At 47.3% G+C, this 115,635-nt stretch overlaps 2 protein-coding genes, 1 long non-coding RNA gene and 1 pseudogene across 10 annotated transcripts in view; 3 read left to right on the forward strand and 1 right to left on the reverse strand.

The window, feature by feature from the left end:
- Positions 1 to 9,001: 9,001 nt before the first annotated feature.
- LOC142771903 (uncharacterized) lies at positions 9,002 to 12,649 on the reverse strand. Its single transcript, XR_012886199.1, has 2 exons — positions 12,344 to 12,649; positions 9,002 to 9,645 (listed from the first exon to the last, which is right to left on the reverse strand). It is a non-coding gene; the product is annotated as an uncharacterized LOC142771903 (long non-coding RNA).
- On the forward strand, positions 11,927 to 68,363 carry LOC119163208 (uncharacterized). Of its 7 annotated transcripts, none has more exons than XM_075873875.1 (11): positions 11,927 to 12,083; positions 14,036 to 14,306; positions 23,368 to 23,433; positions 26,183 to 26,224; positions 27,601 to 27,666; positions 28,496 to 28,585; positions 30,839 to 30,976; positions 38,166 to 38,273; positions 41,016 to 41,266; positions 44,486 to 44,594; positions 51,312 to 51,516. In XM_075873875.1, the coding sequence occupies exons 2-10, from the start codon at positions 14,201 to 14,203 to the stop codon at positions 44,570 to 44,572; spliced, it is 954 nt and encodes a 317-aa protein (XP_075729990.1). In that variant the 5' UTR covers positions 11,927 to 12,083; positions 14,036 to 14,200; the 3' UTR covers positions 44,573 to 44,594; positions 51,312 to 51,516. The 7 variants fall into 7 exon arrangements, with proteins under 7 accessions (XP_075729990.1, XP_075729993.1, XP_075729992.1 ...); XM_037415158.2 differs by lacking the exons at positions 11,927 to 12,083; positions 51,312 to 51,516 and adding exons at positions 12,941 to 13,547; positions 68,160 to 68,363; XM_075873874.1 differs by lacking the exon at positions 11,927 to 12,083 and adding an exon at positions 12,942 to 13,547.
- Positions 30,999 to 32,627, forward strand: LOC142772108 (uncharacterized; annotated as a pseudogene).
- Positions 68,364 to 85,032: 16,669 nt separating the features above from the next.
- Positions 85,033 to 115,635, forward strand: part of LOC119163206 (uncharacterized) — a 56,524-nt gene continuing 25,921 nt past the window's right edge. For both annotated transcript variants that reach the window (XM_075873881.1, XM_075873882.1), the window contains exons 1-2: positions 85,033 to 85,404; positions 89,813 to 89,906. In XM_075873881.1, the coding sequence (XP_075729996.1) occupies positions 85,182 to 85,404; positions 89,813 to 89,906 (317 nt within the window). In that variant the 5' untranslated portion in view covers positions 85,033 to 85,181. The remainder of the gene's footprint in view (positions 85,405 to 89,812; positions 89,907 to 115,635) is intronic.

Consider the following 115,635-nt stretch of genomic DNA (forward strand, 5'->3'; position numbering starts at 1 on the left):
AGGAAAGCTACCCAACAGGATATGCTGATGTCTCTCTCATGTTGTAATGCAAAGCGCTTCCCTTATCTCGCTCCTCATATCTTGTTATACGGCCACGTGCAAGTGACGTGGAGTTACAGGGACACCAATCTTTTTTGTTTATAGTTTACTTTCCTAAGACATTGTTCAGCATGTTTTTAACACTACTGATTTCACTCTCTGTTCGACAACTTTGAATCGGTGGCCGCACAAAAAAGTAGCTCAAAACTACTTATGACCGCCCAAAGCAGCGCGTATACTATTATATCCTCCAAATTACGCGCAGCATGTCGTAATTCATCAAAATAGGCTTTGTGCTTAAATTACTGCTGCATTTCGTTTCGCCTTGATCTTCAAGTTATCTTGGAGGGCGATTACGTAGGCATCGCTTTCATTTATACATACACACACGCATAGACGTGCGTAGGGTGATGGAGGGCGGCCGCCCGTCTAGTCACTTAAGGTGGACGGGACTCGGAGTGGGCTACAAGTCAGCCCCATACATTGATAGAGGGCACTGCGACTCGAAGGGGCGTGGGAAGTCAACCCCATACATTGACATAATAGGTGGGGGCGCCGCGACCAACTTTGCTTCTCCCCCCCTCCCCCCCCTGAATCGGAAACCTTCGCATGCCTATACACACACGTGTAAATGCTGATATTGCTCGACTACGGAATCACTTGTAGTTTAAGTTTGAAATAACGTCACGGCGCTTCTCATTTATTCATTTCGAAGACGTAATTGCCTCATTTCTTTGCGCTTAAATGCGGACAGATTTGTCGCCCGTGCCACACGTGTTCGCTACTTCCTGTAAGTACCCTGCACTTATGCAATGCACTCTGCGTTAACTAGCGTCACTCAACCAAAAACAACACAAACCGCACACAATCGGTTCGTGTAAGCCAATTTTCAGAATCACCAAAATAAGCGGTTTTTTTCCCGTTTATTTTTTGCTTAGCTAACCCACGCTTGGATGCGTGGAGAAAAAAAAATCCCAGCATATTCACGAAGTGAATGATGATGAGTGGAGCGAAGTGCTCATCCGCCCGTTCGTGTGTCCATCCGTCCTTGCTTCCGGATGGACGGATGATCTGACAGAGGCACAAACGGATGGACGGACTGTCGAGCGCATGGACAGACGCACGGATGGACCGAAGCACAGACGGATGGAAGAATGAGAGCGCGGACGGACGGACGCACGAACTAACGGACGGAAGCATGCACCGACAGACAGACGGATGCACGGATGGATGAACAGGTGCACGAATAGACGGATGGACTTAAGCACGGACGGCAGCACGGATAAGCGAATGAACGGACGCATGGACGGTTGGATATACGGACGGACGCTTCGCCCCACTCATTATCATTCACTCCGTGGATATGCTGTGAAAACCACTAACGCCATCTTGTTATATTATTCCCAAGGACATATACACACGACGCCATCTATTGAGCAAGTTATAATCTAAACGTGGCTACAGACCACATACGGAGGAGGGGACAATCCAGGAACTAAGGAGCTTCGCCCCTAAAAGACAACCAAGCGAGTCAGTTTTGATATAACCGTATGCCCCTTTGTCAATAAGTGTGTCCGAAATGGAAGTTCACCACTCTGCGTTAGTTGAGAAGTATCGCTTTCGTCCTTGATTGACAGCCGGCGTGATTGAGGCCTGCTGAGGGCTCGACCGTCACATATACAGATGTATGAGGAGTCACAGCCGTCATCAACGGACGCACCCTGTCCGGCTTTCAGTTTAAACGTCTAGACTCTATATCGATGACGTGTACTTCTCACCGACTCCAAGTTCGAAAAGACGCCCGTATATGTCGTGTTTGCAGCTCCCGAGATTGCTTACGAAGCCATTCGTTAGAACAATCGGCCTTCAAGATCTGTATCTCTTTTTCGATTAATCCAGATAGTGCCATGGCTGAGGCCTGGATTTGATTGCGCCACCTATATTTGCCACCTATGTTATACTTCGAGTCATCGGGATTGCGGGGTTTGCATGGAAAGCTGCAAGACCGTGGCTCGCTTACTCACAGTAAAAATACAAAATAGAATAAAAAAGTAAATAAAAGTGTATTTCCATCCATCTTTTTAGCCTTCAGCTTACTACTCTCTTGTAGTCGTTACGTTGAACCTTTAAAATTTCTTTAGACTTTCGGTGTCCATCATTTCTTTCACTCAGCAACTACATTACACCCGCTAAGCCAACACCCACCCTACATTATCATGAGTTTTTTTTTTAAATCCCACAACAAATGCGTATAAATGCAGTTTGTCTGCGCTATCGAAATATGGAATGCTGCGCCTGGCCATGTCAAGTCCTTGCCACTTGATGAAATCGTTTCGTACAGTACACTAACCACTGACCCCCATGCTCTGCATCTATAATGCTGTATTGCAATTTTCGTAATTTGCCGCCATTCCTGCGATAGCCCTTAAATGCTGCAGTGTATTGAACAAACAAACAAATCAATGAATAACTAAGTAAAGAAGTTTCTCATTTGCATACGATAGAAATGTCTTCCTGAAAGTTTTTTCATTGTGCTGCTTCATCTGAAAACGCGCAACATGTTTACTTTTAGTATGGCAGAAGGTAGAGCGAATCAGAAACATTGATAATTATCGACTGTTCCAGCATATATATATATATATATATATATATATATATATATATATATATATATATATATATATATATATATATATATATATATATATATATATATATATATATATATATATATATATATATATATGCGACTTGAAGAGCATCGAGCCGCGGTGGTCTAGTGGCTAAGGTACTCGGCTGCTGACCCGCAGGTCGCGGGTGCAAATCCCGGCTGCGGCGGCTGCATTTCCGATGGAGGCGGAAATGTCGAGGCCCGTGTGCTCAGATATGGATGCACGTTAAAGAACCCCTGGGGGTCTAAATTTCCGGAGCCCTCCACTACGGCGTCTCTCATAATCATATGGTGGTTTTGGGACGTTAAACCGCACAAATCAATCAATTGAAGAGCATCGAACGCGTTATTCGAAGGTCGTAGGTTCGATTCCTGCTCACGGCTGGTTATTTTTTCATCCACTTTTCTTTCTTCTTATTTACATTCCATTGGTTCTAATAACTTCCCCTGTACATTACTTGGCGTTACTGTCTGTTAGATCTCATTAATATTGTGTTAAAACATAGAAAAACGAGCCCTTAAGGTATACACTTCTTTCCCTTATATATATATATATATATATATATATATATATATATATATATATATATATATATAAATATATATATATATATATATATATATATATATATATATATATATATATATATATATATATATATATATATATATATATATATATATATACGAAATACCGTAATAAAAGTTATAAACTTCGAGAATACTGCAAGTATAGAAAACAGAACAATAAAATATTTATTTAATCCTAACAGTTTCGGCTGGTGGACCAGCCTTCTTCGGAGGATCTAAGTGAAATGGTACAAGTTCCCGTAGCAGAGGGTCACCCTCACAGTTTGAAGACCAAAAAAAAGGGGGGGGGGGGGGCAAACGGGCGAACGAGGTAGCAACAGACAACAAGAAGCAGAAGAAGGAGAGGAACTAGAAAGGAGCGACGGAAAGCCGCCGGAAACGAGCGGGTAATTCTGGCATTGTTACTGGGTGTAGGTAAGACGCGCCGCCAGCGGAGGCGACCAAGAAAAACGGAAAAATGTGAAACATGTTGCCGCTTACTCGCATTCCACTCATGGATCGAGTTTAAGTTCACGTGGTTCAACGGCTGGCCCATATATATATATATATATATATATATATATATATATATATATATATATATATATATATATATATATATATATATATATATATATATATATATATATATATATATATTGTAGTGACAAAAATACGGGCTTGCTAGAGACGACGAAGACGTTTGTTGTGGCACAGGCTCGTGCTGCTGCAGCTGCTGCTGAAACCGCTGGCTGCTGTCTCGCTGCTGTTCGGCCCGTTAAATGGTTGCATCACCCCGGCGTGGCATCTAACAGTATTATTACATTTGGTGGAGAGTGCTGGTTGTCTCAAACTGGAACTCCGTTCCCGGACTCTACCTCAACCTCCCGCTTCGCCAATGCCTGACGACATGACCCAGCCACCTGCAGTCATAATCCCATCCGTCACCTGTTCCGGAATGCCACGATAGCGAGATCCAGTAATTTTCAACGCGACCGACGACCAAGACGCTGACGACTGGCTGTCCCAGTATGAAGCAGTAATCGCCCACAATAAGCGGGATGACACAGACAAGCTCGCTTACCTTCGTTTCTATCTGGCGGGTGTGGCAGAACTGTGGTTTAACAACCACAAAGCGGAAATACCGTCTTGGTCAACCTTCAAGACGCGCTTTGCAGAAGTCTTTGGCCGACCCGCTGTTCGCAAGCTGCGCGCCGAACAGCGCTTGCGCGGCCGCGCAGAGCGCTCTGGCGAGACCTTTACCTCGTATATTGAGGATATTCTGGACCTCGGCCGTCGTATCGATTCCCACATGTCTGACACTGACAAAATACGGCACATCATGAAAGGTATCGAGGACGACGCCTTACACATGCTAGTTGCAAAAAACCCGCAAACCATCGCCCAGCTTATTCAGCACAATTAAAGTTTCGACGAGCTGCGGAGAGAGCGCATTTCTGCTCGACGTCCAAACCTCGACACGAGCTCTACATCTGCGTTAACCATTGGCGCTGTTTCATCAGAACAAAGCACCTTAATGCAGCAAATTCAGCAGTTCGTCCGAGAAGAAGTGGCGCGCCAATTGTCTCTTGTGCCGCACGTTCCGGCCAGTGCGCACACACTAACCCCAAGGCTCCGCAAGACAATCGAAGAGAAAGTTTCTGATGCCCTGTCTCCTACATACCATCCTTCGCCTATCTCTGCCCCTCTCACTTACGCTGAGACGCTCGCCGCCGTCGCTACCAAACACCACTGATCTTGCTAGACAGCCCCGTCCCATCTACGCTGCAAGTCCCCCTGTCCGTCCCCACCCACCTCCTGTTCGCCACGCCGCGCTACCATCAACTAACCCTTGGCGCACTCCGGACAACAGGCCGATTGGCTACTTCTGCCATCTTCCCGGTCATGTAGCACGCTACTGCCGCCGTCGGGATTATAACCCAACTGCTGGTGAGGCGACTTACGGCTATCGTCCAGAGCCACCACAGTCGTCTTCGTTCCACCCCACGTCGGAACAGTCGCCGCCACGTCGCCGCGGCTTCGACAGGAATCGGTCGCCCTCACCACGGCGCCGTTCGATTTCTGCTATGCTTCCTCGATCAGCCCCCACCCAAATGGAAAACTGACTATCGCAGTTCCCAAGGCAAGAGCTGCGCATATATCGAAACTTTCAAGGCCTCCGTTTCTACCTGCTAATGAAATAACTGTGAATATTGATGGTGTACCGGTGCAAGCGCTTGTTGATACTGGTGCTGCCGTGTCTGTGCTAAGTGGTGAACTGTGCCGCAAGTTGAAGAAGCTTACACTGCCACTGTCCGATGTCTCTCTCCGCACGGCCACTGCGCATCACATCCAACCTTCTGTGGCGTGCACAGCTCGACTGGTCATCCAAAATATTTTGTATGTAGTCGAATTCGCTGTGTTTTCTCCATGTTCGCATGATATCATCTTAGGCTGGGACTTCCTCTGCGCTCATCATGCCGTCGTTCACTGTGCGCGTGCCGAACTAGAGTTGTCGACGATGTCTTAACTGCCCCTGTGTGAAGCGCCGACATCTGAAAGACCTTTCAAGCTGCTATCTTCCCGAGTCACCGTGGCCACGGACACTCACATCCCTCCTCTATCCTGTGTTCTTGTGCCACTCCTCTGCAACGACGCGCCCTCTGTCACCGCCCTCTTTTACCCCTCCGACGCCTTTGGCTCTCGCAAAAGCTTCTTTCTCCCGTTCGCAGTTGTCACCGTAGAAAACTCCCGTGGCGTTATATAACGAACTCGCTTCCTTCCCCAGCCATATTATTCCGTGGCGAAGCCCTCGGTCACCTTGAGGAAATTGATTCTGTTTCGTCCAGTCACCTACCTGACGACTTGCCATTATCTCACTTAAACACCATTACCTCTGATACCACTCCCACTTCATCTCCGGAGGCTTTTTTCCCATCGATTGACCCTCAACTTCCCGCTGCTCAGCGCACCCTACTCCTGGCTCTGCTAGATCGCTTCAAGATGTCATTTGACCATAGCCAACTTTCTTTGGGTCGCACATCCGCATCATCATCATCATCATCATCATCATCATCATCATCATCATCATCATCATCATCATCAGTCTGACTACGTCCACAGCAGGACAAAGGCCTCTCCCATGTTTCGCCAGTTAACCCGGTCCTGTGCTTGCTGCTGCCAATTTATACCCGCAAACTTCTTAATCTCATCTGCCCACCTAACCTTCTGTCTCCCCCTAACCCGCTTCCCTTCTCTGGGAATCCAGTCAGTTACCCTTAATGACCACATCCGCAATCGTTCACCAAATCGACACCGGTAGCCATGCACCTTTGCACCAGCGCCCATATCGAGTTTCTCACGGTGAACGCCGTGCCATTGATGATCAGGTGAACGATATGCTTCGACGTGGCGTAATACAACCTTCAAGCAGCCCTTGGGCCTCTCCAGTTGTACTGGTAAAAAATAAGTATAATAGCATCAGATTTTGCGTTGATTACAGACGTCTTAATAAGATCACGAGCCAAGAATCGATGACGCCCTCGATTGCCTGCAAAGAGCAGAGTTCTTTTCTTCTTCAGATCTTTGATCCGGCTACTGGCAGGTCCCTATGAATGAAGCCGACCGCTCCAAGACTGCGTTTCTAACGCCTGACGGATTGTACGAGTTTAACGTGATGCCATTCGGCATCTGTAATGCGCCTGCCACCTGGCAAGCGTCTCATGGAAAACATCCTTAGAGGTTTTAAATGGAACACACGCCTGTGCTATTTGGATGACGTCGTCGTTTTCTCGAAGGACTTCGACTCCCACCTCAGCCGCCTCGCAAGCGTCCTGACTTGTCTTTCGAACGCTGGACTGCAGCTGAATTTGAAGAAATGCCACTTCGCTGCCCGCCGGCTTACCATATTAGGGCATGTTGTTAGCAAGCATGGTGTTCGTCCTGATCCAGCCAAGCTTAGCGCTGTCGCCGACTTTCCCAGGCCAGCTACACTAAAAGAACTCCGCAGCTTCATCGGCCTCTGCTCATACTTTCGCCGTTTCGTGCGCAGTTTCGCCACCATAATCGCACCCCTGACACAGCTACTTGCCGACAACCAAGACATCTCGGCGTGGTCCCCAGCATGCGATGAAGCATTCGCCTCGTTACGGCATCTTCTGACATCGCCACCTATCTTACGCCACTTTGATCCAGACGCTCCAACCGAAATCCATACGGACGCTAGTGGAGTAGGCCTCGGCGCTATTCCTGCTCAGCGTAAATCTGGCTTCGATGAGTATGTTGTATCTTACGCTAGTCGCACCCTTACTAAAGCGGAAAAGAACTATTCAGTCACCAAGAAAGAATGCCTTGCCATTGTTTGGGCAATCAAGAAATTCCGACCTTACGTATATGGCCGCCAATTTGACGTCGTGACTGATCACCACGCATTGTGTTGGTTGTCTTCATTAAAAGACCCATCTGGTCACCTAGCTCGTTGGGCACTACGTCTCCAAGATTATGACATTCGTGTAATTTATCGGTCAGGCCGCAACCATTCGGACGCCGACGCTCTTTCTCGCTCGCCACTTCCCCACGATTATGTTACAGCGTCTGTTTCCCGCTACGAATGTTCTTCACTTGAACATGTCGACATGTCCTCTGAGCAATACCAGTGTAGGGTGGGCTGCCATTGCCGTACCAGGATCCATGGATAGCGTCTCTCCTAGAGTACCTGTCTCAGACGTCTCCAAGTACCGACAGCCGTTTACTTCGACGAACTGCTCGCCATTTTACCATCCGTGATGGTCTTCTGTACCGGCGAAACTACCTATCTGATGGCCGCAAATGGTTGCTGGTGATACCTCGCCACTTACGTTCTAACGTCTGTGCCTCCTTCCACGCGGATCCGCAATGCGCCCACGCAGGTGTAGTGAAGATGTATACGCTCGCCTACGAATTCGATATTACTGGCGCGGAATGTACCGCTCTGTTAGGCAGTACGTCCGTTCATGTACCTTGTGCCAACGCCGGAAGAGCTCCCCTCGCACAACCACAAGACCACTCCAGCCACTGCCGTGTCCTTCTCGACGGTTCAAGAGTACCCAAAATTAGTCACACATACTCTTTCCTTTTTCTTAAAAGTGTAGGGTGGGCTGCCATTGCCGTGTCCTCTACCGTGCATATCTACAGGTAACGTAATTACAGGCGACCACAAAAAGACACAAAAAACAGGGGAAATAATGCATGGGAACAGGAGCCTCGCACTTTCTGCCCATTTCATACTGCATGGATCTCGGCTTTTCTTCCTTCGTGGGCATTACAGCGCCGTTAAGTTCCGTTTAGTCATTGATGTGTCAAACCATAACAGGACACGGAGTTTGCAACAGCAATTGTTTCAAACGAGAGGAAGTTTCGTGTCTATTCAGTGCACTCTGACGTTTTCCCGTTGTCAGAGTGTTGCGATACCATGGTCGGTTGTTTACTTCGCTTGCGTGCAGAAATCGTTCAGCGTGGGGCCGGCTTGCTGCATACGAAGGGGGGATATTTCCGGTTGCAAGCCGGAACATGTCCGTAGTAGCCCGTAATCATGTGCTTCTGTCTGTAAGAGGGAGTTGTAAAGAAAATGTTATCTAATTAAAAAAAGAAAACTATGTGACAACCCTCTGGCAGCAACTGGTAAGCGCGTGAGGGTGAGGGTAGAGTGTAATTAACCCCATTTCCAGCATCAATACAATCATGTGAAGCATCGTCATTATTACGCTTTATTGATTGATTTATTCACTCCACCATCTGGTAACATGACCTGCGTGACATGACAGAGGTGCAGGCTGTGCAGGCGCGACTCAGAGCAGCTCCGCTGATAGAAGCGAGTAGTCTCTGCTGGACAGAAAAAAATTGCGGATTTTCCAAAATGCGGATAATGTTGGCGCTTCAAACGCAAGAAAAGGCTGGAAAATTCATTCTAAAGACACAGAATAAACGACAATATTTCAGAATACGTCCCGTTTATCTGGATGCGTATTGACCCCAGGAGGACATCCTTCTAAAAGCAAAACACGTTCATTAAAGAAAATAATTACATCAATACATTGAAACATTGGACCTTATGCGTGCATTAAGCAGGTACTCGAACAGAATCGTCAAACGCACATGAGGCTCTTCGCACAGGGAAATTTCCAGAGTACAAATATTCGAGAGAAACATTTTCTCGTACATCGAATTCTGTATAACTTCCTATCCGCCCGCGTTGATGGCATAGCGGTGAAGGGCTGTGATCATGGACACGAATTAGATTCCCCTCCAGCATGACCACATTTCGCTCCGGGGGGACGTACGCAGAAGCATTCTCGTGCTTGTAGATTCACATTATCGTTGTAGAGTCCCTGAAAATAAAAAGTCAATCCTGCGTTCATTCATTCATGGGTTAAATACACTCCAGCTATGTAGACTAAGCTTTACATAAGACCCTTAAAAGGCCACCAAGAAACCTCCGAAGATACTATTAAAGAACGTGTTTATTTTCTAGCATGGCTATAAAGCATAAGCTCTTCAAAAGGAGTTATTGTATCTGTTCAGTATAACAGGCGCGTGACTACGAAATGTTTTTTTAGGGGCAAAACACTTTATAGGGACGAGCCTTGTCCCTCCGATGTCCGTTGTCCTGGCTTGCACGCGCTGGAAGCACCGGCCGCGAGCACGTCGATTGTACAGCTAGGAGAGGAGAACGATGATCGCTAGTGCGCTTGTGGCACGTTGTTTGCTTCGCTGCGGTGCTCCAAGAGCTATAAAACGCGCTGGCTCTTGGCCCTCTCTCTTTCATGGTCATGAAGTGCACCTCGTTATGAAAGAAAGGAGGACAGAGAGAAAGAAAGAGTAACAAATGAATGAATGTACGGGGATCGAACATCCCCCGGAGCTTCGCCCACTCGCCATCATTCACTTCGTGGATACGATGTGATTTTTTTTTCCCTTCAACCATGCTCACGGTGGTGGTGACGGTGAAACTTCGTTACCCAAAAAGGGGTCCTCAAGGACACTCGGCTGGGTGCCAGGTGTAGAGGGCATCTCCCAAGTCGGGACGATCGAATAGGTGACCAGTAAAAGAGCGAGGGATTGTGGGATGTACCGTCTGCTACCGGTTCGAAAAGAGAAGACGACGGCGAACCGGTTCGCCGCAAGCCTCAGATTACTCGGGATTCGCGCGCGTGGTCGCCCGTTTATCTTCGTCCTGATAAACCATGGTTGGTTGTTCAGCCATTGGCTGCTACAACTCGAGCTTCCAAGGCGAACTCAGGTATCAATTCCTATGTAATGAAGACAGAAATACGATCGGGGCCGTGACTGTGAAGAAAGCCACAGCGACAGGTAGCCTTGGAGTACGAAACTTTGAAGCCAGAGTGGGTTAAAACCATTTTATCACAGGTACCTGTGTATTCCACACACACTCACAAAAGCTTACGCATGAATTTACAGCGAATATTATATTGCGAAATAAATTGTCGCACAGGCGCGCCTAGCAAAGATATTATGGGAACGGGTCATACGAGATTAGCGCCGGCCATTGCACCCATATATATGACAACAACAACCACACAAAAAAAAACATGAAAGCTTCACTCGAGTAAGTTTACACGAAGTGCTGGACGAGTTCATTTGCGTTTATCTTGGTCAAAATGTGCGCCAGGACGGCACCCAAAGGAAGTGCGTTAAACAAGCGCAGGGTTTCGATTATTCGGCGCCGTCTATGTCTAACTGTATTGTTTATGTGCCGCCGTGCCACGCAGCTTGACCAAGATGAGCGTTCAAATAAGCATCTGGATTCAACTAAGAAATGCATCTTACAGCGCGCTGAAGGCTAGAAAAAAAAATACCTCAACGCGCTCAACAAGTGCTGCGCTTCATGCCGATCGACTTACGATGTCGGCTGAAGCAGTGATCCCGAAATGAACTCTTAGCACAATGCTACAGTCATTCCTATCCAGTGGGATCCTTAAAATGGTGACTTTTCATCTGCAGTAACGTATCATACAATTAAAACTGTATTCTGTATCGGCTGATCTGCTAGCCAAACTGACAGTACCCCCGAGCAGCATAAAAGCATTGCACATCATTTTAGTGCGACAAAAAATTGTCCTAACCGTACATGGATTTTGTAGCTTGTCATTGTCATAGTTATGGTTGGCAAAAAAAAAAACTACAATAAAGTACTGGCATTGCACGCAGAGGTACTTTTTTTTTCCATCAGAGCAGTACAAAAATGCACGCGTGCCACTGCTGACCCGTGTGAAGCGTCGAACCGGAAGCTGTCGTTACAGTTCCCTGCGATTGCCAATTTTAGTGGTCACCCATTGCGCTCATTATCAGTTGCTGCCCGCTCGGGTGAGAAGGGGGGCAACATTGGCGCTATCTCCTGTAAGCTCCGCGGGAGCATGACTCAACTTCCATGCCCACGCTGCACATACCGAAACTACTGAAATCTTCGTAAATCACCTCCCCACCGTTTCTTTGTTTCCTGATGCCCAACACCATCCTCCCTTTGTCACTTCATATCTCCAATAACTCCCTTTCTCTCTTCGTTGCTTCTCTTTCAAGTTCGCTCTCCTCTTTCTCTACGTTCGATGCCGCGTTGAGGGAGAGTGGGCAAGGCGCGCTTAAATAAAGGTGCATAAGGAGCCAGCTCTTCGCCGCCCTTTAGAAGACAGGTCCTCCCGTGTAAACGGCACGTGTCTCCAGAGACTTTCCTGGTCCGGGGACCTCTCACCACGTCCAAGCCTCCGTCTTCGCCTGAACATCGGCCTAGTCTGGAATTGCGCCACCTCTGGTGAGACATGGACTACTCCTTTCCGTTAAAAAAAAAAATGCTTAGGCGACTTTATATGGGCCACTTAAAGGGCCCTAAACAACCTCCGAAGATACTATGAAAGATCGTGTTTATTCTCTCCTGGCGTTTCTCGCAACGTCTTTCTCAGTGAAGTGATTCAAGTAAATTTCGTAGGGGGCTTGCCAAGTTGCACCGTCAGAAACGCGACTGGTCTGTAGTTTGTTAAAGATATCAACAAATTATAGAACTCAAACACAAACCTCGCATGTTGGAGCTAGAAGTTCGGTAATGAAAACTCGAGGACCGAAGAAATGGAAAGGACTTGAGAACACCATCCGACGATAGACCTCGTTCTTAGAAGCACTATACGGTCGCGGCCACCGGTGGGTAGGCAGGTCAATGCGCTTCGTTTTTTGAGCACCCCGTCTAGCCCACGACGTGAGGTTCGGTTTCCGCGGGCAGCAAAAGGCTTCCGTTTGTTCTTCGTACGAGTAGACAGGTGTATGCCGCGTTCTAGCTTGGGAGGCCAGGGCCGGCTCATTCACGTCAGCGCTAAAGGGAGCCGGAGCAAAAAAAAAAAAAAAAGGAAGAAAAGAAAGAAAGAAAAGAAGAAAGATAAACAAAACAGTAAAAGGAGTTACGTAAAAGCAAACGATCCGCTCGGCGCGACGACGGTGAACAACGCAAAGAAGGAGAGGGCATTCCTCTCGTCGCCAGCCAAAGTCCGCGATAAAGGACAGGTAGTAATCTGATTTGCGGCTGCGCACGACGTGCCACCTATGCAGACGTCAGTGATGGCACTGGGAGAAGGAAGGGGGAGTTGTGAACGAGGGGAGAGTCAGAAAGAAGCCCGCGCGCTACGCGCTTGATCCCAGCACCGCTGGCGTGGATTTCGGTCTGCCAGAGCCCCCACATGGGCAAACCGGCGAGAGCGTTCATTGACTCCCCCCTCCTTCCCATTCCGTAGTACACATCGACTCTGCGTCGGGCTCAGGTTGTCCGACATCCACCCATTGTCTCTCGCGTGCGAAGCAGGAGCAGCGTACGAGACAGAGGCCCGGCGCGTCGGTCGCTTTCGCACTCTACACCGTGCAAGGAACCGCCGTCTTCCCACGTGCGTCTATTGCTGGGAACCCGTGGCCGTTACTCGCCGTGTATTCCTCATAGCCCCGCCAGACGCCGGTCCTTTCCACCTGTTGCCCCGACGCGAGCACTGCATCTTACTGTTCATCCTTTTGTACACTGCTGTGACGGTTACGGACCAACACCTTGGTTTGAGGGGGCGTTACTCAACATAGTGCTTTTGGCCCACGCTCGTCGATTAGCAGCTTCAACCGACCGAGTTCGACTTTAGTTCGGGTTGGTGTTCAGTGTCCATCCCCAAGAGTGAAACCCGAAGCAATCTCGGAGCCAAGGCTTCGCAGCGGTGTCGACGAGTCCGCTAAGGCGTCCTCAGCACGGACCGTGAGTTTCGACGGCCTTTTGTTTCCATCGTTTTCGGAACCACACGGTCGGGGGGCAACGCCCACAAATTGTGAATGGGGAACCATAGCTCTCTTGCAGAGTCTGTTAGCTTGGTCGCCTTCTTCGGCAGTTTCTGCTAAATTATCAAACTCGCTTTATAGTATACACGGCATATCCGTCAGAAACGCGGTTGACGACTCGTTGTTTATGCCTGCGACCACGGTGCAAGAAAAATAACCCGCCACGAACGTATCCCGTTTAGAAAGGAATATGCTCACGGCCTAAAAGGAAAGTTGCGTGGCGGCCGTTTCCGTAGACAGGCCGGGCGCGTGCCGGAAAAACGTTACGTAATTCGATACTATCTTGCTTTTCTACCATGCCAGAGGAAAGGAAACAAAAGCCGCGTCTCTTTGCAGAACCGGTAGCCGGTTACTCACGCATTGTTTACCACCACGTTAACGACTCGTTTTTTGGTTCCTGATTGACAGGCCGTGCGGCGACGAGACACAGTATCCTCTTGCGACGGACGGGGAAGTGTTGGATCGTGCCCGAAGACAAAAGGACAACCGAGACGTCGTCGGCTGCACTCTCTGCCGCCAGCCGTCGACTTGTGCGAGTTTCGTATTTCGCGCCGCCCGAAAAACCCCGCGCAAATGATGGCTGCCAGACGACGAGGGACCGTGCCAACCGCGGTGCTGACGTTTGTGCTGCTATCGCTAACGCAGCTCGCGCACCTGGCATCAACGGAAGTCAACACTAGTGAGTGGCTGACGATTGTTTCTTTTCTTTAGCTCTGTTTTTTTTTCACATTTCACTTCAGTGATGCTCTGCTGTCTTGGGGCTGACTACAGAGATATCTTAGCTGACGTTTTATTTTGGGATACCCGGGCGAAGTGACTAAACGCGATCATTTACGAATCTATAATGGCTCAAGTTACTCGTAGTCGGGGTAACCCTTAAAGGGACCAACTGCCCAAAACATGAACTGAGACGGCTACACGGATGGAAAGATTGTCCCTCATACTGACTCGAACCAACCCTGTTCCTCTTGTGAGAAGTGGGAGGTCCATTTTCATTCCTTTATTGGAAATCGTAAAAAATGCCCTGTGACGGCACCTGGTGGTAGGAACTTGTATTATTCGATGTGCCTTTTCACGTGACCGTAGATTAGTTTATGCGGCCAACAAGTTTGTTATTAGTACTGAAATATTCTGTTTATTTATAGTAAAAGATATTGCTTTACGCATGCACATTCACATTCTCGGTTACTATGCGCGTGTGTGCCTGATGAGGACGGTGTGTTTGCGCTCGGTCGCTGGTCACTAGAGATTTTCTAATTCGCAATTGGCCCTTCCAATCATAATTAACTACAATGCGCAAAAGCAATGCGTAAAGGATCGGAAAAATTCACCTCGCAATCGGCCAATCCCCTCCATTGGGTACGAGCCATGCGGAAAGGAAAACAACTGGTCCCGCTGCAACTGCTGGTTATAATATATTTCCTATACAGCCTCGTCGATCCGGCGTCTCTTCTCACGTACGTAATGTTACTCCATAAAAATCTACATATGAACCTGCATTAGTAGTACGCATTTAAGTGACGCTACCCTCGCATGACGTGATGATCTCATGCTCATCCTCGCGTCTTAAGCAAATTCTCTGCGTGCTCATGAAACCATGCCCGCTATATCCAGGTCGCTGAGATTTTGGAGCGGCGTGGTTTTTCTACCTACATCTTGTCTAAGAAATGACGTGTACTACTCTTTGGTACGGCTATAACTATAGTACGGCCGAGCATATGCGCAGTGACATTTTCAGCGACTCGGCTTGGCTTGTGTGACGGGGCAAGCCATCCACCACACAGGTGCTACAACCTTGCGCTCACGGAACGCGATATAAATACAGGGAAGCTCTATAACGACACATCTCATTGTAATGGTTTGTTATGCTGAAAGTAGTAGCTCAAATGAACTCCTGAGAAAGCAGAACGACAGCATGCACAAGTCGCTATAGAGCTACCGGCATCTCTGTCAATTCTCAGCGTTTATGGAAAAACAACATTTGTGCTCAGAACCTTTCCGATCGAAAAATACTGCTTCGAAAATTAATTACGTGCTTTTAGGAACAAGTACTGCGGCTACAAACACTACGAAGGGTAAGGTTGCTGTCGCGGCGGAAAAGAACCAGGTCGAAAAAAAAATTGGTTATTGGTTCTAGAGGTACTTTTACAGCGCAAACACACACACCACAAAGAAAAAGACGACACACAAGCGCGGACTACAGAACTGCACCACATCTTGACATCACCACACCCCTTAACTGAGCTTCTGCGCGACGGGGCTACAGACAAGTTTTGTCTTTCAACGACAATTTACCGATAAAGTGCATAGTTACGCGCTCCTGCGCGCTGCAGCGTGGGGCCTGTAGCGAAACTGAGGATAACTGTTGCCGATCTGCAGCGTTATTACTTAACGTTTTTAATTACGTATATGCATTAGCTTTTACGTTTAGCTGATGCTCGCAGTTAAGCCGGCGTACACATCTCGTATCTTGAGCCGATCTTCGGGACTGTTTCTAAGCATGCGAACAACTTCATTCGCACTTACTTGCATGACAGGGAATGGACGGGACAAGTTCCAGAATGAACATCATGGCGCTTGTCCGGATCATTGTGTTCGTTCACTTCCTGTTTCGGCATGCCCAACTAGTCCGCAAGTGCGTTTGAATGATGCAATGACTGCTATAGTTGTTCATATCTGTGTTGGCCCGTTGCGTAACACGCACGCCCGAACAGAGGCAACCCGTGTTACGCTACTGGGCTTCTCCACAGTCGACAGTGCGTTGAGCGTACCGGTGTATACCCTTTGAATGGAAAGCAAGAGTCGTGATATTTGTGTAGGACTTCAGTGAGTAATGCGCGTCGGTATACCGTGCACGCAGGTTCCGTTAATTTTCGTATACGAGATCCGACATTCCCGCCAGTCACTTTTTTTAAAAGCGAATTATATTTTACCGCTGGTGTGAATAAACTTCACTGACATCATCGTCACTGTACATTAGTACTTACATGTTTAGATTCTTAATTATCGGCGTGACGTGCAGTTAGTTTGTTGAAGGGCCTGAACAAATTGAAATTACGTAGAAGTTATAAATTAATCAGACGTGGCAGCAATGAAAATATTTATTACTTCTTGATGTAATTAGTAATGAAACAATTACCTTCGCGGGTTGCTACTTCATTATTGTAACGAATTTTATCGACCGAGTAATTTAAAGAAAACGACTCATTAGTTTTCCACTTTTGTCTGAAAAATAGCAATTCCACAATTCGACAGAAAACACTGCCTGCAAAAAAAAAATGAAGAAAGTACAGAATCTTAGTGCCAAACCTCAATAGTGGCAACGAGACAGGCCAACGGTAAAGCCGCTTAGCACCTGAACTCGAAGACAGAGTAATTTCATTACATTTGAAAATTGTAATGTACGCTAATTTCATCTAGCTGTTTTAAAATTCTAATGTATTTTAATTGCATGAAAGTTCTAAAAAGGCAATTGGGAATATGGCTTAATTACTTCCAGAAGTAATATTAATAAATAACTCGCGTTGTCGTCGTCAAATTCAAGTGCAGGAGCACTGACGCGAGCGAATTGCCGGGTCCTGAGCGCTCGAGACAACGGAATGAAAGCGATGTATACCTGCCACTCGTAAAGCGTCGGCAGCGATAAGATAGGGCAACTTTAAGCACTACCCGAATGGCCCGGACTCCTCGCGAAAGTGTCTCCATGGGCTGAAATCTGGGTTGAATTCTTCCTCTTTCGTTCGCGGTCTTTCCTAATCTCCGATGAAATCGGTCTCCCATATCGATGTCTGTTAAACGTTGAAACTCCCGGTGATGTTTCGCGAAACTCTGGTGGATTCGGTTGCCGCAGGCGAGTAAACGTTCGGATTATCTCCGCAGTCATATCCGAATGAGGCGACACGTATATAAGGACTGGAGAAGGGAACACAGACGCACAATTAGAATTGTAAGTTTATTGAAAAGACATCACTTATAGGCGCACGCTCGCAAGTGTAAGTTTATTGAAAAGGCAACGCATATAGGCGCACACTCGCAAGGGTAAGTTTATTGAAAAGGCAACGCATAGATGTATTGCCTTTTCAATGAGCCTCGAGTTGCGAGTGTGCACCTGTTTCTTTCTCCGGTTCTTGTTACCTACATCGCCCCACTTCCTGCTTTCACAATGAACTGCTACCAGTAGCCCAAATGGATGTTTTGCTTGTTGCTCCAGCTATCCCGTCGCGGCTGTGATAACCAGGATTGCGCAACGTTTCTGCGATAAAAGTCAAAATGCCGACCCGCCCATATTTGTGTCCCCTGCCAGGGATGTGCTCCCCCTTCTGACTTGTCGCGAAGAAAGGGGGTGTCCAAAACTGTTGTCAGCCAGTCAGCGCACGGTCGATAAAACCGGCGATACGCTAAATGTCCCAGCTGCGTCGTCATCGACACGAGAGGCTATCGTCGTGAATCACTGGACACTGCGAAGTGCTGGACAGGTCCCTTCATGCAAATTATATGTAAACGAAAACCTAAATATAACCGTAGAACGCTGCGTCGAAGTTGTGGGTTAGCAGCGCAGACACAAGTAATTTTAGTAGTTATATGATTAAACTCGTTATTTAAATGTTTCGATTAATTTTTGCACGCGTACATGTACACGCAAGTATAAAAGCGCACGCACGAACATGCATCAAATACGGTTAACCCCCTCACCGTCTGCTAAAAGAATTCAGGCTCCATCTTTAGATCTATATGCACGGTATAGAAGACCACATGGGGAAAATTTTGGAATCCCTTCACTACGGCGTGCTTTATGGTCTATGCGTTTTGTCCCGTAAAACTCATTTAATATTTATCGAAGAGTCTTTCCTTGCTTAGGCACTTGACACCGTTTCTAGAAACGTTGCTTAACACAGCCGACTGACATGCCTATACCGTACTGGCACCCCCACCGTGCGGGCATCCCACGCTACCATATTTGTACGCTAACTACCTACATTCGCGAACATTTTCTAGCACCGGCTAATGCTGACGGTTAAATGTTCGCAACTATTGCGTGACTTTACCTACGTTGTGTAGTAAGTGTAATGCCTATTCTTATTCATTTTCAACCCGTATATAGTTTTCCGTACCTCGGTCACAGACGCAAGCCCTCATGCGGCATTGAAAAATGTCATCTTATCTCTTAGATTCTTGACATTTTTCGATTTGTTTATTGCACAGTGAGCTTCGGAGTGCAGGTGTGTCTCGAGATAAGCCGCTAAGAGCTACTCGAAATGCTCTTCTTTCTTTTATTCTTTTCAACGCGTGTGCATACGTTATCAGACTTCGACCCGTACGACTGTTCTGTTTTTTTTCCAGACTTCCTGCTTGCTCTATGATGTAGGGCGAGTGACAAGGAAGCACTTGCCTACGCGTGTGTGTGGTTGCTTGCGATTCGTGTGTACTATACTGTTGAATGTGTTGTTTAAGATGGAAGGCTCTACGGGAATATTCTAGCATTCTCCTGTTGAATTGACTTGAATTTTTCGATTCCCGCGACTTGAGCGAGGGGCTTCTCGCCGAATTCAGACGTTGTAAACAAAGCACAGCACGTTCAGAGCTTGGTTGGGTCAAAGTACGACACATGCGCGGCGCGTAACAAGGGCGAAACCAGGACCGTGCTAACTGTTCAAGAGCAAATTTGCTTTTCATGCCATTTATTACTTTCTACTTACCGTCATCAATAAACACGAAGGATTTTAGGGGCGAAGCTCCTTAGGGCGTGGGCTGTGCGTCCCCTGTAGCCTGTATGTAGCCACCTCTAGTTTAGTTCTTGCAGTGTTCACTAGATGGCGGTACCGTCCCCTGTATGTAGCCACCTCTAGTTTAGTTCTTGCAGTGTTCACTAGATGGCGGTACCGTCTCCTGTATGTAGCCACCTCTCGTTTAGTTCTTGTAGTGTTTACTAGATGGTGGTACTTGTAGCTGATGATGAAAAGATGCAAGATGTTATAAACTAGAAAGCGGTACTTGTAGTTGATGAAAGACGCGAGATCTTATAAAATAGGAATGATGTCACATATGGCGCGTGTCATTGGTTGAAGGCAATCGTTCGATTTAGTGCGGCGACGTACGCTAGGGGGAGCGATGTAATAAAATCGAGTGGGCAAAATGTACAGAGGATTCATGGTTTACCAGGTTTACCTCCGGAGCTTCGCCCACTCATCATTCACTTCGTGGATATGGCGGAATTTTTTTTGTACGACGTGGGGTGATGGACTGCCATAGAGTTTTCCTATGGATACACTAGAGGGAACTCTGGCACTAGTGTCTTAGAGAGCCGCAATGCACGGCGCTTCAGCAAGCATGGGAATGATGGGTAGTACACGGATTTGTCTAATTTTTGTACTTTTGGCTCCGGTTGGCTTCTCGTGGCTTGGAGCTGCTTTGTTACGGAACAAGTCAGTAAATGTTCAGCAATTACACTTCACTACATTAACCTTTTAGACTTACCATTTCAAATCGGGTCACGAAGTTCAAAAGGGTTCGTTCTTTTCTTCGAAACCAAACGGAAGCACAGCAATAAACGAAGTGCGAATACTAGGCAAACCCGTGTACTACCCACCATTCCCATGGTTGCTGGACGATCGCAGCGCCCGAGTTCTCTTATAACATTTTTTATTATAAAATTTTTTATTAATCTGTCGCGGACATGTTCACGTCACCATTACAATACTGCCCCTAAAGTACAGGACCTCGTGTGTACGCCAGTATGCATTAGGTCCAGTACATGACTGCGTGTACGCCAGTATGCATTAGTAGTGCAGTCCTGGCGGCCAAAATCAAAATTAACGGCTACATGTTTTTTCTCTTTTTCGAATTGCGACGGCCTGTCTTGAATGAATACTCCATCTGCATGTGTTTACTTAGTTTCAAATTTCAGTTTCTGGCATCGTCACTTGCGCTCCCAGGTTAGCGATGAACACAAGTGTTATATGATAGCTATATATATATATATATATATATATATATATATATATATATATATATATATATATATATATATATATATATATATATATATATATATATATATATATATATGGATGGATAGATGGATATAGATAGATGGATGGATAAAGATATAGATAGATGGATATAGATAGAAAGATATAGTTGAGGCAAGGTAAAAACACAATTTCTGCAGCCCTAGTTGGGAGCATGGCTCCGTATGTTGGGGAATGGGTTGAGAGTATTACAAATGTGAAGATTTAAGAGACAAGCGAAATGGCGTCTATGACCAACGACGCGGCGAGTGCCTTCTAACCAGTTATGTAGTCCAGTGTCCTCAAGGAAGCGAAGATCCGCCTTGAAGACCTGGCTGTGGTGCCGTGCAGAGAAGAGGTCGCTATATGTAGCCGCTGGCACACCCTGGCGGGTGTTATATGACAGGATCTAGCAGCATAAAAACAACAAAAAACAAGGGAGTAAAGAGAACAGACAAGGAATAACTGTACTAACTGTTCAGATGTTAGTACAGCAACGCCCTTGTTTGTTTGTCTCCCGTTGTCTATTTTTGTTTTGCAGCAGAGCTGCGTGGATCGAGGTCTGGCTTTTGCCTTAAGGCCGGACTACACGTAGCCACCGCAACGCGTCAATGCGTGGCTTTTTGACGCGGTGCCAAGACCTTTCCCATAGGGAGAGAGGGCGCGTTGCTACGTGAAGCTGCAAACCCTCTCTCTCCCGGGTGGTGAGGGCTCGACGCCGCGTCAAAAAGCCACGCGCTGCAGCGGGCACGTGTGGTCAGGCCTTTAGATGACAATCGGCAGCGTGTCAGCGGGCTTCGCCTCAAATGTCATCCAAAGACGATAGTCTTCTCCCGGCAAAGCGGCCATTTATGTTTCACCTTGCCTCAGACAGCGCCCCCGCTATGTTGAATCGACCGCATCTGGCCGCCGTTGACAAAATAGAGCAGGCGCTGGGTGAGATAAGGACGCCATATGACAGTGATGTCGGGAAACACGAGCTTGGGCAGAACCCAGGGCCACTGCCAGGTGGCAGCACCATATCTTCGACAAAACGCTTTTTTTTTGCCTATAGCGTCGCATATTCAGTGACGCGTAAGCAACACTAGGGTCTTCAGAATCGCGTATTTATGTATTTTTAGTAAAGAAAAACGCCACCTAATACTTACATGTTTGTTGTTGCGCCTCAGATATGCGTAATATTTGCTTTTTGATTGACAGCAATCACATGTAAGAACGCAGCCACCAGTTCAAGATGGCTGGGTGTTGAGCAAGTGCTGAAACTGTGGCCGGTTCGCCGAATTGTGAGACAGACAGACAGGCAGGCAGACACAGACGGACGGACAGACCAAAATTTCTGCGTTCAAGTATTCAAAGAAAGGCTATCATCTTTAAAAGTGATCATGCCACTGGCGCGCTCAACACCCTTACACTCAATACTGATGCCCAACAAGCTGCAACCTGCAGTCCCTAATCGGAGTTGAGCGCCGGTGTCTTCCCCTTGTCAATTTTCAGTGAACTATTTTGAGAACTGGCTAACCTCCCTGACCTTCCTCTCTCAATCCTCCTCCTCTTCCAGCGAGCTATAATGTGGTGAACACTCTAGAATCTCTCATTGTTGTGTCGCAGTCGCGCTATGTATATAAAATTTCACCTCAAAATTTTTACATTAAATATTACCCTACAATTTGAGAGAAAGGGGTAGAAAGACAAAAAAGTGAAAGCATAGCCATGGGTATAGCAGTGTAGTAAGTGGTCGGAAAGAGAGGGGTAGAAGCATACAGCAGTCACGAGCTAGGCGCCCTCCAGCTCTGATGTGACGCTGCCTTGCGTCACTTAGTGCAACTTTTTGTTGTTGTTCTTTGATTTTGGTCTTGAACCTGTGCAAGCCCGTGAACCAACCAGCTCAGTTGAGATGTTTCCATGTTAGGAGTTCGCATTGCGAAATTATCTCCTGTCAGAGTCGGTGGTGTTGTTGTCGGGGCTGATGAGGAGCTGTGTTAAGGATAAGGGTGTGAGTGGTTTATGTTTGACTATCAAGCGACTTATCGGTGCCTTAAATTGGGTCAAGATTTGCGTTCTTCGGACTTCATTGAATCCCTAGAGCACCGCAGTACAACGAAGCAAAAAAATTACTAGAGCACCAAAGGATTTCGCCACACTTGATGGTTGCGTATGTGGAGTCCTGATAACTTGTCCTCAGAGTATTTTCCATAAAATACTCAATGCATCACTAATGCCATTTGTCGATTACACATACTACTTTATATTCATTCCTTTCGAGAACTATTAGACTGAAACAACCTAGCAACGGACGGTAAAATAAAAATAATTATTGCATAACACGTTGTCATTGATTGCAAGCAGCTTCACATAAACCATCATTTGTTATTGTATTGTATTTGCGTTACTGTAATTATTGTTAGTCTGTAACATGTATTATAAATTTTATGTGAATCTGTATTATGTTCCTTCGATAATTGGTTCAAACAAGCGCTTTTAAACCTAAATTTTTTATATAATTTGATTGGTGTTCGCTGAACGTAATTTACGCATCTTAAATACCTTCTTCCGAAAACGGGCCAACAGTAAGTGGACGATTCACTCATTCATTGATTACACTGACTATAGCAGTAATTCCGAAAGCACAAACGTATGAAATGTGAAACATTTTATGTATGTACATAATTCTCCGAAGGCGTTGTGTAAGTGCGCGCGCAAGTTTGTGTTGTTGTGCCGCTTTCTTTTTTTCAGTCGATCGTCGTTCCGGTCGTTTTTCGGCGCAGATAGCGCATCACACCGAGCTTCCCTACATCTGGGGTATGACATGAGTGTTTCGCTCGCTGGTTGCGGGGCGCGCATGCGCAGCACGCCACGCCGATTGTGATACGTCCTGCCTACGTCCTTCCTACGGATATGACACGTCCTTCCTGTGCTTTCTAATAGCCCGAATTGCGTTGAGTGCTGCTAGTTGAGACGGAAACCCCGCTTCATACGATCAAGTGAAAGCCCGCTTAATGCGAACATGTTGTATTCCTCTATGCACGAGGTGAGGTGGTCCAGGTGGAAGCGTTTCGTTTTCTCAACCAAGCGATGACGTCACGTGACGTCGCAGGTGACGTCGTTACTTGATTCTTTCAGAACAGTCTGTGTTGACGTCTAGACAGACTGCCATTTTTTGAGCTTAATGTCGTTTCCAAGGCTTTCGCCTTGTATATTTTTCATGTTTAATAACGCATTAATAGATTATAACTGGTGAATCGCCACACGTGTTACGCACGAGACGAGGGATCAGCTTCCGTCTGCGACAAATTATCTTTTCGCCCACTTTGGTTTTCCGTTATCTCAATACTTCCAAGTTTCTATGGCACATAGCGGTTAACGTCTCCGTTAATTCTTCCGTTGTTGACCCATGGTAATGATGGCAAAGAAAGTGGCATAAAAAAAAAAGAGCTTTGAACTGGGCATTGGTCGCATCCTCTTGAACAAAGAATAATTGAGTATTTTGGGAGTATTTCTGCCACACAATTGTTTACATTGCGTAATTTTCCTTGCGCTATCGCCGCAGTCTAGGCACTTCCCGGTCACGAATGACATGCATGCTGTCAGCCTCATTCAGCTTTCTGGATAGTAAAGTGTGAAAAAGCCAAATTTCTAAGAAAAGTAACTCGTGCAAGTAATGTGCCAATTCTATAGTACTGTCGTAGGTGTACTCCGCGGATACTCAACTTTTGTTTGCTGCTTGCCCAGCCAAAGAAAACACTCGCCGATGCCGTATAATACTGACGAGATGACTCGTAGATCGTCGTTAATGCCGTCATCAGTGAAATGCGTCGGCTCTTGTATACGTGTATCATCGCACGTTTCGTAGTTATCGCACTCACTCGCTTAAGTTGTGGCACGCAACTGTTTGCACCGCACCGCGCAATCAGATTGGAACATTCGGAAACAGTCGAGAAGGTTCCGGTGCATTTATGCGGGACTTGCACCAAGTGATAACGAGTGCGACAACAATAGCAAGTGTAACCCTATCATGATAAAGAAAAGACGAGTGCACGGGCTGATATCTCTTTCAAAGCGAGTGAAATATCGAGATGTAGAAAAATATGAAAAAAATTATCGAAAGAAACATCAGTCGCACTACCACACGAAGGACCAGAATAGAAGCATTGTTTTCCTTAGCACGGTTGTGACTAAGAAATCGCCTCCAAATCTCTTGTTTAGTAAATGAATAAGGTGCTATTAGCTGCTTTAGGCGCAAACACAGCTATATTTTTGCACATTCGGAATCACTTGTGTTCAGCGGCCAGTCAGCCGCTTCAAGGCCGTTTCACATGACACAAAAAGTAGCGATTTTCAGGCTGCGAATTCGCTCGCAGCAAAAAAAAAAAAAAGGGGGGGGGGGGGCAGTTCGCATCTGACGCAGCAGTCCGCGGCGAGCTTCCAACATGTTGGAAATTTTCGCTCTGATCGCAGCGGCAGGAACGATTTTTGGTCTGTACCCGTCGAAATAGGGCTGGTCCGGCCAAGCCGTCGAAATAGAGTCGACGTGTTTGTTTTGGAAATGGCAGATGCTGTACATTTTAAAATGAATTTAGGCTGGAAAATGTTCTTAAATGACGAAACAAGCGGACCCTTCGTTACCGTTCACGAAAGCTTCACGATATCATAATGCACATATTAGTGCATAACGCTCCTGTTTGTCAAAAAGAGCGGTGGCAAGAACTCGCCGCTACAGCTGCAGAGCGAAAATCGCAGACCGTTCGCGGTCCACGTGAAACGAAACCGCCATTAACGACGGTTGCGAACAGAGCAATTGGAGAGAACTGAACGATTTTTTTTTTGCTACAATCGCGGCATGTGAAACAGCCTTCAGCTGACTTCTTTTCATAACGATTTGGAGAGACCAACGCTGTAATGCCACACTCATATTACACGCAAGTCAATGCGCTATCATCAAAGCATGAACGAAAACTTTGCTAACGCGATGTAGCTTCTGCAGTTGGGTCAGCGTTCAAAGTCACGCGCTCTTGGATCAGTGGCTATAGGATTCACGGCTGCTGGCCCAAAGGTCGTGGGTGCGATCCCGAGAGCAGCCGTTGCATTTAAATGGAGGCGAAGTAGCGGAGGCCCATGTGCTGTGTGACGTCAGTGCTCGATAAAGAAAACCAGGTGGTCGAAATTTCCGGAGGTACTACGTCGTGCCTCGTAATCAAATAGTGGTTTACGAGCGTGAAGCCCCAGATATTAAGATGCCGATTAATAAGCGAGCGGTCTGTTGTATATACTGATAAGAACTGTTATGATAACTAGCGAAACCCATCTCCGCATCTGCGTCGCTCGTACGTCCGCACTGACCTTACAACGCCGGTGCTTTTCCTCGCAAGTCTGTGGTGCAATGCTTTGCACTAACCCTCGCTTTGGTGGTGGTTGTAGCCGGTGGTTATGGTTGTTGGTTGCATGGCGTCGTGTCTAACTGCGTGAGCTGTCCGCTGTCGTACCGGACACATTGCAGCTGCTGCAGGTTGACTATGTTTTGTCTTATTCTTTTCTTTTTCGCGATTCGCAGACCCTCCGGAACCTTCGGACGTCGTCGATGGACCGCTTCCCGGTAAGCACCCGATGTGGGTTATTGGCGCACAATTTTTTGGGGGGGAGGGGGGCGGGAATTGTACGAAGCGGCTTGCAACCATGCTCAAGGCATAACTGCTGGCGCTGTTCGAGTAATGTCTTGCGAGGTAGCTATACTTGCTCTGTCAAAGCTTGCATATACATTTCGAATACGCAATTTTCTAGTTGTATTGTGTTTAGTATCGTTCCGATAGCACGCTCCCCTTTTTTACACATTTAAACTACTGATCTCCTTGTCCAAAAACACGCGAACCGGCTGACTGGGCTCAGTGCTGGTGATAGAAATTAGTTCGTACATTTAGGGGCGGTGTCTCTCATAATTGTATTGTGATATTGAGACATAAAACCCTAAGAATATTACAGCCCATTAGCTAAGTTTCCTCGATTCGCGCTTACGATTGCGTAAATGTCGTTGGTTCATGCACGATACAGCATCTCTTCAAGCGGATGGCGCGAAGCGCAAGCCCACACGAGCTTTCGCTATGTTAACGTTCGTGTGCATTTTTTTTCATGCCACTCAGCCGTTCATGCAGCCACGGCTACATTCTGCTCACCAATGGAGTCGCTTAACTTGAAATGGCTAGCACGATTCAACGGGACACGGAGAAAGATTCATACGCGATACAATGCTGTTTTTTTTTGGTGTAAATCTGTCCTCTGCCGCGTCGGATTGCCGCAGTAACCTTCTATAGTAACCTTCTATAGGGCGCGTCCTGACTTCTATAGTCAGGACGCGCCCAGTCCTGAACTTTAGGAAGGGCGCAAGTGAAATTTGTTATCGGGAAAAGTGAGGAGGGGTACAACTCTCTTGATTCATATACGTGCGCCGATTAGAAAACAAAACTATGGGAAACGAGCGTGCGTATGTGTGCACGTAATCCTGCTTCATCCAATATGCATCATGAAAACAACGGAATTGCCCGCTGAAAAAAAATTTGGGGGAAGAGTTGGGTCTGAAGCCCCCCTACTGCATCCATGCCAGCCTCTGGCTTGGTTACGCCTGAGCCGCACACGTATTTCCGGACACGCTCCTAACTGCATATATTTTCATAAACCATCGATGATAATTGAATGCAATTAAACAGCAGCGCACTTGCTAAACTCTACCCATCTCTCCATCTCGCACATAGTAGTAGCTTATAGCGGACAGGGCACTGCGCTGTGCGAAGGAGCGTGTTTGATTCGGGCCTCACAAGCTGCCTTTCGAACGCTGCAGTGACAATACTGATGTGTGCTTTATGGGGACGTCACACCATGAGGTGGTTCGCCATTTGGAAACTCTTTATGCTAGCAAAAAAGTTACATTTAAAAAATTGGGAAAATATTTTAATGCTATCTTTTCCTGCTGGGGTGCAGATGAATTCGAAGTGCCGGAGACGTCGTCTATCCATAGTGATGACACAGCACTTACTACCCAAAGCGGTGAGTGTGGGACTTTTGTAAAAGTTTACCTAGCGATTACACTGTAATCGCTGCACGATCTTAGTGGAGGAGGGAGGAGGAAGGAAGGAGGAAAGACGGGGAGGTTAGCACGATATTAGTGGCGCTGATGTTGCGGAAAGGAGGTCCTCGCTTTTCAAGCAGTCCTATCGAAGCGAATGGGCCATGTTGACACACCTGTAAATGGTGGGCACATCGGGGTGTTAAAACAGTTCTAACTGGTCAAAATCATTCCGATTGTGCAGCCCATTACGCCTTGTGCTTCAGTGATATCGCAATAATTTTTGTTTCATCGCGTAACGCCAGAAATCAGCCACAGTTTTTATTGTTTCATTTGTTTGCCTGCTATCTGCACCTAGCATTTAATGGCTCATTTTTTCAACCTTTGTTTATACCTTCTTTTCCTCTTATGGCACGGAACACGTGCTCTAAACTATGCATATACAGCACTGATGGATTGAAAAGCGATAAGTTCGGGATAAATAAGGCACGTGCACTTGGTTTCCAGCGCATACAGTTCGTGTCCTATGGGCGTATAGTTGATTTTGAACGCTTACATGAGAACCGATGTTTCCTTTATTGACCTTACTTGCAGTGGTTACCTCGTGTGATTGTTCACAGCAGTTTTGCTAAAAAAAAGAGAAAAACATCGCTTTTCAGTTTGAGTATAGTGCGTGCCATGAGATAGAGGTTACACATTCGACTCATCTCGTCTCACTTCCTCCTTCAATCTTTCTTTTTTTTCCCATCATACATATTCGGCGAGGGGATAAGTCTGTTCCAACTTTTAACAATGATGTGTCCTGTCCAGACACCAACGACGAGTCCAACGAGATCCACGCTGCGGACGGATTGGGCGTGCACGGTGAAGTCCTGTCTCTGTCATTGCAGAACGACGCAGGTAACTTGAGCTGCCGTTTGATATTTTTATCCGTTTGCTGGTTTGGCGCGCGTGGTCGCTGTGACGTGGTTATTCCGACTACGAAGCTTCAACGTCTGGTATCTAGGACGCGAAGGTTCCGTTCCCGCGACCTTGCAGTGTGCATATTGCAATGCTGCAGTCTCTCAGATTAAGGTGCCATACGTTATGATCATCATGAACATCATCCTGACTACACTGACTGCTCCAGTGCTCCACCAGTCAGGCCTGTCCAGTGTTCCACCAGTCAATTCGGCCCTGTGCTTGCCGCTGCCACTCTTTATACCCGCAAACTTCCTAATCTCATCTGCCCAACTTTGTCTCCCCTTCCCCTGTTTGCCATCTCTTAGAGTTCAGTCTGTGATCCTCAATGACCAGCGATTATCTGGCCTTTGCGCTAGGTGTCCTGCCCATGATCATCTGTTCCTCTTGATTTCAACCATGACGTCCTTAACATCAGTTTGTTCCCCGATGCACTCTGCTCTCTTTGTCCCTTAAGATTACACCTAAGGGACAAGGATTACACCTGTTTTGGGACGTTGAACCCCACGTGTCAATCATCAAGGATTACACCTATTTCCTTTTTCATTGCTTGCTGCGTCGTCCTCAACTTAACTTTAACCCCATACGTTATAACGTTTTTCAGGTAGGCAGGTTAGTGCACAGGTCGAGCTTTAAAATTTCCAGTTACCTTGCAGAAAGCCAACGGGGTCAGCACTACAGGCGCTAGCAGGCACCCCACTCTTGTGCAATTTGTGCTCCGGCGAAGTAACATTACTAAAGAAGCATGAGCACACATGCTTGTTCTTGTGAATAGTAAAATATAACATGATTGTCAACGTGAAAAAGTAGCATACGTAACGCAATAAAATTATAATTTAACACATTATTCAGTCTGCTAAGAAAAATAATGTGGTCATGCTCAACCGTGCACTAAATACAAGGCCATCCATTGATATTGATGAAATGGTGGTTAAGAATTGCCCTTTTCAATTAAACATGTTATCTACAAAAAAATAGGTGAGCATATAGACAAATGTTTTTAACATGTTTCGTTGTAATAAGTGTTTATGGAAATGTGTCACTTCAGTATAACGGGGCGTTATTTTAGAATTTCATTCTGAATAAAGCGAAACCTATCCACTTCTTACCATCCTTAAATCAACCTGTGTTATACAAGTGCCAGTGCACTATAGATGGCTCATTCCACTGAAATTCTGGCGTCGATGTCGGCGTCATTGTGAGCGACAAATCAGCGCTGTAGTGATTGAAAAATTAAGATACAAATAAAATAAATAAAATCGCGATATACGTCCTCTGACTATTCGCTCTAAAAATACTTACTCTCCTTCCGTGTTATCAATAAACCAATAGAACGCCGTTCCGCGTACCATTAGAAAAATTAAATTAACTAATTCTCAATCAGCCCTACTATTGTATCTTACTGAACAGTCCTGCCATACCAGCGGAGTTGTTTGATTCCAATTTTAATTTATTCTTTGTATTTTTTCGCAATGTTGAACTCTGTCATATATTTATTGGTCAGAACTATTGTACTATACCCGACCCTGTATAACTGGACTCGTGCCGAATCATTCTGATGCCGAATCAAAGAACGTCCCTCGGAATTCAGCTGCTGGGGGGGGGGGGGTTACGTAGAATAAAAATACGGGTTTTATTCAAAGCATTCAACCCCCCCCCCCCCCAAAAAAAAAATTCTGGCTACGGGCTCGCGTAACGGAATGCCCGCAGTGCGTAGAACGCGCTCAAAATGAGCGACCGTTCGAACAGCCACTCAGTTAGCCAAGTGTCGGACCACTGTCATATCCTGACAACCAAAGACGCGTAGGGAATGGTAATCGTGATTTATAAAGACAAGCTTAATGAGCTGCTTACAATTGTAATTATTGCTCCCTTTCATAATATTATGGGTTGTATCAACTTCTCATTGTCGTGTTTCATGTGAGTGAGATTAAAACCTATACGAGCTCTATCCGCAGGTGATACATGTAACCACCCTTTGTACACTGTACTCTGCTCTTTTATTGCCCGCTGCCCATTTTTTTGTACGCTGGAGATCCTGTATTTTTACTCAGTTCTACTGCTGATTTATTTTCATTTTTAATGGTTACTTTTGTTTTGTTTCTTCAGCACTACTAACATGTCGATGAAATCATGCTGTAACATAGCCAACCTTGTTACGTTTTTTTTAAAAATAAGTTCTCTTTATTCCAGGTGTGGCTACTGAATATCTGGTGGGGCCTAACTCTCTTAGACCATCGCGCCTGCCGCCGTACGAACCGCGAAACCTGCCTAAGCAGTACCAACCCTTGCACGAGTCTTACAGATACCCTCATCGACCGTTCACTGTCGGTAAGCAGTGCTGAAGCACCAAAACTTTGATGCGGGGGGATCAATTCACTCTGAAGTTGAATGAAATTTCAAAAGACCGCGGCATTTCTTACTATACTATACGCAAGCGCAGAAGCATGCATCCAATGGGCGCGCACTCCGGGCAGACGTCATAAACTGCACGGCCGGTGACCCCACCTTAAGCAGGGTGTCTAGCAACCGGGAAAACCGGGAATTGTCAGGGAAATGATACACGCCGGGAAAAATCAGAGAATCGTGAGGGAATGTTGCCAAAAAGAGAACCCAGTCAGGGAAAATGACTCGCGACTTGGTCCCCGGCGCGGAGCGCGCACTCAGCTCACCGTAATTGGCGCAAACAGCCAACGGGGACAGATCCAATCCAAGCCAGTGGGGCAGTAGTGCCAAGGTTGACAGGTTTGGCCTTTTTTCTCCGTGGCCTGGCAACCTTGAGCAGTGCGCGCTTGGCATGCTGGGTATACACTTTTGTTGTTTTGGACCACCTCTTCTGTCCGCCATGTTTTGAACGACGGAACCTTCCCGTGGCGGTGTGTTTTCATCGTTTTTTCTGAAGAGAAGCCTTCTCACTGACGATGTCGGCGGCGAGAAAGTGCTCCTTTAATTCGGACTGGACGAACCCGAACGTTTCGGAATATGCAAGCTGGATTAAGCCCGTGCCGAATGATCCTTACAGTGCTCATTGCACACTGTGCTGCAAAACGTTTTCTTTAAGCAACATGGGAGGAACTGCAGTTTCCAGTCACGCGTCCAGCAAGAAGCATCTTGCTGGTTTGAAGTGTCGGTCGAGCGCCTCGCAAACTGGTATGTTGTCCTTTTTTACGCCAGCGACGAACGCTTCGGCCAAATGTAGCGAAGACCGGACAGTCGTGCCCGAGGAGCCTGCCCCCACCACAAATGCGAAGACATCGATGAGCGGCTTTCTTCTGAAGAGCGCTGTGACAAAGGCCGAAATAATGTGGTGCGCAGTAGCGACTCACGGATCTTTTCGGTCAACAGCGGCCTCGCTCTTCTCTCTCATGTTTCCGGGATGTGAAGTCGCTGAAAGACTTCATCTAGGGAAGGACAAGGTAGGGTATACGATTTGCCACGGTATTGCGCCTTACTTTCGTAAGAATCTTCTATCAAGCCTTGCCGGTGTGCCGTTCTTAGTTGTTTCATTTGACGAGTCGCTGAACAAAGTGACCCAGAAGCAACAGATAGATGTGCTCGTCTGATATTGGGATGACACTACTGATGGCACTGTTAAAACGCAGTACCTAACTTCATGCTTCTTGGGGCACACGTGTGCGGAGGACCTGGCATCTGCATTCAGGAAGGCCACAGAAGAGCTCAAGCAAGCCAAGATGATACAAGTTTCAATGGATGGGCCGAATGTGAACATGAAGTTCCTGAGGTCACTGAAGGAGCAATTCAAGGAGTTGGATGAGAGTCACAATATCCTAGATATTGGAAGTTGCGGCCTCACGTAATGAATGGAGCATACAAGGCAGGTCATGCTGTAACTGGCTGGGATGTGATAGGCTTTCTTCGCAGCAGCTACAACCGGTTCAAATGTGTGCCTGCACGTCGTGCTGACTACGTCACCTTTACAGGAAGTGCCCTATTTCCCCTCAAATTATGTGCTCTCAGGTAGCTCGAAAATGGGAAGGTAATCACCAGGGCGTTAGAACTTCTTCCTAACCTGGTGAAGTTTGTGAAGGGCTCTGTGAAGGGAAAGAAGCAGCCTACATGCTCTTGCTACAGTGCTGTTGCGAACGCAGTGAGGGATCAGCTGTTGCCAGTAAAACTGGCCTTCATGCTGTCAATTTGTGAGGAACTGGATCCATTTTGGAAGAATTTCAGACTGACAATCCAATGGTGCCCTTTCTTTCAACTGCGCTGCACAATATACTGCGGTCACTGCTTGCAAGGATTGTCAAGAAGGAAGTGCTTGTTGCTGCAGACACACCCGCGAAGTTGCTCAAGATTGACTTAGAGAAGCTTGAGAACTGTATACCCGTACCTACCTTCGACATTGGGTTCGCTGCGAAGAATGAGCTCTGCAAGGTGCCCAAAATGCCCCAGCTTACTTTGCACAAATTCAAGAAAGACTGTGTTTCCTTTGTTAAAGCGTGCTGTCAGAAGGTGGTGGAGAGGTCACCATTGAAGTACAAGCTAACAAGGGGTGCCAGCTGTTTGGACCCCACATTTGCATTGTCTCCGGAGGCTGGCCCAAAACGATTGACCCTGGCACTTGAAGGGCTGTCAGAGCAGCAGTGGATGACTGGTCTGCAAGCAGAGCGGACCCATCGTTCTTACATAGAGGTCTGTTCATCGAGCCTCAACCAAGAAAAATTGAAAAAATTTGACAGGAAAGAGCAGAGGCTGGACGTTCTGTGGCCAGATCTCTGCTCACATGATCACAAAGAGCTGCTGTCTTTTATCAAGATCATCCTCTGTTTGTCTCACGGCAACGCTGCCGTAGAAAGAGGCTTCTCGGTCAACAAAAAATGCCTCGTCGAAAACTTGAAAGAAGACTCGCTGATAGCACAACGACTGGTGCATGATGCCGTGTTGGCGGCAGGCAGCGTGGAAAAAGTTCTAACTACTGACAAGATGCTGCAGATGGTTCGGAATTCCTTCAGCGTCTTCAGAGAGGAACTGCAGAAAAAGAAGGCAGAAAGACGAGTGGAGTCAGGTGTTCAAAAGAACAAGAAAAGAGTGGCTGCTCTTGTCAAAGAACTGGAAGAAAAGAAGCGAAGGCTGCTTAGTGACTCGCTGACAGAAGCTAGTCTCCTGCAAGAAAAAATAGATGCTCTTAAGACATAACAGATGAGTGCTTCAAGAACTCTTGTGCAGTGGCTGACACAAACAGCAGAAGCCGATGTGTGTTTGCATAGACTTTGTGCAATACTCTAGTCAGCGACTACAATTCGCGGTGAATTATGTTTGCGCTCTAAATAAAACAATGTTTTGTAGTCTGCACTAATGATCTTACATGTATTGCCGCCTATGCAGAGGTCAGGGAATTTCACTTGAAATTGTCAGGGAAAACCTGGAAAAGTCAGGGAATCTTAAAATAATTTGCTAGACACCCTGTTCAGGGATTATTGAATGTTTTTCCATGTCCGGCCCCACCGCTATACGCAATACACACTGTGCGTACCAGAATACCTGGTGTGAACTGCGCGTGCCCGTAAAATATGGCCGCGCTGCTGAAAGCAATTGCCTTCTACCTCGACTCTATCAAGTGGCCGTCGTGCGCCGTGTAGCTCGCTAGCTTCAAGCAGATGCATTTATTTGCTTGAGATGTCATTAAGCCTCGACAGCGTAGTATTTACGTCGATTGCACACGATTTTCAAGACTTACACAAATAGTCAATGATGTAGGCTTAGCGAGCGGTGCTCCCTGAATATCAGAGGTCGTAGAAGAAGTGTTGGTTAGTTGTCTTTTATCTTCTATAGAAGGCATGCACGTTACATGGTGGCAGCTAGGGGACTCGCTATTTGGTAATACACCATGCCTTCAAGTTAGCGGAATACTGCAGACTAAAAACCTTCATTACCGTGCGAACCTGAGGAACTATTTTTATGACGTGGAAGCAATCATGTACCCTGCCTCGTCACTGGGCTTGGCCTTTCAGGACATCTCGGGCTGTATCCGACTATACAGCTTGAAACCTTGACTGACTGAGACAAGAACGGAGGCTGCATACCAGGGGTCGAGAACCTGCGGCCCGCGGCACTATATTGTCACGTGGTCGTGACGTAGGCGAATGCAGGGACGACGTGTCTGCAATGAAATTCCGTTTGGCCAAACTTGTGGCCGGAAAATAGAAACAAGTAACATACACGTATACAATAGAAATATCAACAAGCTATAGAAACAAGCAAGTAATTCGCGTTGTACACTGATATCGATGAAGCTGACAAGCGATGACGCGCGTCGACATTTATGCATGTGCCGTCGGATATTCCAGCATTGTCGCTAGCGGCCGCGTAAGTACCCACAAGAATCTGGAGTGCTCGCCTTGAGCGGGTAATCACATTGGGAGCTTCTGAGTCTTTCGATGTATACTTAGCCAATTGGTGCGCTTTTGGAAGGCTGTACTTAGACGTGAAATGGGATAACAAAACTTGAGGAAGGAGTTTGGCAATATTATGCGACCTTTGGGACGACCTCATACCTTCCCTCCCTAGCTACCTCAGTCACGTCCTGTCCGAAGGTCGACGTAGCCCTTTTGATCTCAAATGTTTTCGCATGTCACCTTTTGTCAGCTTTCATTTCGTGACATAGAAATTGCAATTTCGGTGTCACGAAATTGCAATTTCATGACATCGGTGCAAAAGTCAAACGTGAATTTTGTAAGTTTTTTTTTACACCCCATCTCCATACGGCCTCTCCCGAATGGCCGTCTGGCGCTGCCGGGCCGGCTTCATGCGATTTGGCCCTTCGCCGTTACTTCTGGCGATAACGTTCCTCCCTATGACGTAACAACTGGCATGTCCAATGATCGAAACGACTGTTCTTGACCACCTTTTCTCAACCAGCTAAATGGCGCACTGAAACATAACCCTCTTTCGGTTGCCTGGGTAACACCACAGTTTCTACGAGCTGATCATGAACCACCTTACTTTATCCACCTTATTCGTATCATCCCTTAAGTGACATCTAGACTTCATTTACATTTGGCAATGCATGCGCCTGTGCTTCTACGGTGTCGCGCAGGTCGGTTCAATATCACGCGAGATGACGCAGAGAGCCTAATGATGGTAATTATTGTATACGATACCTTTTGGTAGCAGTTACGCGTAGGCCCGCCTAGCCAAATGTAAGCCTGCTTAGTGACTCAAAGCAACGCATGGTGGCACTGCGACTCTGGACAGGCAGCGCCATCTTTAGTAGAAAAGTAGAAATCGGGGATGTATATCGCGCTTTTTCCCTTCCCGCCAACGCGTTGCCGCTTGCTTAAGTGCTCGTGATGAGAGCGCCCGCTGCGTTTGAGTAGCCTCGCAGTGTACCGCCTGTAGTGAGGCTTCATAAAGATCTCTGAACTGCTGAAGCACTTCCCAGACGCGAATCTAACAAAAGGTGTAAAGCTCGTTAGTCACGTTTATGATGTGGAGCAGAAGACGGAAGACGAGGACGTCCGAGTCACTGCGAAATGCATTTCTCAGCTACGTGACATTACCGTGTGTGACGTATGCCTCGAACTAAGTCTCGTTCTGCCAACATTAATCCGCGTACTCTATCGATGTGCTGCGTTGACGTTTATAAAATCCACATTTGTTGTTTTGATCTGATATCCAGCAGTAACAGCCGTGTACTGTCATCTTCAAGCACTTGTGGTGTACTGAAAAATAAATGAAAACTGAAGTTATACTGCCATGGCTTTGAAATGTGCGAGAAGTTTTAGTCAAGTCCTCCGTGCCGCAGGAGCATGACCCGCGCTGACTTCGCCGCGTAGCAGCAAGCTGAGCGTTAACCACAGCGAGTCAAGTTGAAATTCTCGCCTTGTTTTCTCCGGCTCTAGTGTGACGCTTGCTCTATATTTTGCGAACGCGACTGTGTTCGCCGGCTGTGACTTGCAGGGGAACTGACACATTTTCACACGTGGAGGGCGGCTGTTGGTGTTGTCTGCATAATTGTGGCAGCCCACAACACAATACTCCGGACCTCGCTGGTGCTTCCGTGGGGCTGCTTCTTCCATCGCGGAAATGCAACTTCGCACAGCTAGGCGTCTCGTTCTAGCGCGCCGAGTTGACGGCACGGCTTCGAAGTTTCCCCTACCGACTGCAGGACGCGTTCCGCGCGTGTCGCACGCGCTCCAGTTTTGGCGGAACCCTGACTCGCCTGCGCCCTCTTCCGCGCCTGTCCACGGCCGAGCTAGACTGCACCGTGGCCTCCGCGATCGGCTGCCGGCGGCTCTCGCGCCTATCCACGGCCGAGCTAGACTGCACCGTGGCCTCCGCGATCGGCTGCCGGCAGCCGCCGGCAGCCGATCGTGGAGGCCACGACTGCACCTGCGCGCCACGTAGGTGCAGCCAGGCGTGGCGCTGCGTGGCGCTGTCGTCGCTCCGCAAACTTAAGCTTCGGTTCCTTATGCGGTGACACCACATTCCGTTTGCCCACCGTACGTGTCGCCATTGGCATCCTTGCCGCGTCACCGATGGGCGATAACTTGGCTGGCGATGACTAGCATCAATCTAGTTCGGTGTAGTCGCGGCGTATAGAAATATTGGACCAAGCGTTGGCTTCTTTGTGAAGCCCTGTCACTGGCTTCGTTTAAGAGACAGGCGCGCTACACTGATATTTATCGGTATTATATATACAGTAACCCTAAAGGGTTCACTAAGAAGGGCATCGCTCTAACCGTCTTTCAACGTGGATCGCTGCGCATGGAGATAAAAGCCGGATGGGTTCTTTGTGCCACTGGGCGTGCTCGCCTGTGGCAGCGCGCTTCTCTAGCGGGGATTTACCAACGGCTCATTGTTTCGTATTTGTGCTCTGATCGCCGAGTTTGCGTAGCAGTGAGTGAAAGCATGGAAACTTTGCTCGCTGTGGCGGCTGGGTTTTGTCCGCTATGCCAGACTATAGACAACCTCAGCAACACCTGTAACGGCATTTATAGAGTTCCTGAAAGGTACTGCAGTGCACTGCATGGGCGGTGCAGTTTGAGCAAACCACTGTGTTGCGTGGTTCATGTAAATACGCTACACATCCTCTCTCGATCACCTTCATAACTTTACCCTTGGTAGAGTAGCGGTATAGAGTGCGGAAGATCGTCCGCCGCTGTGGAGCACTGGTTATGGTGGCCGCTTGTTGAGCGAAGGTCGTGGGTTCGATTTTGGCGGTGGCAGTCGCACATTGGTGGAGGCCAAATGAACCCGTGTACTTTGCGATGTCAGTGCACGTTAGAAGATGGTCGAAATTTACGGAGTCCTCAACTTCAGTGTCTCTCATAATCATATCGAGGTTTTGGGACGTACGACCCCAGTTATAGCGCAGAAGCTCAGGCCGACCTTTCTGCTTTCTAATAAATTCTCTCTCTGTCTCAATCCGATGTGCCTATATTGCATTCATTGCTTAACCTTTTGCTGCGAGAGCGTTCTTATGTTTAAATATAATCATGTTTGCCTCCTCCCATTGCCCGCGTTCTTTCCGCATGTCCACACGCTGTCCGACGTCAAGCGAGGACCTTCCTGTGTAACTTCGACGAGCACGCGTGTGGCATGCGGAACCAGAAGAACATCGGAGCGCACTTCAAGCTTGTTTCCGGCAGCATCGCTGGCCGAGAAGGTAAGTGCGGCATGGTTCGCCATAAAGTGGGCACTAGACAGCTCTTGACGGTCAGTACAAAAAAAGGAAGCTTATCCTTTTGCGCTGTGATAATCGTGAGGGCGTTCTCACTAGCCCGATTCGCTGTACGACTGTAGAGAAGTCACACATTTACATAGTGTATCCGCTTGAAAAGATAGCTGCTCTGGTGCTTTGTTTACTTCGAAAGGCTGCCCCTAGGTATACGAACAGAACTACATTAAGAGGTCTGGCGAGTTATTCGGGGATATTGCTGAATATATCCACCTAGGCGACGTGCCCGCGCTTCTTAGCTTTAGCGATTTTCTTTGCCTGCTGGGCGACTCAGAGTCGGTCGCCGAGGAGGGAGCTTAAAGGGACACTAAAGTCAACTATCAAGTCGACGTTGATTGTTGAAATGCTGGTCCAGAAACCTCGTAGTCTCACTTTTGTGCCAAGAAAGCGCCTATTTTGAAATAAAATCCCGTTTTAGTGCTCCGCATCGGGTAAGCGCACTTCAAATTACACGCCTCAAGAAGCGGACCGACTGGACCGTCTCACGTCACTGTTGCCTTGCACAACGTTGCCGGGCTTTACTGCGCTAGGAGCAGCAGACTGAAAGCAGCGGGAGCCACAGCAGCAACAGCCATTGATAAATTTCCCGCCATTGGCTTCAAGATTGCAGACGTTTTGTTTCAACTATGCCCCGTTAGATGGCTCCACATGTCTCGTGTAACAATGCGAAAATTGAATTTTTGAACCACTCGCGCCATTCTCCATAGTAACGTCCGGCGATTCTTTTTTCCACGAATCAAACAGAAACGAACAAGCAGCATTTTATTGCGTCTCTTAATGTACGGAACGTTGTTTATTTAGTTCAGTTAGATAGATTACTAGTGATTAATTGTAGGTGGTCCCTCTGATGTCATCGCGATGGTTTTGAAAATGTCCTACTGCGGCGCTTGTGCTCTTGTGTATTTACTTTTGATTTCTTGGTAAATAGGGCACTGTTATTGATGCTGGGGTAGTTTTAAATGTTGTCGTACATTGAGAGTTCACTATGACGTAAACTGTTGTTCGACTTTAGTGCCCCTTCAACAGCGCAGTCTCCCAGCGCGTTTGATTAGTAAAGAAAAGTCATATGCACGAATACTCCTCATTGACACGAGGAGTTTCTTGCTGGTGACGGTCTGATGGTTATGGTACGCAGCTGCTCTCGGGTGGGCGTCGTCGTCGTTGGAACAGCAACTGCGACTTTTTATAAAAAGAGTGCATTCACGAGCGCGGGCACTAGCTCGACAAACATCAGTACACTGCTCATATGTCCTTTAGGGGCGAAGTTCCTCCTAGTCTGACTTTGTCCTGCATTAGGCGTAACCGGCTAAACGGATGGACAGATGGATGAACGGACGAACTCTTCGCCCTACTCATCATTCACTCCGTGGACATGCTGATATTTCTTTTATGAACCGTGCTCTCAACGCTTACTTCCCTCAAAGCGGCCTTGGCTTTTTCGCAAGATCACTTGAGGATCGCCGGGAACGAGGGTTAAATATTTCATTCTTAAAAGGACTGCATGGGTTTGCACCATTAGAATATTTGCTTTTTTTCACGTACATCGCACCGACAATACTGAGCTGCCCTCTCGGTTTATTGCAAAATTTCACAAAGAATGGTCGTTAACCACAAAGCCTGGCACAAGTCCAAATGATTCATGACTATTTATTGCGCTACATACCCACGGACTAGGAGATAACATGGGCGCAAACTCGCAACTTGTTTATTGAAAACAACCAAATGCAAGAGTACGAAGTTGGGTGTGCACAGCAAATGCTTAGAATACATATTAATTCGCTTCCAAAGTGACCTAGATGCACATTCCCCCGTCTGAAGTCTGTCGCAAGCGCGTCCAGCATTGACGCAGCTCTGTTGGAAGGGCAACGAAAGTGACAGTGACGTCACACCAGATCTGTAGTGAGCGTACCAATGCAGGTTTCCCCTTCAGGGGTACGTAGCAGGTGTTCCCTTCAGGGGTACGAAGGTTCATCGCAGTGCCCCCACCCCCGTTCTATGTTATGTCAATGTGTGCGGTTGACTTTGCACTTCCCCCTAAGGTGAGTACGGAAGTGTCCACCCCTTAACATCCCTCCCATTCCTGTGCGCATGCCTACAGTTGTGAGTTGAGTGACCTCCGGACCTACGTACCAACAAAGCATTGCGGCTGCTGCAGCTAGAAATGGCAACTGTCGGTGCGTTTGTTTTGCAAGTACTGCAGTGTTTGCGAGAACAGACGATAATCGGCACGACGTGCGTCACAGGTTCGTGTGGTCACGTGAACAAGCCACCTACACTTTTACGTCACTGCCCGACTCGGTGCCTAGAAACGGAAACCGAGAACTGTCCACATAAAAGAGGCGATATTCAATTATTTAGCGAGAATAAAATATTTTGGGTGTGTATTGTGCTTCCTGGAGCTATCAAGAAACGCTTGCAGCAAAGAACGCGCTAGCCACAGATATGGTAGTGCCACTCCTTTGAGGGTCCTAAAATTTAGTGTGATCTCTTATAGAATTTAAAACATCCAACTCGGTAAGATGCCGCATGGCAACAGGGGTGCTTCAGAGTGGTGGCTGATGCTAAACAAATTTGTAGCTGCTTTTCACTGTGATTTAAAAAAAAGAAACCCGAACAAAGCGTTAACGCTTGCGGGGGGGGGGGGGGATCGTAATGGCCGCCTCTGCGCAGGACGCTATATGGCGGTAGACTCTCAACTGGTTCCAGCCGGCGTGTCGCGGCTCATCACTCCCTACCTGCCGGGATACCCGAACGCCATGGTGTGCCTCCAGTTGAAGTACTTCGTGCACGGTCCGGGCGCCGAGCGTATCCAGATCGTAGCGCAAGACATCGGCAACCGGCCGCTTTTCTCGCTCGAGCGACACGAGACCCCCGCCTGGATGACGTTCGCTCACAACATGACCGTGCATCAGGACTTGCGGGTGAGTCTGCCGTTTGGAGCTTTACGCGAGTCGAAAGCCTCGTATATATCTCACGAAGCGCGGAAAGTGACCGTTGGCCGCGTCAGTTCGAATGCCTCAAGTGATCACGGATGACGTCATAATAACCCACGGCAGAAATTCGTGACGTCGTATGCCTTCGCATCACTTCATCACGTTGTTGCTTCGTCAAGCATGGGCCGATCCCGGGGACACAGGAACATCACCTGTGGTGCAGAAACCCCGGTGAGGGGAAAGGGGAAGGATCGTTGCAGTTAGCGGTGAAGCAAAAAAATACAAACACGTACGTTTCCCTTTACATTCATCTTGTAGACGAATAGGTGAGGAAGCATGCGAGTTTTTTTTGAGACACTAAAGAGAAACGAAATTTGTTTGTGTTTGTCAATCAGTTCAACACTATTACGAAGCGAGGAAACGCGCGAAATAAAATACGGGTAGCAATGCAACGTCAAATATTGCACCAAACTCCGTGATGTCATACATACTGTCGGCGTCTTCCAGGTCCTACGCATTCCCGAGCATGTAAAGTGAGATACGTTGACCTCTTTGGGCGCCGTACGCCTAGAATGCCAAGTTTCGGAATATATTGTGGAACATACAACGTCTCCGAAATTCAAGATACTTTGTAATGCGTAATGTCACGCGGGAAGATATTGGTGCGAAATTGAAAAATTCAACTTCGACTTTCATTTTGTCATCGAATACAAAAACGTGTGATGGCGAAACTAACGACCTCAGATTCTCGGAGTACGAATAAAAAATGGCAGATCCCACGTCACTGTGGGAATTAATGATATGCATGATTGAGGATGCCTGACATGTCCCTTTAAAATGAGCACAACGTTACGAGGTGGACGTAAATTACGCCTTACAAGACTTCCATGTCATGATTATAATGTTTGAATGTGTCATTTACCCTCGTCGTCCATTCACGCCACGTAATACCAAATTTTGTATATGTAGAGCTAGCGAAACGGCTATGAGCGCGCAATGAGCGTAGCATGTAGTCATGTTTCACATGACATGCATGTCATTATCACGTTTGGACGTGTCATTTAACTTCGTCCATGCGTCATGAAATACCAAACTTGGTATATGTGAAGCAAGCGAAAGTACCACGAGCATGCCATAAAGGAAGCATGTAATCATGTTTCACATAACACACACATGAGGATTATGTTTAGACGTGTCATTCACCTTTATTGTCTATTCACGTCACGTGATACCAAATTTCGTATATATGAAGCTTGCGAAATGACTGGGAGAGCACCATGAGCATGGCGTACGTGTAGCCATGACTAGTCAAAACATGAAAATTATGACACGCTTATCATAATTTCTGCATTAGGGTCTGCCGCTTAGGTTCTCTGTGGTCATGTCATACCATACCAGTTTCGCAACATGTCATGTGAACAAAACCCCCACAAGAACAGCAAGACCATAAAATGTAAATCATGACTTTCATGACATACATGTGATGATTTTCATGCTATGACTAGTCAATTATGCTAGTCATACAGTCATGTTTTGCCATACTTGGTATCGATACCATTATTGAAACGGCCAGGAGAGCTAAAAGTGACTTTTTGGGCGAGTTGGTTCATCCTTAACGTAGCTGTTGGCGCGAAATAAACACGAGACGGACAAGCGCTGGATAGATACAGACAGACGCAGACAGGCAGACACACAGATACAGAGATAGACACACAGATACAGAGATAGACACACAGATACAGAGATAGACACACAGATACAGAGATAGACACACAGATACAGAGATAGACACACAGATACACACAGATACACACAGATAGACACACAGATACACACAGATAGACACACAGATACACACAGATAGACACACAGATACAGAGGTAGAGAGAGGGATGCAGACGGAGAGAGATGCAGAGAGACGGAGAGACAGATACACTCAAACTCGCTGAAGTTTGCTAAGAAATGCATCACATTTAAAAGTCACAGCTTTGCCGCGAAGGCAAAGAAGCAATGAACGGAATAGCTAGAAATTGGAAGGTCACGCGCAGAATGGCAAGTAGATCGAAACGCACCCCGCGTTTCTCTAGCACAAATCACGCACGAAACGTACTCACAGGTACAGATGAACGCGAATAAGCGTCTCGCCCCGCCGTGGTGGTATAGTGGCTAAAGTACTCGGCTGCTGAACCGCAGGTCAGGGTATCGAATCCCGCCGGTGGTGGTGGCATTTTCGATGGAGGTGAAAATTCTGTAGGCCCGTGTGCTTAGATTTTGGTGCAAGTTAAATTTCTGGAGTCCTGTACTACGGCGTCCCTCATAATCATGGTGCTTCTGCGACGTTAAAACCCACATATCAGTCGACCGGTCGACCGACCAACCAGCGAATAAGTGTCTAACTTCGCTGTGTCTGAAGAGCGCGCTCTTTTCGCAAACGAAGACTGCGCAACGATCGCAGTGTCCTTTTTGCGCGCGGTAACAACAGAATCGTTCCTGTGAAAACCCAAAGCCAATCGAGACGTATGGCCCCGCCGCGGTGGTCTAGTGGCTAAGGTACTCGGCTGCTGACCCGCATGTCGCGGGATCAAATCCCGGCTGCGGCGGCTGCATTTTCGTTGGAGGCGGAAATGTTGTAGGCCCGTATGCTCAGACGATAGCTATAGCGCGAGAACAAAACGACTACACAGAGACAAGGACACGAAAGACACTTGCCTTCTTGTCTCTGTGTCGTCGTTTTGTTCTCGCGCTATAGCTATCGTCATGCCATACCAACTAGCCCAAGCTGCCACACTTCTAAGTTACGCATGCTCAGATTTGGGTGCACGTTAAAGAACCCCAGGTGGTCGAAATTTTCGCAGCCCTCCACAACGGCGTCTCTCATAATCATATAATGGTTTTGGGACGTTGAACCCCACATATCAATCAGGCGAGACGTATGACCTTCTCCACCACGAGATAAGGGCGCGCGAGTGAGCGTCTGCCCCCTCCTCTCCGTGTGGCAAAGTACGCGTGGGAGATGAGTGCGCGCGCCACCGCGTCGTGACGATGTGGCAACGCGCGCCCATTGCGTCATCTTGCTGGTAATACTGAAAACATCATTATAACTTGTTATTTGCACCCTGCCTTTTTCGCTCTCAAATAACTTTTTCTAAGCTGTAGCGACTTGCTGCATAGACAATTTAGGCGCTGGTGAATTTTCCCCACTTACAGTTCTTCATCGAGGCCTACACGAACGGCCAGCCTGGTCGGATTGCCATCGACGATTTCACGTACAGTTTCGACACGTGCCACCGCTGAATCCTTCGGTACCTGTGATGCGGTAAGCTAAAGCTGTCACAACCTAATCTGTTTTTTTTTTCTACTTGGAGCATATTCGGCTTCAATGTTCTAACATATGAACTGCCTTGAAGCTTATTCTCCTGCTAACGTTTTTTCATTTCATTAAATTCAACCAGTATTAAGCCTACAAATAGTTGCTTAGCGGATTGGCGTAAAGGCACCGAATAACTGACAGAGTACCAATCGGCCTCTTATATACGTGTTATAACAAGACGTATGAATATGCGTCCTGTTACGTTAACTCGTCGTTACGTTAACCCGTCGTTACGTTAAACCGTCGTGACGGTTGTATCACAGGAGTACATATGTAATGTGTATAAATTTGGGTAGGCGGCACTACAACCACTATTGACGTTTGATGAAGATGAGGGTCTATATGAAAAGTAGTTTCGTGACCTGGCGTAGCTCTGCGGTAAAATGCTTCGTTGCCACGCAGAATGCCTGGGTTCGACTCCAACTGGGACCCCGACATCCTTTGCACTCGTCGGGTCGACGCTATACCGATGTCGGGTATTTCTTAATGCTCGCGCGTTAAAATTACCCGCGTGTGTTCTCGTCGTTCGTGGGTATAAGTGTCAATTACTTGTGGCACATATCCGCATACCAGCGGCACATACCATGGAGGCGGAAATGTTGTAGGCCCGTGTGCTCAGATTTGGGTGCACGTTAAAGAAACCCAGGTGGTCGAAATGTCCGGAGCCCTCCACTACGGCGTCTCTCATAATCATATGGTGGTTTTGGGACATTAAACCCCACATATCAATCAAATCAAATCAGCGGCACATACCCACCCGTGGGTTTCACAATCGCTCATTTCTTTCAGCTCTTCGTGTGAAACATGGCAGATAAACGTCAATTGCATTAAAACAGTCATGTGATTTACCAATGCACAGAATACGTTTTTGTTTATTACTTGGATGGTATACAACTTAAGTTTCACAATATAAATATTTGGGTGTAATTCTGACAAAAAATCTTTTCTAGATCAACCACATTGAATATATCAGCGCGAAAGCTCTAAAAAACATTGGTTATTTGCGCCATAATTTGGCTAAATCCCCCCGTGATACCAAAGTACTTCTGTATAAAACGTCGATTCGCCCTATTCTAGAATACGCATCTGTCGTTTGGTACCCTCACAAACAAGGTGACCTAAAAACCCTCGATAGCGTTCAACGTAAGGCCATCCGCTTCATATGCCGTAACTACAGCCACAACTTCTCACCAACACAGGCTCTACAATCACTGAACATTGTACCATTACATTCTCATTATTGCATCGAATCTTTAAAACTATTATATACAGTCATCAACTCCTCTCCTGGCATCTTTGGTGGTAACTACATCGCATTTATGGAAAAATCTTGCACCCGCAGCTCCCACATCTGAACAAGCAATGGTGGAGTGTATATCAATGCACATTGAAGAATTATGGGGAGGGTGCGAGATAGTTATACTAGGTAATATGAATGTGCACATAGAAGATATAGATGGGTATACTGACCCAACAGGCAAAATGATCATGGATATGTGTGAAAGGCATGATTTGATCATTTGCAACAGTACTGAGAAGTGTGAAGGGCAAATATGGGAGGTAGGAAGGCTGAAGTCGACGATAGATTATGCACTCCTGTCACATAAGATGTATGGCAGGCTCAGGGAATTGCACATAGATGAATGTGGCTCCAGAAGTCTGGGTAGTGATCACAAACGTATCAAGAGCAGTGAAAGTGAAAAGAGACAAGATGAGCAACTACAGGAAAATTTTTATTCAGAAAGGCAAATGGAAATAGCTACTAAAAAATTGAGAAAGTAATCACTGAGGATTATACAACAGTGTGGACATACACGAATCTAATTGCTGTTTGAGCTAGAGCTTGCTAAGGCACGTGACAAGTGAACCCGGAAAAGAAGACACAAACACAAGAGTTGGTGGGATGAGGTGGTTCAGAGAGCCATAGCAAAACGTCGGCAAGCCTCTAGGGAACACAGACATGCTAAGCAGCTTTGTGAATCGACAGAGGATGTTGAAAGAAAATGGGACATCTTTCTAAGCTCTAGAAGGGAAGCATCCCTTCTGATCAATGAAAAGATTAGAAGAAAGGGGGCTCAGTGGCTGGCAGAAGTACATAAAAGGGATGGAAAGGCAGCTGCGAAATTTTGGAACCATCTAAACTCCCTAAGAAATGAGACACGCCTAGAGCAGAGGTTGATAACTACAGCTCAAGGTGCTAGGCTAGAAGGGGACGAAGCTATTGAATATATAAGAACAAGGGTGACAAAAAATTTTGACAAAGTGCTTTATGCACCACAATAGACAAGGATGGATCAAGTGGTTCAATAACTCTATTTTCACAACGAGAGTGGGAAAGGGCTGAGAAGAGGGTTCCTAGTAGTACATCAACGGGCCCAGATGGCATTCCAGTTATGCTGATAGACATTGGGTCCGAAGTCTAAGCAGACTTTGAGAGAGGCAGTGAGCAAAACAATAATCGACGGTGAAGTCCCCGGTGGTGAAGTCTCTACTAATCTAACACTCATTCATCTAACCGATCAATTAAAAAAATTGACAAAGGTTTATTTGCAGGATCAGTATTCATCGATCTAACAAAAGCATTCGACAGTTTAAATCACATCATTCTCTTTAATAAACTTGAAGCGATTGGTGTATGTAGTCCTGCTTAAGCGTTACTAAAAAGCTACCGCGTTCAACTTGTGTCCATTTCTAATGTATATTCTAAGGAATTATCTACTAATATTGGTGTCCCTCAAGGATTCATTTTAGGACCGCTCCTGTTTTTAATTTATATAAATGATCTTCCTAACTGTGTCCTTCACTAATTCCATTTTGTATGCTGATGACACTACCATATTTACTTCTGACAAAAGCATTTCACTTCTCGTCGACAAGCTAAGCACTGTCTTGAAAAATGTTTCAAGTTGGTGCAGTGCTAACTTGTTAACTATTAACTCAGCCAAGACTAAATTTGTATTTTCAACGCATCAAAAATATTTAGCATCCTTTCCTTCGTTGACTTTTGGCTCGCACTCTATTTTTTCCAGTCCCTGCGCTTCTTTTCTCGGAATTTCTCTCGATTCTAGCTTGAAATACACAGATCATATTTCTGACATCAAAAACAAAATAGCATACGGCATCCGTGCTCTGATTAAAACTCGTCCATACTTCACAAGTTCCACTTTACTGTCACTCATTCTCACATTAATTTTGGCATAATGTGCCGGGGTAACACCTACAACTCATTAGCCTTCCCTTCAAGTACTACAGAACCAATTCATAAGAATCATCACTAACAGTTCACGTTTTTCTAACGGTAAATGCCTTCTTCATGATAACATTTTGACCATTCCAGAGCTCCTCAATTACAACTTGGGTATCATATTCTATAAATACATAAACAAGACACTACCTCCTATCTGCTTCTCATTTTTCGACCTTGTTGCTCATAGTAATACTAGATTTGCACGTAACAATAACGTCCTTTTGCCTAAGGTACGTGCTAATTATGGCAAGCTAACTGCTGAATTTTCATCTAAAGCATTTTGGAACACAATACCGTATGTTATTAAAAGTGCTAGAAACTTGCATCACTACAAGAAAAAACTAAAATCACACATTCTGCATGCCTAGTCTTACTGTTTCTTACCATAGCGCTTCCTTTTTTGAATGTTCACATGTTATGTAATACAACTTTTTGTTTTCTTTTTCAGTTATGCTCTTCACATTATTCAGATTCATTTGGTTTTCTATTATGTTTCTTTTCCTTTGGTATGTATATATTGTGTGTGTGTGTGTGTAATATTTTAATGTTCTGTTGCAAATATGCTTAGTTTATAATTTTGATTATTGCTTATGTTGCCTCTAATAGTGTTTTACCTCAATTTGCCCTTAACAGGAGGTCCCAATACAGTCTTTGACTTTGGGACCTCCTTTTGTATACTAAACACATGTCACATTCTTGTATTCGTACCAATAAAAAATCTGAAATCTGAAATCGATGGAAACTTAGCAGGATGATGATGATCTATAAAGGAAAGGGGGACAAGGCTGACCTAAACAACTACCATCCTATAATAGTGACATCAGTGGTCTACAGGCTGGTGATGCAGATTACGAAACACTGTAGGCATTGATAGAGGATTAAGGGGTGCTGGGGGAACTGCAGAATGGGTTTCAGAAACACAGGAGGTTGGAAAACATTCTGTTCTCACTGATGCAGTGCATCTAAATAGCAGAAAAGGAACACAGGCCCCTGTGGCTAGCATTTCTGGATATCAAGAAAGCGTACGATAGAGTGGTTCAAGAGGACTTTTGGGGAATACTGGACACACTAGGTGTGAAAGATGGGGTCACTAATCCTTTAAAAGAAATATATAAAAGTAACAAGATAGTTGTAAAGTGGGAAAAACAGGTATCCAAGCTCACAGGTGAAACAGGGGCTTAGGCAGGGGTCACCCTGCCTCTGTCACACTTATTTTTCATGATGTACCTACAAGGATTAGAGGCCAAATTAGAGGGAAGTGGACTTGGCTTAAACCTCCGTTTCGTCAAACAAGGAAAACTCGTTGATGAGGCACTACCAGCATTGCAGATGATATAGTGCTAACGGCCGACAACAAGGAACATTTGCAGAGATTGATGGTCATCTGCGGTAATCGGGGAAGTAGGTTAGATTTCAGACACTAAGGAAAAATCAGCAGTCATGATTTTCAATGATAACGAAGGTAGTGAGCTTAGGATACAGGAAGTCATGCTAGAGATAACAGATAAGTACAAATATCTGGGTGTATGGATAAGCAATGGGACCGAGTACCTAAGGGAACTCGATATATACGTAACGAGTTAAGGTGGCAGGAACGCAGCAGTGATGAAAAATAGGACACTGTGGAATTACAATAGGTATGATGTTGTGAGAGGAATATGGAAAGGGGTCATGGTTCCTGGGCTGACGTTCGGCAATGCGGTCTTGTGCATGAGATCAGAAGTTCAAGCAAGATTAGAAATTAAGCAATGTGGAATAGGTAGGCTTGCTTAAGGAGCTCACGGGAATACACCAAATCAGGGAGTACAAGGTGATATGGGATGGACATCATTTGAGGGCAGGGAAGCTACCAGCAAGATAAAATTTAAGAAGCGATTGAGAGAAATGGGGGAGGAGCGTTGGGCTAGGAAGGTATTCACCTACTTGTGCATGAAAAATGTCGATACAAAATGGAGAAAGCGAACCAGAAAATTGGCTGGTAAATACTTTAAAAACACCAGGGGGCCAAACCAAAAATAATTATCGGTTAAGAAGGTGAAGGAAGCTGAGACCGACATGTGGAGAATTGGCATGATTAAGAAGTCCGCACTAGAGATCTATCGAACTTTAAAGCAGGAAATTGCCAAGGAAAGGATCTATGATAATACTCGGGGTAGTTCTCTGTTTGAGGCCAGGACGGGAATATTGTGAACCAAGACATCTCGGGCCAAATACGAAGGGGTAGACACAGTATGCAGTGCACGTGGAGAGGAGAAAACTGCCGAACACTTGATAATGTTGTGTAAAGGGCTTCTCTCTATAGTTAAGTATGATGGCACAGAGCTTTTCAAAACACTGGGGTTTAAGGACAGGGAGGGCAAAATAGACTTCGAGCGTGTAGAATTAACTAGGAGGAGGTTATCTGATTGGTGGCTAAAGTCAAGGCACGAGCGAAAATTACATTCATTGCAAACTACCAGTACTCAACTTCCCTATTTAAAGAAAAAAAAAGTGGCCCGAATCTACATGTTACACTGTAAATGTCGAAAGACGATATAGTCTTGCGTCTGGAGAGAGTGAACAAAACGTTTATTTGATGTTCTGCGCAAGAAAATTGGTGAATAGTATTCTGAAGGTGCTGCGTTAGAGTGCCTCGAGCGTGTAACGGAGGCGCACAAGCACATCTAGGCACGTTAGACACGAGCGCAATCTGACGGTTATATTGGCAAAACGAAGGCGTGCGCGACCGCGGAGAAAGGTGCGCGCCGGTCACGGAGGTGATAAGGTGTAGAATGCAAAGCGACGGGCAGGCGCCACCACCGTGCCGTCGTAGCAAAGTGTTGGAAACACCTTGAACATTGCGGTGCACTGTCAGCGCAGCGCGTGAAACGCTACAGTCCTTAGTTACTTGTGTTTGCCTTTTCTAGTATAAAGGCAGACAAATGAAACATATACATGTTGTTATGACACCTCAGATATGCGCAATATTTGCTTTTTTAATTGACATTTGCACAACTATGAACGCTAAACCTTGAGAAATATTGGTGGGCGCTGCGGATGGGGTTGGCCGTTTGGTGCCGTTTGAGGTATTGTTAGGGCGGACAAACAGACAAATGTACAGAGAAAATTTTTTTTCCGTCGAAGGTTTCCAAGAAAGACTATCGTCTCTAAAAGAGATAAATCTCGTTGTTGGTTCACTAAGTATTACGGCTAGGTGGCGTTAGCCGCCACCCGATCTAAAGGTACATCCACATCAATCCATCCATCAATCCATCCTAGAAGTATCGGGACCACCGTGATAACGCAACTATACAACACGGAAGGTAGATGGCGATTGCAGTTGTGACTGAATTCCCAAATAAAATTGTAGTGTTACGGAGAACTGCGTGGTCGGTCATTGACTGATTGTGCTATTGGGTCCTGGACTCTCTTTTCAGATCGTTTCACTTGGATTCTGCGTGGGAGCCTAGGGATTCGGGTGACAGCCGACAAGGTCTTTGCTCAAACCCGGACTTCCTTGTTCAACGCAAAGGCCTCTTCATCTAACTCATTTCTTTTTGTTGACGTGGTCCATGCTTCGTTCTGTTCTGTAAATATACTAAAACCGCTGTGTATATAATAAAGTTCACCGTCGGAGGCCTCCTCTTGCCCATTCACTACCCCGTCACATTGACGTGCAATTTTAACGCTATGGCGTTATACCCATGTTACACGGGCAAAGCAAGCATGGTTATGACCAACTACGGTCGACCGCGTTGAACCGCGGTTAGCGCTAACCACGGTTCGCCGATGTTACACAACGCAAAAGCATCCGCGGTTAAGGTGGCTAACGCCATCTGGCGTAGAACAATGAACAGAGCGCCACTTCCTTGTTATATATGCTCCGAATACACTCAGCAGCAACCAGGCAAAAATGTCATATTCATATAGTATATTCGTATACTTACCGGTACCCCTTGTTCAGATTGTCTATCGTCTTGCGGACTTGCTTTGGCGTGAGTGGCTCTGCGTCAGACGGAAGTGCGGCGTTCAACTCGGCTGCAATTGCCGCGTACACCTTTGCATTGCGTGACGTGCTCCGCATATCACTCAAATGATTTTACCACATCCTTATCAGGCTTTACGCGTGGTTCGTGTCGTCCAGCTCGTCCACTTTTCACTCGCGCTCGCCGGTATGCACTCATTGGTGGTGAGCACCGCCATTTTCATGGTTATCCGCCTAACCGAGGTTGCAGAGCTGTTTCCTAAAACAGCGGTTAGTGGCGTAACCGCGGTTTCATGTGGCGTGTAATATTAGCAAACCGCGGTTAACGTAACCGTGGTTTAGGCTGCCTTTGTAACAACGGTATTGGCTCGTGTCGCGGCAATTCCGCCGTTGGCGTCGGCCCCGTTGGTTACGAGTGAGAAATCGAGAAAGAAGCAAATAAACAATTTTTTGTCCCAGTGAGGATCGAACCCGGAACGTTCACGTGGCAAGCAGATGCCCTACCTCAAAGCCACGATGTTACTAGCAGCTGCTCTGGGAAAAAAACGCTACATAAATGCCATGTAGTGGAAGTAGTCTCCTTGACGCATTTCGTTCGACAGGTGTCACGACGATAACGAGCCCATTTGGCTTTTTGTAGGCGAATTTTGGAGGCCATCAAACTACGTCGAAAAAGGCCGGGATAGTTCAGCCATCGCCGCTAAAAACACAAAGGAACTTTCAAACAGCTTTAAAAATGGACAACCATGTCTATCTAGCGGAAAACATATCGTTCATTTCCAGAGGCATTGATCAAGCTAACAGCAAACGCTAGATAATGTGCTGCCATCTGCGAGGCATTGCGAGACTCTTTATGCCAGAGAAAAGTGGCCACTCTGCACAGTCACAGCATTACTATTATAAATACGTCGCGCGCGCGCGCGTGTGTGTGTGACAAAACATATCAATAAGAATGCACTTAGTGGTTGAAGGGCGCACTAGGAGCCGGATTTCGCTCTCGCGTTCAAATCTTAAAGGCGAAGCTTTAGGGTCCCCCAAATTTTCAGATTACAAAAGAAAAACTTTAGTTGACCTTGACGGCCCCACCACGGTGGTCTAGTGGCTAAGGTACTCGGCTGCTGACCCGCAGGTCGCGGGATCAGATCCCGGCTGTGGCGGCTGCATTTCCGATAGAGGCGGAAATGGTGTAGGCCCGTGTACTCAGATTTGGGTGCACGTTAAAGAACCCCAGGTGGTCGGAATTTCCGCAGCCTTCCACTACGGCGTCTCTCATAATCATATGGTGGTTTTGGGACGTTAAACCCCACAAATCAACCAATCAATCTATCAGTTGACCTTGACGTTCATGTGTCGTTGAAAGCGCTAATCCTCTAGCACTTTGGGAACATTTAGTCCGATTCTGTAGACTTTATAATGAAATAGTGATGTGACGGGTACGGGCCATTTGACGACGATTGCCACAAGAAAGCAATCTGCTCACTCAATGCATTTTTCTTAAAAGGTTTTTGGCCACAAGCACTACAGAAATAAGATTTCTTGAAAAAAAAAAAGCGCTTGGACAAGACAGTCCGTGAAAACAAACTTGGGACGCTCCCGTTGGGGGTTTGCTTACAACTTGCGACGAATTCTGCAGATGCGTGAAGATGTGGCCATCGTCAAAGTGCAATGAGTGAAATTACTGCTCACAACACTCGCCGGAGAACTCAAATTGTTCACATCAAGGAGTGTCGGCCAACAAGTGACAGGCTTATTTATGATTTTTTGTCTGAATGCAGCTGTAGCTGGCACGTGCGCGCCACTCGTGCACAGAGGACGACGCCATTTCAAGTTCTTTCTCAACGGAAATGCACACTTAGAGCAAGTTTGAAACTTTTGATTGTTTGACATCTGTACGAATCGGGGTAGACATGACCAGGATTTTGGGACATGTACACGTGGCGCCATATTTCGCTGGCCACATCAGCGGCTTCCGTTACTGAATGAGACATAGACGAAAAAAAATCATACCTGACGAGGGAAGCTAGTTATCAAAAGCGACTCCCGGATTCGTATGTTAGAGACCTAGCTATCTGAACAGTCTCGCAAAGTTACAGTACCACACTGCAAAACCGCCTGGCTTCCCACAGCGTTTATATTTAACAATAAAGTCCCGTGTGTTTAAATGGGCTGTATTCAATTGACCAGGTAGCCACAGGTTTTGTAACATGATACTGCAATTTTGCCGAAATGCACCAGTGGGTCTCTGCTACACATAACTCGAAGTTGTTTTTGATAACCACCTTCTTTCAAGAGATATAATCTTTCTCACCTATTGCCAATTCAGTTATGGCTGCCCATCGTTGCTGATTCAGAGAGATAACGCCACGTCCAGGTGCCTTCAATTCTTGGGATAGTAAACTGGGGCCCCTCCTAGTGCTCAACTCGTTAAGTTCGCTACGCTCGGTGTGGCCTTTGCAATCAACCTTGGCACCACGCCATCGTGCCGCCCAAACTGATCGCATACGCCACGTTATAAAATAGTGTGGTTATCTGCTCCTCGAAATGTTGCGACGATTCTAGTTGCTCACCAGAAGTCTTTTCTTTAATCGAACTCAATATAGTGCCTGCCAGTTAGTCGGACGTCACCTTAACCATGCTTGTGCACCGATATCTCAAGTTTCCTACGCAATGTTTTGAACCGCTACCTCCTCCTCAAGAGTGCTGTTTGTTGGGGTTTTCTATAGCATTCTAACTAAGGCAAACATTCTGTCAAGCGTCTTGAAAAACAAATTTGAAAGACGCTTCACAAATTACGATGTTTAGTAAAAACCTCTGGCCATTAGACTCATCCATGCTTTTTTCTTTTTGCTTTCTCAACAATCAAGTGATTGATGAGAGAGCGTAAGGGGCCGAGGCCACAGCTGGCGCAGTTCCAAGGTGCGGATGGATGACAGACGGATGCCGTGAATATGCGCCAATAAAGGCTATCTCCTTAAGAACAGTGCCACTAGACACTAGCGCCATAAATTGATTGAAGTGCGCCGGAGGTCTTGAAGGCAGGAGTAAAGAGACGTAAAGGAATGCTTCTGATAGTTGCTGGCTTGACGAGGACTAATCCTTGTTGCAACGTTTGCTCGAAAAAAAAAATTCTCTTCAAAAATAAGATCTCCATGCCCGAAACTTTAGTCTCGTTTGGACTTAGCATAGAAGGCGCAGTAGAGGAATAAAACGAAAAATATTTCGTCTGAGGTGAAACTCCTTCAATAGCGTCAAGAATCTTGATTTATGCTTGTTAGGAGCGAAGCTCCTTATGATCGAGTTTTGTCCGTTAGCGTCGGCGTTGTGCGCTGTAGCCGTTGCTGACGACGAAGATGATGCTGAAGATGAACAAGCGCGTTCCAGACCACTAATTCTCTTTCTGCCATTACGGCTCAGCACATGCAATGTGCCCACCACTATACGTCATGACGATGACGACACTGATGACGATGATGATCATGGAGAACGAGTGGCTTGTGCAGTAGATGACTTCTCGAAATGCTCTACGATGCATTTCGTATGACTAAAAACAACCAACAACCACCAGAGGAACGTGCCCAGACCTAGTCCTTGCCAACTTCCGGCTATACCCGATACGACGAAGCAGTAGTAATAAAGGCAAAACTACATTCAGAACTCCGCACGACACACCATCTATGGCCGATAAACACTCTATATAACTGGGCACCACTTGGCACTCATTTACATGCGTGAGTGGTGAATGTCACGGGTGATTTACGATAAACCGAAAGATCGCCGAATCATCATCATTCACCTTGTGTATATGCCTTTTTTTTGGGGGGGGGGGATTAAATAGAATGAACGAACGAATGGGAAGCCTTCAAGAAGAGGGAATGTCAATGGCCCAAACATCAATGCTTGTTCGAGAATATTCATCCTTTATATGTGCTTCTTAAAAGGCTGCGTGAGCGTACAATACTTTCGACAATGTCGGCTAATCGCGGAGACATCACAAAGGTTTGTATACCAAAGTATCGGCATCACGGCATAAAGGTAATGATGTAATGAAAACGCCATCACCCCAATGGCTCCATCGAAAACGCGAGCGTTGCAGTAAGCAGTCGCTGCAACGACCGAGTAAACCAAGTCGGCGATCTTCGACATAGAGTCACGCGCAATATGACGGCTATCGCGCGGGAGTCGACCAAAAAATACGAAAGCGCCACGTCCCAGAATAGTACTCTTTCAAGTAGAGGGGGGGGGGAGGTATTATGCAGGCATGATTCACTGTTTTTGCTGTTCCTTGGAAGATCATTCCCGTCTTAGGGAGCCGAATGAAGGAAGCAATGCCAAGTACCAGCTTTAACAAATCTTCTCCAGCAGTATTGTAATCACCTGCGGAGATAAGAGACTACAAAAATACACTTGATCGCAATGAATGGAAGGTTCCAAATAGGAAGAAAAGGTGTACACTTCGTTGTAAGGGGCGATTGTTGTAGCATTGAACGGCCACCTAATGACGGAGAGAATAATGCACAATCTTCACTTCCTAATCGTATACCGGTAGGCCCCTGGAAGTTATAGAGATCGACACTCAAGCGATAGCCTTCATATCGCCCGCGACTGTATACGAGTCGGCTTTGTCAAGGTATCAACCGGTGCTAGCGTTGCGCTCGCTAACCTGGTAGGTCGCGCTGTCCGCAGCTGATAGCGGCAAAATGTGAACGCGAATGCGCCGTGTTTGCCCCGCACCTACCCGAGATCCGCGAAACGCGAAAGCGCATACGGCTGAGGGCATGCCGTGAACTCACCCTCTTCAGGAGGGATCAGCCATCTTACAATTAAGCCCACCAACGCACCGGCAGTGGAGACGTGCTCGCAGCACGTAAGTATGCACCGGTCCCAACTGGGGACGCACACACCCCTCACCCTGCAGGATGAGTTCCACAGCCTCCCACAAGACACGCCGACAGCGTTTCACCACACAGCGAATCTCATGGTGATTGCATGATGAGTAAGAGAACATTAAGTGCATTCATGGGCGAGTGCTGCAGCAAAGACGTGGAGTCGGGAGACTGGGGCGCCACGCCATATGTGGTCATGGGCTTCTTGGCCAAGGCTACCGTCGCTATGGGACAACCGATGCTGCTCTCATTTGCATAGGCGAAGTGCTGACTAGCTAAAAAAATGATGATAAAAGTTTTCTCTTAGAGCACTGCCCTTATAAGGTCTGACCACGCTGTAGCGGTTTTTTGACGCGGCACCACGTCAAGAAACCGAGCGCTGACGGACTTTAACGCGTGCGTGTTATCAGGCGCCCGGTCCTGCGTCAAGCGACGTCGCCATTTTCGGCTGGCTGGCGCCGGCGTAACCGTTAGAGCGAAGGAGTATCAAAGAGAGCAAACGCAATATCTGTCGACATCAGCATCCACTGGTCTCTAACCTCGCTGCCTTAATTCCTCCATCACGCCCGCTGGGGCCTCGGTCGGGGCCCGCGCGCATGCAAAGCTGGCACGAGCCCTCCAGCTGGATACGGACGGACGGACGGACGGACGGAAAAAACTTTATTAAAAATAAAAAAAGAAACCCTGCAGGGCTACCGGCCCGGGCTCAGGCCACCCCGACGTTTTGTGCGGTGAGGCGCGTTACCTTTCCACCGCTGTCCGGTCCCGCTGGATTGCCCACAGCTGGTCGTGCAGATCTGAGCTAGTCAGCGCACTTAGCCAAGGCTGCCTACGCTATAGTCGTAATAGTACAGTGTCTAGAAATATAAAGCCTAGTGTGCTGAGCTCGGGCTAGGAGATGGCCCCACAGCTGATGACTGCCGGCAGCGCCCGCATGGTGCGCTGCTGTGCTAGTGGGTGCGTTTGCGTTCAATCCTTGCGCTCCGCAAGCGCTGCGATGCCTGCAGGAGGCCGAGCCGCGCGAGGTCAAATATTGTTTTGCTGCAATTTCGGAGTGTTTTTTACGTAATGCTTTATTGTATAAGAACTACTCGATTTCTTTCACAGTACTGGCGCTTTTCAATGCCAAATGAAGATCATTTCATGGCATACATTTCGCCATCCCCTACTGCCCGCAAAAAAAAAAAGAAACGCAGATCCCACGTAACTTGGAAATAAATGCTATGCAAGGTGACTCTATTGCAATTTTTTTATTAAGTGAAACATTACGAAGTGGCGCTAAATAAATTCAAGAAATTGCATAGTCAACACTGAGCATAGGCGTTTCAAGAACATTTGGCTCTTCTTGCAAAGTATTTCGAAGACCCTAAGTTGAGAGGGTGATCGTGAGGGCACCCAGACGTAGGCGATTCGATAGATAGATAGATGGATGGATAGATAGATAGATAGATAAGCAGACAGACAGACAGACGGACGGGCAGACAGTCATACAGACAGACGGACGGACGGATAGACAGACGGACGGCCAGAGGGATGGACAGACAGACAAACAGACAGACAGACAGACGGATGGACGGACGGATAGACGGACAGACATACAGACAGACAGACGGATGGACAGACAGACGGACAGACAGATGGACGGACAGACACAGATTAACAGAAGGATGGGCAGACGGACAGACAGACAGACGGATTGAGAGACAGACAGATGGACGAACAGGCAGACAGACGCACGGATGGATGGAAGGACTGATAGACAGACGGACGGATGGACAGGCAGACGGACAAACAGACGGCAAACGGATGGACGCACCGATAGACACGCAGACATACGGATGGACGGACGGATGGACGGACGGACGGACAGATAGATAGACGGACAGACAGACAGACACTTTTGGGGGAAGGAGGGCACCACATTGATTCGAAGTAGCGGACGATAAGGGGATGTGGTCGAGTGCTATTTTGAGCTACGTACGCTATCGCCAAAAAACTTTTAGAAAGTGCGGGGTGGGGGTGGGTGGGACACAGGTGCGATGTGCTACTATTTGCCTACACCACTCTCCCTCAGTCCTGAGGACAGCCAAGCATAGCCTGATTTCATAGACCCCACCACATCTGCCTTGGTGAAGGAGACTTTAACCCCCCCCCCCTGGGGGGGGGGGGACTCTGAAGAACCTTAGTAGATAGCAGAAAGCAAGAGGGGAGGTGACTCCAAGCAAACAACTTCTCCAACCCGGGTGTTCTCCTCCATAATTTTCAATCTAGTTTTTTTTTCGTTGCACATTGAGCAACCCGAGAGTTAAAACAATGTAGCCTCGGGATGCTAGATGGACGCAACAAGGATTCAACCACGTGTACTCTCATGGCAGCTTTTTCTTTTTTGAAGGTGAAGCTACTAAGGCTTGTTCGTTGGCTTTGGCGTGCGCTATTGCCATGATGACGGTGAAGATGATACCGATGATAATCAAAGACAACGACTCGTTTGCGCAGCATATGACGTCTCGAAATGCTCTACGATGCATTTCGTATGACTGGAAACAACCGACAACCACCAGGGGAACGTGCCCAGACTTTGCGAACTTCAAGCTTGATCCGACACCACAAAGCAGTAATAGTGAAGGTAAATTCACAACTCAACACAACATACAAGTTATGATGGCGGTTCAGGAGGGACGGCTCTAAGCTCTTCCATAGTAGAGTACCGAGCACTCTAAATCGTTAACCACTTAATCTAAACACACAAGTTATGAATAATAAACATTATCCATAGCCGTACACCACTTCGCACTAATTTACACGGGTGAGTGGTTTTAAATAAAGACTAGTGAAAGAATTCAGGCGTATTCAGATTGAGATCAAGGAGAGACAGTGCTGCCGTCTGGATAGCGCACATGAATAGTTCTTCGTCATTATGCGATACATTCAATCATACAACTGGCGCAAGCCAGTGCTAACCTTTGCTGGTAACATGCGAGTGAATATAATAGGGTGTACGCCATCCATTAATCATATATGGGGAGCGGTGGTACGCTAAAATATGTTCTAGCATAACTTAGCGTAATCAGCAGTGGTCCTTAGGATATCATGGCGCTTCCTTGCGTTAGCATAAAGAGCTCGTTTTGCAGAAATTGTAGCATTTGCTTCGTTGACTGGTAGCCTAAGAGCCCCACCTTGTCCGTGACCGAAAAATCAAGCAAAACGCAAATAAAATGAGTGATAAAACCTTGGTTCGAGGGAAAATCAAGCCCTGGCTGCCTGCGTGGAAAGCAGGTGTTCTGCCATAGAGCCACGCAATTGCTTGAAACTGCTTCTAAAAAACACGATATAGGCATATCAATCAATCAATCAATCAATCAATCAATCAATCAATCAATCAATCAATCAATCAATCAATCAATCAATCAATCAATCAATCAATCAAACTTTATTTCAGGAATGCATACATTCATATGAATAAAATTCTACAGTGCAGAGGAGGTCCCGAAGTTAGAAAACTGTCGGGGGGACCTCCGTTAGAGAATAAGTCAAGTGCGATAACAATGCAGCAAGCAGTGAAAAACACTTTGTACGAATTAAACAAAGAATGGTTAAAATTTCATAACAACAAGGCAAGAAAAGTTCTGTGTAACAGCAAGTGGTATAGTGAGTAAAAGAAATACTAAAATTAGGAGTAAGGCACGACGGCAGAGTTTAGAAAACACGTTTTGTGATTAGGTACTCTTTAAACTTTTTGCGAAACGAATAGAATGTGGGACATAACTTTATTTCAAGTGGTATGTTGTTCCATACGGATACACCTGTAAATTTAAGAGTTAGTTTTCCATAATTGCTACGCACTTTAGGGAGAAGGAAATTGTGACAGGCTGAAAACCTGGTGTTATTAGTATTGACAAGATGTTGTGTGGATAGCCCTTAAACACATAGACCATGATAAATGAGGTGGTACATCAATATAGCTAACTTTAGAGTGAATAAAAGATTAATTGGAAGCACGGAAAAATAAATGAAGAGTGGCGTAGAAGGCGATTGAAATGGAGCGAAGGCGATCAGACGTAGTGCCCGTTTCTGAAGATGTAGAAGGGGCTCCAGGTGACTGGCATATGTATTACCCCAGGATGAAATGCAATAGGAAAGATGGCTATGAATATATGCATAGTATAATGATAAAATAATGCGTGACTGAAAATAAGGGCGGGCTTTAATGAGAACATGAATGCCAAAAGAAGCTTTTTTCAATATTGAGAGTACATGATAGTTATATTTCAAATGCTTGTCTAGTATTACGCCTAAGAACTTCACATGATCCGATACGGAAATAATATGGTTGTTAAGAGATACGGAAACTGGTGAGGGAAATGTGTTCTGTGCGGATGAAAACACCACAAATGTAGTTTTAGAGGGATTCATATAAAGATGATTGTTAACACACCATTGATAAATATTACAGAGATCGGAGTTTAAGCTACTTTCAAGTTCAGCAGTTGTTTTCTGGGATGTAAAAATAGTAGTGTCATCGGCGTAAAGAAGACAGTTAGTATGGTTAAGGGAACTAGGTAGGTCGTTAATAAGAAGTAGGAATAGAAGAGGGCCTAAGATTGATTGATTGATTTGTGGGGTTTAACGTCCCAAAACCACTATATGATTATGAGAGACGCCGTAGTGGAGGGCTCCGGAAATTTTGACCACCTGGGGTTCTTTAACGTGCACCCAAATCTGAGCACACGGGCCTCGACATTTCCGCCTCCATCGGAAATGCAGCCGCCGCAGCCGGGATTTGAACCCGCGACCTGCGGGTCAGCAGCCGAGTACCTTAGCCACTAGACCACCGCGGCGGGGCGGCCTAAGATTGAGCCTTGAGGGACGCCCATGGTAACTGGCTTAGCAGATGACGCAATGTTATTGACATAAACTACCTGTGAGCGATTTGTTAAGTAATTGCGAATGAACTGCAAAGCGGGACCCACAATTCCAAAAGATTCAAGTTTACACAGAAGGATCCGGTGGTTAATTGTGTCGAAAGCTTTCGTGAGGTCAATAAAAACTGCCCCAGTAAGTAATCCATCGTCTATGGCTTGTTTAATTCGGTCAGTAAAGCTGAGCAAGGCGAGCTCTGTCGAGTGAGAGTCAGGTCGAAAACCAAATTGGTGGGGAGAGAGTAGGTTAAATTTAAGCAGATAGCACATCAAACGCAAGTAAAAAAGCTTTTCGATTACTTTGCTAAAGAAAGGAAGTACACAAATCGGACGGTAATTATTAGTTGACAAACGATCGCCCTTTTTGAAAACAGGTGTTATTATATGATTGTCATGTAGTGGAATGAGCCTCCTTAAAGCAACCCGACATAATTATCATCAGCTGCAAAAAGCATAAACAAACTGAGCAGCTGCGGAGTTTTACGTGTTGCCTTATCGACTCGCATTGCGTGTTTTTTTTTTTTGCTGATTTCCAAAGGGAACAATTATGGTGTAGTGAGCGGCAGTTGCAGTGGGCGTTCTGCGATAGTTTGAAACGGCCACTGTTACGCACACAGTCATTACCTTTCTTGCCGCATGGTTGAGGCATACACCGAGAATCGAGGCGAGCCAGCAATCAAGGAGGCGCTGCGCACGGGGTCCGAGTATCCGCTGTGGCGTTCCGTACTCGCAAAAAAAAAAGCCCAAATAGTTTTCCAAAAATATTTTTTCCTGAAAAAAAAAACACCAAGGCCCACTGTAATTGAAACGGAGAAACACGCAGTTCCTTTTTTTCCGACAATATGGCTGCAGCCTACTCTCCAACAATTTTCTGGTATTTGTGCTCATGCATAAAGCTAAAGTAATGTACAACAGTCTCGGCATAAAACAGCGCTTTGCGATAGGTGTAGAGATGCTGGAATTTGTAAAAGAATATGTCTACTTAGGACAGTTGGTGACCACGGACCTGAACCATGAGAGTGAAATAAATAGAAGAATGAAGATGGGGTTAATCACATTCGGCAAGCATTCTGAAATCATGACTGGTCTACCGCACGCGTATATGATGTCAGGAGCAGAATACTTTCGGTGATGGGAAGGACCACTGCGTTGATTGACAAAAAAAAAAGAGATGGCCTTTCACATGTAAGTCGTCTTAGGACAATGCCTGAGAAATACTGCAAGTTCCTATTGTCACGCAAAAGGAAAAATAAGTGATAGAAAGCTAGGAGGTTTAAGCAGGCTTAGCCAAGTTCGCGACCGGCCAAGTGGTAAAGGCAGTGAGCGGTTAATAGGAAGTTAGATTGTGATATAATGCACAAGCAACAATGATTCACAATTTGCATGCAGCGTAGCTTCTAACGTGCATTTCCGCCAGTTGCTTTCAATAATTACGGATGTGTCGAAATGATACACTGGTCAGATAAGCTGTGAGATCAGGCTTGTAGTCCATGAGGGGCCGCTCATAAAGTGGGCTCAAGCCGACAGCAGAAATATGTCGACACCTGTCAAACCAGGAACAGTGGCATCGAAACCTGGCGCAGCTCTGTGGTAAAATGCTTCGTTGGCACGCAGAATGCCTGGGTTCGACTCCAGCTGAGACCCTGACATCCTTTGCATGCGTCGGGTCGACGCTATACCGATGTCGGGTATTTTTTAACGCTCGCGCGTTCAAAGTGCCCACCTGTGTTCTCGTCGTTCGTGGGTAGATACTAAGTGTCAAGTACTTGTGGCACGTATCCGCATACCAGTGCCACATATCCACCCGTGAGAATGTGCCACTGTCTGGTGGGAAGTGTTTGATGACGTCCGCGACGGGATTGTGACAATATTCATGTCTTCACCAGCGCGTCATATTCGCCAAACAATCTTGCACTCCCATGCTAATTTTGGTTCACGCCAAGTTAAGGGGTTGATCACGAGAGCACCCAAACGTAAGCGGCTCGATAGATGCACTCATCTCATAGTCGCCGAAGTTTGCTAAGAAATGCTTCGCATTTAAAAACTGTCTCGCTTCGGCGTGCGGCCATTTGAGGGAACACGAGTACAAATGCTATTGCACGTCTTACTTGCTTGGAAGGGAGCACGCAAGCACATGTTTCGGGAGCAGTAGCCGCAGCATATGCTAGAAACGTCATCAGCTGGAAAAAGACAATATATATATATATATATATATATATATATATATATATATATATATATATATATATATATATATATATATATATATATAAGGGAAAGAAGTGTATACCTAAGGGCTCGTTTTTCCGTGTTTTTTTTTCTTTCTTCTTATTTACATTCCATTAATGTTAATAACTTCCCCTGTACATTCCTTGGCATTACTGTCTGTTATATCTCATATATATATATATATATATATATATATATATATATATATATATATATATATATATATATATATATATATATATATATATATATATATATATATATATATATATATATATTCTTGTCTGTCGATGTGAGCATCGAACGCGTTATTCGAAGGTCGCAGGTTCGGATCCTGCCCACGGCAAGTTATCTTTTCACCCCCTTTTCTTTCTTCTCATTTACATTAAAATGGGCCTAATAACTTCCCCTATACCTTCGTTGGCAATATTGTCTGTAAGATCTCATTCATACTGTGTAAACACGAAAAACGAGCCCTTAAGTATACAGTTGTTTCCCTTATATATATAATCAGCTTTCTTTTCTTCTGCATTTCGAGTTTCTCTGTGTGTGGCAAGGGGCGCAGCATTACTTTGGCACTCAATTTGCATTATACGGGGCAACGCATGGTTACTCGCCCATACGATACCGAGAGCTTGGCTTACTTATGACTCACTTTTGGGAGGTATGGATGGATAGATGAAAGCACTTCACTAATGTCGAATAGGTCGCGCTAATGTTCTAGCGTGAAGCATGCCGCTGCCACGTTGGGACCTAAAGATCTAGCCTTTCAGCCCCTTCGCGGGCCCGTTGTACTGCACATAATTTTCCCTCTATTGTAGGAATGTGTAAAGCTGCGTCCCATCGTTCTTCAGTATTTTCCTTGTCGCTGCGTTACGTGGAGCTACGCCAGAGCATATGAGCGAGATGTATGGTGTCATGGCATTTGTGGCATATTGTACGAACTCGGAGCTCCAGATAAATCCTGGTTATTAACAGCGGGTTCGGGTGGGTTCTTGTCTGTAATAGCCTTAGCGTAATGGCCTGAGCTCTGTTTCGTTTACTGTGTGGAGGGAAAAGACCCTGCGTTCTAGATAGAAATGTTTCGCTATCTCGTTGTACGAGAAGTGATTCTATTGCATTCTGAAACCTCGACATCTTCTTGCCTTGTGGCTGCATGGTTGACAAGTCCTCATGCAGCGTTGTGGGCAGATTCGTTGAGGTTCGCGGGAGCAGAGTTGATTTCTCCTTCATTTACAGGAAACCAAATAGTCGTGTGTGGCTTGCTTACTTTTCCCTTCAGCATTGCCCGTCTAGAGATAACTCCTTTGGCAAATGCTCGCATGGGTGCCCGAGCTGCTGTGGATCCTCGATCTGTTTGGGTCTAAATGTTCCTATGCAGTGGCTAGTTGCTCGGAAATTTTCAATTCTGTGGCGTAGATGGAATCAGAATTGAATATAGTTCACCTTTACCGTTCGCAAGTACTGTTGTGGAAGCTCGTTCGTTGGACGCGAAATACACGTCGACAAACGAGCATTCGTCAGCCCGACGTTCAGCGTTTTTTAGCAGAGCTTTGGCTTGGGGCTTGCCTTCTGCTCACATTATGAATGGGGCGAGCATTCCTCGGTACAGGTATAACTGTGATGTAGTCCCTGAGATCGTTGGGGATTGATTTGTGGTTGTAATTTATCGCTGTAATCGGTGAACCAATTCGTTTGATGATGTGCCTTCGTCCTCATTGCGTTGTTGCGAGTCTAATGAACTGGGTTTTTTGTTGTATCTCGGCGATTTCCTTTAAAGTACTGTACATCCCAAGCTGCACGAGTCTTTCAGTTTCGGTGTACATAGGTAGCCTAAGGGATACCTTGATTGCCTTTTTCAGCAATGCATTGAGTTTGTCTCTTTTGAATCTCTGCCACTCGTGCATGGATGCTGCGTAAGTGAAGTGGCGTGACACAAACGAGTAAACAAGTCTTACGACGTGGTCTTCTCTAAGCCGTTGTTGGTGGTTAGAAACTATTTTGATCTGCCTGATTGAGTTGTGCACTTTCTTAGCGATACGCTGAATAGATCGGTTATTGGAGCCATTGGCTTCTATCCCCAAGCCCAGCACACGAATAGAATTTACCCTCGGAATGACGCTTCCACTCACGGTACAGGGCGTTATATTGTTCTCCTCTGTTGCAATTCATCCTCTCGGTTCGTGGCCTCTTCTCTCAGGCCTCTATAACAGATTTCTTGGGTGGGCATCTCACTTTGTTCAGATGCGTGGATTTATTTGTAGCGTGGAATACATGCAATTCACTAATTAGGATTGGGGAAAGTTTCGATTTACCGATCAAGCCAAGTCTCTGTTTAATTGACCGAGTTCAGACGGCGACAGTTCTCACCAGGATATCTAAGGGCCATTATTTCTTTCACGAGAATCACTGTAGCTGCCCGAGAAATTGATGATTTTTGGATGACGTCATTCTGTTGCATTTCATCAACTTGGTCGTCTATTACCTTGTGTTCAGACGGCGGCACACACTGGTTCTTGTCGAGTTGGCTGTTCTGCATGCCTTATTACACCCGAAGCGTTTCATGGTCGAGCTCAATGCCGGTGTGCGGCGTGACCACCCTTACCACGCATGCGCGTACGCTGACCCCCTTCTCTCCTCTCCCACGCTACCCCCGATCTCGCCTCACGACGCAGGCAGCTTCTGTTAATCTACGCTCGCTTCCCCCTTCTCTCATCCAGACATCCCCCTTCGTGGCGTTTACACCCCCATCGCTCATGCAAGGAGAAACTTGTTTTATATTTTCGCTTCTCCCTTAGTGGGTGAGAGCCACAAGAGAGGATCAAGCGAGCAATTTTCGCTTACCCTGTCACCTTAGGTTGTATCTTGGACCACTTCCTGGTTAGTTATTGTACAAGCGAATATAATTTTATTTATTTATTTGCTTCATTGCCATTTTTTGCACGTGTTTAGTTGTCGCGCTTAGAAGAATCCCCTGAGCAAAGCGCAATTTTCAGCGTTTATAGAAGTTATAATTCAGGTAAGAACTATGTAAGAACTGCAAGACAAAATGCAGGCTGGAACATTGAATACTCGTTGGAACATTGGAGCGGCATTTGCGGTGTGTTGACTTCTTTCTCGAGTCAGTGCTTGCATATGACCCGTTTTTTAGAATGAATACTTACCAACTAGATCAGATCTGTTATTGTCCCTCACTTGCATAGCCAGAGGGTAGCGCATCCGCCACGTGCTCCTCTCCCTCTCCCCTGCCACCCTTGTCGAGCTTTCAAAACTTTACTTTATGTCAAAGAGCACAGAACACAAAATGACACGCACGCGCACACACGCACACGTGAACGCGCACACCAAATAAAATCCTCGCATTAGTGATTCACAATACCCAAAGATTTGCCCACTCGTCATGGTTCTCTTCGTCGAGATCACGACGAATAGGCGAATCTCTGGGTATCCTATCGGTGAGTAACTGTACGTTACGCGAGCGTTGTCCCATATAATGTAAATTGAGCGACCCAAAGTCCAAAGAGAAATATGAATTTATTTACACTTCCAGTTTTCTTGAACAATTCAAGTACATCGAAAATTGCTGGAGTGGAGGATATGCCTCGAAAGTGAATTCAAGAACACGCTTTCTCATAGGTGGCAAGATACAATATTAATAGGGGTAATTTGTTGGGGCATACAGGGCTCGACGGGTGCATTTGTGTTAAAGGTTTTCTTGAGAAGCCTCAGCATGTACGCACATTTCAGGGAAGCTCAACTCTTGAATCCTCTTTCTGATAGATTATTTTCACCGGGAAAGTGATCTCTTGCTTTAAAAATAGCTTATTTCTTCGTTGAAGTCAGTTTTGCAAAACGCCTTTGTTTTTCGTCTTGCATACGTTTACTATAGCAACGGTTCTATACCGAGACCACAACGGAACACATGACTAGGTTCACAAGGAACACAAGGAGCTTCGTCCCTTAAAAAAATTGAATTTTTGGGTGGTACTTCTCAGACGCAAATAAATGTTCATTGCATTGGTCGCTCTTCTGTTTTTGAAAACCCCGCACTTGTCGATTTCCTGTCAATACTCTATGAGCTGCTGATAGCGCGCGCGGCTCGGGACCTAGAACTATCGGGACCACCGTGATAACGCAACTATACAACACGCGAGGTAGATGGCGATTGCAGTGGCGTAACCGAGTTCCCGAATAAAATGTTTATTGTTATGGAGAACTACGTTGTCGGTCGTTGCCTGATTGTGCTATTGGGTCCTTGACTCTTTTCAGATCGTTTCACTTGGATTCTGCGTGGAACCTCGGGATTCGGGTGACAACCGATAAGGTCTTCGCTCGAACCCGGTCTTCCTTGTTCAACGCGGAGGCCTCTTCATCTAACTCATTTATTTTTGTTGACGTGGTCCATGCTTCGTTCTGTTCTGTAAATATACTAAAACCGATGTGTATATAATAAAGTTCACCGTCTGAGGCCTCCTCTTGCCCATTAACTACTCCATCGCACGGACGTGCCATTTTAACGCGATAGAGTTATACGCATGTTACACAGGCAAAGCAAACGCGGTTACGACCAACCAAGGTTGACCGCGTTGAACCTCGGTTAGCGCCAACCACGGTTCGCCGATGTTACACAGCGCGAAAGCATCCTCGGTTAAGGTGGCTAACGCCACCTGGCGTAGAACAATCAACAGAGCGCCCTTTACTTACGTATATATGCTCGGAATACATTCAGGAGCAAACAGGCAAAAATATCATATGTGCCCCCCTAGTATATTCATGTACTTACCGGTACTTGTTCAGATTGTCCATCTTATTCCGGACTCGCTTTGGCGTTAACTGCTCTGCGTCAGGCGGAAGTTCGGCGTTCAACTCGGCTCAAATTGCCGCGTACACCTTTGCAGTGCGTGACTTGCTCCGCATATCACTCCAATGATTTTCCCACATCCTTATCAGGCTTTATGCGTGGTTCGTGCCATCCAGCTCGTCCACTTTTCACGTGAGCTCGCCGGCATGCCACAAATGCACGATGCTACGTGCAGCTGCTTCTAGAATAAACACTACATAAATTCCATGTAGTGAAAGGAGTCTCCTTAATGCATTTCGTTCGACAGGTGTCGCGACGGAAACAAGCCCATTCGGCTATTTGTAGGCACAATTGGAGGGGCCATCAAACTACGTCGAAAAAGGCCGGGCTAGGGCATCAATCGCCGCTGAAAACACACAGCAACTTTCAAACAGCTCTAAAAACGGACAGCTATGCCCATATAGCGGAAAACATATGTTTTTCCAGAGGCGTTGATCAAGCAGACAGCAAACGCTAGATAATGTGCTACCATTTGTAAGGCATTGTGAGACTATGACAGAGGGAAGTGGCCACACTGCACAGTCACTGCATTACTATTAATACGTCGCGCGCGCGCGTGCGTGCGTGTGCGTGTGCGTGCGTGTGTGTGTGTAACAAAACATTGTTACGGTGAAATGCACTTAGCGGTTGAAGGGCGCGCTAAGGGCCGGATTTTGCTCTCGCGTTCAACTCCTAAAGGCGAAGCTCAAGGGTCCCCCAACTTTTCAGATTACAAAAGAAAAACTTCAGTTGACCTTGACGTTCATGTGTCGTTAATAGCGCTTATCCTCCAGTGATCTGTGAACTTTTGGTCCGATTGTGTATACTTTAGAGTGAAGTAGGGTATGTGCCATTTGATGGCGATTGCCACAAGAAAGCAGTGTGCTCACTCAATGCATTTTCCTTAAAACGTTTTTGGCCCTAACCACTACAGAAATACGATAAAAAAAAGTACCGCGTAGGGACAACATAGTCCATGAAAAAATCTTTGGACGCTCCCGTGGGAGTTTTGCTTACATCTAGCGACGAATTCTGCACATACGTGGAGATGTGGCCATCGTCAAAGTGCAATGAGTGAAACTGCTGCACGCCACACTCGCCGGGGAACTCAAATCGATCACATCAAGGAGCGTCGGCCAACAAGTGACAAGCTCATTTACGCTTTTTTTCTCTACTGAATGTTGCGGTGGCCGGCACGTGCGCAGCGCTCGTGCACAAAGGACGATGCCATTTCAAGTTCTTTCTCAACCGAAATGTTTAAATCAAGTTTAAAATTTAGATCATGTTTAAAATTTTTGATTGTTTGACATCTTTACGAATCGAGGTGAACATGACCAGAATTTCGGGAGTTGTGCACGTGGTGCCATTTTTCGTGGAACAGATCATTGGCTTCCTTAACTGAATGGGACGTAGGCGAAAAAAAAATCATTTCTGATGAAAGAAGCTAGTTATCAAAAACAGCTGCCGGTTTTGTATGTTAGAGACTTATTTGAAGAGTCTCGCAAAGTTAGAGTACCACACTGAAAACCACCTGGCTTCCCACAGTGTTTATATTTAACATTGTAATCCTGTGTATTTCTAGGGGCGGTATTCAATTGATCTGGGAAGCCACTAGTTTAGTAACATGACACTGTGATTTTGCCAAAATGTACCAGTGGGCCTCTGCTACACATAACCCGGAGTCGTTTTTGATAACTACGCTCTTTCAAGAGATATAATTTTTCTCATCTATTTCCAATCGAGTTATGGCAGCCCACTGTTCCCGCTGCCAAGAGATGACGCCACTCTAGATGTTCCCAATTCCTGGGATTGTTAACTTCGGCCCCTCCTAGTGCTCAACTCGTTAATTTCGCTACGCTCAGTGTGGCTTTCGCAATCAATCTTGGCACCACGCCTTCGAGCCGCCGAAACTGATCGCAGACGCCATGTTATAAATGAGAGTGTGGTTATCTGCTCCTCGAAATGTTGCGACGATTATAGTTGCTCACCAGAAGTCTTTTCTTTAATTCGACTCAATATAATGCCTGCCAGTTAGTTGGACGTCATCTTAACCATGCCTGCCCACCAATATCTCAAGTTTCCTACACAATGTTTTGAACCGCTAGCTCCTCCTCAAGAGTGCTGTTTGTTGGTTTTTTTATAGCATTCGAAATAACGCAAACGTTCTGTCAACCTTCTTGAAGAACAAATTTGAAGGACGCTTCACAAGTTCTGATGTTCAGTGAAAGCCTCGGGCCATTAGACACATCCACGCGTTTTTTTCTTTTTGCTCTCTCAACAATCACGTGATCGATGAGAGTGCGTAAGGGGCCGAGGCCACAGCTGGCGCAGTTCCAGGCTGCGGACGGATGACATATGGATGCCGTGACTATGTGCTAATGAAGGTGATCTTAAGAACAGTGCCACTAGACACTAGCGCCATAAGTTTATTGAAGCGCGTCGCCGGTCTCCGATGGGAGATGTTACGCAGGAATAGTTAAAGGGACGCAGAGGAACGCTTCGAATAGGTACTGGCCTGAGGAGACTAATCCTTGTTGCAACGTTTGCTCCAAAAAAATTCTCTTCAAAAAATAAGATCTCCATGCCCGAAACTTTAGTCTCGTTTGGACTTAGCATAGAAGGCGCAGTAGAGGAATAAAACGAAAAATATTTCGTCTGAGGTGAACCTCCTTCAGTAACGTCAAGAATCTTGATTTCTGCTTATTAGGAGCGAAGCTCCTTATGATCGAGGTTTGTCCGTTGGCGTCGCCGTTGTGCGCTGTAGCCGTTGCTGACGATGACGATGATGCTGAAGATGAACAAGCGCGTTCCAGACCACTAATTCTCTTTCTGCCATTACGGCTCGGCACATGCAATGTGCCCACCACTATACGTCATGACGATGACGACGCTGATGACGATGTTGATCATGGAGAACAAGAGGCTTGTGCAGTACATGACTTCTCGAAATGCTCTACGATGCATTTCGTATGACTAGAAACAACCAAAAACCACCAGGGGAACGTGCCCAGACCTAGTCCTTGCCAACTTCCGGCTAAACCCGATACGACGAAGCAGTAGTAATAAATGCAAAACTAGATTCAGAACTCCGCACGACACACCATCTATGGCCGATAAACACTCTATATAACTGGGCACCACTTGGCACTCATTTACATGCGTGAGTGGTGAATGCCACGGGTGATTTACGATAAACCGAAAGATCGCCGAATCATCATCATTCACTTCGTGTATATGCCTTTTTTTTGGGGGGGGGATTAAATAGAATGAACGAACGAATGGGAAGCCTTCAAGAAGAGGGAATGTCAATGGCCCAAACATCAATGCTTGTTCGAGAATATTCATCCTTTATATGTGCTTATTAAAAGGCTGCGTGAGCGTACAATACTTTCGACAATGTCGGCTAATCGCGGAGACATCACAAAGGTTTGTATACCAAAGTATCGGCATCACGGCATAAAGGTAATGATGTAATGAAAACGCCATCACCCCAATGGCTCCATCGAAAACGCGAGCGTTGCAGTAATGGTGCATTCAGACGACGGATCGAATCCCGATGTGGCGGGACGGACGGCGCGTCACGTGACCTCACATCAGCGATTCCCCTCGTCCGCGACTCGTCCGCGCGGCTCGCGGACGGATGAACCCAACCTGTTTCTCACATCGGGATTCTGGCGGGGGAGAGCCGGTACTTCAGCGGAATAGCTTGGGGTCGGTGGCAACCACTACACTTTTCGTCTGCTCGCGGCATGTCTCCCATGGCTCGCGGACAGCTGCATGACTGGTCGGCTTCATCTACGCTTGAGCATTGTTTACTTAGTTTCCGGAGACTTTGTTCTCAGGTAATATGCAGAAATCACTTTTGGTGGTTCGGGAAATGTCGCCGCCGTCGCCTAACACGCGAGATTCTTAGCCGTCATGGTGGTGAAATATTCCAACTTCTGCAACCGGCGACGTGCCGCTTCTAAAAAGAAAAAGGCGGGAGACACGTTTAGAAGTTCTACAAGTGGGGAATAATGTAGTTGAAAGAATATCCTGCTAGCAACTCCCTTTTCTCCTGAAAGAATAACACTACTCGTTCATTTGTCACAACACGACAGACATCGCAGCCAAGCTTCGCTTCTAGCGGGCATCCATGTTGAATACTCTCAAACCGGTCTGCTGCCAGGGGGCGCAGGTGAGCGCCGCATCTACTGTCGAGGGTAATCCGGCTGTTTTCCCCCTAGGACACCGTCCGTCGTGTGGATGCGCCTGCAGGCGGACCATCCGCGGATTAGCTGTCCGCGTCCACGACAAATCCGGATTCGGTCCGTCGTCTGAATGCACCATTATAAGCAGTCGCTGCAACGACCGAGTAAACCAAGTCGGCGATCTTCGACATAGAGTCACGCGCAATATGACGGCTATCGCGCGGGAGTCGACCAAAAAATACGAAAGCGCCACGTCCCAGAATAGTACTCTTTCAAGTAGAGGGGGGGGGGAGGTATTATGCAGGCATGATTCACTGTTTTTGCTGTTCCTTGGAAGATCATTCCCGTCTTAGGGAGCCGAATGAAGGAAGCAATGCCAAGTACCAGCTTTAACAAATCTTCTCCAGCAGTATTGTAATCACCTGCGGAGATAAGAGACTACGAAGAATACACTTGATCGCAACGAATGTAAGGTTCCAAATAGGAAGAAAAGGTGTACACTTCGTTCTAAGGGGTGATTGTTGTAGCATTGAACGGCCACTTAATGACGGAGAGAGTAATGCACAATCTTCAGTTCCTAATCGTATACCGCTAGGCCCCTGGACGTTATAGAGATCGACACTCAAGCGATAACCTTCATATCGCCCACGACTATATACGAGTCGGCTTTGTCAAGGTATCAACCGGTGCTAGCGTCGCGCTCGCTAACTTGACAGGTTGCGCTGTCCGCAGCTGATAGCGGCAAAATGTGAACGCGAATGCGCCGTGTTTGCCCCGCACCTACCCGAGATCCGCGAAACGCGAAAGCGCATACGGCTGAGGGCATGCCGTGAACTCACCCTCTTCAGGAGGGATCAGCCATCTTACAATTAAGCCCACCAACGCACCGGCAGTGGAGACGTGCTCGCAGCACGTAAGTATGCACCGGTCCCAACTGGGGACGCACACACCCCTCACCCTGCAGGATGAGTTCCACAGCCTCCCACAAGACACGCCGACAGCGTTTCACCACACAGCGAATCTCATGGTGATTGCATGATGAGTAAGAGAACATTAAGTGCATTCATGGGCGAGTGCTGCAGCAAAGACGTGGAGTCGGGAGACTGGGGCGCCACGCCATATGTGGTCATGGGCTTCTTGGCCAAGGCTACCGTCGCTATGGGACAACCGATGCTGCTCTCATTTGCATAGGCGAAGTGCTGACTAGCTAAAAAAATGATGATAAAAGTTTTCTCTTAGAGCCCTGCCCTTATAAGGTCTGACCACGCTGTAGCGGTTTTTTGACGCGGCACCACGTCAAGAAACCGAGCGCTGACGGACTTTAACGCGCGCGTGTTATCAGGCGCCCGGTCCTGCGTTAAGCGACGTCGCCATTTTCGACTGGCTGGCGCCGGCGTAATCGATACAGCGAACGAGGATCAAAGAGAGCAAACGCAATATCTGTCGACATCAGCATCCACTGGTCTCTAATCTCGCTGTCTTAATTCCTCCATCACACCAGCTGGCGCCTCGGTCGAGGCCCGCACGCATGCAGAGCTGGCACGAGCCCTCCGGCTGGCTACGGACGGACGGACAGACGGACGGAAAAACTTTATTAAAAATAAAAAAAGAAACCCTGCAGGGCTACCGACCCGGGCTCAGGCCACCCCGACGTTTTGTGCGGTGAGGCGCGTTACCTTTCCACCGCTGTCCGGGCCCGCTGGATTGCCCACATTTGGTCGTGCAGATCTGAGCTAGTCAGCGCACTTAGCCAAGGCTGCCTACGCTATAGTCGTAATAGTACAGTGTCTAGAAATATACTGCCTAGTGTGCTGAGCTCGGGCTAGGAGTTGGCCCCACAGCTGATGACTGCCGGCAGCGCCCGCCTGGTGCGCTGCTGTGCGAGTGGGTGCATTCGCGTTCAATCCTTGCGCTCCGCAAGCGCTGCGAAGCCTGCAGGAGGCCGAGCCGCGCGAGGCCAACTATTGTTTTCCTGCAATTTCGGAGTGTTTTTTATGTAATGCTTTATTGTATAAGAACTACTCGACTGCTTTCACAGTACTGGCGCTTTTCAATACCAAATGAAGATCATTTCATGGCATACACTTCGTCATCCGCTACTGCCCGCAAAAAAAAAAAAAAAAGAAACGCACATCCCACGTAACTTGGAAATAAATGCTATGCAAGGTGACTAGGTTGTAATTTTTTTATTCAGTGAAACATTACCAAGTGGCGCTAAATAAATTCAAGAAATTGTATAGTCAACACTGAGCATAGGCGTTTCACGAACATTTGGCTCTTCTTGCAAAGTATTTCAAAGAACCTAAGTTAAGGGGGTGATCGTGAGGGCACCCAGACGTAGGCGATTCGATAGATAGATAGATAGATAAATCGGACAGACAGTCATACGGACAGACAGTCATACAGACAGACGGACGGACGGATAGATAGACGGACGGACAGATAGATAGACGGATGGATGGACGGACGGACAGACGAATGGACAGACAGACGGACATACAGACGGATGGATGGACGGACAGACATACAGACAAACAGACGGATGGACAGACAGACGGACAGACAGATGGACGGACAGACACAGATTAACAGAAGGATGGACAGACGGACCGACAGACAGACGGATTGAGAGACAGACAGACGGACGGACAGGCAGACATACAGACGCATGGATGGATGGACGGACGGATAGACAGATGGACGGACGGACAGACAGACGGCAAACGGATGGACGCACTGATAGACAGGCAGACATACGGACGGATGGACAGACAGACAGACAGACAGACAGACAGACAGACAGACACACAGACAGACAGACAGACAGACAGACAGACAGACAGACAGACAGACAGACAGACAGACAGACAGACAGACAGACAGACAGACAGACAGACACTTTTGGGGGAAGGGGGGCACCACATTGATTCGAAGTAGCGGACGGTAAGGGGATGTGGTCGAGTGCTATTTTGAGCTACGTACGCTATCGCCAAAAAAAAAAAAAATTAGAAAGTGCGGGGTGGGGGTGGGTGGGACACAGGTGCGATGTGCTACTATTTGCCTACACCACTCTACCTCAGTCCTGAGGACAGCCAAGCATAGCCTGATTTCATAGACCCCGCCACATCTGCCTTGGTGAAGGAGACTTCAACCCCCCCCCCCGGGGGGGGGGGGCTCTGAAGAACCTCAATAGAGAGAAGAAAGCAAGAGGGGAGGCGACTCCAAGCAAACAACTTCCCCAACCTGGGTGTTCTCCTCCATAATTTTCAATCTAGTTTTTTTTTTCATTGCGCATTCGGCAACCCGCGAGCTAACACAATGTAGCCTCGGGATGCTAGATGGACGCAACCATGATTTAACCACATGTACTCCCGTGGAAGTTTCTTTTTTTTTTTTTAGGGCGAAGCTACTAAGGCCAAGGCTTGTCCGTTGGCTTTGGCGTGCGCTATGGCCGTGATGACGGTGAAGATTATAGCGATGATAATGAAGGACAACGACTCGTTTGCGCAGCATATGACGTCTCGAAATGCTCTACGATGCATTTCGTATGACTGGAAACAACCAACAACCACCAGGAGAACGTGCCCAGACTTTGCGAAATTCAAGCTTGATCCGATACCACAAAGCAGTAATAGTGAAGGCAAAACGAAATTCACAACTCAACACAACATACATGTTATGAATAATAAACATTATCCATAGCCGTACACCACTTCGCACTAATTTACACGGGTGAGTGGTTTTAAATAGAGACTAGTGAAAGAATTCAGGCGTATTCAGATTGAGATCAAGGAGAGACAGTGCTGCCATCTGTATAGCGCACATGAATAGTTCGTCATTATGCGATACATTCAATCATACAACTGGCGCAAACCAGTGCTAACCTTTGCTGGTAACATGCGAGTGAATGTAATAGGGTGTACACCATCCATTAATCATACATGGGGAGCGGTGGTACGCCAAGATATGTTCTAGCATACCTTAGCTTAATCAGCAGTGGTCCTTAGGATATCATGGCGCTTCCATGCGATAGCATAAAGAGCTCGTTTTGCAGAAATTTTAGCATTTGCTTCGTTGACTGGGAGCCCAAGAGCCCCACCTTGTCCGTGACCGCAAAATCAAGCAAAACGCAAATAAAATAAGTAATAAAACCTTGGTTCGAGGGAAAATCAAGCCCTGGCTGTCTGCGCGGAAAGCAGGTGTTCTGCCATAGAGCCATGCAATCGCTTGAAACTGCTTCTAAAAAAACACAATATAGGCATATGATTGTCATGTAGTGGAATGAGCCTCCTTAAAGCAACCCGACATTATTATCATCAGCTGCAAAAAGCATAAACAAACTGAGCAGCTGCGCAGTTTTGCATGCTGCCTTATCGATTCGCAGTGGGTTTTTTTCTGCTGATTTGCAAAGGGAATAATTATGGTGTAGTGAGTGGCAGTAGCAGTGGCGTTCTACGATAGTTTGAAACGGCCACTGTTACGCACACAGTCATTACCTTTCTTGCCGCATGGTTGAGGCATACACCGAGAATCGAGGCGAGCCAGCAATCAAGGAGGCGCTGCGCACGGGGTCCGAGTATCCGCTGTGGCGTTCTTTACTCGCAAAAAAAAAAAAAAAAGCCCGAGTAGTTTTCCAAAAATATTTTTTCTCGAAAAAAAAAAACACTAAGGTCCACTGTAATTGAAACGGAGAAACACGCAGTTCCTTTTTTTCCAACAATATGGCTGCAGCCTACTCTCCAACAATTTTCTGGTATTTGTGCTCATGCATAAAACTAAAGTAATGTACAACAGTCTCGACAGAAAACAGCGCTTTGCGATAGGTGGAGAGATGCTGGAATTTGTAAAAGAATGTGTCTACTTAGGACAGTTGGTGACCAGGGACCCGAACCATGAGAGTGAAATAAATAGAAGAATGAAGATGGGGTGAATCACATTCGGCAAGAATTCTGAAATCATGACATGGTCTACCGCACGCGTATGATGTGAGGAGCAGAAGGCTTTCGGTGATGGGAAGGACCACTGCGTTGATTGACAAAAAACAAAAAAAAAGAGATGGCCTTTTACTTATGGGTCGTCTTAGGACAATGCATAAGAAACACTGCAAGTTTCTATTGTCACACGAAAGGAAAAATAAGTGATAGAAAGGCAGATTTAGCCAAGATTTAAGCAGATTTAGCCAAGTTCGCGACCGGCCAAGTGGTGAAGGCAGTGAGTGGCTAATAGGAAGTTAGATAGTGATAGAACGCACAAGCCACAATGAATCACAATTCGCATGCAGCGTAGCTTCTAACGTGCATTACCGCCAGTTGCCTTCAATAGTTACGGAAGTGTCGAAATGATACACTGGTCAGATAAGCTGCGAGATAAGGCTTGTAGACCATGAGGGGCCGGTCATAAAGTGGGCTCAAGCCGACAGCAGAAGTCTGGCGACATCTGTCAAACCAGGAACAGTGGCACAAGAGGGGATGAATGGCACTCCGATTACTGTCGCCACAGTGGCAATTCCATTCTGATGGCTGGTTCCAAGCTTTGCGTCGTGCACGTTGCGTGTTGCTTCTAGGCGTTCTTCTACGCTCACATACGCGAGGTTCTCCGCGAAACTGTCTTACCAGAGACGTCGGACCTGTGACGTGGGCCTTTCAGACGGATCTGCAGCAGCTGCGCCGACACCATGCCGCAGTATTCGCTTGGGCAGCGTTTGCGTGTTCGGGCCCGGGCCTGGAAAGAACACAGGTGTGTCGACCCCTCTGAGTGCGAGTCATGCGTCAAGCCTGGGCAACGCGTGTTTCACGTGCACTATCGGGCGTAACTGGGTGAACCGTGTTTCTTCGAACTTAACTGGCATCTTCCCATCTCTGCTCATAGGCCTTGATAAAACGGGAAAAGTGACTGTGAGCACCAACAACTTGAGTGAAACCCTAAGTTAGGTGGTGTCATGGGAGATTCCGAAAGAAATTTCAAATCGTCACGACGTTGATTATTGCCAAAATTTGCGACGTCATCATGACATATAGATGGAGTCGACCGAAACGAAAAAGAACAGCAACATGGCTTTCGCTTTCAAGTCGTCCTAGACGAATGTCCGAAGGACACTGCGCGTTTTTTCTTCTTCTGTTAAGTGAGGGCATTCACGCATGTATGCCCATGCACTGATGTAGCCGAACGACTTATCGACGTTAGCAAAGCTCACCACTTTGGGTGTCTACTATTTTTGTTTGTGAGCGCCAATGAAGACCGCGACAGAGATTCGGCAAAACGGGCAACTGCGATAATTGGTTGACTTGCGTGTTGAAGACTTTTCTGTCGCAGCAGAAAAAAATGGCAGAGGCCTACACACAGGGAAAAGGAGCCGAATGCGTCAGCCACGGTCTCGCTGCATGGAAATGAATTTGTGTTCCTTGTTGATTGGGTCTTTTTCCTTTGTCCATTTTTTACTGACGATGCTTTAACCATTGTTACCGTCACATGTGCGTAGTCTCCTTCCGCCTTAGTGCATTTAATTTATACATGCGAACTTTTGAATAAATCATCCAGTTGTGAGCATAAGCGCCTCATACCATCGTTTTTCATGGTTTTAGTCTATGGCGCGTGAAAATAATTTTCATGATGCTGCATATATGTGCGCTTCATTTTTACTGTTTATTTCTCTTTATAAGACACCGTCCTGCATATTTCTGGCTTGCATGACGTACAAGTATTGCGTACAGTACTTGCTTAATGCAGTGTATAGTTCCCATTTGTGAGACAGGGAGAGATTAAGTACGGGAACAGAAGAGAGGTAAACCAGACGATCCCAAGCTTTCATGCATAGATTTGAAATTGTGCTTAAGACGAGTTTGTAAGTGTACATAAGCGTGCGCACAAAAAGAAGGTGCCCCCCCCCCCCTACATAGTCGCCTAAGAAGGGCGCGCAGTCTGTCCCATGCATTAACTTCGTGAGGTGGGCTGCGATGAACCTTCACTTCCCTGAAACGGGGAGCACGCTTAAGTGCTTATGCACGTGCGTGTGCGCATGTGTGTTGGTGCGTGTATCTTTTGCAGTGAAGACTTTTTCTAAAGTGCGACGTCACTAATACCGATAGCTGGAATGTGTGAAACCACCATGTTTTCATAATGTAAAAAGTGCAGTTGCAAAAAACAAAAAGAAAAGAGAGTCGCTAAGCGATGCAGAACACTTTGGTCACAGCTATATAAAAAACAAGGTTTTTTATATATAAGGAACAAAGCATCTTTATTTATTGCTGAATATAAAAGAAGGACCCCCACCAAAAATATTTTTTCGACAAATCAGAAATGGTCCAACGCAAGGCCCTTCGCTTTATCTATTCTAAGTATTCGAGGCATGACAGTGTCACTGAGCTGCGCAGGCGGGCATGCTTGCCGACCCTTGCAGCCCGTCGCCGTGTCTCTTCCTTGAAGTTTATTTTTCTTTTGTATCACAACGGTTTAAACATAGATAAAGACAACTATATAAAGCCGCCTAACCATCACTCCCGTCGTACCAACCACAATAAGTGCATTAGACCATTTATGTCACGCTGTGACACTTTTAAATATTCATTCTTCCCGTCAGCAGTGGAAGAGTGGAACAAATTGCCACGTGAATGCGTTAATCATTCCTCTGTAGATTCATTTGTTCGGAATGTAGAAAGCCTGTTTTATGAAGACTAAAAGCAACTTTTGTTTTTTTTTATGTTTGTGAGCGCTTCCTCTGTAGATTCATTTGTTCGGAATGTAGAAAGCCTGTTTTATGAAGACTAAAAGCAACTTTTGTTTTTTTTTTATGTTTGTGAGCGCTTCCGAACACACTGATCACAGTACCCCCTGCTGATACCTTGATGTTTTGTGACCTGTCCATGATTTTGTACAATTGCTTTCATCGTACAAGTTTTATTTTCACCATCATCTTGTGATTCTGTTTCTTCCGCTATGTGCGATATTGCCTGGTTTGTACGCGACTGTGTATATTTGCTCACCCACCCTGTATGAGCCTGAGAAAGGCTTACAGTATTAAATAAATAAAAATAAATAAAAAGGATACAAAAAGAGAATTATGTCATGGGCGGTAAAATACATGCATACAAGGAGCTTTATTGGAGCCCTGGAAGAAAAGACTAAAAGAAGCCTCGAGACCCTCCGAGTCAAGTCGGTGGCTCCACCCGCGTGGGCAGCTGGAAATGATCACTCCCGGCGACGCCACGAGCACCCTGGACGGCCCGGAGTTGATGCGCGAGAACCGCACTGCACATTCACTCATCCCAGCTGGCCGCGTTGCATAGAGGGAAGCCCACTTTCACTGGGAGCAGCCAGAGCATATTGTCGCGGTGCAACGCGAACATACGACAAGAACACGTTGAGGCAGTGAAGCGCCGTGTTCGAATCAGCTGCTGCTGCTACTGATGATGATGATGATGATGATGATGATGATGATTATGACGATGACGATGATATCCTCTATGTATGGCTCGCGTTCGCCCTCAGACATTGTCCAAGAAATCAAGAATTCATAAGTAAAGGGACCACATAAGGCTGTGTGACTAACGAATGATAGAATATATATCATAAATTAATTATGCTTATTTAAATACTTGAGATCAAAACCACCCATTTCACTCCTTCTTGAACAGGAAGAACGTCTTTCTGCTATAAGAATATTTACAAAACCACTACACGGTGCCCGTTCAATTCTCCAATCGTCGTTTTCGTCCACACGTAGTATACACGCATCAATATATATTTGAAGGAATAGGTTGTGAGTCCGCATTTAGGAAAACAACTGTCAGAAATCGGAATTGGACAAATTGAAGGCTACGGGAGTAAGATAGGTTCATGTCTGCAAAATTCCGAGAGTAACTGATTTGCCTCTGCTTAATTTGGGGTTTATCAATCACGAATTACAGTTTACCACTATCCCTCATCAGGAACGTATATAACACCTGCATCTTGCCGGTACTTACCTACGGAGCAGAAACCCGAGGCTTACAAAGACGGTTCAACCTAAAATCAGGATGACGTGACGAGCGACGGAAAAGAAATTATACTTGTAACATTAAGAGACAGGAAGTAAGCAGAGCCTATGATGGTACGAAGGCGGGTGAGAGACACCACAACCGAAATCAAGAAGAATTGTTCATGGACCGGACACGTAGCGCATAGGCAGAATAACGGCCAACAAGTGTGTGTTCCTTTACTCTGGGTTGCTGACATTTTGCGGCTAAAGTATGCGATCAAGCTAGTGCGGGGAGACAGAAAATTAGGTGGGCCGATGAGTCAGTGGCCGTGGATGAGATTGGAAAGTCTGCTGGCACAACGTGGCAGCAAGGAGCAAAAGACCGGGTGGATCGGTGAAATAAGAGATGCCTTTGCCTGCAGTGGGAGTAGTCAGGCTGTTGGCGATGAATTTGGGGTCGGGTGGAGGAGGTCGTCTCACACTAAGTTTATAGGGAGATGTAACTTCATTATATTTGGTTGTACGGTCGTTAATGAAGCAGGCCTATGAGCCAGCAGGCCCGTTTCTCCAAGCGTGATTCATGGTTTCTCATTGGAAAAAAAAAAAAAAAACGTTTTGGTGCAATCGTATCTATTTCAAGTTTTGCTAGCATTCGTAGTGTTGCAGCTGATGTAAGAAATGGAGAGTATGACGTTTTGTAGAAATATAGGCTGTTGATATAGGGCTGTATCATCTTGGAATTTTTTTATCCACCCTTTGTTTCCTGCAGGCTCGTTTAAAACATCCCTCCAAACTGCATGTTTCCTGTGTCCTCAGCATGTGCAACGCAGTATAGATAGAAAATCAAATTATGAAAAAAGAAGCACGATATATGCTTAACGTGGCATGGCGCAGCAATATTTCCATTTTGTTTTCGTCATCCGAGGTCCTATTATATGGTACGTGGACGAATTTCCCTCGCCACTCTCACTGCTTTTCTTTTCTGCACGTTCTTTCGAATCCAAGAAATGACTAGCACGACAGCAGCTGCATAGCGCTGCAAAAAAAAAAATCTTACACAGGCAACGGCTGTTCTTTATATGCGGCCGCGAGCCTGTCAGTTTCTCCGCACACGCGCAAATATATCACGTGGTCGGACCCTTATGCGTTTATTTTGTACTTCGAAGGCATCACACAGGATTCGCACGTGCGAGAAAAAATATGGCATCAGAATAAAACGAAAATACACGCGTTTTTCGGTGTTGCCTTTGTTAAGAATAACTAGGATTTCTGATACACTTACGTGCAATGCCAACTGTACTTGGGATGATTGATTTTAGGATTTCGACCACGGTCGCTTCCAGTGTGTTGAAACCGCAATACGACTGACCGTTCGCTGTGTTAGTTTTGCGACGCGCATTTCTTAATCAACCACGTCACGAAGATACCACTAGATACCTTAACGTAGATAAGCAAGTTGATGAGGCTGCCCACAGGGAGCTTGACATAATTAAGAGACTCCTAATCATGTTCTGTGTAAATTGCTAGATAGAACGAATACGCGACAACATTGGCAACATTGGCAACTTTCTCTGGCAACATTGCCAAACCACTGTCTAAGAGTGTACAGATGCTGGGAAGCTAAGTAGCATGCCAGCCTACACCACAATGTCAAGTGGTTATGGGGATCGAGTAGGGCGCTCGGCTGCCGACCCACAGATCGACGGATCGTATCCGGCCGCGGTTACCGCATTTTCGATGCAAGAGAGAAGGCTTGAGGTCCGTGTGGGTATAGTTAGATATAAGTGTACGCTAAAGAACGCCAGGTGGTCGAAACTTTCGGAGCACTCCTCTATACGGCGGCTCTCGTGAGCAAGTCATCGTTTTGGGACGGTTAACCCCGACAATTATTATGATAGCAAGTTGACCACGTCGAGATACAACTGCAGGTAGCTTGACGCTGGTGAGTTATGCTTATTATTAATACCTGGGGTTTTACATCCCAAAAGCACGATATGAAGATGAGAGCCATCATAGAGGATGGCTTCGGCGATTTTTACCATGTGGTATTCTTCAGCGTGTATTGGCATCACACAGTTCACGGCCTTCTACTAGTTTGCCTCCAACGAGTGATCGAACCCGCTACCTTCTGGTCAGCACCTTAGCCACTGATCCACTGTGCGTTGAGGGTATGTTATGCTTGGCGAAATTTGCATTGCCACCAATTTGGTCCACTATTTACGCTGCCTGCGTGGACGGTTCAATCTTGTCGTTGGGAGGTATTTTACGTACGTTTTCGTATGTTGTAACCTTGAACACGCAAAGTCTTTGGACGTAAAGTTTGACGGCAGACGCGCCATCGCAATTTTTGTTCACTTGTGGTCTTTCAACCAAAAAAAAAAAAGGACGATATTCAGCATTTATTTCGTACGCTTTATTGAAGTAACATGCATGTTTATAGGCAGTCAAAATGTGACAGGTGGGTATCAAACGCACGAACTATAAGTTTTCTGCTCACCGTGAGATCTTTACGGCCGATTTCGCCGAAGAAACTAACTCGCCGTCTAAACACACATTAAGCGTCAGGAAGGTCGGGGCTAGCGTCTCCGTTTTTCCGATAGACAATAGGTTCCCGCGAGGATGATGCAGCGAGCGGTTTAGCTGACCAGTGCGGCGACACAATGCATTTGCAGGTGGCCTAAGACGGATGCGTTTCGCATACGCCATTACCTCTGTGCAGAGTCCTCCGAGTAACCCTTTACACTTGGAACAGCTGCCGCCGTGAGCCCTGCGTGACAACCCGGGGCCCAACGCCAGTATAGCTCGAGTGCGCTCGGTATCCTCTCCTACGTCGGTGTGCTCGTTTCGCAAACCATCTTTCCCACCCGCACGCGTCGGCCGTCTGACAAGCGGCGCAGCTTTTTTCAGTCGGCTGCGTCTGCTCTTCACAGTCGTGCGCAAGGCCTGCTGGTTGTATCGCCTCTCCGGTCGCGCTAGCGTGGTTCGTCTGCTGACCTCTGTGTTTCTACCTGCAGAGTGTGCTCGCGTCACTCGTATAGGAGTTTTAGAATAGGACGCGCAAAGATAGCGTTTGTTGCGGGCGCGTTTCGTCACTTGACGCGGGTGTTCGCGAGGCTATAGCGTACGACGCATGCCCTGTGGTGGCGAACGCTGACGCAATGCTTTGCGTACCCTATTACAAAGCTCTCTAGGGCGAGCAGGACGACATGCAGACGATTCCTCAAGCGTATTCTGGCAGACGACGGCCTGACTGACGGCGGTGACGTCAAGTTCACCAGGGACGTCTGTTTTGTTTTGACGAAGCAGCCATGTTTCCGGCGACGTCGGCGGCTCGTTACGTGTTGTGCCTGATCGCCGCTCTGCTGGCTGTGATTGGGCGACAGACGGAAGTGGTTGTGCGCGGCGAAGACGGCTTATCGTCGCGCGATATGGTTGTGGTCACTTCCGGTGCCATGGTCGACCAAGAGAGGGAGCCGGGATTCTGGGCGTCCTTCAGGACTTACATGCTGGGCGAGCACAATACGAGTAAGCGTAAGTAAGCTGTGTTTTTTTTTTTTTGCTTCAATTAAACGTTGTTCGCACTTTTTTCGACATAAGCATTGCCACGTCCCATTACTGAAGTTTTGTTATCGCCCCAATACACTACATAATTTTCAGCGCAAACCACGCCTGCAGTTTTCGAGAAGCTTTCGGACTGTAGTAGATCATTTCGATAAGATCACGCCCACTCCGTGAACTGTGCAGATTATTTTGGAACCTACGCCACCGCCAGCGATAACGCTAGAACATTCGATGGCAAGAGTATAAATGTCGGCGCACTTCGCCGCTTGTGAGTAGTTGATTGAAGGCTGACGCTCCATTCGCCGCTATCGGTGCAAGCCTGCTACTGTGATCCGACTTTCCGTTTACCGGGCACAGGTTCGCCCAAATAAACAGTTTAATCTTCAACGTACTCTCTGCTTCTTCGTAGACGTCACGACCCCGTGACAATATAAGTATTGAGATGTAATATTGACAGCTGGTCAAAGTTCAATCATTTTCAATTGACTTAGAAGACAGGGAATTTGCTGGTGTGTACCGTTAATCAATCATTGCTGCGTTGTCCTAAGTATGAATGTTAGCTATACTTGTTGGTGCTGGGAAGTCTGCTGCCTCATAGAAAAAAAGAAACGTATGTGCCGTTTTACCTACAGCTATGTGCATCCTTTTGTTTTTACCCTAATCTGTCTGCGAACGACGTGGAACGTATACGAGGTTTTATATTCTCTGCTGCCACTCCTGGGATGACCTTCTTGTGGACTAGCAGTTCGAAGAAAGAAATGAGCAAAAACAAACCAGAGCTTACGTGTACATGCTCCTACCAAAACTGGACGTATTCAGAAGCCTTGGAACAAACGGATCGAATGACCCTCAATTGTTTCGACTACTGAATTAATTATTCTAGGTTGTGGAGTCCATATACAATAAGGAGGCGTGCAGAAGTTCATGCAGCCTACCGTAACAAATACATTTGTGTACGGTGACCTTTTACAGGGAATAATGACTCAGATAACCTTGGTTTGGTTTCGCAGGCGATCCATTCCCCACTTGAACGATGAAATTATGAAAAATAGCAACCTTTTTTGTCCAGCATGTTATATTTAAGCAGATTAAGTAGTGTTAGAATTCATACCTTGTAATTTATTATTTAATCAATCTTACACCGCAACATACACCTCAAAGTGATGCGCAGCGTGGTGTAGTATGGACCTTAGCCCTTCAAACTAGCGCTACAATTTAAAGCTGCAGCTGGAGATGTGACGTTTCTTTCTTCATTACTGGCATTGTCTTAGCGAACCAGATACGATCATACTTTTTTTCGTTGCTCGTGTGAGACCTCCTCAGTTGACATGGCATGCTGTCCTTGTGTTCTTACATTTTGTGTGCTATTTTAAATGAATGGGTGCGCTTTTTAAAGCTAAAAAGAGGAAGAGTAGGTAAAAATTGATTCACCAATGTGTTTGCGCACGTACGTCCCAGGGTCCCCGCGTGATACCGCCGAGCCATTCGTTTAGGAGTCCATGCATTTCCATGACGTCAGCGGCCGGGTCAGTGTGTTTTATACATTGGCCGACCGAGAATATGCGGACATTTGTCCCTGATGGAAGTGACGTAGAACGCTAATTTTTTTTAGCTTCAGCGCTCAATATATCTCCACCCTCTATTACCGAGTGTATGATATGTTTGGCGCTATTTTGATACCTCTAAATTTAGATTCATCGATGGGAAACGTGATCGTAGCCTAGCACAAAGTAACACATTCTCATAAGCTGGAGATAGTTTTCTTTGTAAATTGTAGAGCAAGTGAATTATTATATCAGCACGAAAGTTACAACTCTAACAGCACTTAAACTGCTCACAGTAGTGAACAATTGATGGGAACAACAAGCCATAATCAATCCTAATGTGGAACTCTTGTCCAACTAGCTTCCAGTTTTCTCGTCTAGTTTTTTTTACACGCATCTTTTTTCTATGTGCGGCAGTTCAATGGAATTCCGTTTTCCAATCTGGTCTTTTTTCGCTCCTAGATTTTACTTCTGGTCTATTGCCGCACTAAATATCTAGCCTGGTAAAGGGAGGCCGTTTAGGCAGGTTCAATCAGGAATGATCGTTGGCACAGTGCATGAACAACAACAACAACAACAACAACAACAACAACAACAACAACAACAACAACAACAACAACAACAACAACAACAACAACAACAACAACAACAACAACAATGTTAATAGTAATAGTAAATTTGCAGTTTTACGTCCTATGACCACCATATTGTCACGTCGTCGAAGGGAACAGACTGCAGGTCCGTGATCAAACTGTTTATTAGGCTGAACTTGAGGCCGGTAAATGGAAAGCCCGATTACAGCAATACACTATGGCATTGATAGCGGAAACAGAACGTCGGCCGTCGATCAACTGACAAGCGGCGAGGGGCGTCGGCGTTTATACATGTGCCATCGAATATTCTATCCATATAACAGGTTGTCGTGCAAGGTCTAGAATAATCTTGAGTGTTCGCGTCTTGCGCGCAATCTTGACACAACGATCTACAATGATAGCGAACCTTCTCGAACAATGAGGTGCATTTCGCGCTGAGCGTTCTTGACAAGCTTTGTGGGCGAAGTAAAGTGTGGGATTGGGCTAGTGCTTCAGAGCGAATTTATGGGAGGTACAGGGAGTTTCCACCCCCTGGTACTAGTACCCACTTCTAGTTGGTTTAAGAATTGCTTACTGAATGGCGCTTTGTATATGTCCTTGGAAGTAGGAAATATCGCTATAGATGGCGTTAGTAGTTTACTTATACAAAGACACAGCATATCCACGGAGTGAATGATGATGAGTGGGGCGAAGCATCCATCCGTTTCTCACAGACAGACAGACAGACAGACAGACAGACAGACAGACAGACAGACAGACAGACAGACAGACAGACAGACAGACAGACAGACAGACAGACAGACAGACAGACAGACAGACAGACAGACAGACAGACAGATAGATAGATAGATAGATAGATAGATAGATAGATAGATAGATAGATAGATAGATATAGACAGACAGACAGACAGGCAGACAGACAGACAGACAGACAGACAGACAGACAGACAGATAGATAGACAGACAGACAGACAGACAGACAGACAGACAGACAGACAGCAGACAGACAGACAGATAGATAGATAGATAGATAGATAGATAGATAGATAGATAGATCCAGACAGACAGACAGACAGACAGACAGACAGACAGACAGATAAATAGATAGATAGATAGATAGATAGATACATAGATGGACAGATAGATAGATAGATAGATATATAGATAGATAGATAGATAGATAGATAGATAGATAGATAGATAGATAGATAGATAGATAGATCTAGACAGACAGACAAATGGACGGACGAGCGTTTCGCCCACCTTATCATCATTCAGTCCGTGGATATGCCGTTTTTTAAATCTATTGTTGGATCTTAGATGCCGTTGAGTCAAAATTACACCAAAATGAACTCCATTTGAAGTAGAAAGAAATGAGAGTATCGGCGTTACTTAGCCCTCAATTGGCCATTCCAATCCTTAAGTACTGTACAGGCAAGTGCTGCCCAACTAATCTGCTACGTTTAACACTCAATTCTAGGCTCTTACGGTCATAGAGTTTCTTAATATACACTAGAGGGAGCTCTGGCGCTAGTGTCTAGGGGAGCTGCAACACACGGCGCTTCAGCGAGCATGGGAATGATGGGTAGTACACACATTTGTCTAATTTTTGTACTTCTGGCCTGCTTCTGGCTCCGTGTGCGTTCGTGTGGCCTGGAGCTGTTTTTTAACGAAAACATAAATCAGCAAATGTTCACCATTTGCGCTTCACAACCTTATTCTTTTAGGCTTACCATTTCGAATCGGGTCACGAAGTTCAAAAGGGTTCGTTCTTTCTTTCAAAACAAAACCATAACTAGCTATAAACGAAGCCGCAAGTACGATTATAAACGAAGCCGCAAGTACGCAAGTATGAAGACTAGGCAAATGTGCGTACTACCCATCATTCCCATGGTCGCTGAACGATCGCAGCGCCAGAGTGCCCTCTAGTTAGTTTTGGGAAACTCTGCTTACGGGCGAAAATGAAAATGCAATTAGGAGGCAGCGTCGAAGTGGGAAACTACATCCATTTGGAACATCCACCGAAGTCTAAGCTGATGATCACTTCTGCATTTCGCCTTCATCGAAATGCTGCCGGCGCTGCTGATAATCTAAGCCACGCCTTCGTAAAGTGCGGTGCAACATCACACCGCTAAGCTATAACACGGTGGTCGTCTCGTGTTTACGTCGTGTCGTAAATGTTGTGCGAGTGCAGCGATGAAATACGAAAGAGCCATGAACTCAGTGGCACGCTTTGCGCAGATGACTGGCACCACCGCTTCTTCAACCGCTACGTGCCCCTCTTCGGCGTCATAACCTTGTCCCTGGTGGCGATCGCCCTCTGCCTCAGCTACTGGTGAGTCACCTATGTTTTTTGCTTGAAACATCAAACACGCGCGTGACACCCTTTTGGCCTCCCAGTCGGGAATGAAGCTCGGCGTCGCTTTAACGTTGGCCTTCCAACAATTTTTCAGCATGGTCAGAAAACAGTGCCGATCGGTCTTCGAGGCTCATGCAAAAACGCCAGCCAAACGTCACCGCGATGCAAGTGGCCCACAATTTACCGCAAATCCTCAAAGTCAGCTAGAAATAGTTCCTTTTTCTATCGAAAAGTGACGTCATAAACCGAGATGACCACGCGCCACAAACACTAATCCACCACCTTTGGATGACTTGAGTATCTTGAGCCTCATAGTTCCGGCGGTCGCTGCGAGATGTCACCACATGCCCGCGCGCTCATTTGCGGTTGCACTTAAAGTAAGCCACGTGTTAGAAGAACCAAAAGAAAAGAAAAGGCTCAAGGTCGTGACGTGCGCTGACGAAGTGACGCAGCTTTTAGCTCCCGTGTCATTATCCCCTCACCTGTCATGCTCGCGAAACTTTCAGCGCACATGCTATAGTACAAAACGATGAAATCGTGCGACAATTCCGTGTAACTCCACTCTTTCTCGGCGGCTTCCAAAAGTTTTTGCAGCAGTCGATTCGTCAGACTACTCCCTCCTTTATAGACCTCTACCGGAGTACGTCACAGCGTGACGTCACCGATGCACGTGCAAGGCGGTGGTTGGCAAAACACTCCCGCCGGTGGCTGAGTGGGGTGCAGTAGTTCGGTGTTTGGGGCATCTTTTTTTTTTAAAGCTTAATCTTCATCTCACAGTGGCAAAATTAGCTGTGGCATGTGTCAGAGAACATGTAGGTGTGTGATAAAGTGCGTGATGAAATATTCGCCGCGCCGGCTGGGTGTTTATATCTACGAGAAGTGAACACACGTGGCGGCCTGTGCGAGAAACAGCGGCATCTTCGAAAATGTGCAGTGTTGAATTTGGCGTATAGTGTGCGTTGAAAGGCATCGACAATATTGGTTAATAATTACGGACGGTGAAACTGGGAATATTGTGCGTGGTGTGTGCAGTGTGAATAATGCGATGCGTCCTGTTTGCGAAAACACTGGTATTCGTGGTGGGCCGGTTTCAGTAACCGATTGTCGATGGAACTTTACGATCTGACATTGTAGTCAAGGTAAAAATACATTCGACGTGATCATCTGTGAGTTGGTACATCTCAGCGTATGTGCGGCGTGAAGAAAAATAAAATTGCATGATTTTCTGGTGATATATATATACGACTACGCATGAGCTATAAGCATGTTGTAGCGTTGTCGCGTCTGCGTATATATACAAGTTATAGCCGTGGTGAAACTATATGCTTCACCACGGCTATAACTCGTAATATCGGATACCTGAGACGTGTTAATGAAAACAGCGGATATTTTGGTTTCTTATCTACTTTGTACTTTTACGGCTCGATCCTTATGAAGTGACAATGGGCGTTAGAAGTTTGTGTTTCAAGCCTAAAGGAACGATAGGTATGAAAACACGTTATAGGTGTCAAATGCAGCAATGTAACTGTGCCAGATAATATTATATTATATTAAGATGTCGGGTTTATATCACATGAATTTTCGCTGGGTTATTGAGAAACGCTGTGGCAGAACTGCACATTGATTTTCACGAGGATATGTTAACGTCAGCCTAACCCACGGCAAGAAGTGTTTTTTTTTTCGTTCATCTCTGGCGAGGCTTTTGGCCAATGAGTGAGAATCTTATCCGTCACGTCTCGCACAGCAGCTCAAAACCACGCTGCCGCCAATGCTGTCCCTCGTTTAAAGCTGCATGGCACATGCCCCGATGGAAATTGAGTAAGTGTACATCCATGCCATGCAAATATTTCTCAAAGTGCCAGTAATCGTGTACATTCAAAACGTTCGCTTTCAAAAAAGATCATATTTTTTTATTGCTGCCATCTACTTGGGTGAACCCCACTGCGTACTAGTCGCATCTCTCAGTACCCTTAACAAAGTGTCTCCATCCATCCAACTACGACGAGCAAATTCCCACACTATGAGCAGTGACCCTTCCGCGACCCCCTTCTTTCAAAAGCTGTGACTTTAGAACATAGCAATGTAGGAATTTGTGTCGAAAGATTGCAGACACGCAGCTCTGTTATGCATAAAGATGCCGCCGGAGGAACTTTCTTGCCAACCAGCACCTGCTCCGAGAGAGGGTGTAGGGGGCGGGGTGCCCGCAGTGACGTCACATTGTTTACGAACAGAGAGAGATCTAAGAACCCATTTGATGGTTGCTTAGAAAAGGTTTGCAGAGATACTTTAGGCATCGGTATTGAAAGCAGTGCTGTTTGCAGTTACGGCGACCAGCGAGGAAAAGCAGTTGACAAATACAACCCCAAAGGAAGGTGAAAAGTGCTGATGTCTTGTCGTATATTTAGACATGACGTAATGTTGTTACCTTGTCGTCTGTGGCCGCGAAGCGCTGTTAGTAGACTGTTATGTCAACAGCCTTCTGTAAAGCTATATCGAGGTTGTCACGTTATTTCCGAGGTATTTTTGCTCTCGCAATCCGGTATCTGTTGTGGCGACACATTTTTCTTCAGTGCTACGAGAATACGTTAATTGTGCTACTTCCGGGGTATGTTGCATAACGGAAAAGTCTGTTTCTGCGTTAGCGATTTGCCCCAAATACAGAGAAGTGTTGCTGTTAGCACGACAATTTGTTTTCCTCATGGCTTGCTCTTTAGTTCCGTCTGTCCTCGCTACACATGCAGTCATTAGTGACCCAGGTGATAGGTGACTTCCTTAAAGAAACAGAGCGGCTGATGGACTGAGCGTGGGATGGGACAAGTTTGAATCCCCTCTCCCCCCCCCCCCCCGCGTCACCCGGAGAAAAGTGCCGAACCTTTAATAAAGCTCATTCATTCATTCATTCATTCTAAGGAGGGCTGTAATTGCAATTTTCTTAGCTTAACCAATTAGTCATTAATTCGTACCCAATTATTAGCTGGTCTTCTGGTGTTGTTCTTGACACTGGGAATGCACAAATTTTTGTTGCAATATAGATACCGAGAATGTATAAAATAGGAAGGAAGGCACGTTGTGGGCAAAAAAGTGAGGCATTCTATGCTGAAAAAGTCTTTTTTTTTAAAAAGAAGCTTGAGTGTTAACATACCAAGCAACATCAAACTATACTTACGGCGCATTTCGTGATGATAATAAGAAAGTGTGGTTAGGCTTCGAAATTCGATTGAACTGAGCGCCAAGCCTTTACAAGGTATCCCCGTTTCCAAAGGGTCGTCGCTTTGAGATCGCGCTGACCTCGAGTCTTACATCACACTTGAGAAAAAATGTAAATTAACACAAAGCCACGTAGAATAATATACAGTAGAATCTCGTTATAACGAAGCGGGATATAACGAACTAATGGATATAACGAAGCAATTGTAAGTCCCCTTGAAATTCCCATAGACGCCCATGTATTTAAAACCTCGTTTTAACGAAGCGAAAATTTCCTCACAATGGATATAACGAACCATTCTTTGACCACAACGAGCATTTACTGATAATTTTGGTATACGTGAATTCAATATCTTATAGCGCGCGCCGGTTCACGTCCCATCACGGCAGCGGTAATTCAAAACTCGCGCCTTGCGCCGCCTGCCAACACGCGCGTGGGTGCACGTCGCCCTGCCTCCCCTTTCCTCAGGAACTAATGGACTCGCCCGCGCAGCAACTCGCGCGAACGTGCGCGTCAGCCGACCTCCTTTCTCCTGTGGAACTCGTTGACCCGCCCGCGAATCTGACCTCCTCCTTCCCTCAGCTCCACGCTGGGTCGGCGGAGATTGCGGCTTTGTTGGCTTTGTGCTTGGTTCCTTGTCGTTCGCTGTGGAAGAGCAACACCCCTCCGCCGCTAGACATGGACAACGGCAAACGTAAGCGCAAAATCATCACAATTGAGCAGAAGTCTGCAATGTTGAGAGCTGTCGAGTCCGGCGTCAAGAAAAAAAAAGTGGCCGTAGATTTCGGCGTATCGTTGAGCACGCTGTCAACGATCTTAAGCAAGAGGGAAGCTATTGCCGACGCTGTCGCACGTGGCGTCAAAGGCGACCGAATGAAGCTGCGAGCCCCCGCCTTCGAAGCTGTCGAGAAGGCGGTGTTCAACTGGTTTTTAGAAATCAGAGCAAGCGGCACTCCTGTGAGCGGGGCACTTCTGCAGCAGAAGGCAAGGAACTTCGCGTGCATCATGGGGCACGATGATTTTGTGGCGAGTGACGGCTGGCTGCAGCGCTTCAAGGAGCGCCACGACATCGTCGGCAGGGCTGTCAGCGGGGAATCGCTATCTGTGGACCGCGAAGCTGCAGTGGCGTGGATCAAGAAGAACATTGGGCAGCTACTCGAAAAATACAGCCCCCAGGGATTTGTTCAACGCAGATGAGACTGCCCTGTTCTATCAGATGTTGCCGCAAAAAACCTTGGCCCTCAAAGGTGACCGCTGCCAGGGCGGTAAACAGAGCAAGGTCCGTGTGACCGTGCTCCTTTGTGCGAATATGGACGGGTCCGAAAAGGTGCCGGCCCTCGTGATCGGCAAAAGTGCATCACCACGATGCTTCAAAGGAAAGCGGAAACTCCAAGTGAGTTATGTGGCCAACCACAAGGCCTGGATGACGAGAGAGATCTTTGCACAATGGCTGCGTGAGTGGGACGAGCGGCTGGGCAAGCAGAACCGCAAGATATGCCTCGTCCTGGATAACTGCGCGGCCCACCACACTACCGTTGTGTTAAAAAACATTGAGCTGTGCTTTTTGCCGGCTAACACTACTGCGGTTGTGCAACCCCTCGATCAAGGGGTGATCATGAACTTTAAGTCGGGCTACCGCAAGCGTGTCATCGACCGCATTTTGCTCAATATGAGCATGAAGCGCGAGACAACGATCGACCTGTACATGGCGATCGAGATGTTACAAGCTGCCTGGATTGCCGTCACGGCAAGCACGATCGCCAACTGCTTCCGGCATGCCTCATTTGGCGTCAGCAGCGGAGAGCCCAGCGAAGATCTCGGTGATGTCGCCAGTGAGGGTGCCGCGGGCGACCAGGCCCAGACATCGTGGGACGCTCTCCTTGACGCCGGCGTTGTGCCTGACTGCGACACTTTCTGCACGTACGTCGGTGAAGATGCTGACGCGGTGACAACCGAAGAGTTGTCAGATGCGGAAATTGTGCGCGCGGTGACGGGGGTGCATAATGATGACAGTGACGAATGTGTTGACACCCCGGAGCCTAACGAACCCGACGTACCGACGCCCGCGCAAGCGCTGGATGCGACAGACCTGCTGCGCCGCTTCTTTGGTGCTCATGATGACGGTGAGGACGGACTTGAAATAGCGGCTGCCGCTGAAAGAGCAGTCATCCGCTTGAAGAAGAGTCGGCAAAAGTCTATCAAGGACTATTTTTCTTCGAAGTGATCTGCCAGCTGGTGTGCTGAACTTGGCGGAAATAAAGTGCATTGTTCTTTATTATTTTGCTAGTTTTTTGCCTTCCGACGGCCGTTTTTCTCTGCGCGGCGGGCTGCTGTGATATTCGGTGGTGAGTACATTCTCTCTTGCTGGCTAATTGTCGGTAGAAATGGATATTGGCTATAACGAACTAATGGTTATAACGAAGTAATTACGACTCCCCCTTCAACTTTGTTATAACGAGGTTTGACTGTATAACAAAGCCCCCCACTCGTGTGTGCGTATGATGGAGCTCTTATTTTGTAGAAAGCCAGCTTTTTGTAAAGGGGGAGGGGTGATGTATCGCACAAAGGTGCAAGTTTAATACGGCAGTGACAGGATACAAAAATACGGGAACAAATTAAATACATAAGCGAAAAAGAAAAAAATGACCCCGTATCTGCATGTAATCTGAAAATCTCGTCGAAAGAAGATAGTCTTGCGTGTGGAGGGAGTGAACAATTAATTTGATGTTCTGTGCGAGAAAATCGGTGAATGGTATTTAGGAGGCGCTGCGTTAGAGTGCCTCGAGCGTGCAGCGGAGGCGAACGAGCACATCAAGTCACGTCACACGTGAGACATGAGCACAACCTGGCAGTCTTCTTGCAAAACGAAGCGCGTGGCTCTGAGACGGGTGTGGGTGCCCGTCTCAGAGGTGATAAGTTCAGGAACGCAAGGCGACGGGTAGGTGTCACCACCATCGCGTCTTAGCAAAGCGTTGGAAGCACTCACATTTTCGTGCAAGCATTGCATGGTTAGCACAGCGTGATAAGCGCTACGGTCCTTAAAATTACTTGTGTATGCACTTTCTAGTAAAAGATGCACATATAGCATATTTACGTGTTGTTATGCTGCCCCAGGCTTGTGCAATACTCGCTTAATAATTGATAATTGCACAAGTATGAACGGTAAACCTTGAGCAACATTGGTGGGCGCTGCGGAGGGGGTCGGCCGTTTCAAGTACCCAGTGCCATTAAGAGTGGACTAACAGACAAATGTACAGACAGACAGACAGACAGACAGACCAAATTATTTTGCGTCGAAGGTCCCCAAGAAAGACTATCGTCTTTAAAAAAGGCCATATCGTGAATACGCGTCTCTACAGATCCTTTAATCGGGGCACGGTGAACGTGTAAGAGAGCGTAAGAAACAAAAGGATAGGTGGCTATGCGTCATGCGCGGGCACTGACTTCAACATTTTCTGTAAAAAATTACACCAACTCCTGCTAAAGAGAACCATGTGTAGATGTGATCCCAGTCAAAATACAGGCAGACGCTTAGCCCGAACACAACTTCTCCGTACTCGATACTCCAACACTCCTGGGTTCTTCTACGTAGATGTCTCAGGCCCAACCTCCTCGGGACACTTTACGGCCGCAGTGATATCCGATGGTCACCACGTTGACGGCATCTCTTTCCGCTCCCCGGATGCAACTCGGGCTGAAGAGGTAGCCATCGCTTTGGCAGCCTCTCACCGCTCAGCAAGAGTGATCATCACGGACTCGCGCATCGCCTGTTCCCGATACCTGCAAGGTACCATAGCTCCTCTGGCCGCCGACCTTCTCCAGGCTGCCTCATGGCGCTTTGAACCTCACTCCATCCGCATAGTATGGTCTCCTGGCCACGCGGGTCTCCCCGGTAACGAAGCGGCTCATGCCGCTGCCTGCGTTTCTCTCTCCCGGGCCGTTACCTCTTTCGACCCCGCGTCTCCCCCAGGCACCTCAGCTCTTACGCAGTACCACGAAATCCTTGATTACTATCGAAACTCACGCCGTCTTTACCCAGAACCTGCACGGGGTCTCTCTAAAGCGGACGAGCGACTTCTGAGACGCTTGCAGACGAACACCTTCTTGTGTCCTGCAGCCGCCCAGCATTTCATGCCGGGTATACACGGCTACTGTGCGCACTGTGGGGTGGTGGCTGACACGTACCACATAATTGCAGTATGTCCAGCTATACCTCTCCCTTTTTCATCCCCCTTCCCCCTACCCACAAGAGAGGCTTGGGAGGAGCTCCTGCGCGGCGGCTCCACCCGGGACGCTCAGCGCTCCCTACTGGCCCGCGCCCGAGCAGCGATGACCTCCAGTGGACTTCTGGAATAAGGAGTCCACCCAAGTGCATTTGTAGTGCAACTCTCTGTGCTTTTCTTAATAAATGTTTTCCACCACCGGGCGCTAACGCCTACACTGGCGGTGGCGTTTACGCCGGCACTCATCGCGGCGTCTCGCAGGAGCCATACCTAAGGAGGCGCAAAGCACGCAGTGATGGACCGGAGTTTCCTACTGGAACGCTCCAATAACTGCTGATGGGCTATGACAGACAGAAGGCTCCGATTGGTCACAGAGACCTGCAGTCCGCTTTTAGTTAACGCGCACGTAGCGAATTTTTATCGTTCAACAACGCGCAGGAGAAATATCCCACCGGCACTACCTTGGAGGTCAAGATGCGGTGCTTACTGGGTGGCCAGGCAACGGTTTTGCAGCGCGAGCAGTCGCTTTGTGCAAATACACTCGCTCGCAGACGCTGCCCACATCGGCATTGCGAGGCAAGGCAGGAAGAGGAGGGGATGCGCAATGAAGTGCGGATGCCACCGGATAAAGCTCGCTCATAAGATCTTTCGCATCTAAAATAGGGCGCGGAACTGACGCTGTTAGTTGAACGCGGGAAGGTAAAGAAAGACTACATGCAATAATGATACGCAAGTGACCACCGCTTGCACAACAGCATTGCTGCCTTTTCTACACACGAACTTTTTTTTTTGTAATGATCGCCGTAGCGAACTCAGCGTGCCGCTTGTAAGCTTTTCTAATGCTTTTTCTGCTTAGAAAAAGATGCGCTTGACGGTTTAAGGTGCGATTTACTCTGCATTTAGAAAAAAAATAAATAAATGCTCAACCACATATTGTAAGGTGTACTCTACTATGGGAAAGCATGACGTGTGTTATCGTTACCCACTTTTTCTAAAGTGGGTAGCGATGTTGAGTAGAAACTCTACTATGGGAGAGCACAAAGCCGTCCCGAAGGCCTCACACTTGATGCGGCCCCGTTGACACTAGGCCCTGTAAATGTGCTAGCCAAATATAGAAAAGCTTTATTTCCTTCCAACTAGAGACAACAACTTCCCTACTGGTAACTAGGAGTGCACATACATGTGTATATCTAATAACACTTCAACTCATACCAACTGTAGAAGCATATTTATCACCTATGACAATCCCGTCTGTTGTTTAGAAAAAAATATTTACAGCATGTACAGAACACAAAGACTTCATACCATTCCAGTAACAGGGCACATACACTTTGTGGGAATTGAGGCTGGCCCGCTGCCTTTAAGCGGGCTTTCCCGCCTTTTCTGCCGTTCTCATGTCCCGACATGTCTGCCCTCCTTGCTGTCTGCCGCGCTGGGAAGGGCGGAGTGACGTTTAACTCCCTCACCCGGAAGCGGATGTGGACTATGGCGCCGCGCGGGGAGCCTCCCGAGAGGTTTTCGCGCGCTGCGTCGGGAGCGGAGAGTACAGTCCGGGACTTCAAACGGTGAGCCACGCATTGTTTTCCGTCCGTCGAGTCCCGTCGCTCGGGGCTCGTCGGACTTCGCTGACGGCGCCTCGCGCCCGATGCGAACGCTCACCTTTTGTTGCCCCGCTGCGTACTCCCGGCCGAAGGGCAGTACGGTGTCCTAGTGCGTGGCCTAGCTACGCCGACCCGTCTCCCTTCGAAGCCAACGCGAGCGCCTTTGCCCTCGCTCGAGCAACCGGGCCCCTTTGTCCCGGTGTCTCCGTGGATTACCTTTACCGCGGAGACGTGCTCGTGGCACCCTGTGTAGTACTTTGTGCTCGTGGCGTGGATAAGCCTACTTGCTTTCCCGCCGCGCCTTTTTGCAACGGGCTGTACTGCGTTTGGTGTTGCCACAATAAAGTGTTGCGACTTGAGCAGTATCGTGTTTCCCGCCACGGCGACGGTTAACGCGTGCCCTGCGGCTCGCTAAGACCGGACCCACGCTGGTGGTCGTACTCCTTCGGGATACTTGTACACCACAACTTCGGCAACGTAGTGATGTTAGTCGTGAAATATAGATGTTCACGACTAACATCACTACGTTGCAGTGAAGACATTTGTTCTAATATACATGACAATGTTGGCATATATGTACACAAGAACTCAATGCGATATCATGATACAATGGTATAACGATACAATAGATGCAATGAAACACGATATATAACAAATGAAATCATATAAAACAACTCAACGGGCGCTGCTTAGCACCAAGTCGGTCGAAAAATGAGTTGTATACTTTCGTGTTCCACCTTGACGAAAGGGCACGACCAATGCCGCAGAAACTCTTGCTCCTCGAGCAAGAAAAGCTCCTCGGAGAGGAACGCGAGGATCTCTCGTCTCATTCTCCCCAGTATTGGCCACAAAGCACGCCGGCGGCGATTGGCAGCTACGGCCTCGCATCGGTTTCTCCAAAGGCTGAACAGCCCCGCAACTATTAACAGAGCGGAGAAGCGGCTACGCGGAAATCAGCCGTTGGACACGAAAGTTCGCACACCCTGTCCCCGAAAACCAGCATTAACCGGACGCCAAAAAAGGCGGGAAACCACACATTCAAACGTCGCATGTCGATTGGTCTCTACCATGACGCAGTTAGGGCAAGTGGAAGTGCGAACCACCTGCCATCGCTGCAACCAATCTCACGTGGGGAGCAAGCCCCAGCCCAACCTCCAGACAAAGTCTCTCAGATGCCCTGGCAACACTGCGGCAGTTATTGGTTTCCAAGCGCGGTTTATTACAGATTGACGATGCTGGGGCACGAAGGGCCGTAGAAGGGCGGCCATTGTGTCCACCACTTTAGAATCGGCCACCTCTATCTCAGGGCACGTAGCTTCCAAACGTCGGTGAAATGCCAGAAGGGCTCGATACAAAGATGGTAATTCAGTTGATTGGGGACCTTGGTTTATTTGGCTATCCGGCAAGAAGACACGTAGTGATTGCCTCAGATGGTAGCGAGCCAGTGTCTGAGCGGGCATGCCATAATTGCTTAGTATTCGCAATAGAGTGCGGAGGCACAATGTAGAAGCCGTGACGGAAACGTCGGGGAATGCAAAACCGCCTTGATCTCGCGGTTGAGCTAACGCTGGACGCGATAACAATTCTGTGTCACCAGACCAAAAAAATGAACTGATGCAGCTTTGCACTTTCCTGCAGACGTAGAGCGGTGGTTTAACAGAATGGCAAAAGTACCAAAATTTTCCTAGGTACACCGTTCGAGTTAAGTATCGGCGTTCCAAGAGGGGGAATTCGAAGTACCTGGCTGCTTTGATATCACTTAGAAGAGTTTGTACAACGGATGACCAGATGCTATCCTGTATACTAAATGCAGTGAAAGTAACTACGAGTATTGATACCTCAGGAGACCACTGTAAAGGCGACGTGATGTTGATACGACCGCTGGGGCTGCCAATGAAAAAATACTGGCTTTTAGAAAAGTTTAACCTTGCACCGGAGATAATACCGAAATCATGGAATGTATCAAGAGCATGCTGCAGCGACTGTTCATTATGTACATATAGAGTAATATCATCTGCATATGATGTGACCTTTACTTGAGTGTTACCGGGTAGAGGTAAGCCACGAATCTGCGGGTGATGTTCAACGGCCCTTAAGAAGGGTTCTCATGCAAGGATAAATAACACTGGGGAGAGGGGACACCCTTGACGGACCCCACGCGTGACTCTAAATGCGTGACTTTCACGGGAATCTAAGTAAAGGGTACTTTCTGAATTAGTGTACATCGCGTGGATGAGGTCAATGAACTTATCCGGGAATCCGTATGCGTGTAAAACATTTAGTATTTAGCCATGTTCTAGGAAATCAAAACCTTTCTCTTGATCTAATGAAACCAACAGTCCTTGCGCACATCGGCTAGTGGTGTATTGAATGATGTCACGCGTTAACCACGTATGGGTATGTATTTCTCGGCCCGGAACGGAGCAGACCTGGTGGGGAGCAATTACTGTTGGAAGAAATGGACTGATTCTGCGCACCAAAATGTTGGCCAAGAGCTTGTAATCTACATTGAGCAGGGTAATAGGGCGCCAATCTTCTGGTCGCGTGGACATTGGGTCTTTCTTAGGAACTAGTGTTATACGGCCTTTGTGGAAAGAGGTTGGAAGTGTAATATCTTGGAAACACTTGCGAATGACTCGTGACATAGTTGGACCAATGATAGGCCAGAACTGTACATAAAACTCTGCAGAGAGTTCATCAGGCCCTGGGGCCGATCCCTTTTTCATTGCGTCTAATGCGCCTTTGATTTCGTCATTGGATGGCGGTGATAGGAGGACGTCATTTGACATGTTGGAATCATGAGGTAAATCTTTTAGCAGAGGATGCGAAGAAACGGGTCCTGTGTAACAGACATTAGCACGAGATCGAGCTATTGAGTCAAAGTGTTGAGTGAATTCCTGAAAGTCGCGCGTACCCGCAGCAGCGGGGGGGATAGAGTTCAGCGAGTGGGCAGGCGAGCCTGGTGGACAAAGAAGAGCTCTGCGTGCATACCTTAGCACCTCAGGGTGCGCACAGGGTGCACGTCTACAGCGCCAAGCTGCAGCCGAGAGTGAAGAAGCACGCATAATACGCTGGTACCGTTCAACGAGCTCCTCTTGCCATGCCCGCATTACAGTGGAAGGACTGGGATCTCGATTGGCAATGCGTATCTTCTGGATTAACAATGACGCATCTTTTGACATACGGGTGCAAAGTCCTCTGCCCGACGCACTGCAATGATGGCGCCACTGTTCTTTGAGACGATCCCAATCAGCTACATCCGCCCCTATGAGCGATGCGCGTAACGCTCGGGGTGATTTATCTGTAGCCTGAGAGTCCTGGAGGACGCGGCAATCGAGACGCCAAGGTCTGTGAATCGTTGGCGTCCCCGCTGGCAGGCGGAGAGAGAACATAAGCGGCCGATGGTCGCTAATGTACACTGGTGTCGGTGGCAATGACATTACCCCGGTGTCGTGAACGTAGGTAATGAGACTGGGGGATGCATACACGCGATCAAATCGGCTGCTCGACGCTGCTCGACGCCAAGTATAGGCATAATTACTGCCATGCACACTTTGATGAATGTCACTCAATGCCAATTGCTGCACTAGACGTTCGAGTTCTCTGGCATTCCAGTTTGACCGGCCGCGACCCGGACCTCGAACGTCTGCGTGTGAGTCTAAGACACAATTGAAATCCCCTAAAAGTACCACATGTCGGGAATTTAAAAGGAACGCATCAAGAGATTGGAAGAACGCGTTTGAGTTCTCGCGTGCCGATGGGGCATACACGGCAACAAATGTTATTCTTAACGAAAAAAAGGTGCCGTCGAATGCCAGCCCGCGTCCGAAGGCATCGAAGGAAACATGATGGTCACGTAAAAGACCTCGGTTAAAAATGACTCCAACGCCAGTCGAACGCGTTGGTGTTAAGTCCAAGTTCAGTAGTTGTACTCATTTACAACAAGAGAAGTACCAGGCAGCAACCACGTAGAGAAACGCAGCCCTCTAAAATGCGCTGGTCTTTTGCATAATTGTGTGCAACATTTTTTAATGATCAGTGTTCCCTTGAATGTGGGCATTTCGGTAGTCAACTGGTTTTATTATGGCAGTCTATTCTTTATTGAGGTCTTTTGTCATGTGACGCTGACATATTACAGTGTCACATTGGACTGTTTCACGCAAGAAGCACCGTAGTTGCCTGCAGCAACAGAAGTGTCTCGCTGCTAAGCGTGTGCACGAACGTGTCCTTCCGCCGGGCATGAAAAAAGGGATAAGTGAGGGCATTATGCGGTGACAGAAAAAAAGAGAATGAACAAGTAAATTTTGAAAAAAGTTTATATATATATATATATATATATATATATATATATATATATATATATATATATATATATATATATATATATATATATATATATATATATATATATATATATTGTGGGCATTTGTTACTTGCATTGTCCCCATCCCTGTATGATCGCAATCACCATCATCCGCTTGTCTCTTTGTCCTCATTGCCACTCTGGTTCATCATCATCGTCATCGTCTGTGTACTGGCTCTGCCCGTTCGTTTTGCGAGGTCTTTCCTCAATTAAACGCTGGCGCAACCCAGACTACCAAGACTACATACGTGGTGGAGGTGGATTTTCGGTCCTCTTACCTCCCGCAGCCCGCTCTACCCGCTGGAGCTTCGTTCAGGCCGCCGATTGCGCCCACTGTCAGGCAGCATGTCCCAGACCAAGCCTACCGGCGCTCATGTCATCAACCATGCACCGACGCAAGCTGCCCCTCCTATTTACATACACGGACATCAGCGGGAACCCCCGCTCTTCGCTGGTCGTCGTGGAGAAGACGTAGAAGACTGGCTCGACGACTACGACCGCGTAAGTGTCGCTAATCGGTGGGACGAGGCCGCCAAACTGCGTTACGTCCCATTTTATCTGACCGGAGTCGCAAAGACATGGTATTTTAACCACGTCATTGACTTACCCGACTGGGCTACCTTCCAGCAGCAGCTGCGACACGTTTTTGGCACCCCGGACATTCGATCCGCCGTCGCGAAGAGGACACTTGATACTCGCCGACAACATCCCGGTGAATCGTACACATCATACATCGAGGATGTCCTCGCACTGTGCCGGCGTGTCAATCAATCCATGCCGGAATCGGACAAAGTGCGCCACGTATTGAAAGGCATTGGGCCTGTTGCCTTTAATGCACTCGCTGTGCAAAACCCAGCTACCATCGCTGATGTCGTGACGACATGCCAGCGCCTTGATGCGCTGGACTCCGTTCGCCTCCAACCAGACATTGGCGACCACCCCTCCACGTCAGATGGCCACCTGCGCGACCTCATCCGGGACATTATACGCGAAGAACTGCGGTCCATGGGCTTCACACCTCCTACACCACGACCTACAGAGCCTTCGGGAATGCCCTTACGTGACATCATCAGGGAGGAACTTACATCCCTGACTGGCTCTGCGCCCGTACAGCCACATGCTTTACGCCCCATACCCACGTACCCTGAAGTTGCTGCCGTGCCTCCCAGCGACGCCCACGCGACATTGCCGCGTCCATCTTACGCGTCAGTTGCTGCCGCTCCCCCGGTCAACTACCATTCCGTACCCCCTGACCCTCCGGCCCACCTGACCGCGCTATCTACAGGTGCCCCGAATGTCTTCTATTCCCCACCGTGGCGCTCGTCTCGCCCTGTTTGCTACTACTGTGGCTATCGCGGCCACATATCTCGTTTCTGCCGAAAGCGCCAGCAAGATGAGCGTCGGAACGACGTGCGTGAACGGGATTTGTACGCCGGGGCGTCTTATCAAGGTCGGCGTTATTCGTCTCCCCCGCACCGTTCTCCATCTCCTCCTGCATCGACTGCACCACGAAACAGCCGAAACACGAGACGCCGCTCGCCTTCGCCCTTCCGCCGTTCCACTTCTCCACTTCGGCCCGCCTCATTCACCTCTGAAATTCATTCGGAAAACTAAGTGATGCAGTTTGTGGAGGAAAAACTGCATTCGGAATCAGAACTGAAATTCCTCCATCGGGCCCGTGTAACATGGTTTCTGTGGAAGTGGAAGGAGTGCGAGTCGATGCTTTGGTGGACACAGGTGCGACATTGTCTGTGATACGTGCTGATTTGTGTGAACATTTAAGGAAAGTAATGACGCCTTACGATGGCCCCACATTTGCTGCCCAGGGGAACGTCATTCGCCCTTCCGCGTTTTCTACTGTGCGTGTTTTCATCGACGGCATCCGCCATCATGTCCAGTTTGCTGTCCTGTCCCGCTGCTCTCACCAACTAATTTTAGGGTGGGATTTTCTATCATCTGCTTCCGCGGCGATTTGTTGTGGACAACGCGTCGTTCACCTCGCTGACACGGACTACATGCTTGACGACGACAATCAGAAGCCACTTCGTCTGGTCGCTGCGAAAGACATCGAACTGCCGCCACTACAAGAGCAAATTGTCAGCATTACGTCCAACGACATCTATCACGGGGATGTATTGGTCTCACCGTCACCACTTTGCGTTCGCAAAGGTATAGTTCTTCCGTCCGGTGTCGTTCGTTTTTGCAATGGCTCGGCACTTGTCACCGCTGTCAACTCTACACCGGAGAAGATCTTACTGCCACAGGGCACTACTGTGGCCCATGTTGCTGACTTCGAGCCTGTATTTGTCACGCCACTTCAGGCCATCGCATCCAAAGAGCCTTGCCTCGGTGAGCATGTTTCTTCCTCCGCCTTTACCACCACTATCAGCAGAGAATTGACATATTCACAGAGGCAGCAGCTGCTCGCATTATTACAAAAACATGCAAATTCTTTCGACATTTGCTCGTCTAAGCTGGGCCGCACTAATACTACAGCACATCGAATTCAAACTGTTGGGACATCTATCGTACACCGCCGACCCTACCGCGTGTCTCTGACTGAAAGAAAAATTATAGAAGAAAACGTTGCGGACATGCTTAAACGGGAAGTCATCCGTCCTTCATCTAGCCCTTGGTCGTCTCCCATTGTTTTGGTCCGCAAAAAGGATGGCTCTGTGCGTTTTTGCGTGGACTACCGGGCGCTCAATAAGATCACACGCAAGGACGTGTACCCTATGCCATGCATCGACGACGCCCTTGATTCCCTATAAGGCGCGGAATTCTTTTCAAGCATCGACTTGCGTTCTGGGTACTGGCAGATTCCCATGCATGAAGACGATAAGCATAAAACGGCGTTTGCAACCCCCGACGGGCTATATGAATTCAACGTGATGCCTTTCGGGCTCTGCAACGCACCCGCGACTTTTGAGCGCATGATAGATACCGTGCTGCGCGGTCTGAAATGGAAAAGTTGCCTGTGCTACCTGGACGACATTATTATCTTTTCGTCAACGTTTCCTGAGCACCTAGAACGACTGGATCAAGTTCTGACGTGCCTTGCCGGCGCCGGGCTTCAAATAAACACTAAGAAATGCTCTTTCGCTAGCAAATCTATCAAGGTCTTAGGACATGTCGTTAACAAAGATGGCATCCGGCCCGACCCTGACAAGATTTCTGCAGTCCTTCACTTTCCGCGTCCCGAAAAACCAAAGGAGCTTCGCAGTTTCCTTGGCCTCGCCTCCTATTTTCGCCGGTTTATCCAGAACTTCGCTTCTATTGCTGCTCCATTACACCAACTACTCGCTTCGAACGTCCCCTTTCTGTGGTCTCAAGAATGTGAAACGGCATTCGAGCTGTTGAAGCGGGCACTCACGTCTGAACCTCTGCTCTGCCACTTTGACGAAGCCGCACCGACTGTCCTTCATACCGACGCTAGCGGCCTTGGTATAGGAGCCGTTCTTCTACAACGTGACAAGTCTTCCCTAGAGAAAGTTGTTGCATATGCCAGTCGCGTACTCACCCCTGCTGAAAAGAACTACACTATAACTGAGCAAGAGTGTCTGGCTGTGGTTTGGTCGGTCCAGAAGTTCCGTCCCTATCTCCACGGCCGTCACTTCACAATCGTTACGGACCATCATGCCTTATGCTGGCTTTCTACACTGAAAAACTTGTCCGGACGCTTGGGTCGGTGGATACTACGCTTGCAGGAGTACGACTTTGACATAACTTACAAGTCAGGCAGAAAACATCGAGACGCCGATGCTTTATCTCGTTGCCCGCTTCCAACTACCCATATCAGCGTTGGTGAGAACTCAAACGCCACATCTACCAAAGTTCATACGCTCGCATCAATAACGCAACCCTTTTCGGACGACCAGGCAACATTTATCTCCCACCAGCGGTCCGATTCATACTGCAGACGCATGATGGACCACCTTTCGGGAGTTTCTCATCCACCAAACGCGCGACTCCGTCGTCAACTCCTGAACTTTAAGCTGGACAATGGGGTTCTCTACCGCCACGTCTACCACCCTGACGGTCAGCGCTGGGTTCCTGTACTGCCACGCTCTCTTCGACTTCAGGTGCTCGAAGCCTTCCACGACGACTTGACTGCTGGTCATCTTGGTTTTAAAAAAACTCTTGACCGCATTCGATGTCGTTATTACTGGCCTGGCCTTTCTTCTAGTGTAGCGCGGTACGTCGGTTCCTGCTACCCATGCCAGCGTCGTAAACTCCCCACGTCTGCACCTGCTGGACCTCTACAGCCACTTCCGTGCCCGTCAATGCCTTTCTAGGTTGTAGGTGTTGACCTTTACGGGCCTCTCCCCGTCACATCTGCTGGCAAACGATGGATAGTGACCGCCGTGGACCACCTGACACGATACGCTGAGACTTCCTCTGTTATCACAGGCTCAGCTGTGGAAGTTGCAGACTTTATTCTTCACGCAATAATACTGCGTCATGGGGCTCCTCGTGTACTGCTTAGTGATCGCGGCAAAGTGTTCCTGTCACAAATAGTAAATGAAGTACTCCGCGCTTCTGGAACTACTCACAAGACAGCTTCAAGCTACCACCCTCAGACAAATGGTCTCACAGAAAGATTTCACCGAACCCTTGCAGACATGATAGCCGTTTACGTCCAACCCGACCACAAAAACTGGGATACTCTTTTACCATTCCTGACATTCGCTTACAACACCGCCGTTCAGCGAACAACTTGCTACTCACCGTTTTACCTCGTGTACGGACGCACCCCGACTACCTTTCTCGACGTCTCCTTCTTTAGCAGCCATGGGAATTCGTGTCAGTCTTCTAGCGAAGAATACATTTCCCGCCTGGCTCAGTCTCGCCATCAGGCTCGCATCAATACTGAAGCGAGACAGCACGAGCGAAAAATCACCTATGACGAATCCCACCGCGTTGTGTCTTTCCAACCTGGTGACGAGGTGCTGCTTTTGACACCTATTCGCACTCCTGGTCCCTGTGACAAATTCCAACCACGCTTCATCGGCCCATACATCGTTTTAGAACAGACTTCTCCAGTTAATTATCGTGTGACACCACTCGTCGCCCCAACAGACCGCCGCTACCGCAGCACAGAGATTGTCCACGTTTGTCGCATGAAACCTTTCACGCGACGTTCCCCGTCACTTTGACTTACGGCGGCCATGATGTCCGCTTCCAAGTGGGGGGAATTAGTGTGGGCATTTGTTACTTGCATTGTCCTCATCCCTGCATGATCGCAATCACCATCATCCGCTTGTATCTTTGTCCTCATTGCCACTCTGGTTCATCATCATCGTCATCGTCTGTGCACTGGCTCTGCCCGTTCGTTTTGCGAGGTCTTTCCTCAATTAAACGCTGTCGCAACCCAGACTACCAAGACTTCATAATATATATATATATATATATATATATATATTATATATATATATATATATATATATATATATATATATATATATATATATATATATATATATATATATATATATATATATATTGTCGCGCTGCAGCGCGAACCAAAGGCAGATGAAAGTTGACACAGCGACTCTCAGCAGCCGAACAGCAAGATCGCCGTCTTTATCTTCAATCAGCCAGAGCTCCACTACCTGGTGTCGGCCAAATCCCCTTATTGTCGTTTTGGTCCACCAGTACACACGCGTAATTTGCCCCCCTCTTAATGAGCATCGCCCCGATGCTAAACCAGTAGTGCACGTTTTTTTTGCCTGTTCTTTAAGAGGTGTCTTGCGCAGTCACTACCTTTCATAAGGCTTCATGCGCACAACGTGAACTAGTTCAGGACGGTGCTGGCGAAGCCTCGTGCTATATGAAGTGTCGGGGACGACCTCGTAGGTAACACCACTCAGTCGTCGCAGTACTAGATATGGCCCAAAGTATCTCCTCAGGAGCTTTTCAGAGAGTCCTCGTTTCTGTATGGGCGTCCAAACCCATACTCTGTCACCGGTCTGGTAAACGACTGTTCTGCGGCGAGAATTGTAGCGGTTCGCGTCGTACTCTTGTTGTTGCTGGATTCGCAGGCGTGCTAGTTGCCTTGCTTCTTCCGCTCGTTCTGTAAACATCTCGGCGTCCGGTTCGATGTCGTCTCATTCGTGCGCTAGCATCGCATCTAACATGGTTCGTACTTCCCTTCCGTGAATTAGGCTGAACGGGGTCATCTTGGTTGTTTCTTGCTTGGCAGTGTTGTATGAAAACGTGATATATGGCAAGATTTCGTCCTAATTTTTGTGTTCGACGTCTACGTACATTGAAAGCATGTCTTCAATTGTTTTGTTCAGACGCTCTGTAAGCCCGTTCGTTTGCGGGTGGTAGGCGGTTGTCTTGCGATGGGTTGTTCCACTCAGCATGAGGACTTGTTCCAAAAGAGCTGCCGTAAATGCGGTTCCTCTGTCTGTGATTACGATGCTTGGTGCACCATGCCGCAGGACAACGTTCTCGATGAAAAATTGTGCCACCTCCGCTGCTGTACCTCTCTGGATAGCCTTTGTTTCAGCATAACGGGTAAGGTAATCAGTCACGACAATAACCCAGCGGTTCCCAACAGTAGAAGTAGGAAGTGGGCCCAAAATATCCATGCCAATCTGGTCGAATGGTGTTCTTGGGACCTGCACGGGCTGCAGGAGGCCAGCTGGTTTAGTCGGCGGTGACTTCCGTCGCTGGCAGTCGAGGCAAGTACGAACATGGTGTTTTACGGCTACGGTCAGTCTTGGCCAGAGGTAGCGCTGCCGTACTCTGGCCAACGTTCTTGTGTAACTTAAGTGGCCTGAATTCACCTCGTTGTGACATGCTTCGAGTACTTCGGAGCGAAGGGCTGCTGGGATGACGAGCAAATACGCAGATCCTGTTTAAGAGAAGTTTCTTTTGTATAGCACTCCGCTCCGTAAGCAAAGTGATGACAGCGCTTTTACGAAAACAGTTGGAGCCTTCTGAGATCTTCCCTCCAGGTAATTAATTAGTGCAAGTAACTCAGGGTCACCACGCTGTTGCTGTGCTATAGCGGTTGAGTCAAGCACACCGAGAAATGCTGTTTCCTCCTCATCGGATAGAGTTGCCGATTGAATGGGTGAGCGGGATAGACAGTCGGCGTCCATGTGGCGCTTTCCTGACTTGTGTACGACAGTCATGTCGTACTCCTGCAGCCTGAGACTCCAACGCGCTAATCTCCCGGTAGGATCTTTAAGATTTGTCAACCAACACAGTGAGTGGTGGTCGCTGATGACTTTGAAAGGGCGGCCGTATAAATACGGGCGAAATTTTGTGACCGCCCATACCACGGCGAGGCATTCCTTCTCGGTTGTGGAGTAATTAGTCTCGGCGCGTGTTAGTGTTCGGCTTGCATAGGCGATTACTCTTTCTGTGTCTTCTTGCAGCTGCACAAGCACAGCTCCCAAACCAATAATGCTGGCATCCGTGTGTAGCATCGTTGGGGCTTTCTCATCAAAGTGGGCAAGCACTGGAGGCGTCTGTAGTCGCTGGCGGAGGTTCTTAAAAGCAGCTTCCTCTTCGTTGCTCCATTGGAAAGCAACGTCTTCTCTCGTGAGGCAGGTCAACGGTGATGCGATGCGTGCGAAGTCCGCGATGAATCGCCTATAATACGCACATAGTCCGAGGAATCGTCGGACAGCCTTCTTATCAGTCGGCACCGGGAACTGTGCAACAGCTGCGATCTTTTCAGGATCAGGACGAACGCCTGCGTGACTGACAACGTGGCCAAGAAATTGCAGCTCTTCATTGCAAAAGTGGCATTTTTCAGGCTTCAACGTCAAGCCCGCTGACCGTATGGCTTGTAAAACTGCCTCAAGTCTTTTAAGGTGCTGGTCAAATGTTGCGGCAAAAACTACGACATCATCAAGGTAGACCAAGCAGGTTTTCCACTTCAACCCAGAAAGTACGGTATCCATAAGTCTTTGAAAGGTAGCAGGCGCTGAACATAAATCAAAGGGCAAGATATTAAATTCATACAAGCCATCTGGTGTCACAAAAGCAGTCTTCTCGCGGTCTCTTGGGTCTACCTCGATTTGCCAATACCCACTCCTTCGGTCCATCGATGAAAAGTAACGAGCATGTCGAAGTCTGTCGAGAGAGTCATCTATACGAGGAAGTGGATACACATCTCTCTTTGTCACCTGATTGAGTTTTCGGTAATCTACACAGAAGCGCAGGTTGCCATCTTTTTTTTAACGAGGACTACAGGTGACGCCCAGGGGCTTTTTGAGGGCTGAATGACGTCATCTTCTAGCATTTTGTCGACTTGCTCTTGTATCACTTCGCGTTCCCTTGCAGCCACGCGATAGGGGTTTTGGTGAATTGGTCTCGCCATGTCCTCGGTAATTATCCGATGCTTGGTTAGAGGTGTGCGGCCAACTCTTGATGTTGTCGAAAAGCAGTCTTTGAATTCGGCCAGTAGCTCAAGAAGCCTCTTTCGCTCGTTCTTAGGCAAAGTAGTGCTAACGTCAAGAACTGGTGTCGAATCAAGTTTTGGCGCCTCGTCGACTACTGCCAAGCAGCCTTCTGCGTCTGTGATATCGTCGAAGTAAGCGACGGCCATGTCTTTTGGAAGGTGCCGGCGCTCATCACTAAAATTTGTCAGAAGCAAGTCCGTGCGTCCAGCGGCGACACTGACGATACCTCTTGCGACGGAAATGCCATGTGTGAAGAGGAGCGAGGTTATTCGGTCTGCTACTCCTTCGCCGTCAAACTGGACAGCGGCTGCCACAGAAACAAGCGTGCATGACCGTGGAGGGAGAACCACATCGTCATCAGTTAGACGCAATTGGTTTGGTCGCGCTTGTGTACAATCAGGTGCGCCCGAACTGTTGCGGAATGTAATCAAACTGTCTGGGATATTGATGACGGCGCCGTACTCTCGTAAGAAGTCCATACCAATAATTAGATCCTTGCAGCATGCGGCGAGAATGACGAATGACGCAACAAAAGAAGAACCTCCTATGTCAATTCTCGCTGTGCATCTCCCAGAGGGCATCAATAACTGACCACCTGCCGTCCTTATTTGAGGGCCTGTCCACGGTGTCTTCACTTTTTTGAGGCGCAAGGCGAGGTCCTGACTGATGATAGAAAAGTCGGCACCGGTGTCGACTAAGGCTGTTACTTTCTGGCCGTCAAGAAAAACACTCAGGTCAGCGGTCACAATGTCGTCGCTCTCACGTCTTGTCGTATTTAAAGCGTCGTGTAATGGGGGCTTTTCGTCGTCATCTTCGTGGCCTGCAACCTTACCCCCGGAAGTCGCCGCTCTCAGTTTCCCCGTCACGGGCTGGGTGACCTTCTTGCATTAAGGTCCGCGGAGGTACGTCGGTGTGACGAAGGTGAATGAGTGGGAGAAGGAGAGCGGGATTGACGTCCCAGACCGGGATGGCGGGTAGGTATTGCCTCCTCGTCAGAAGTACGGTATTCGTAAAAGTGAGAACGGGCTCCATGGAAAGAGGCGTCCTCCCGGCGTGGTATGTATTCTTCGTTCGCACGTCAATCGTCAGACCATGTTCGAAGCTGGCGGAACGAATAATTGCGGTGCCAGCAATGACGGGCAATATGACCTGCGCCTCCGCAGCTAAAGCATAGTGGACGTCGATCGATTGTGCGCCATGCGTCTGTTCTTCGGAGCGGTGTACGTCTGAGCCTCCCTTCTTGCGACGATGTCCATGATGCTGCTGTGGACGCCTGGTGGTACGTCGGTTGGCTTGGCGGTCGGCTCAGGGTCTGCTCTTGCCGCGGTGACCAAGGGGCCGTCGGCACTGGGTGATATGGCGGCGATGTACCAGATGGTGAACGTCGCAGAGCATCGGCATAGCTCATGGGACGGTGCTCGTCACCAGGACCAGCGGTAGAAAAGGCGGGGCGGATTTCGTCGCGTACCAGTTCAGCGACGGACGCAACGGGGGTTTGAGCAACTGGATTCCGGAACTTTTGAAGTTCTTCGCGAACTATCTCCCTAATGAGGTCTCGCAGGGAGCTTTGATCCTCAGGTATGGCGGCAGCATTGATTGGGGCGCTGCTAGACATTCGATGATACTGCCTGCATCGTTGATGGAGCGCCCGCTCGATAGCCGTAGCCTCCTTGATGAAGTCAGCTATGGTACTTGGAGGGTGGCGCAGTAGCCCGGCGAAAAGTTGCTCCTTAACGCCGCGCATGAGGTAGCTCAACTTCCTATCTTCGCTCATGTTCGGGTCAGCTCGACGAAAAAGACGAGTCATATCTTCAGCAAACATAGTAACGTTTTCATTGGGTTTTTGAACCCGTAGCTCCAACAGCTGCTGCGCACGGTCGCGTCGATCGACATTGGTGAACATATCGACAAGCTGTTGTCGGAAGTCACCCCAAGTTAAGAGGCTGGCTTCTCTGTTTTCATACCAAATTTTCGCACCGCCGTCAAGGTAGAAATAGGCGCGCGAGAGCTTTTCTTGTTCAGGCCACAGATTAATCTTCGCGACACGCTCGTAGTGCTCAAGCCAGTCGTCGACGTCCTCATGGGCGCCGCCACTAAAGTGATAGGGAACCAGCGGTTGAAAGATGGTTACCTGTGAAGGCTGTGTTGGCAGGGGGCCTTAGGGCGCCGGTTGCGGACTGGCGTTGGCCATTTGGAGAGGTAATCGGCACTTGCGAGGTTCCGTAGAAGGCGTGAACTCTGGAGCGAGGCCTATCAGCCGCCGACTGAACCGGTGCACGGGAGTTGCAATGGGTGACAATGCGTCCGAGCTAGATGAACGGCTCCCAGTGGGAGTATGGAGCATTAGGTAGGGTTGCGTCCCAGCACCTCCACCAGTGTCGCGGTGCAGCGCGAACCAAAGGCAGATGAACGTTGACACAGCGACTCTCAGCAGCCGAACAGCAAGATCGCTTTCTTTATCTTCAATCAGCCAGAGCTCCACTACCTGGTGTCCGCCAAATCTTCTTATTGTCGTTTTGGTCCACCAGTACACACGCGTCAATATATATATATATATATTGTCACGAGTTATAACTTACAGGGGTTTATTTAAAAACACAGACAGTGGAACTTGTGAAGACGCTCTCAGAGAAGGCCGCTGAGATTGTCGTCTTCTTCACTCGCCTGTGCTGCGCTTATCGAGCAAATCCGCGTTCTTCGTTGTCATCGCTATCTCACCGCTAAATGCAGCTATGCACGCGGCATTACCCTCCCGCCAGAGTGAGCGTCGTCCCGATGCTCAACAGGTAGAGATGCGGCCAGAGGGTGTTTACATCAATGAGAGTGGTAAAGTTTCATGCGGACCACGTGCACTGTCCCAGGCAGATGCTGGCGACGTTTCGAACAGGAGGAGGCGTCGGGCACGACTTCGTACGTCACGTCGCTAAGACGGCGCAAAACCTTGTAGGGTCCGAAGTATCGGCGTAGGAGTTTCTCTGAGAGGCCTCGTCATCGTACAGGAAACCAAACACAGACTCTATCTCCTGGTTGATAAATGACGAATCGATGGCGAAGGTTGTACCATTGGGCGTCAAGAGTCTGCTCGTTCATTATTCTGACGCGGGCAAGCTGCCTTGCTTCCTCGGCGCGCTCAGTGAAGTCTGCGGCGTCTGTCTCTGAATCATTGCAATCGTAAGGCAGCATGGCGTCAAGCATTGTCGTAACTTCTCTGTCAAGAATTAGTGCAAACGGCGTCATTTTTGTTGTTTCCTGGCGCGCCGTATTATACGCGAATGTGATGTACGGCAATATTCGGTCCCAATTCTTGTGTTCCACGTCGACGTACATGCAAAGCATGTCAGCGATTGTCTTGTTACGTCGTTCTGTAAGCCCATTCGTTTGTGGGTGGTAAGCTGTTATCTTTCTATGCGCTGTGCCACTGAGCGTAATCACAGTGCGCAAAAGCTCGGCTGTAAACGCGGTACCTTTGTCTGTTATGACGACAGCTGGAGCACCACGTCTGAGGACAATGTTCTCAATGAAGAACTGGGCCGCTTCAGCTGCAGTGCCACTCGCGATTGCCTTAGTCTCCGCGTATCGGGTGAAGTAGTCCGTCGCCACTATAACCCATTTGTTGCCGCTGTCCGATGTTGGGAATGGGCCCAGCAGATCCATTCCGACTTGATAAAACGGGGTTTATGGCACGGGCACAGGATGTAATAGCCTAGCGGGTTTGACAGGTGGTACCTTGCGCCGCTGACAGTCAATGCATGTTCGGACGTAATGTTTAACCTCTGATGCGATTCTTGGCCAGTAATATTTTTCTTTGATGCGTGTCAGTGTTCTTGTGAAACCGAGGTGGCCCGCAGTGGCTTTGTCATGGCAGGCTTGTAAAATTTCGCTGCGGA

Source organism: Rhipicephalus microplus, chromosome 9, assembly GCF_043290135.1.
Source record: "Rhipicephalus microplus isolate Deutch F79 chromosome 9, USDA_Rmic, whole genome shotgun sequence".
Lineage (NCBI taxonomy): Eukaryota > Metazoa > Arthropoda > Arachnida > Ixodida > Ixodidae > Rhipicephalus > Rhipicephalus microplus.

What these genes read in the sequence shown, in the direction of transcription:
- LOC119163208 (XM_075873875.1), top strand. Translation starts at nt 14,201, where the DNA reads ATGATGGCTGCCAGACGACGAGGGACCGTGCCAACCGCGGTGCTGACG. An exon ending in CGTCGATGGACCGCTTCCCG is followed by an intron (nt 26,225 to 27,600) that starts GTAAGCACCCGA and finishes GCTGGGGTGCAG; the next exon opens with ATGAATTCGAAGTGCCGGAG. An exon ending in AGCACTTACTACCCAAAGCG is followed by an intron (nt 27,667 to 28,495) that starts GTGAGTGTGGGA and finishes TGTCCTGTCCAG; the next exon opens with ACACCAACGACGAGTCCAAC.